This window comes from Lycorma delicatula, chromosome 1 (genome assembly GCF_047948215.1).
Source record: "Lycorma delicatula isolate Av1 chromosome 1, ASM4794821v1, whole genome shotgun sequence".
Classification (NCBI taxonomy): domain Eukaryota; kingdom Metazoa; phylum Arthropoda; class Insecta; order Hemiptera; family Fulgoridae; genus Lycorma; species Lycorma delicatula.
The window spans coordinates 176,171,327-176,293,222 of record NC_134455.1 but is presented as its reverse complement, the minus strand read 5'-3'; the positions used below and the strand labels follow the sequence as shown (position 1 = coordinate 176,293,222).

The 121,896-nt window shown below is 32.7% G+C and overlaps 1 protein-coding gene across 1 annotated transcript; it reads right to left on the bottom strand.

Moving 5' to 3' along the window:
• Nucleotides 1–1,581: 1,581 nt before the first annotated feature.
• Nucleotides 1,582–100,288, bottom strand: LOC142318221 (uncharacterized). The gene is made up of 15 exons (XM_075354785.1): nt 100,156–100,288; nt 97,132–97,204; nt 92,042–92,155; nt 83,236–83,334; nt 65,639–65,713; nt 56,390–56,554; nt 52,926–53,005; nt 50,525–50,640; nt 36,333–36,379; nt 30,118–30,307; nt 27,095–27,270; nt 17,871–18,021; nt 10,628–10,670; nt 4,189–4,456; nt 1,582–1,949 (listed from the first exon to the last, which is right to left on the bottom strand). The coding sequence occupies exons 2-15, from the start codon at nt 97,189–97,191 to the stop codon at nt 1,725–1,727; spliced, it is 1,809 nt and encodes a 602-aa protein (XP_075210900.1). The 5' UTR covers nt 97,192–97,204; nt 100,156–100,288; the 3' UTR covers nt 1,582–1,724.
• Between the last annotated feature and the right edge of the window lie 21,608 nt (nt 100,289–121,896).

Below are 121,896 nucleotides of genomic sequence, written 5' to 3'. Positions count from 1 at the left end.
ATTTTCATTTTTAAAGAGTGACAATAACAAAAAAATGAAGCCTCAAAATGAATTTTGAGGTGGTATTTGGTTTCAGGATTCAAAAAACATATAACAGCCACAATTATCTGGGTAACAAAACTCTTACAGGCCACTGTTATTGGAGAAATTGCTTTCAACTGACCTTTCAAACAATTATTTTCACAACAGGAAACAGTACATCTTACCTTTTTGGATTCTGCTGTTCTAATCACTGTAGTATTCCATTGATCTACAAAATTAAAATTGCCCTCTTTGAAAAAACTCATTCACATTGGTGTAATAATCTTACATTATTTGTCTTAAGGGTAGGATTACATAGTTAACACACTTCACACATCTTTATTAATCAATATGTGACTCTCTGTATACTGGTTTCTTTCCACCTACCTTAACTTGGCTGCCTGCAATGTTTGTTGGGAAGATGCACACACAATTTATAATCATTTACTTGTGCCATATTATAATTTGAAACTGGATTTGAGTTAGCCCTTAAGGACATGTTAATCTCCTTGTTGATGATTAAGGCATTTTATGGTTTACTAGCAAATTTCCATTATTATTAAGCCTTTTTTGGTTTTTTATTTTATTAATAAATGTATATAATTATGTCAATTTTTTATTGTTACTCTTTTTCTAATGTGAATTTAGTCTACTTTATACAAATTCATTTTGTTATACTACTGTGTTTATTTTTGTTAATTAATGTGAAAATTGTGTTTGTATAAATTGGTAATTTTATTTTGTATTTAATAATGCTTAAATTGAAGTAAAATTATCATAATTGTTAGATATTTAATCAATTTCTTAATTTTATTTATATTTCTGTTTACTTGTATGTTGCCTGAATGTGGATAAGTAAATTCCATGTACTTTTGTTATTATTTATGTGTATTTTATTAAATATATAAAAACACATTTTGTATATTCTAAGTAGGATTAATTCTGTGCATGCATATTTTGTTGAGTACATCTCTGAACATATTTTATTAAGTAGTTATTATTAAGTTTATTTTATTAAGTATATTATTATTAAGTATTTTATTATTAGTTTATTAAGTAGTTATTAAGTAGTATTAAGTAGCAAAATGAGTTTTAGCACATAATAAATGTACCACCTATAAATGCACAAAAAAAAAAATATATATAGTAAATGATATCTGAGACTTTAATACTTAAAACTGAACCAAATAAACTTTATTTACTGTTTTGATTACTGGTAAGTTAATGTCTCAAGATTTACTGTTTATGAGATTATCATAACAAAAATTGTCATGATCAAAATTTTGCGAGGGCTTTTTATTTTGGGAATGAAGTCACTCTGAAAGTGAAAGACTGACTTTTTATCAACGTTTTAATATGTTCTCAAGTATGTGTGTCGAACTAAATTTTTTTCTTGAAAAAATGTATTTTGACTGAATTACTTATCCATAAGTATCAGTAAATTTCAGAGTTCTTTGTTGTGACAAATAACATAAGTAAAAGTTGATAACTAAATACTGGAATATAATAATTTATTATTCAAAATATTTACATACTGCAGGAATTTAATGATAGCTCACAAATCAATAACCATGTTAACATTTTTTTTTACTTACAAATGTTATATTGTCAGTTATTATTTTTATAGAATTGCATTACTCTAATATTCATCTAGTAACAATCTCAAACAACAAAAATTTATGGAAAAAAGGAAATACACTGAACTAAAATGTCTTTAATATACTTTTACTAGCCACCACTTTTGGCGGACTCTTCTTTTCATTTTTTTTTTTTGTTGGGTCTTCCTTTGGTAACCAGTCCCATTGAATTGGAGTCTTTCCATGTCTCTTTAAAAATTCATTACATTTAAAAAAATGTCTATTACCAAAAAATCCTCTGGTTGCTGTCACTGGTGAAGGATGTGCACTTTTCAGTATGTAATGTCTTTTCTACAAAAAGAAACAAAAATAATTTTAAAGATCAATGCACATCATTCAGGTATGAAATATGACAAGACGCAAATTTCATAATATAATTTATTAAATGTGATAACAGTCATCTCAAATTTATCATATAATTTCTAAAATAAATATTTCCCATTCAAAATTCGTTACAAAGTCTCTTTGTATACTTTTGTGTATTAATTTTTTTTTTTTGTTGGGTCTTCCTCTGGTAACCAGTCCCATTTAATTGGAGTCTTTCCATGTCTCTTTAAAAATTCATTACATTTAAAAAAATGTCTATTACCAAAAAATCCTCTGGTTGCTGTTACTGGTGAAGGATGTGCACTTTTCAGTATGTAATGTCTTCTCTACAAAAAGAAACAAAAATAATTTTAAAGATCAATGCACATCAATCAGGTATGAAATATGACAAGACGCAAATTTCATAATATAATTTAGTAAATGTGATAACAGTCATCTCAAATTTATCATATAATTTCTAAAATAAATATTTCCCATTCAAAATTCGTCACAAAGTCTCTTTGTATACTTTTGTGTATTAATTTCTAGATACAGATATATGAATTTGTACCATATACTTTTTTCTAGTTAGCTTAACAAGTTCAATGCGGTAGATAAAAACTTAACAATCTTGGTGTATGGGCAAATATGGCCATGTAGTAATTACCCACTTATGTGTTATGGCGCATATTGGTCCGTCTTGAGGTTTTGTACTTTGCATGTAGTTTTTATACGGATTTACTCTATAAGTTGAACTGTTTGACCTTGAATTTTTGTTCGGTATACATTTCTGCCATATCACACACTATATTGATTTTTGTTCGGTATACATTTCTGCCATATCACACACTATATTGATTTTTGTTCGGTATACATTTCTGCCATATCACACACTACATTGATTTTAGTCTCTTTTTGACAATTTTATTTCCTTTTCATATATTTTTATCAAGTTATTCAATAAAACATTGATAATATTATTTAAATCTTATAAATGCCAATTTTTATTTATAAATTAAATTACCTAATCTCTTGGCTCACTGTTTTGATTTGTCATTTTATTATTCCTAAATGAAATATATGTTGAAATATTTTTCTTTAAAACAAAAAATATTCATTCAAATGTGTATTTTAATAACATAAACATTAGACAAAACATAAAATTTATTTGCACATAATTGGATCTAAATCACTTTACGTAAAATGTTTATACGCTTGCTTGTAAACATCATCCAAATTATTAAATAATTAATAAATTGATTTATTTTTGACTTTATTACAAATGGACACTAAATAAGAATATGTATAAAAGAACTGTTTCAACTAGAGTTAGTTCACATGTATTCCGAGATATCGTCGTCGACTATAAAATTGTTTCAAAAAATATTTTTAGTTAAAAAGAGAAATAAACATTGCACATGGCACATTATGTGCTGTAACGTACATTCTTCAAGTACAATGAGGCCCATACAGCACGAGAGTTAAATAACTTACTGTTCCACACTATACTGGAATTATGCAAACAAAGACAAGCACACAGCAACTCCTTTTGCAGCAAACATATGCATCATACTGCAGCAAACATGTTAAACTATATTTTTTTTATGTGTTATGGTTGTGGGTAGCACAGATTAAAGTCAAACAGCTTTCTGACTACCCATTACATGAGTAATGAACCCATGTCAACTGTAACAAAGTTACAGTTGACTAACATCATTTGCGGGGCTAAGTTTTGTTTCTAGTTTTGGCTGAGGATGTGTTCTTTATCCATTCTTGAACTTTGATTAGGTTCATGTCAGATTTTCAGTCTTCTAAACTATTTCTGTTTATTCTTTTAAGATAATGTTTAACATAATATAAACATTTAATAAACATACATAATATAATTTTTAGTTAATCTTGCAGTCATTGTTGACATTTATAGTAACACACTTAACTGGGAGTAGAAGGTTTTTAATCAGGAATACACAAATTTTAGGACAGAAACAAAAAGTATATTATTAGATTTGAATTGTGTTTATTCATTAAATATATCACTGTGTGTTTGTATCAAGTGTGTTAAGATATAGTAGTTATCAGTCATTAACAAATATGAGATGACATTTCTGTTTTAACTCCTTAATGTCAGGTACATTTTGACACTTAATATTACAAATTTCAACAATTTTCCAATTTTCAATAATTTAATTTTTTATCTTAAAACTACTAATGAATTAATCCTTACCGAATTAATCGCATTTGCTTTTCTTTGTGCGTAAGAACCCCACAGCATAAAGACAATTCCTTCATTATAGTCATTAAGGTATTTAAGTAAAGCTGTAGTCAGTAACTCCCAGCCCTGATGTTTGTGAGAATTGGGCTTTTTACATTCAACTGTCAATACAGAATTTAGTAATAGCACACCTTGCAGCGCCCATCCAATAAGATTACCATGGTTTGTTGGTACATAATCCTTGAAATTATTTTTAATCTCTACAAATATGTTCTGCAAACTATAAAATAAACAATATAATTAATCATTTCCTGAATTAAATATTATTACATACATAATGTTCAAAGAAAAACAAGTAAATGTTATTAAATTTCATTTACATTTTAAGCGCTTCAGAAAAAACTGAAAGTAATTTTACTTTTTTTTTTTTTTTATAAAATTCTATAGTATATAAATTACACAGGTCAAAAAAAAAAAAAATATATATATATATAAAATTTGGAACTGAGATAAAAGTAGGTTAATTAGACTACATTTAATGCTGTTTAAAATTAAATCAATTTTTCTTTTACCTTGAGATTTTTAGTTATGACCTTTTAAAATAATTAGAAACTTCTTAAATAGTAGAACACAAAAATAATAAATAATAGTTAAATTAAAATTCCTACCTTTATTTAGCAAACATTTATGTTTGCTAAAAAAGAAATTAAGATAATTTCTTTTTTCTTATTTTCCTTTTGTGTTCAATGAAGTATTATTTTTTTATCATCCAGCAGTAGTCATTCATCATAGATTCATCCCATTTGCCTGAACAGATAATGTTCCATCTGCAGTATATCTTGGTGGAAATTTTCTCCTTGTTCGTCACTGATGTCACCAAAGTTTAACAGAAAAAAGTCCAAATGAGAATGTAAAAACTGAATTTTCAATGACATTCTGCAACCTAAATTTTTGTAGTTCACTAAGAGTTCATTTATAAGCTGATCATGGTTTTCAGCTATTTTGCTTCCAGGAAAACCAGTTACGACATCTTTGAATGATTTCCATGCTGCTAGTTCTTTAGGCTTCAATTTGCTGGTGGCCCAATGAATAATCCCTCTTTTAATTTGGCTAATTATTTAAAGCAGTCTCCATCTTTATCTAATGCTTTTTCAAAATTCTTATTTTTTTCAAAATTCTTATTTTTAGTTTTATGTGCAGAGAAGGTAAAATAATGCAATCTGCTTCGACAAGTGGAATATGGACAACATTTTCCTTTCTTGGAGTAAACTGATTTCTTTATGGCCACTGTGTATGTTTATCTATAGCCAGACTATTCCACAAACACAAAAAAACACATATACTTCGTAAAGCCACTCATGGAGACTGAGAAGAAGCCCTATCGCTTTCAGGTCAACAATGATTCAACAATGATTCAACTATGAGTGTCCATCATACTTAATAGTTTTTAAGATTTTTGACATACTTTCATATGTTTTTTCATTCCTATAGCATGTGATACCAGTGTAAAAGAAAACTGATTCGAATTATGTAACAATGTTACTTTTAAGCTTCTTTTTTATAAGTCTATAAATAAACGTCAGTCATGAATAACATATTCAATGTCAATTTCAGACATTAGCCCCCCTAACATCATGGCAGGAACAAATTAAACCATCTCTTCTAAATATTTCAGTAGATTTTCATTTTGATTTCTATATACTGAAATTTTATTATTTTTGTTCAATAAATTCATTCTTTAAGCCGTGAACCTAGGAGTTCTGCATGTTGTTTCGACAAATACAAGTCACTAATTAGGTTGCTTAGTTCTGTTTGTGTGATGAGGTGAAGTTCAGTATTTGATTCTTTTGGAATCAGTATCTGATTCATTGGTTGAGCCTTCTGGGGGAATCAAATTTCCTTCCAAGAAGTTGGAGCGATTGGAATCTGTAAATCAACACCATGAAGTACTGATCTCATAACTGAATGAAAATTTGGGTATGCAATACTGCTTTCATTGTTTAAAATGAAGCCAGTAACATTGTTAAGTAGAAATAGCAGTCATCATACTGGTTAGTAGGCTCTTGCCAAATCATAGGTATGCCAAAAGGGAAATGCTCTTTTTTTCCTTTTAACCACTGGGTTAGTTTAATGTACCATTTGATGCATGCTACATGTGGAGACCAAGATTTATCTTGGTCTCCCAATGGACAGTCAAAATAATGTTTATAAGCAGTTTCAGCAGATTCAATATTGGTTTTTGTTGATATTGTTTTATTCATTGTAAAATTCAAAATGTTTTAATGAATGAGAGTAAACTGAAATATTACATAAATACTTAATTATAAAAATAATTAAGTTTTAATTTTTAAATACTTACACACACACACACACACACACACATGCGCACACGCACACACACATGCGCACACACACGCGCACACACACGCACGCACACACACACACACACGCACACACGCACACACACACACGCACACGCACACACACACACACACACACACACACACACACACACACACACACACACACACACACACACACACACACACACACACACACACACCTTAACAAATATTGATTTTCAGTAAAATAATACCAAAAGCTGTTCTGCTATAAAAATCGTTCACTAAATTTATGGCATCATCTATAAAACAATTTTTATAATATGTGTATGATGAAACCACTACCGCAACTAAAGAACACAGCAAGTCATAACCAAGAGCTGCATTCATACTGAAGAAAATTTCATCACGCTGAATTACTCATTACTTGACTCACTGACATGTCTGGCTTGACATGAAATGATATTATTCAACTTATGTATCAAATGTACAGCATTTATCACAATATAAATCAGATGAGAAAAAGCAAATATACAGATATACTAACTTAAGGGGTTGCAACTTAATGTTACATGATGGGTTGTTTAGAATACACATTCAGATTCAGCATATAATATTCTATATATAGAACACCTACTCCCTTTTCAGTTCCAAATTTTATGTTGACCATGTTATTGAGAAAGAATACAAATTGTGGATATATATTTTAGGAATGCATTAAAATTTTAATTTTTTTATGAGAATAAGAGAATAAGATGTAAAGTACCTATAATCTGCAGTAGTGCTTTAATCTGTGGTCAGAAAGCTGATGTTAATAGAAAAAAAGAATATATTTAAAAATATTGTAAAAATTTAAAAAGAAACTTTTTTGCATGTAAATAAACACATTTGTTTAGTGGATTTTAATCATATGTATCTTGACACACCATTTTGTTAAATAGTATCTTTGTGTTTGAAAAACAAAGAATGGAAGTAATAAGAATAAATAAAATATTTTGAACCAATGTTTTTCCTACAGCCAGCATGCATTCAAATTAAGATAAAGATTGCTTGTTATATGAAAATAATAATGGGTGAGCTAATGAAACAAGTGCTCTTTAAAATATAATTTTTTTTATAAAAAAATTTTTACTAGACTGGCACAGTCTAATGACACTTAACTGTAGCTAAATAAATTCTAAGTTCTTAATACTTCATTCTAAAGGTGACCACATTTGACTTTTTCCTTCACAGAAATTGTTATTAACTTTTTACCACTCTTACAACTCACTCTTACACTATTTATGTGAGATTCATGATACAGAACCTTTCAGTTGAATTTTGAAGCACTTTAGCTTATCCATTTGCTCTGAAATTTTGCATACAGGTTTACTCCTGATGACAACACATTTTAGCAACATTTTCAAGTCTTATTAATTAGTGAAAAAATGGCCCCTTAATAAAGCGAAAAAATTCCCCTTGAATTTATGCAACCTCATTTGCAAGAATATTTTCTTAGTGAAAGAATTATCCATGTTTGTGATACTGTTGTTTCAATTGATTAAATTGAATGAAAGTATTTTTCCTATGGCTGAGGCAAAAATTCAAATTTCATATAACTGTTACATTCAATATTTATGTCTGTTGATTCATAATACTTATGAGCTTGTAAATAAAAGTCATTACTCCTCTTTGATCATTAACTGAGAAGTGTGCATTTTCCCTGCATAGATTGCAAACTAAGATCAAAATCACCTTAAAACTGCAAAAAAAAATCAAAAAGTACAAAAAAGATCAAAAAAGTAATTTTGCTGCCAACAGAACTTGAACACACGGCGGTCGTGTGTTCAAGTTTCACTGTGTGTGCGGTACACACGGTGAAAAAAACTTGCTTGCAACTTTTGTTAAATTATGGCTGGAGTTTGGAAACCTGGAATTTCCTTTGGTGTATTGAGTGACATTACTAAATATTTTTAGTCTATTGTTGCCACATGAGACGTAAACAAACTTTTCATGAAATGAGTTTTTGTTGTGCGTCACAAAAGTGAGTGATAGTAATTATCAGCAACGTTTTGCAATCAAGTTTTGTGTTAAACTCAGTGAGAATGCTTCTGATACTTTTTCAAAATTGAAAAAGGCACATGGAGATGACGCTCTATCACAAACCCAAGTTTTTAGGTGGTTTAAACCAATTTCAGATGGCTGGGAATCAGTTGCGGATGATCCATGCTATGGCAGACTGTTAACGTCTGCTAATCAGTTTCTTTGATAGTAATGACATTGTCCATAAGGAGTTTTTGACTACAAGACATACTGTAAATCAGTATGTTTACTGAGAAATTCTTGAAAGACTGCGGAAAAGAGTTGCCCATGTGACACCAGCCATCAAAGACAGCTGGATGCTGCATCATGACAATGCACCTTGTCACACTGCATTCTTAATTAATGACTTTTTGGCAAAGAAAAACAATCCTTTAGTTCCTCAACCATCTTATTCACCTGACTTGAGCTGTTGTGACTTTTTTCCTGTTCCTGACACCACTTTGGAACAGTAGAAAACATTAAAAAAATGTAACCAACCAACCAACCATCTGAAGGATATTGCAATTTCTGAGTTCCAACACTGGTATGAAGAGTGGGACAACAGTTTGAAGCATTGCATGACTTCCCAAGGATTGTAAATAAAATTTTTCTGAACCAGTCTCATTACTTTATTTACAGATCTTGTACATGAGTATATAAAGTAATATTTTAATTTATATGAACTTTTAAAGCTGCCTATACTCTTGTTTGCAGTATTGGAAATTGGAGGCATGAAAACTTCAAAAGATCGCTCAAACCTGTGTGCTAGTGGAGCTGTAAAGTATAAACTTATGAAGACTAAAAAGTAGAAAATAAAAATACATTTTTAAAAACCACTCATATAGTGTAAAAACACCATTCTTAAATTAAATGCAGTAAAAGGTAAAAAATAATTTTAGGATGGTATCTCATAATAGATTTGACATCAAGCTTTGATGGTGATATGAAAGTCATAGCTTCAAATTAAAAATGTGATGTTTTTTCCGATTTTTCATATGCGTGATGAATGGCCTAAAGAATGGGGAGCTCATGTCAAAGTACAAATCTTTGCTCCCCACTCTTTAGACCATTCATCATCCATATGAAAAAACTGGCTAAAACATCAAATTTTTAATTTGAAGCTACAACTTTCACATAATCTTACATATCAGCATCAAAGCTTATTGTCAAATCCATTTTGGAATACCATCCTAAAATTATTTTTTACCTTTTAGTGCATTTAATTGAAGAGTGGTGTTTTAAATTTGTTTTTACATATTCTTTATTTTCTACTTTTTAGTGCATTTAATATAAGAGTGGACGTTTAACCAGATATCATATTTAATAAAAATATATTAAAAAACTTCACATTATTTAAAAATAATTTTTTTCTTTTCTTTTTATTTACATATTTCAAAAATGTTAGGAAATAAAATACGCCTACTCATCTTTTTCTTCTTATAACATTTCCATTGGGAGAAAATTATTTATTGATCATCTTTATAACAACAGAAATGAAACAAAGCAATTTCTTTTAATATGTAGTTACTTTTTTTTGGATTAATTTTATCTTAAGACAGAGAGAGAAAGAAAATTATTCTTTTGAAATTTTTTTAATTGATAGTATACAAAAAAAAATCTTAGGAAGCAAGAACCCAGTTGTCAGTCAGCAGTTCATCCCCATTCTGTGTATCAAACAAGCTTACTAAATTTTAATAAATAATACATATTTTATTTTTTCACATAATGTATTACTCCAGCCAGTACATTGTTAAATAACTTTGACACTCAGGATACATAACACAGAATACATATATTACATCAGATATAGTACAACAATATACTGATTGTATTCTTGAACACAGAATATATTGTGTCAAATATGCTACAACAATGGTACTGATAGTAGAAAAATTAATTATTTTCTTTTAGTTAATAATGAGAGATACCAGCATAAAAAAATTAATGATAGATCTGATTTAGATTAGAAGGCAAAATGGTAGTCCACATTCTAAGTAAATTACTAATAATTCAAAATTTTAGTAAACCAAATAAACACAGTAACTTACCAAGCAGGTATTGGTTCATCTACTGGCACACTGTAAGCCAGACCTATAAAATATAAAATAATTATTTTTACTATTATAAATATTAGGAAATAGGAAAATTTTTTTTAATATATTTCCAGTATTGGCAAAAAAACAAAGATGTTTGTAACATCTTTTAATTAATGTTAAAAACAATTATTTATGCATAAAAATAAAACTTAAAATTCTAGAAATTTTTAAATGTAAAGTTTATTATGTATTTAAAAAAGTTAGCAACAAAATTCACAGTTTAAAATATGGTCAGCTGTTTTCTATGTACATTCCAAGTAACATGGAATACAAACTTACATTAAATCAATCTGAATAATTCAAAAATAAATTTCAAAAGTTTATGAAACTTACAAACCGTTTTTCTATCTTGTACAGTTTATGTACTGAAAATATATATAATTACACACACTGTGTGAAAATGAAAAGAACTGCAATTTTACAGAGATATGTGAATAAGATTGTTTGATCTACTATTATGGAATGTAGCATGCTTGTGCAAAATATCTGAAATTATGCAGTTGTACAAACCCAAAAGCTTTCTAGCAGTTTTCGTGCCTCAATTCTAATAGGGAAAACTTAGTTTTACAAAGAGAATTTGTGGTTGTTGGCAATTATAATTTGGTAGTGAAAAGTTTTTATTTACGTTTTAATGAGTTTAATTTATTAATTTAGTCCACATTTACTTTAAATAGTAATTAATATTAAAATACTCGTAATATGCTACTAATTTGAAGATAAAAAGTAAGAACCTAATTCGTCAGTCAAACAAAATTATTTGCATGGTAATAACAATAAAAAAAATAATCTAAGACTGGAGCTATAATCAGAAAAATACTGCTTACTGTTCAACTTCCAGTTTAAATAGTGAATATGTGAAAAGGGTTACAGGAATAGATGGGTTGTAAAATACATAATTTCAGTACAACAGAGAAATGTATGCCTAGTGTAAAAAAATTAGGTTTAAATTATTGTGGTTGATCAATTTTAATGAAAATGACAAATTTAAGATGCTTAAAGAAGGGAACACATTTCAATGTTCATATGAACAAAAATATTTTGGCCACTTCAATTACTTAAAATATTTTATAGATATGATACTATTGTCAACACGGGCATATGGCTGATACCATATCATCTAGAGTTAAACGCTATTAAAATGATTTGGGAGTAAAAAACAAAATAGTAGCTACTTAAAATGTTTATTTCAGAATAAACAATGTTATGAAATTCGGTGAAGACAATGTAAATGATAGTCTGACAATATGTTGAAAGAAGTAAGAAAAAATGATTTTGAGGGAAGTTATAATAAATGAAATGTGCAAATGTTTCACTAATACTGGAGAGAGTGATGGGAGTAGTTCAAAAGAAGTAACACAGAGAAAACAGCATTTTTAATGGCAGTACCTCAGACCATCGAACAATTTATCTAGTAGTGTCGATAAATTAGAATAACCTTGGTTATGTATAATAATAAAATATGTAAGAGAGTTTGTTTCTAAGTAGCGATTTGAATTTAAAACTTTTCTATCAATTTATGGACTGTAAATAACAAGGCACAGTAAACCTCAATGAAGTAAATCCCATTACTAGAAGAGTAAATATACATTTTTATCTTTTTTAACTATGATTTATTTTTATTATAGTAAAGTTTTCTTTCTTATTGTAATGTCTTAATGATTTCGGTGCTAATTTGGGTCAGTGACAGTGGGAACACTCAGAGTTATTCATCTGTTCTTATATATACTGTATACAGAGTGAATCAAAAGTATGGAAACCCCTCAACCACTTTAAAACCATTCCAGATAGAATATTGTGATTTTCAGGATAAGGTATCAATCTACTACTTTACCTTTTGATGAGAAATATAATTTTAATTCCTTCTTGGGGAGTGGCCCAGCGGTTGTAACTCATAATTTAAATGGTAATATCCTTTGTGTGAATTATTTTAAACGTTTCTTTGAGACCAGGCAAATGGTATAAATAAAAAGTTGTTACGATGTGTGTACCCAAAATTGGGGCAGGATAAATTTTGGATTTTGAAAAAAAATTACATTGATAATTTAAGGAACTGTTACTTGGAAATAAATTTATAAAAAACATAATGTTTGCTTATTTACTTATATTTCATTTAAATAAATGTTTGGAATGTCCTCCCCTTCTGTTGTTTGACAGTGTGCCAGTCAGTTGTAAAAGATGATACTGCATTATTCAATGATTCCCTAGTGATATTTTGTCATTGAAATATTTGGGTTTATTATGATAAATAAAATTTTTTAAGTGGCCCGATAGAAAGTAATCCAGTGGTGAAGAGCTGGGTGATCTTGCTGGCCATTCTATTTGACCCCTTTGGCCAGTGCATCTTCCAGGAAAAAATTCATTTAAAATTTCACTTAACTGAAGACTGAAATGAGGTGGGGCACAATCTTTTGAAAACAAATGTTTTGGAAGTTGGGGCCAACAATGTTTTGAATGTTTGGAATGACATGGTCAAGAAGCAATGCCTCATATTTCACTGTGTTTAAATTTCCACCAAATAAATATAGGCCCTATCAAATGTCCACCAACAATTCCTGCCCATACATTTACTTTGACTGGATACTGTGTATGTGCCTCATGATACCAGTGTGGATTAATATCAGTCCTGTATCTATAATTATTTATATTGCCAATTTAAAAACAAAACGTGACTATCACTAAAAAAAACTAGGTTGTTTAATAAATTAGTATCTGCACAAATATTGTTCCAACATAATTTCACAGAAATGAAGTCTTCGATTGGAGTTGTCTACATTAAGTTCTTGCACCAGACTACTCTTGAAGGAATTAAAAATTGTCACTTCTTAATGTCAAATCACTGAACTTAGGCTAACGTTATGTTATTATTTTTTTTTTTTTGTTATTTGTGGGCGAAAAACACCTGGGCGTTATCATCGCCCAGAATTTTATTAATAAAAGGGTAAAATAACTCTAAAATAATAAAGTTTATAAGGTGTAAATGTAATATTAATCATATAATAAAAATTTATTAAAACAAGCAAAGAAGGCAAAATAAAACTCATAACCAATACCACAGACGAAGTTGATAAAATATAAAAGTTAAAATAATCTAATAAAGAAACTATATAAAACTTACCTAATTCCGATGGGTTGTGCAAAAGTCCCCTCCCTGGATAGTAAAATTAAATACATAGAACCAAAAAAATCAAAATTGAAAGTAAAGGTTAAAATTATTAAAAAAACTCTTCTAACAGAAAAACATATATGACAATATTAAACTCTTTGCACTCTTTGGTACTATGCAAAAAGAGAAACATCTGGTCCAAAATTCTGTTATTATTGCACAAGATATCATGGATATTTTTAAGTATATTAAACTGATGATGCAACGCTACATAACATATGCAGTCCACGAGAATGTGGTGCACAGTCATGCGGCAGTTGCATCGTGTGCATAGGGGTGGGGCTTCTGCTGACATTAGGTATTGGTGTGTGATCCTCATATTTCCTAACCGTAACTGGCAGAGGACCACTTCCTCATGACGAGATTTTCTGTAAGAGGAGCCTTATGGCAACACTGAATCTTTAATCCATCGGAGTTTATTATCGACGGTAGTCGCCCAGTCACTTTGCCACCTTATTCTCAGTGATTGTTTTATAAGATTGATAAAATCAAAGGTAGTAACTCGGGTGGTGAAAGGAGGTTGAATACACACTTTCTTTGGCAGCAGAATCTGCTCTTTCGTTACCTAGAATCCCTACGTGGCTAGGGATCCAGCAAAAACTTACCTCTCTGTTGCGTTTATCTAACTCAGCAATTTTATCATTAATGTCAATGACGACAGGATGTTTGGAATAAAAGTTTTCTAACCCCTGGAGAGCGTTGTACGAGTCACTGCAAATAAGAATGCTCCCATATTTAGGGCTAACGATACTTAGAGCCCTATTCGTAGCGAGTAGTTCTGCGGTGAACACACTCGTAATACCGGGTAGGCCAAACATATAAGTCTTTTCATTGATAACAAAAGCACAACCAACGTTACAGTCATGTTTCGACCCATCAGTGTATATCACCGCGTCTGGGTTCGACTGGGTGAGAATAAACTGAAACATCTGCCGGAAAACAGTAGGTGGTGTTGATCGTTTATCGTATGTTGTAAGGTCAAATGTAAAATTTACAAGGTTTATTCTCCACGGAGGATTCGAGCACGAACATAATGGAAAAAACGAGGGAGTGCCAACATTTATACGCTGCAGCAGATGTCGTGTACGGACACCCACAGGCGCAGTACAACGTGGATGGTCCTCATACTTCCTTAAATTAGGATTCTTAAGAACTGTGTCAAAAGCTGGGTGTGGCTGTCCTTTGAGACGGGCAAAATAAGATAACAAAAGCTGGTCTCGTCTATCCCAAAGTGATGGCTTGTCACTGTCTACAACTAAGCTTGCGATAGGGCTCGATCTATACGCACCTGTTGCAAGCCGAAAGAAAGCATGGTGTACACCGTCCAGCATTTTAAGCACAGTTTGACGAGCTGAAGAGTAGGCGACACAACCATAATCCAAACGGGAATAAACAAGGGAATAGTAAAAACGTAACATACATGACCGATCGGCTCCGCAATTGGTGTTACTAAGGACCCGCATCATATCATCAAAACATTTTGTCCTTAATTCCTTTATATGTTTGATCCAGGTAAGACGGCTATCAAAAAGCAAACCTAGAAACTTGAAGTAAGGAGAGACAGCAATAAGCTCTCTGTTCAGAAAAACCTGCGGATTATAAGGGTTCCATAGCCGAGAAAAGACTACGCATTTCGTTTTGCCGGGTGAAAATGTGAAACCAGTAGTTCTTGACCAAGCCTCAAGGCGAAATATAGTGTTCTGTATCAGTCGCTCCGCAGTGGGTGTAGAGCGACTCATTATGTTGTTATGCTGCTGTTTTGAGTTGAATGAGGATTCTCTATAGATTTTTGCATAAATTTTGTTTTTGCAAACAAATTTGCACAATTTGTTGCAGATTTAGACCTACTTAAATTTCCCCTATTAAGAATGCTACCAGTTTCTTCAAATCGTTTGATGGTTTTTGACACTATACCTTTTGAAATAGGGTTATGGTTATTAAATATTGCACTGAACAATTCACAAACTTTGTTATACAACCTAACACTAATCACCAAAGCCCCTCATCATTACAAGTGTAGCTCTCTCAATTGTTCATTAAGTGACACGTTGATGGCATGTTACAGGTAATACAGGAAAAGTTAATTCAGTAAAAAAACAATTATAAAAAAGATGTAAATAACAAAAGTGGTTCATAAATTTGATAGAAGTAGACAAAATCAATTAATTGGATATTACACAACAATGAAGTAAGCTTCATTTTTGCAACAGTGGTAGAGACCCTTAATGATCAGCTGATCAGCATGATTAGGTGAAAATATTTTCATTTATTTACTCATTAAATTGGAACAAAAACAATTTTTTTTTTTAAGTTTTTTAAAAACTTTAAATAAATTTTAATATAATGAGATATCATTTCTTTTTTATTTAATTTTATTATTTGAATTTACTAAATTTAGCAATTGGCATCATGCTAACTTTTTATTTATCCCATTTTTCTTGTCTTAAAGAGACCTTTAGAATGATTATCACACAAAGGGTATTGTATTACCATTTGAAATATTTCAGTTACAACCTCTGGGTCACTCCCAAGAAGGGATTGAAATTTTATTTTGCATCAAAAGATAAATAGCTGACTGATACCTTATCCTAAAAGTTACAGTAATTTATCTGGAATGATTTTAAAGTTGTTGAGGGGTTTCCATACTTTTCATTCACTCTGTACATATATCTTTAGAAAATTCATATAATTCAATATACTGACCACTGTGCTAATTAAATTCAACATTAACAAGTTAACCACTAAAACAATGTAGGGGCTGGCTTACTTACTGTTCATTAGCTGAACAGATGCTATGTACACATTAGGAAAAAACAAATTTTTTTAAGCATTTTATTGTTTTTAAGTATATTTATCAATTAGCATAGTGCTTTTCTTTGTACTTTACAAAGTGTTTTTTTATAAATAGCTTGATTAAAATCTATCTTAAAGTTCTTAATTTCTATCTTAATGATATGTTATGGGGAACAAGTTTGTATTATTAAATGTGAATATATTAGCCTGTTATTGTGGGTTGAGGTGATGAAGGTAAAATATTAAAATACCCAAATTTACACATGCTACACAAATATATTGAATTAGTATATTCAAGCCTGATTAGAGGGAACTTAATTTGAAACATGTCACTGTCACTGTTAAAGGAAAAACATGTCACAAAAGATAAGTGTACAGGATTAAATTAATTTAATTATAATTTTAAAAAAATCTATTTAAGCAACATTGAGACTAAAAGATTAAAAATTAAAATTAGATTTGGTTCAGTTTCTCAATTCAAAAGTTATAATAACACCTGAATAACATTACAAAGATTATTTTTGCCTATGATATAAAATAAAAAAAAAATGACTGATTAAAAACTATGCAGTATCATTTTAAACATTCCCTGTAGAAAGTAGAAATTTAGCTTAAAATCAGTCTAAGCCATTCAATTTTACTACTATAAAATATTCCATTTATATACATAGTTGGTTATAATAAAAATTTATCACAAGGTATGTTTGTATGCCATTTAGCAAAATGGCTATTAAAAGAATTATGGCAAATTACAGTAAATACAATTTTTTTCCATCAAGTACAAAGTCATTTTTTCCAAAAATAACTACGATTTAATTACTAATTTACAAAATGAGGTTATATACTATTCCTGTCCTTAAAATTTGATTTACTAGGAGAAGGACATCTCTATGTCTAAACTACTAGGAGGACATTTCTATAATTAGTTGAAGGTTCATGCAATCTCTCCAGTTAGAGAACTGTGTAGGTTTTCCTCAACAGTTCATTTAAGAAATGCTGACTGAATTCTATAAAAGGATATCAGTGTTGACAGTAGCTGTGAGCATTTTCACAGTCTTTACTGGTTTCCTCATAAGGTCATCCTCAGCCTACTTCGTTCTTTACAGCAAGTCAAAATAGGTGACTTAGAGAAAATTTTGGCCTCTATCAGAATATGAAAACTCTTTTTATAATAATAAGAATGGCAAGTTCTCTTAATTTTTTAAATCTAGAGTAATTAAAACCTGAAAAACAACATACCATTAGCTTGTCTTAGGTTATAATAAGGCTCTTCTGCAAGAATTACAACTTTTACATCTTCTACTTTACAATGTTTAGTCCAGGTCCACAGCAGATTTTCAGGAGGAAATATAATTTTTGTTATCTTTTGAGCAACCAAAAAATCATTTAGCTGGAAAATTCAGTAAAAATTCTGCCATTTTAAGTTTTATAACATGTAAATAATTACTTTTACATAGATAGATAACAAACAGCAAATCATAAAATCTAACTTAATCTTAGATAAAAATAAAATTTTGAATGAGAACAATTACAATCAAACACAATTAATAGTGTACAAAGTAGTCTGGACTTTTATTAACTTTTATAACTTTCATAATGTTATTTGAATTTGATTTTTCTTATATACACTGTATTAAAAAATTAAAGTTAGCACTCCACAAACTGGAGCAATCATCTATTAGCAGTTAAGAACTCACCACTTTAGGTATTCTTATTCTTTTTCACATATTACACAATCTGTGCATCTCGCCATAAAATTACATTTATCTTCAATATTTCCTAAATTTATTTTTAATATATTTTTTATACGTTAAAAGGGAATAAAGAATAGTGTTTTGTAAGGAAAAATTGTGTTTCAAACAATTTGAAAAAACTTAAATACTACGAAAAAATACTCTATATACTGTAACTTAAAACCACTAAAATAATTAACTTGCAGGGTTACATTTTAAACTTCAGATTATAAACACTTTATCTTTGCAATCTTTTACAAGTTATTACACTTATTTTTGGATACAGTAGACAAAAACACTAAAGAAATAATACTGAAACCTGAAAAAATAAATAACTGGAAGCAACTCATTTTGAATTTTAGGTAGTAGAAGCATAATTTTTTTTTCCAGGAGCACTGTTAGTTACTGCTTCAGAGGATGAGATGAATGATTTTTAGTATGTGTGATAATGCCATGCCTGACCGAAATTCAAACCCAGGACCTCCAGATGAATAGCCGAGATGTTACCACTCCTGCCACAGAGGCCAGCAGGCAGTAGAAGCAAACCAATCAGTTTGTTGAATTGTAATATATTCTTACAGTAAATTTAAAATCAAGCAATCGAAAAATACACTGAGTTGCAACCACAGGACTTACAATTCAACCATAATAAGAGTTCCAAGTTCCTATAAATGTCATTGAATGGCTAGAAACCTAGCAGAGATTGAAATAAGTATTGCAGAGATGAGAAACCCAGCAGAGATTGATGTGTGTATTGCAGTGGCTGACAACAAAAATAAACACAAGCATGTTTAATATTATTTGATGAATAATAAATATAAATGTGTTTTGAAGCCCACTTAGTGAATCACTGGATATCAGAAATAGTGAAATCCATTTGAAGTCCCACAGTATGATGTATAGTTCAGCAGTAAATACATTGCTTAAGAGTGGGGCAGATAAACTCTGTGACTGACCACAAAGGTATATCTCCAGTTGAATTACTGAGCTGAGATTTAATACAATTTAATCACATGCTTCACATGTGAAGAAGTGTACAAGACAAGTTGAAATATCAGGTAATTATTGTTAGTTTTCTTTAACGAAGTTAATTAAAGGTAACAGGGTGGAACTGTTTGAGGCCAAGCATATAGACTGTTACCGTATTATATATTCAAGCTCAAACACCCACAGGGACTGTGAAATTTGAAACAGTCATAAAAATTATGCGTCCACCCCTATAAACAAGTTAATGCAGAGGATACTGAGGTTATATACACTACAACATGTAGCGCTAGACTAAAATGCATTTGTAATAAGTTGAAGTCTAGTGGAGCAGACCAATTAACTTATCCATTCAGGATCTTACTAAAGCTCCTGAAAGTACAGTTAAAAACATATCTAAAAATAAACATACTTAAAAATTTGACCTGATTCAGTGATAAATTGTATAATTTTATTTCTAATTAAATTTTTTTCTCCAAAAAGAGTTTAACTTTCAAAACTATAAAGATTAGTGTTCTGTGCTTCAATCAAACTTAGGTTAAAGTTATAACTCCTGAACTTGTGAACTAATTTCTGAAATTCAAATTTGCTTTTAATTATAAGGTTGCATAATTGTCCATTCTGTAGTTAGATTTAAAAAATGTATCATATTTTAGGGTTTTCTTTTTTTTTTACTGGAGAAAGAAAAGAAGCATTTATTTATTTCTATATCCCATGCAACAAATAATACATTACTGCATATGATTTTATACCTTATCACAATCAGAATGGTGTTAATTCAAATTAGACTTTACTTAATTTTTATTTTCCAAGTTTTCTGACCTAGATATTTCAATAATTACTGAATCAATTTCCATAATTGAAATTTTATTGTCTTTGGACTTTCTAAAGATTAATTTGAACTTATTCATTATTCTCTATGTTGAGTTTTAACATTATCAAATTTTGGTAGTGTGATAAAGCGCTTTAATAAGATAAACGGACTTTAATATAATATATTTTTATTTTAAATAAATCTTTAGGTTATTCTAGTGGCCTAAGTAACCTTAAAAAATAGTTTGGATTTCTGAATCACTTTAAAACTTTACATTTTGCTGTTATTATACTTCATCTTTATCATCATTAATGTATTAACATCATCCAAAATTGTAATTTTTCTCTAAATTCAGTAATTTTATTCCTTCCTTTCCCAATTAAACAACATAATTATTTTTATTTCTTATTTCAAGTATGACATTCTTATATTTTTTTCTTTTTCACAAATCCAGGTTCTTGAGCCTTTGTCTAATTAGTGTTTATCCCCAGCCATCGCGTCATGGAGTGAAGTCCAACCCCAGCCACAATGCAATGAAGTTCTCTTCATTGCATTGTGAATACCAGGACGACTTCATCCTGATCTGTGTAATTTAAAATATTGAGGTATTGAGGTATCAAAATAAGTTTTTTTATTATTAAAGATGCTATCTATTTTTATATTAGTAAATATATATATATTCTACAAAAAGAAAAATATTTAAAGATTAAAAAACAAAATTATTTTTTTATAATCTCAACCTTCTCATTGTATTAGAAGACTTACAAAAAAATAAAGGTAAATATATATATATATAATATATATATATATATATATATATATATATGAAAAGACTTAACTTTGAAGTAAATCGTCAGCAAGCAAGAAGCTGCAGACTTGAGTAACTTTAGAGTGAAATATTCTGTCTTAATCCCAAACAAACCTGATCATGGTTTGAGTTGTGACAAGACATGTGCCTCTCCATTTACAAAGTACTGTTGAGGACAAACTGTCAATATCCTTGAAGGAAGGGGAGAATATTCCAACAATGATAAGAGTGCAAGATCTGAGAGAAACCAGAAAAAAATTTCTTCCAGTAGTCATTAAGAGTAACAGTTTAGCGATGGTTGATGTGATCTCAACAACAAAAGGTTAAAGCTTATTAAAGCAAGTACTGCACGGCTGAAAAACTATCTTATGTTCTCTAAGGAAATGTGTTTTTAATCAGTTTTTTATCCAATGTGACAAAACAATTCATACCTGTACTTCTAGGTAAGAACTGCTCAATAGGAGGTCATAAAAACACAATTATGAGATTTCGTGTAAAATTACTTTTTTATAAAATAGTAAGTTACAGGTTGAAGTTTGTTGTAATAGAAATTAATCTAATAAGGAAAGATGAACAAAATTTTTGGCCAGGTAGTGAAGGGATAATACAGAATAAAATTTAAAAAAAGGAAATATAAGACTAGGAATAATAATAATAATAAATAATGTAGAAAAAAAAGAATTCAAGCAATGCATTAAAAGATTATTTTTGTTATAATAATGCAAAGCCCAAGTTTGGAGGATAAATTACATACAAAGAAATAGATGATTTAATGAAATATGAAAAAATAGATGACAGTTTGATAGTATGGGAAACTGGGATGATATATTACAATTGAAATTGAAAAGTACAAGAGAAAACATTTGCAGATATTGACTTGAAAAGAGGAACTAGAATTTCTGAATTTTCTAAGTGCATAATGATAAGTAGATATTTTGAAACCAGATTATGAACATATTTAGAAGAATACATTACTTCCATCCTAGTTTGGTAATAATGAAATGTATAGAATGATATGAAATTAAAATCTGAACACATCAGTTCAGTCTTAGAAGTTACACTATAAACAAATTTTAGATTCTGTAGAAATGTTAAGTTATATTAAATAATTAATTAAATTATTATTAATGTTAGAATGTTATTAAATTTTAAAATCAAATAACTAAGGCAGAAGAGGAAATCTGATAATTAGGAGGGTAAAAAAATTTGTAGAGATCCTTGAATAATGAGAAATATGTTAGCAATGATGGCTGCAGAAAGTATTAAAACATTAACAGAAAAAAATACAAAACTACAAAGGAAGCCTGGATGAAGAAAAATGATGTAATCTAGAAGAGAAAATTATTACAGAAAAAATAAATGTGGTGTATAAAAAAATAAAAGAAAATTTATGGAAAATAACAGCATAATGTTACAGTATTGCAGGTCCTGATGGAAGATTGTCAGGGAAAAAAGAAAGCTTATAGATGGCATGAATACAGAAGAGGACAATGTAGAGAAATAATAAAATTGCTAGAGAAGAAAAAATTATGATTCCTACAAGACTATTTTTGATTTGAATTTGATAAAGCACTGAAAGAATTACTCAAAAGTAAAGCTGAAGGGACTAATGATACACCACCTGAAATAATATATATAAAAATAGGCAGAATAGGTTGTAAGCATTAGCAAAAAATTTATGAAACTAGAAAAGTACTTCAGATTTTCACCATATCAAAGAAAGCAGGAGTGGAAAGATCAACATTTCATGTTTCTAAATGAATATAACTAGGGAAATTTATGATAGTTTACAACAAAAGGTAGAAGGTGTGCTACGAAAAGACTAATTCAGTTCCTACAAAAAGAGCTGAGAAGCAATGGTAATAATGCTAATAATAATTAGCCTTCAGATTAATTTTGGAGGAGAGCCAGGAGAAAAAAGCTAAAGGTTCAACTAAAAAGCTAATTAATATTGTAGATCTAAAAAAAACATTTCATAATGCAGAATAGAACTGATTTGAATAGAATCTATTTCTTACAGATATAAATACGAGGGTAAGTCAATTATTATCTGCAATTTAGTTATATTTTTGCTTATGATGGTAGTACTATCGTGTTGTGTGGCTGCTCCGCTTTCTGTTTGCACCAAAGAAGAGCAACGTTCAGTGATCAGTTTTTTGTGGTTGGAAGGTGTATCAGGGGCCGAAATTCAGTGAAGACTTTCGGTACAGTACAGGAACAGTGTGTTGCCGCAATGGAGTGTCTACGAGTGGATTGAAAAATTCAAAAATGGTCGCAAGTGTTATGCACGACCATAAGGAGCCGTACTACCACAAATGAGGAAAAATATTTACTACCACAAATGAGGAAAACATTGAGCATGCAAGTGACATGGTTTTCTTAGACAGATGAGTAACTATTGATGAAGTGGCACATCATCTACAAATTAGTCACGGTTCTGCCTATGAAATCATCCACAACAGACTTGGGTTTCAGAAGGTCTGTGAAAGATTGGTCCCAAAACAACTCACACAGTTGCACAAACAAACATGCTTGGACATCTGTCAAAAACATTTGGATCGCTATGGTAACGAACGGGACATCTTCTTAGACAGAATCATCACTGGTGATGAAACATGGATCCATCATTGTAGCTGGAGAGTAAACGGCAGAGTATGGAATGGAAATATCCAAATTCGCCCTGCAAAAACAGTTCAAAACCCAATTATCCGCAGGAAAACTGATGCTTACGGTTTTTTGGGACTCACAAGGCCCAGTACTGGAACATTATGAGGAAAGGGGGACGACAATAAACAGTGCGTGTTACATTGAGATGCTTACTGACAAGCTGAAGCCTGAAATTCGAAGCAAATTCCGAGGACTGCTGTCGAAAGTTGTTGTGTTGTTGCATGACAATGCCCGTCCACATACTGCTGCCCACACTGCTGAAATGCTCCAGAAACTCAACTTTGAAGTACTGGCTCATCCTCCGTATAGTCCTGATCTTGCCCCTTCTGACTACCACTTGTTTGGTCTGCTCAAAGAGCCATTAAGGGACTGTCGATTTACCTCAGACGAAACAGTGAAAGAAGCAGTGCATTCCTAGCTCACAGCTCATCTGAAAATCTTCTTTTATGAGGACATCAAGAAGTTTGTGCAACGATGGACCAAGTGCATTTAAATGCAAGGGGACTATGTTGAAAAATAATGTACATGTAAGTTTCCTATTTGTATTGCAATAAAATTTATAACTACATTGTGGATAATAATTGACTTACCCTCGGAAAATGAATGAAATTAAGAGAAAGAAGTTAATAGTGTAGACATGAAATATTTCTCACATTTAATTTTTTTCATCATTTTAAAATGTGAAAAGGTTAATTGTAGAGTATGTAGAGGAGTAAGCTGCCCCCTATTAATTATAATAAATTAATAACATACATAGGGGTATGATTTTTTTTAATAAGGGCATGAATTCACATTTATTACTTACAGATGATTATCGTCGTACAGTTGTATGCACCAACTGTGTTGAAAAAAAGTAACCTTATTTGTGCTTATTTATTTTTGATCTTGCTTACATTATTATCAATCACCAGAACCTTTGTTAAAAAGCCTCAAACAAGTAAAATTAGCCTAGGTGACACTATTGAACGTAAGGTAACATATGAATGAATCACTTCTATTTAGAATAGCTTCTCTATTACTGAAAATTAACTAAAATCCTAGTGAATCGTGCTCTATTTTGAACCACATCCTCAGTTCTTCAATCAGTACTATTTTCTGCATCCTGGTCCCTGCCTTCCCTCTATATAGATTTCTTTTACAGTGATCCAAGGGAATTCATTTATCTTCTCCACCTACATTACAAAGGTGGCAGTTTCAGTTGTTTTCCTTTTGTAAATGCTATCTGCTCTTAATCTTTATCTTTGCTTATAACACCTTCATGATGTGATCATCATAAAATGCTCTTTATCCATTAAATTTTGCTGTATTAAAATTTATTGATAAATTTTGTACATATATGCATAGCATGGGAATAAAAAGACCTTAGTTACAAAATGCAGTATTCATTTTTCAATATAATAAAATATCTACTTTTGAAGGCTTCCCAGCAGTTCATAGGCAACACCTCATATCATACAAGAAAGCAACATCAAAACATCCATTTATGTTTATTGTTGTAGTCAGTTCATTTACTTGGTGATAACATCCCTTGAATTTAAACCCTCATTCTAGAAAATTTCTGTTTATCACTATATTTCACATGATCAAAGGCTAATATTTTCTTTGATCTCTTATGTTTTTTTTTGGGGGGAGTTACACAAGCAAAAAATAGGCCTCTCTGGGACATATACCCCCAAAAAATCAAAACTGTTCTTACACATATGTTTTGGCATATTTTGCAAGTAAATTATTTTCTTTATAATCATAAGGTACAAATCATTTAATTTATACTGATCTCATTTTTTAAGGATACTGACATGTTTTTAAGGATGAGTATTAATCTTGACTGCAGTTTTCAGAAAATATATATTTCTGTTTAGTATATGTTAATGCTAAATACAAAGAGCGAAGTTACAGTGTTTGATAAACCAAATTTTTACTCAAAAAATATTAATTAATATTAATAATTAGTAGGTTTTTTAAGATTTAATTTTAAGTAAAAAAATCTTTGTAAATGGTTTTTTAATAAAATTCTGTTTCCCAATTTATATTTTAATATTACGAGGCTCGGCTGATAAATTTTGCACATATATGCATAGCATGGGAATAAAAAGAGCTTAGTTACAAAATGCAGTATTCATTTTTCAATATAATCCCCGTTTACACTGATAACACTTCCCAACATGTGACCTGTCACTGAAAGTTTCTGGCATTCTTTATTGGATCCAAGTGGCCACAGCTTTCTTCATCTTTCTTTGAGATCCCTCTTGAGATGAGGGAAGAAGTGGAAGTCGCATTGAGCCAACTCCGGCAAATATGGCAGATGCGGAATAGGCTCAAACTTCAGCTTGCAGAGAGCATCTGTAGTGGTGTGTGATGTGTGAGGCTGCACATTCTCATGTCGCAAGATTATGAGCATGGTGGTCTTTTGAATGCAACATACTCATCGTCTGAGGTGTCTTAATGCCTCAATGTACTATTCGAAGTTAGTCCCATGTTCCAGATAGTCATATAAACATGTTTGGCATCCCAAAACACAATCAAAAAGAGTTTCTTTGCCGAGACTTGAGTTTTGAATTATTTGGGTTTTAGTGATACATGCTTTGCCTTTTTTCTTCTGAGTCGTAATGATTTACCCAACTCTCATTCCCAGTCACAATATTGAAAAGGAAGTAGTTTCCTTCAGCACGATAGCACTGAAAAAGTTCCTCGCAACATTCGACATGATGCTGTTTGTGTTCGTCTGTCAGTTTGCGCAGTACCCATCGTGCAGAGATTTTACAGTAACCCAATTGCTCAATAATATGGCCTATCGTTCTTTAGATATGCCTAACTGAATAGCGATGTGTTACTGAGTGATTCGCTGATCACTTTGAAGCAAATCTACCACCTCCTTTTGATCTTTCTTGTCAGTCACAGAAACTGGTTGTCCACTGCAAGGTGCGTCCTCAAATGTTGCTTTACCAGCTTCACATTCGTGAAATTTCAACGCCCACCTATTCACAGTACTATCAACAGTTTCACTATTGTAAACTGCTTTTAAGTGATGAAAAATATTCATAGGATTCACATTTTCTGCTGTTCGATCACTGCACACTGTTTTAACCGTGTTGACGTATTGATAGTAATTGACTCCATTTTAACTGCTACTGAAAACAAACAGTAAAATTTTTTAGTGCATTATTGCAGGTTTGTAGAGGACGATTTTAGCTATATGTGCTGCCACACCCAACTCGATAGTACCTTTTGTCTCCATGTAGCATGCTAGTGTGCAAAATTTATCACCTAAACCTTATTGTATATAAGCACATTTAACACCCAGGAAACTTAAGACTAATTTATATCTTGTATGAACTTATCTTTAGTAGATACTTACTTTATCTTTTATAAGATACAACTTATCTTTAGTAGAACTTATCTTTTATCTTTAGTAGATAAAAGTAATTATATAATAATTTTTAACAAAACATTTACTTACCTTTTTAAAATAAAGTTTAGAAAATTCATTCTCCAAAGCAGCAAACCATGATAAACCCATAGAAGGATCCAATATAGTAAATATTTTCGAGAGGGAAACTAATTTTTCACGGTATTTTCTTTTTTCAGATTCTTGTAACTGTTCATATGAAAACATATGTGCTTTCTTCCACTCCTCTGAAAGATTTTCAAATGTTTGTTAAATATTACAGCTTCAACTTGAGAAATGTTATTTTACTGACATCTATTTAATATTAGTTTCTACCTTAACATACTAAAAAAAAAGAAAGAAAAACACTATATATATATATATGAAAAGATGAAAAAAATGGGAGCTTCTGAAATGCATAATCACAACCATGTACAGTTGGCAGCACTGCTTTACGCAGAGGTAACCTTGCCACTCAGTCATAACGGAGCAGTGGAATGATCAACAGAGTGCTTTTGCCATAAAACTGTTTATAAAACCAATGATAAGTTTGGAAGGTGCACAAAGTTCTGATGGTATTACAATTTAGGGCATGTTCCATCAAAACTCGCGCAATGAAAAGGTGGATTAAAACCTTTGAAGAACTGGATTGGCTCTGAAAATAAACTGACAGGATGACCAAGAAATGTTCAAACGCCACACAATATTGAGCCCCACAGTATTCTATTTGTAAAAATGCAACTGTGGTCGGGTTGTCCCCAGAGAGTGTTCACCGAATTTTTCATTCTGATTTAACATTTCAACCATACAAGTTACAGATTTTGCAAGAACTGAAGGAGAAAATTATGACAAACATTAAGGAGGGCAATGAATTTATGGTTTCAGATTAGGCACATTTCCATCTCACAGATTACATGAACAAGCAGAACTGTCATTACTAGGCAGACAGCAACCCCAATGAAGTTCATGAACACCTTTTACACAGCAGCTAGGTAATGGTATGATGGGCAGTTTTGTCACATGAGGTCAGTCATGACCACTGACTCTTTGTATCTGTATGTTTACATGCTAAAATCTTTTGTTACAACTGCATTGAACAATTTCCCACACCAACCTGGTTTCTACAGAATGATTGCCTTGCACACTGCGAGGCAATCAATGGCAGCTGTGCAAGAATTATTTGGTAAATGTCAAAATTCTGTGACATTCCCTGGCTCCCCAAGATCACTGGATTTGTCAGTTCGTGATTTTTTTCTTCTTGGAATACCTTAAGAGTGTGGTCTATAAGAATCAGCCAAGAGTTTGGGTGAATTGAAACCAGTAATTCCAGATAAAATTCATAGCATCCCACTTGAGAAGTTGCAGCGAGCAATGGCAACTTCAATGGCAAATTGGCAGAGAGCATACCTAGAGGAGCTGCCATGTACATGATGTAATTTTCAGAAACTGATATTAATTAGGTATTTTGATAATTTTATATTTTTATACATATTATATTTTTTAATTGTAATGGTTAGGTTTTGTCAATTTTTTTTGTTACATTTTTCAAAAGTTCCCATTTTTTTGTATCTGTATTTCAAACTGGAGTCATGAGAGCCAAGCTACCATGGTGATAAGATTCACTGCTAGAGGTAGAGCCAGGAAGTGCTATGAATCAATCAATGTGCTGGCATAGAAGAGGTATGAAAAAGGAACAAGAGTTAAATAATATTTTTTTGCTAATTCTAAGAAAGTATAAGACTGTTAAACATTAAAATGTGAACTGTATCTTTGGCAGTCATAAGTGTTTTCTGGTGTAATATACAGTTGTAATTCAAGGCTGGTCAAAGACTGGTTGATGAAGACCACAGGGAGTAGTAAATCTAGACCTTATAAATTCTCAGAATTTCAAAAAATCCTATATTCTATTCATGAAGATGTCAAAATCTTTGTAACGAAATAGAGTTGATAAGAGACATGTCACTAGTAAGGGGTGTATCATATCATAAGAGAAATATGAATCCAATGTTTTTGAATATATTTCTGCATTAAATTTTATCAACTTAAATTACAAAGATGACATTTCTTATACCAGATCATACCTTATATGATCTGGGTCTATGATTATAATGGGACAATCATTCAAGCTGAGAAATTTGTCGTCACCCAGAATCAAAATGACTTCACAGTAATGAAATTTCAAGACCGTATAGATAATTTTCTTTAAACAAACAGGTGTACAATTGTAATGTATCTCAGTTGACCATACTGTCATTTCTAGTTTCTGCTATGTTTAATGTTAAAAGCATGATGACATGAGAATTGTCACCTCTGGCTTTTGGTAATACAACAATCACTTGTAATACAATAGATCAAGTCACAGTGCAATAAATAACTTTAGCCCAAAACATTTGCTATAATTCTCCAGTCTACTTTCTCATAGGATTTGCTTCCATAAAATTTCTTTGATCCTACAAATGAAGATTTAACAAAAAAAAAAGTTTTAAATCACAGAGAATATCTTGAAAGATTTATTGGGAGAACTTGACATTTGTGAAAGCTTTAAAATTATTCCAGGTTCTACAACCAATTTGAAACTGTACAAGAAAACTGAAAGATTTTAATTGTTTTTAACATCTATATGGAATATTTTGAATACTATCAGGTGTTTTTGCATTAAGAGATATTAACTATTACATATTTTTTACCTAGTTTATAAGTTAACTGTAACTGCTACAAAAATATGAACAAATAAAATACATAATTTTAACTTTTTGCTGATGTGTTAGAAATACAGAATAGACAAATTTCACATTTTTCAAAAGTTTTAAAAGACACCAACAAATCAATTTTCAGATATTTTTGATACTAATGTTAGGCCAATACTCATTTAAGTAGCATTATTTTTAAACTATAATAAATTATTAGTGAGATGTCACAATTAAAAAGAAAAAAAGGTTGATGCATAAAAATTCACAAAAAGAATATGGTCTGAATAGTATAATAAAATCTAAATTTTGTTCAAACAAAAGTAAAGTAAAAAACTAAGAAGTAAGAAGAACTATTACTGTAAAAACTAAAGTATTTTTAAAAAATATATATACATATTTATTTACTATTTCGCCATGCTCTGACTCCAACAAAATCATTCTCAAGCAATCTGTCCACAGAATTCATTTCAGAATGAGTAGAATTTGCAGAACTGCAAATACCAGAATGTGGACTCATAAGTCCAGAACGTGAAGGGACAATCGTACCAGAATGTGATGAAGAAGCTCGATATGTAGCAATTTCCAATTTTGAAATCTGTAAAAAAGATAAAGCATAGAATTTAATTTTTTTTTAACTTCTTTCTAGTTTTAAAACATATATTTATAACATACATATTAGAACATTTTTTTTTGTCTTCAATCTTCAGTCATTTTTGTCTTTTCATTTGATTGGTTTGATGCAGCTCTCCAAGATTCCCTATCTAGTGCCAGTTGTTTCGTTCAGTATACCCCTACATACTACATCTCTAACAATTTCTTTTAAAATATTTCAAACAGTGCATGCTTGCACAATTTTTCCCATCTACCTGTCCCTCCCAATATCAAAGTGACCATTCCAGGATGCCTTAAGATGTGGCCTATAAAGTCTGTCTCTTGTTATAGCTATATTTTTCCAAATGCTTCTTTCTTCATCAATTTGCTGCAACACCTCTTCATTTATTACTTACTTTATCTAGCCATCTGATTTTTAACATTCTGCTACAGCCCCACATTTCAAAAGCTTCTAATCTTTTCTTCTCAGATACTCTGATTATCCAAGTTTCATTTCCATAATAAGCTTATACCTGTCTATCCCAGGGCCTTTCTGCCATTCAAATCCTTTAATGCTCTATTAAATTCAGATTTCAGTAATGAATCTCCCTTTTCATCGATTCCTCTTCTTCCTCTATACCACCAGTTTCTAACTCATTTCCTCCATATAACTCAATATATTTCATCCGCCTATCAACCTTTTCTTTTGTATTACAAATCGGTGTATCACTTTTATTTAACACATTATTAGATTTTAACTTATGTAGCACAAAATTCTCCTTAACTTTCCTGTATGCTTCGTCTATTTTACCAATGATCATTTCTCTTTCCACTTCTGAACACTTTTCTTTCGCTAATTTGCACTTCCTGTTTATAGTATTTCTTAATTGTCAATATTTCCTATTACCTTCTTCATCACTAGCATTCTTATACTTTCTATGGTCATCCATCAACTGCAATATATCCTCTGATATCTGAAATTTTCTATCAGTTCTCTTTGTTCCACTTAAGTTCAAATCTGCTAATTTAAGAATTTCCTTTTTAATATTCTCCCATTCTTGTTCTATATTTTCTACCTTATTTTTTACTCAGACCTTTTGTGATGTCCTCCACAAAAATCTTCTTTACCTCCTCTTTCTGAAGCTTCTCTAAACTCCATCGATTTATTTGAAACCTTTTGTTTAGGTCTTTAAACCCCAATCTACATTTCATTATAACTAAATTATGGTCACTTTGTTCTCTGCTAAATTACTAATTGGTCACTAAATTATTCTGTTCTCTTCCCTATCTTCTTGTTCATTACGAAACCTACTCCTTTTTTTTTTACCTTATCCCTACTCCCTGGGCTGGACATACAAGTACATTTACTCTAATGAGCCTTGCCGCCTACCAGCTGTAAATCCGACATGGCAGGTCGGCTCACCGTTTGGCTCTTTTCTTTTTTTGTTTGTGCCCACTCTAATGAGGCACACCCAAAGGTGTCCCCACCAATTTGGGTCTTTTATGTTTTTGTTCTTTCACTCCATGGAGTCCCCAGCCATTCTTTGGTAACAGCACATCTTGGTATACTGGACCTCGCAACTGGGGCTGTCCATCCCTACTGGTCTTAAAACCCATGTCTTCAAGCCTCTCATCCTTTCTTAAAACTTCAGTCACGTATTTGTGAATCGTCCGCCAATTCTGAACTATCTCTAGCATATATTTGACAAGGTCTTCTGGACTTAAACCAGTTAAATCCGCCTGGTTCCGGAGATTGTTCCACTCCTCACAGTGAAATAGTGTATGATCAGCAGAATCCTCACCCCAACAGTACATACAGCAAGGAGAGCTGCATCTACCAAACCTATAAAGGTAATAATCAAATGCGCTGTGCCCTAAGAAGAACTGCGCAAGCTGGTAATTCACTTCGCCGTGGGTTCTGTTAATCCACAGAATAAGGTCCGGCAATAACCTTTATGTCCAGACAGACTTCGTGCCCGATCTCCATTTTTTGTTTCAATCAAATAAGATTTTCACTCTAGTGTCCTTTCTGTCCATGCCTTCATAAACCAGGGGGCGCTCTCCAATTAGAAGATCAATACGGGGTACATCTGCCAGCATGCAAGCAACCTAGTACGCAACCATCCTGTACCTGGAAAATATTCCCAACAACGTCATTCTATGCATTTTCTGTAAATTGCTCAAATCTCATTTAACACGTGCCGCCTTACCCCAGACCGGCATGGCATACAACAAAGCTGAGACAACCACAGATGAAATCAGCCTCCTCTTAGATGCTCGAAGAGCAGCATGAGATGACATCAGTATATCAGTGACTGAACGGTTCTATCTGCCACATGCATGCTAAACCTGCACCCTTTATCAATTGTGACCTCTAGCTACTTGATAGAAGACCTGACCTGAAGGGGATGATCACCCACCCTCAAGTTAATTCTGCCAATTATCATCTTCACCCAGTTGATGATAATAGCACATGTCATATTTCCACGCTTCTCTAAGTCAGCCTCAGTCCTGCCCTACCAGAACAGCAAGATCGTCAGCATATGCAATCGTTTCCGAGCCTGCAGGAAGATTCAAAGCAAGGACACTATCATAAACTATTAGCCGTAACAGGGGGCCCAATACGGATCCCTGTGGCACTCCTCCAAATATCTGAATTCTGACAGGGCTGCTCCACGTATCAGCTACTTACCATCGGTCCTTAAGGTACTCTGTGATCTGTCGGCGAAGATAATCGCTTATACCTTACCGTCTCAAAGCCTCCATAATCACTTGCTACGTCAAAGAATCGAAAGCGTTTCGAACGTTGACAGCAATGAGTAACGTTATGTCCCAGGTCCTTCATGTACCCCAGCCACCCACTCTATGACCTTGGAGCGCCAAAAACCAAACTAGTTGGTGTGGATACCAGCCCCCGCATTCAACTCTTCTATCACACGCAAAGCCAGCATCATCTCGACGCTTTGCCCATACAATTGATCAGGCGTATTGGTCTATACTTCAGGATCTTCTCATCCCTACTCTACTTAGGGAGGAAGGCGAGATGTGAATCTTTCCAGCACCTTGGAAATGTTTTATTCACTATGCCATAATTAGCTGCTGCTGTCATCTCCCAAGGTGCACCCCTGGCCAGTCCCTTTAATATGGCAGCCAGGATACCATCTGGGCCAGGGCTCTTCCTATCACCTAATCTGAGTATCGCCGCAGAGACCTCTTCTATTGAGAAATGCTTTTGCTCACAATCTATGGCTTCACCTTCTTCACTGTCCTCAAGGAAAAAGCCTGGCAACTTCTCTACGCGTTTGTTCTTCTGTGAGAATAGGCAACTGTTGGCGGAACCGCTTCATCGCAATTCAGTATGCCCGTTCACATCCAGCTCTTCACAGAGCTTGCGCCTTTTAATCTTTGATCTTTTGACCTCATAAATAAAGGCCCGTCTGCTATTGATATATAATAGCACCACCAGCTCTTCTCAGTCTCTGCATACGGCGCTGTAGGTCTCGTCTTATTTGAGCGATCTTAGGTGACCACCAGTATGCCAATCTGTACCTCCGGTCTTTATTGGGAATCTGATCGATCTCCTGCCTCACTAAATCCTGAAGGATATCCGGCGTTAGTCGTCTTCAGTCCCGAATCTTCGTTGCCAGCCAATCAATCACTATAGCTTCCTGTCTCTAAGTCAGTCTACAAGGCTTTGGCTGATCGATGTCCTTAAACATAGGGTCCAGAATCTCCAGGGAAGTAGCAAAGTGGTCGCTAGCCGTTTCTTTGTCTAGCACACACCAGCGGCACTGAGAATGTTCCCAACCGCCATCCAGTAGAGTTAGGTCGAGGATTGATGTATGTCCTCTCGCCACAAAAGTTGGGGTGCCATCATTTATACAATAAATGCCCGTGGATTGCATAAACTCTGCCACTATCTCTCCCCGCCTATTTGTGTATAAACTGCCTGCAGAAACTGCTTTACAGTTTACAGTTTACAGTTAAAATTTTGTATGATTATCACATGCTTAACGACTTCATATATGACATCCTGAAATCTGACAAAATAATCGTCATACTGTTGTAGGTCTATGTTGGGGCTAATACTCCAATTAACACTGCGCTGGCTGTGACTGGAGCCCCATCATCTAAAACAGTACTCATAATCCTTGCATATATATGCTCTGCATTGGACCCAACAGATCCGAATCCTAGACTCTACTAGTTTCCGGGCAGCTTGGAAAGTGGTGATTACAGTAATTTTCTTGGTTTCCCCAAAAGCAGGTCTAATGGATGAACCTTTGTTCTCTTCGGATCACTAAGCCTCTGGTCCAAAGCTTCCTTAATGTCCTGATCAGTCGTGTTGATGTCCACATCTTTAATATGAACAGTTTCATATTAAAACTGCTGTTTTAATATGAACAGCAGTGTGGGACTTTAAATCTACCTGTAGCTTGAAAACTACTCGAAACGTACTCCTGCCTGCCCTTTATTTGATGCTGAGTTAATTATTTTAAAATCACCTGACCAAAAGTCGTTTTCTCTTCCCTCTGAAGCTTGCTAATTTTTTCTACATTACCTTTAACCTACCCATTCCCCTGTTTAAATTTTCTAACCTACCAATCTCTTTTAGACTAACATTCCACATTCCAACTCATAGAATGTTCCTATGAGTTGAAACTCATCGACCCCTTCCCCACCCAGAGATCTGAGCAGGGGACTAGTTTACCTCCAGAATATTTTACCAAGGAAAGCGCTTCCATCTTTCTTACATGAAAATGCAGAGAGTTACATTTTCTTGGAAAAAAAGAAAACAGCTGCAGTTTTCCAATGCTTTCAGCTGCACAGTACTCAGAAGATTGAGTGATGATGATATGGCCATTTAAGTCTTCCTGACCTATGCCCTTAACAACTACTGAAAGAGCTGCTGTCCTCTTTCAGGAATCATATCTTAGCTTGGCTCTCAACAGATACCACTCCGATATGGTTGCACCTTCGGTCTAGCTACTCTGAATCACTGAGCAATCAAGCCCACTCACAATCAGCAAGGTCACATGATTCATAGAGGGAGCATTAGAACATACAGATACATCATTTTAAACCCAGAAAGATAACTCTGTTGGATTTCAACAAAGAGTAAAAGAGAGAAAGTTTGCTATAATAATGCATATTGTGTGCAAGTAAAGCATACAATATTCCATATGCTTCTTTTACATTAACTTCCCCAATTTTAATAACATTTTATCAAGAGAGTGAATTATACTATTGTTTCTAGGTTATTTAGATGTTTGGATGCATTTCTCTTCCTCCTTTCTATTCAGTGCTAAACTTTTAAACCAATATAGATCCTATATCCTCAGTTACCTGTTTTATGTATTCTATCTTTAAGATTGTTTTAAGCGTGTAATTAAAAATTATATATATTGTTGACATTATTTCCTGATATCATTGCTCAATATTTTTACTGGCAACAGTTTTACATGTTGACTCATCCATTATTTCTAAGGAATGTTTATACTTCCTTAGAAGTATAACATTGAACGGATTGCCATTCAGTAATCCGTTTAAACACAATAGATTCTGGTCAATATGTGATGAAATGACAAAGTAAAAATCAACAAGGATCCGATCGATGATATTATATACACTCCCAGCATGTAAAATATCATATCATTAAAAAAGATTAATAATTGAAAAATGTGAAAGCTACCTAACATAAATAAATATCACCATAATATTTTAGGAATGAAATAAATTTTGACAGTAATCTGTTTAAGTACTTATATTCATATTTATCTATTTGTAACTTATTTCTTTTTTTTCTGAAGTCTGAAAAACACATCAACCAGATAGTTGTCATTGTCTTGATATTATTGCAACTAAGGCTGTAAGTTGCATTTTGAAGTTTATTTATAATTTCATTTTAAAGTTAGGATAATTTCGATTTGATTGTTAGAAATCTCATAACATTTAACAGATTGAAAAAATTATTTTATTTCTACACGCATGCACACAATCAAATTATTTTTAATATTTAAAAATCTTACCTTTCCTTTTATTTCATCAATGTCTGCGTTAATAACTTCATGATTATCTGGAAAAAATGCAAGTATTAGAAGAAAACAATTTCAGATTTCTAATAACAGAAAAATTACATCAAGGTATTGAATTAGTAATTACCACATTTTTTTTTTAAAATAGTAATAGTCAATAACTCATTCCGGGTCAAGATGGTTAAACTGTGACCTCCTGTAACCTGATTTCATAATGTCTGAAGCATCTCGGGGGCATTATCAGCCTGAGAATATTGGGGCATGAAACAGGTAAACAATTGTCTTGAAGTCGCGTTGATGCCAATAAGATACTGACATTAGATATCAAGAAAAGCACATGAAGTCAAAAACAGCAAATTCTGTCCTTTATAGGTAGAGGTGAGGGTGAGTAACCAGTGCCTAAAAAAACTGGTTTTATTGGTTACAGGAAGGAAAATCCTAATCCTCCAGTCTGGGGATTAGGTATGGTGTTTGTGATTCTACACTCTAAGCTCACACTCTGCAGCTCAGCAAATAAACAAGGAGCCTCAGATCTGGATTGGTTTTTATGGTAAACAAAATTGACATGGAAAAAGGTTTTTGGAGACAGAAATATTATAAATGTGACAACAAAAAATATGCATATAATGTAGACAGATATTGCATGGTATATTGTACAACACAAGAAGGGGAAGACCAAGACAGCATTGGTTGGATGAGATGCTGGAGGGCTTGAGGTCAGTGAGAGTGAAGGAATGGTGAGCGGTGGTTCAGAGAAGGGAGGAATGGAAGTGAATTGTTGAAGAGGCAAAGCTCCACATTGGACTGTAGTACCAGAAAGTAAGTGGTAATTGTCGATATCTTGATCAAGGCAATCTTACAAAAACGTTTAAACTTAAATATGAGGATCTTTTTGGTCATTTAAGTTTACATTCTAGAAATCAATCAACTAAAAAATATTCTTTGTAAATTAGCCACAGATATTCTGACAACATATGATTTAGCACCATCTTGCAGGAACCATGGTTATAATTATATTTCTTTAAATATGAATGGTAAAAAATTCTTGCTGAGCTGTAATTGTTTCACTGTTCATTTCAACAAAATAAGGATCTTCATACTAAACATTGCCACTCCAAACTAAATTAAAATTTCAATTAAATTTTTACAATCTATAACTGCTCATTCAGAAGATAAAAAATTAGTTCAGTAGACTAGCATCTACATTTTGTGTATTAATATATTCTTACAAATACATTTCTAACTCATGTTCTAAGACAGAACTAGATGTTCTGCCCTAGTTGTTTGGGAACAACTCATGTTCCCAAACATTTTTGATTCTCAGTACCCTTACTGAATTCAGATTCTTCTATGGCATCCTACACAAAATTCTAACAAGTAGACTTTATGAAATAGCCAATCATTTTTTTTGCAAAGGTTAAAAATACATTTTTAATCACAACACTAATTATAAAAATTGGTGAGATGGATGACCTGTTGATTGTCATAAATTTTCTAAGTCACTGAATTAAACTGGATATAGCTACTCTCATTTCCTTCTCCATATTGATTTTTGTGCAATACTTTCATTTTATAGCAACAGCTGAAAACCAAGCTTTGCACGAATAAGAAGTTGCAAATGACATTAAAATACTCTGAGATTTACTAGTTGAAAGTGGTTGTTCATCTTTTACTGACATCCAAAATTCAATTAATTTCATGGTGATAAATTTTGTTTTCAATGTATTGTCACAATACAACTCAATCAGATTCTCTTCTTTTAGATGAAGCAGTGACATTAAACTGATCTTGAATCCATACAAATTTATTGAAATAATTTTGAAAATATTTCTCAAAGCAGATGTTCTTCAGCATTTTTAAAAAATTAATTTCACACCTTGAGAGAAATTAACACTGTTGGTGCTCAAAAATTGTTTCAACATGGGGAAACATTTCTTGCCTTAGTCTTCATTCATTTATATATATATATATATATATATATATATATATAATATTTTCAAAATATCACAAATATGCTAGTTTTATAAAAAAAAATCTGAATTCACAAAAACATACGTATTCTTTCCTCATCTTTAAGAAAAATATAACTTCCTTGTTGCAGTTCAAATGTACAAGACAATACATCACCTCTGTCATTGTGAGGTGCTGTGTACAAGGAACATTTGTCTGGATCCTATATCCTCACATAATTCTTTGAAAAATCTTGCCTTCAACAGCTGAGGCAAGAATTTTATAATGTCACCTACATTCACTACATATTCTAAGATCTGGTTCAATATTAGGACTCAGCTTTTTTGATACGAGTGTTTCCATAAGGTTAATGCAATGAATCCACGCTGATTCAAGGGTTTTGCTCTGAATAAAAGCCTGCAATCATCCATGATTGTTGAACATAGTGAACATAGAACAAGCACATTGGTGTACAGACACCAACACACTTAGCAAATTCCAAACTGTTTTTGAAAGATCTTGAACAATTTTTCAGCCTTTTTCGGTGATATTTTTACAGAAGAGAAGGTCTTCTAGAATACTATTGCCATCTATAGATTATACATGGCAAATCAAGTGAGCATCATTACTACAATGTAGAGTAAAAAATTACCTACACTTTCACTACAACACATCTTCCTTCAAGGTTGCCATACTGCCTTCTGTGCATACGTGCTTAAGAGTTGTAAGACTGCAGTCTGTGTGCAAAATTTTATCCCAATTAGTCCCTTGTCTTCCAACTATTATAGTGTAAACTTGTCTGCTCTGTTAGCAGTTTTCACCAAGAAGAAGCAATGAGCAGTGATCCAGTTTCTCTGGTCAGAGGGTGTTAAAGGAGCTGAACTTTATTGTAGACTTTTATCACAATATGGGGACTGTGATTTATCACGTAAAAGTTGATTTTCATGGATCGAGAAGTTTAAAAGTGGCTGGACAAGTGTGGCACACAAAGAGGAAGCAGGAAAATGTTGCATGACAATACCAGTCTGCTCACCAGCTCACCACATTGTTCTGTCATCAACAATCTGAATTCTGAGGTACTGGAACACCCTCCCTACAGCCCAGATTTTGCTTCCTCTGACTTTCATCTGTTTGGGCTGCTCAGTGATGCTTTGTGAGGTCATCCACAGACTTATGATGCAAAAGTGGCTTTGCAACTAACCAAAACCAAGTTATACACAAGCTTTGCATTGAAAAGGGAGGAGGCTACATAGAAAAATGTTGAACGCCTACCTTTGTGTACACAAATTGTAGAACCAAAAGTGTAGATAATTTTTGACTAACTCTTGTATTATCTGTGGCCTCATCCAGCTGCAGGCCAAATTCATTCCTTTTAATTGAACATTGAGTCCTCTGCTGTGAGTTATAGCTGTTGTTGATGATGTTATTGGACAAAGACACTTTTGAAAGATTCCCAGCAGATTTACTGATCACAATGCTCACCATATCTACAGCAGCTGTTAGAATGAGTTCTGCTGTTGTATTTTTCAATTCAATGTGCTAACTTGTAAATTGGAAGCAAAGCATTGCATATTGATCCCTGCTTATAAAAACTTGTTTTTAAGAAGGTCCTATATTTGTGTATTAATGTTAGATTGGCCACTGATCACTTGCTAATGGATAACCAGTATGGTTTCCGACCGGGCAAGATCACTGAGGATGCCATACTAAAGGTGATGGATATAGCTTCCTCCAGTCCATGTAAATATGTATTAGGGATTTTTGTGGACATATCCAGGGCATTTAACAACTTATAGTGGCCCTCTGCCCTGTTTCAAATGCAGAAGTGTAAACGAAATGAACTAGAAGTGCTCAAGTTATTTCAGCCATCGGACCGTTTCCCTGCGTGACGACGGCTCGGATGTTCGTAAGCATTTACTAAAAAGGATGCCCTTAGGGCAGTGTTCTGAGTCCCCTTCTTTGGATCATATAATTTGATTCGAAGTTGCATTTAAGGTTGCCATTTGGTTGTCGTGTTATCGCTTATGCTGATGACGTGCTGTTACAAATTGAAGGGGATTTGTGTAACGAGGTAGAGTTCCGAGCTGCTCGTGCTTGTGAGACACTCCGACTGTGGAGTCTCCAACATAAGAGATCTTTAACCCAGAAAAAACGAAAATGATGTTGCCTAAGGATCGATTGGCTACTACCCGACGAATCCGGGTCCAGATGGCTGGTCTCCCCATTCAGTAGATTACGACTAAAAAATACTTGAGTGTTATCCTTGATGAGAATTTTTGGTTCAAGGAACATCTACAGTATGTAGCAAAAAAGGCCACTGATGCTTTTTATGGAATCTGCTGAGTCATTCATCCCGATTAGGGGTTGAATTACCGTACCATGCGTATCCTTTACAAAGGTGTCAGCGAAGCTACTATATGCTGTAGCAAAAGTAGCCGCATGGCTTTTAGGTATTTCGAGGACATTTTGCTGCGGGGACTCCTCTTCCTGGCTGTTATAGGTGGTTATAGAACAGTCTATAGCCGGTGTCAAACCAATAGATATCTTGGCTAATAAGCGTAAGGAATGCTACATTTTCAAGGTAAATAACCTACTGATGTCAGAACGAAAACAGAAGATTGAAGACCGGAACCTTGCGTCTTGGTAGGTCAGGTGGGAAAATCCCCCACAGGTCAGGTCACTACATGCATGGTATATTTCCTATAGTGTCTGATTTAGGTGCGACTGGATGGGTCTCTCCCAATCGGTATATCACGTAGTTTCTCTCCAGGAATGGTGCCTTTCGGGCGAGTTTGGCTAGGTTTCGTTTGGTGGATTCGAGTCAATGGCCGGATTGTGAGACTAATGATACAGTAGACCACTTCCTCTATGTCTGTCCCCAATACGAGGTCGAACATTCACGAGCTGTTAGGAAACTAGAGGGAATACATCCCTTTCTGGACCTCCGCGAGGAGTGGTCTATAGTGGCTGGTTTTCTTCGCGCCCTTGCGGTGTGTAGGTCTGTAGAGGAAGTTTAATAGAGATTCTCGACCGTGGTAGGATCCCGGGTGGCTAGGGTTCCGGCTTAGGCATTGGATTGGTTGGAGGTAGTCGTATTGGGATCGTGCCATGGTTATGTTGGTATCGTTTGTGATTCGCTTTGGGACTTCCGCTGGTGTAAGTGGCCGCTGGGGTACGTTAACCCGAGTGACCGGGGACTTGGTTTCCCTCCGCCAGTGGCGGTCCTCATTGTGACTTGGTAATGCCATGCAAGACATCATGATGGGACCGGGTGGGGGTGTGGGGTTTGTCCCTGGCTCCTGCGCCGACCGGAATGAGGTTGTGTTCCCTTTGTTTGGTAACCTAAAGTGGTCATCAACTTATTTGGGTGTAGGTCTGAATTTCTATGTTGCGTAAAACACAATTTTGATTGGTATGAGGGTAGCACTAATTTAACTTTAAACTCGTTCGTTTTCTGAGGCATTCACAGTCACGAACATTGTTGTCAAATCTGTACACTAAGTGCGAGATCTGTGCCTCCGCGGTTTCGGTTAGTTAGTCTGAGGAAATCATGTTAGGTTGGATGTGAAGATGTCCGTTTGAGACCTACGTGAAGGCAATATTTGATATGTATTTATTGATGCAAATGTCTGCCGGGGCATTTACATCAGCAGCATCCCGCCCGAGGGTCTAAAGACGACCTCCGGTAAAGCACCTCAGTTTTTCTCCCTACGGGGTTGGGATGCTTATAAAAACTACCCTTTTGTTGATTTAGCTTCCTGCTAAAGTAGACACAAGATTTACTAACAATGCCGGGATGAGTGGTTTCTAAATAGCATTTCAACTTACTTGGCATCACTCTGATACCAAAAATTTCAGACAAACAAATTGTGGCTTCTCTTTGCCATCGACTTCTGTCGCCAATCAAAACAAGTTTTTTCGATTTTTGCAGTTCTTCATACTCTTGCCATTGGTTGATTATACGACCTCTTCATTTTCATTCTCAAAACACTTAATGCTGTTTAGCAAAAGCCAGTGCAATTTTAAAAACACATATGAGGAAAAATACTTTAAAAAGTTCACTTGACTTGATCAAAACAATATTTAGTTGATGCAATCTCCCAGAAATAATTCAATACAAAACTGTGTGAAATTGACATTTATTTATATAGTAATACAAAGTGACAGAAAATTCAAAAAACTACTAAAGCAACTGAGAGACCAATGTTGTTTCATCTAGTAACCATTTACAGAGGTTTCCACAAACACTAAGTGGTTTAACAGCTTCATTAGATTGTATCCCATGTGATTGAATTGAAAGTGGAAATTTAATTATGAAAATTGTATAATATTTTGTGGCACCCCTGTTAGGAAATCACGGCTCCCCAGGGCATTGATGTGCACACTTTAGGGACCAATGTTCTAAGATATTAATATAATCTAAAAATGAGTTTTCTACAACTGTCATGACAACTTGTTAAAGCATTTGACAGAATTTTCTTGTACAGATAAAAGAAAAATCATAGAGAATATATGTTGCACAGTTCTAGCCAATATATTCAATGAAAGTCAATACTGTCTTACTGATCACTAAGGGATTTGTAGAACAGCTTGGCTTTCCCATTCACCATTGTCAGAATTCAAGACAGTTGTGACAGACCAGTGTAACAGAAAACTTTAAACAAAAAATGTAATGGAAATTAAAATCTTTCATTTAAAAATATAAGTTGATATAACAAACCAAATTATATACCAAATTTTAAAACATTTTCAAAAACTTACTTCAAAACTTTTATTAATTTTTGCTACAATCACCTGTGGGCTGGTACTAGTATATCAGCTGAATTACTGGTGATACTTTTAATTAGCCAAAGATATATTTTTAATGTGGTCATATAGAATTTGTTTATTCATTTTATGGATAATTTTTTGTGTTTTTGTATTTTTATATATTTTGCAATATGTCATTGTAAGATATGTTCTTTTTTTGTATATTTCTAATCAACTAGGCATTATTTAACATATAAAAATACAAAAAGACACAGTAATGTACTAAATGAATGAATAATGTAGAACAGCAGCACCAATTAAGAAGATGGTCAAAGACAACTGAAAACCTTTAAAGTTACTTTTCAAAACTTCCTTGGCCTAGAAGAAAGATTTCTTCTTAAGATTAAATACCAATTAAGAAATAAAATACCACTTGTTAAAGGTGTAAATATCAGCGGTCATGATAATGACTTTTGTCAAAGGGACTGAATTTTGGTTTTTATACTTAACTATCTGTAAATGAATCCTGACCTTACTTTAAATTCTGGTTTTTATATAATCATTGTTTATTATTATTGACATTTATTACTGTAATTATTGTAGTGCTTGTGATTACTACTATTATTTATTTATTATTGTCGTTTATTATTATTATTATTGTTATTGTCATAATTATTATTATTGATTTGTCTTATTTTACTGGTTATTAAACCAATAAATTGTATTACATAAACATTTTCAATTGTCAATCTCTCAATATCCTGATCGAGCCCCGAACACGCGACAATGTATATAACAATATATCTAGTAAAATGTATAGCTTAGTAAAATTTTATCAAGTAACATTTTTTGTTTTCAATATTTTTGTGAATTCTTACCAATCAATCAGTTTAAACTGAAGGCACATACATGAGTAGAGTCTTACAGCATCCTATACTGAATTAATCCTGTAATGTTTAAAGATTAAATTATTTTGCTCAACAGGTGAAAAATACTCATTTTATTTATATTCCTTTCCTCAATAGCCATGGTTCTATGCATTCTTTGGTGCAGTATTTTGTTAGTGGTTTATCAACTTGCTTATAGTGTGATATGGGTCATTTTCTATGATTACATCAGATAACAGGGTAATTTATGGTAAAAATTATGTATTTTTAACATATTTTGGTAAAAATATGATATTTTGGTTCCACCTTTAAGACCAAGAAAATGTCTTCAAAGAACTCCATTCGCAGAGCAAATGTGTCCAACTATAAGTTGATGTGAAGAGCTGTGCAACAGCTTTAAACATTTAAAGCTTAAACTGGTGTAAATGCTTCCTTAATCTTTTTTCTTAAGAGTTTTTTTTTTTGAGATAAATTACAGAAATTTTCAATCTATTTTGTAATATTCTCAATAACAATAAATTTCCAACATTGATTCATTTGTAAGTTCTCTTTGCTGATTTTCAGATGAAACCAAAAGCTCTTCTATCTCTACATATATTAACAACACTTAATTATTTCTTTCTTCTTACTGTAAATGATGTTCCCCTTTAGTCTACTTGTACTTTCAATTATTTTGTATGCACTTGTAATTACAATATTGTTATTCAAACTAAAACAATATGCCCCAATAAATAAATACACTCAAGAAATAGATATAAGTTTTACTAAAAAAAATAATTATCGCAACAGTGACATATTACATACAAACGAAAACTAAGTAATTACGTATTTAGCAATTACTTACTATATAATTGCTAATATTATTAACTAATTTACTAATTGTCAATTTCTGAGTCTCCATATCATTTAGGTATCTCCAAACATTTTTGGAGCCTCATTAATCAAGTAGATCTTTTAGCTCCAAACTCATGGAGATTTCCTGCATCATTGCAGATGCAATATAAAATTTATTCCATAATCTCATTTCCTGTTGCTGAAGTAGATGATATGGCTGTGGTCTCCATGGTCAAATACCGCAAACTGGTGTTCTTTGTATTTTTTTTTACTGATGTTTCACCAGTTGTCATTTTGGTTGTGGTGGATGATGAAAGTATAAGTCCATTTTTCATCATCTGGTTCTATTTCTTCTCCTTCTCCTCCATCATCATTATTAGTTAGTTCCTGGTCTGTCTTGTCTGTGTTTCCATCTATGATGTCTGTATCTCTTATCTTGGTAATGTATTTTTAGTTTTTTCCCTATTAGTACCTTTTCTCTTTCTCTGAGTTTTTGTTCTTTTTGGGGAGCAAGGTTGTTCTCTACTGGTGATGGGCTGTAATTGTTTATCATGAGATATACTGTAATTGTGTTGTAAATGAACCTCCATGGCAGAAGTGCATTGTCTATTTGTTATATTGTCATTGCTTCTGTTCATAATTTCATTATTGCAATTATCACTTCCTGTTTTGTTGTCATCCAGTAGCATTGGATTTCTGTTCATTTGTGTCCCAACTGGATCCATATTCTCCTTACTGTGTAATTGGCTTCCAATATGCTTGACCATATCATCTCTTGTATAATCTGAAAACTGCAAGTAGATAACCTGCCCACTCTGTTCCTCCAATTGTTTGAAAAAGGAATCGAGTTCCCATAGCAAATCCAGAGTAAATTGATGACTGTGAGTTTCCCTATTATTTATTACTTTGATGTCATCTAGTTGTTGTTGAATTATTGCCAGTTTCTTCTTTTACACTTTCAGCAGTCGCATATCTTCTTGAAGCAATGTAGATCAATGTTCTGTTCTTGTTCGTTATTATTAGGTATTGTCCTTTTTCACTCATTCGGTTCGGCCATGCCCATAGTTTTGTCAGGTTCATCATTTTGTCTAAAATATTTTGAAGTCATTGCCTATCTTCTTAATCTTGTCATTCTGTTTTTTCTTCTTCATTGAGATGTTGTTTTAAGTTGCTGAATATTTTGTCTTTAATTTGTCATATGATCTGCTATCTGGTTGTTGTAATTGATTTGATCTTAATGGCGTCTATCACCCATTAATAGATTATTAAGACAAAGAAGCAACTAAAGGTGAATGCATAAACAAAGTTCAATAACAATAATAATATTAGGCCAATCTATATACAAAAATTTCATACATGAATAAACTTGCTATTACACAAAACGTTTGGTGGAAGAGATATATATTATATGATCAGTAAATCAGTAAAATAAGGGCGACATGAAATCTGTGTCATTATAGTTAGGTGAGAAAGCGAAGAAATCCTATTCATTCTACATGTTACTTTGCAACAATCATTACATATAATGGATAAGATTCTATATATTAATAGTAATGTTACTAGTAACTAAAATGTAATTACAGTATTTTATTATGATTTTAGTATGATGTGAAATCTATCACAAAGTGCAAACTACTAATTTTAAGTTCTTAACAGTACTATGGAATTCAAATTTCCATTCAAACTTACATATTTATAAGTTTCATGATGTAGATTAAAGCTTAAAAAAGTTCTCATGGTCATTCTAACTCTTGTATGTGTTTTTTAGTTTTCTTATGACATTAAAAAATAGATTTCACTGTACACAAAATTAAAAAGTGGTTTGTGGAGGTAGGCAATTAAATAATTTAAAATCTTTAGTATAAACTTTTGTTTTTTAAGATGAATATAGTTAAGGGTATGAACTAAAATTCAGTTTTTTAGTATTATATTAAAAATAATTGTAATTTCCTTTTTCAATGGCAATTAATCTTTGCTAGAAAATAAAACAAGGTAAAAAGGTAGCTTGTAAAAAGTTGTAGCTTTTAAAATGTAAATCCTTTTTAGGTAATTATAAGGTAGATAAAAAGGATTAATTGTAATAGATAATTGTTATATTTGATCAGCTGGATATTATTTTTAATTAGTGAATAAATATGAATTCAAGAAAAGAAGAGGCACAAATGGTGAAATTGAGCTAGCTAGGAACTACTGATGAGAAGTATTTAAAAATGACATAAAATAATTAATTGTGTTTTACAGGTATGGAAATAACATTCAATCTGATACATAGAATAAAAAGCCAAAAAAAAATGCTGGCTTAGTCAAAAACATATGTACTGGTTGTAGTACATAAACCTTGAAATCAAGGATCAGGCACAATATTTTTTTGTCAGAATCCTGGCGAGATAAGATTGGTACTACCACTTAAGCTAGAGTATTTGGATAAAGGGATTTAATACCTTGTTGAAATAAATACTTCATTTCAGAGGGTAAATTTTTTCCCTCTGTAAATACCAAGCCATCTACAAATATTGGAGCAGGGACCTCAAGTACAACAGAAGAGGAGTTAGAAGGCTATTTAAAAGAATAAACACTGTGTAATGATTAAGGGAAGACAATCAGGTTCTTTCACATTATAACAAAGATACTCAGTAAAAAAAAAAGGATCTTGAAGTCCTTCTACAGGGAGTTAAGATTTTTATATGTAGCAATGTGGCTCCAGAAACTCTTTATCCACAATCTTTTCCCTGTCTGGAAAATATTAGTACCTTTATTAGAGAGAAGATGGCATCTATAAAACTGGATAGGATTTGGAGATCCTTCTGAGAACTCATTTCCCTCAATTACATATTTAACAATGATGTAATGGGTCATGTTGATTTCAACAAATAGGTGGTGATGAATTTCAGATGGTCTGTTACTAAACAATAATAATACCAGACTAAATTTAAATGAAATGGAACCATTGAAATTGATTCATTTAAATCTCCAGGAGGTACATAATATTTTTCGTATTATTGCAGAAGAAGTTTGCTACACTGTGGACTTACTTTAGAATTGGCTGCATTCATGAAGGTTGACAATACTCATTAACACAGATATATATATATATGTGTGTGTGTGTGTGTGTGTGTGTGTGTGTGTGTGTGTGTGTGTGTGTGTGTGTGTGTGCGTGTGTGTGTGTGTGTGTGTGTGTGTGTGTGTGTGTGTGTGTGTGTGTGTGTGTGTGTGCATGTGCCTGATTTTTACCTAATCAAGATTAAATTGACTGTTCTGCCCTTAACCTCTTTAGACCCATCACTCTTTTACTGCTTGTTTTGAAATTGCTTACGACATAAATGGAATATTACATGGAATGTAGGAGATATTGTCATTTTATCTTTACATCACAAACAGTTTGCTGACTTGTTAGGGAAATGTTTGAAAGACAGCATTTTGTCACTTTATTAGGAGGATTGATGACATCCTGAGTAACAGGGACTGGACATAAGTATTCTATTTCTTGGCATCCCTTTCATCTCTTGATAGAATCCAATTTCTGTTCTTAAAATCCCTTCCCTATAACCCATCAGCCTTAACCTTTGGGTTTCCTCTTTTCTTCACACCATCAAAAATCCCTTGAAATCATATTAGGAGTAGATTTTCTCTTCTGAGGAGTATTCCTTATCCAATTTGAACTGTTTGAAATAACCTTCTTATTTTTCTAATAATGAATGGGATTTACAGCTTCAGCTAGATACTAATAAACACTAAACAATATATAGTGAAACTGCACCTGGTGTTTAACTACAGTAACATATGGAAACCAGTTAAATGTGGTTTCAGATATTAGCATTTATCATTAATTCAACTTTCAGAATGCTACTAAATATTCCAAATGTTGTAAATATGAACGGTTGTAAAAGATGTGTTGTTTAAGTATGTTGCCCAGAACGACTTTTCCCATCTTTAACTCATTTTAATATTATTTCACTTCTAAATTTACAGTTAATCTGTACCATTTACCTCCTCCAAAAATGTTTTTCTTACTCCTGTATAACATTCTTTGTCTCTCTTTTAAACTGAAATCAATCTACTAGTCCAGCCAAACATTGATACTTTTAAAGCACACATGGTTTCACATATGCTGACTAGTAGAAGAGTTAGCAAGCTGGTTTCTAAATCATTTGGTCTTAGATTTGACTTTTAGCAGGGATAGTTTTTTCACTTATTATTTCATCAACCTAGACTTCCTTATTAAATTATGAGTAAAATATATCATACAATTTACATCATATACACCTACCTGTGCAAGCACATCCCTACTTTCAAAAGGAATCTACTTTCTTAACAAAAGATAAATTTGTTGCTTTCTATACTTGTTACAACTTTTCTTATGACCTTGAAACCTTGAATAATGCTATTTACTCTAGTACAAAAGATCCTAGCTAGAGTTGCTTTTGCCAAGAGAAATGATTTTCGCTGTACTATAACTAGTCCTTGAGGTGAAAAAGACAACAGGAAACCATTTCATTCCTCACTTTTTGTAGTAAGCATGGCATAGATTACTTGTTTTTGACAATAAGCAACTATATCATTTTTAGTGATTGGTGAACTGTATCTAGTTGCCTGCAACTGTAAGGTTAAGACATTTAAACATAGATAACTATACATTATTTTTCTGAAAATAAGCCTACAATTTTGAAAAATGGGATATTATTAACTAGTGAATAATATAAAACTATAAAGATATAGTAGTAAATTATCAACCATCATATTCAGGAATGAACAATGAAAACTAATGCTTTATCTTCCATGTCTTTGTATGTTAAGTGCTTTAAACAACTGTATAGTTGCAGGCAACCTGATGTGACACTAGTGACTTCTAAAATTAAAGTTGAAAATACTCCACAATTAACAAGAATCAGATAGTTCGAAAATTTGCTTTATTAACAATAATTCAGAATATTTGCCATCAAATAAAAGTAAATCTTACCTAATATTTAAAAATTTTTTTTAATAAGTTTTTGATTATTATTCCTAGAATACGAAAATTAAACATCCATTTTTCCTAAATTTTATCAAAGATAAAAGATATCTCTATGATGTCAAAATTTTCTTACTACAGGTCCAATTTGAGTTTCAACTTATATTAGAGAAATGGATTGAAGCAAGACAGCAAGCCCACAGTGGCAGATTTAGTAAATTATTTTTAAGAATGGTGTATTTCATTTGGACTGTTTACTTTTTTTTTAAATTAAAAACCTAGATCAACTTTATTTTTAAATGTTGGACTTAGTTTTCCTTTGCATTTTAAATGTTGATTTTTGTTTATTAATTAGTTTTTATATATTTTATTTTTTTTTGTATTTATATTTCTTTTTAATTAATGCCTTAATACTACTAATGATTATTGTCTGGTAATAGAAATGCACATCTATTTCTTAATTTTAATTTCTTGTAAAGAATCTTAAGTGTTATCTTGGCTATTTTATTTCAATAACAATTTTCCTAGCTCTTTTTCTGTAATGCATTATGATTAACAAACCAGAATGAAGATCACATATTATACAATGTTAGGTTCCAGACTAAATAGAAAATGAAGTAACTGTAAAAAATTTTCAAATTAATTTTTTTCTTCCATTACTTAATCACAATATTTTATTTTTACTTCTATTCAAATAATCAACATAAGTAAAGCTTTAATTTAAGATCTTTCAGAACACCAAATATGACACCATTATAGAAATACAAATGATCTTCAAGTAGAGTATAATTATAAAGTACATACCAATAAATGCATACCATTAGTGGTGAAATGTTGTTGCATAATGTGAGAAAGTGCATGGAAATCGTCTTCTAATTTTGATTGAGAATCTCCCAACTTTTTAATATAATTATCATCAACAGTAGGTATATTGCTGGAATTATAAATAAACAAATTACTAAGATGAACATAAATTAAGAGGTAAAGATAGATTAAACAAAATAATAGTAACGTTATATAAGTAAATCTCAAAAATACTAATTTATAAACAGATTTATTTTGTATGTATATATATATATATATATATATATATGTTATCTGCCTAAAAATTGGTTTGTAGCTCACACTAGCTAAAATCATAAAGGAACTTTTAAAATAGGTTTATGAACTAACAAGTATCTTGCTTCCAGTCTAAAAGATTGGTAAAACTACTTAATTAAGGAAAAAAGACGGGTGCAAAGAGGAGCCTCCAAAATTAGTTAAGTAAACTTATTTTGTTCAGTTTGACAGAATGCTTGTCCAATTTGGATTTTAAACTAAAGGGATCTTATGTTGTTATGACATGAAACTCATATATAGAAAACCTCTAGGTACTCCTAGATTATAATCTTTCACATACTTCCATCCCAGATAGATACTACCTACCAAAAGATTCATAAGTAGCAGTTCAGCCCCTACCCCTATCCACTTTCTGCTTTAATCCCAGAAGTGGTTACAAATTATGAAACATCACTAGACCTCAGTAGGGATTACGATGGTATTGGAAGTCAATAGGGCAATTCAAGTTTCCCTGTGGTACTGAAAAGATCAGATGGTAATGATGGTACATAAAGAAAAAAATTAAAATGTGTGGCTTGTATCTGGAACTCATACCCAAATATTCCTTCCTCCTATGTCAGAAAAAAAGTTAGTCTACACACTCTTTTTTTAGTAAAACATCTAAACATTTGTATTATGTTTAGAAATTCATCCATAGATTCCAATTCACATTAATCTTCTAAAGACATTTTACTGTCAAAATTATTTTAAACAACTCCAGTTACAAATGAATCACCATGGCCATGCATATCTTCAGACTTTCTGTAATTGCTAATTTTACACACATGCTTGCAATTTTTCTTCCAACTTTCTGCAGTAATTATAGAATATTTTTCAATACGCTTGTTTCACATTACTGACATTTTAATTGGTATTTTTATAATAATCCAGTTTTCTACTTCAGCCCATATCAGTTTTATGGGATTGAGCTCAAGGTGGTACAGAGGAAATCTCTAAACAGAATGATGCCATGTTCAATTAAAAGTTATCTTCATTATTTTTGTTGTAGTTCTCTACTAAACTTATTAAGCCTTTTTTTTATATTCTGTTAAATGGCTACCACATTGTCAGTATGTTTGGAACAGAACCATGTCACTAGGTGCAAGATCAATAATATAACTATGAACCTTTAGAGATCAAAACACAAGTCATATCTTCTTCAGATGAATACATTTATCTCTCAGTGGGAGCATGTAACCATGGTTGTAAAGAATCATCCATTGAAAGTACTGGCCTATCTCGAACTTGGCATTTTTTTATTCTTTTAAAAAAAATAAAACCTGATTTCTAGTATGTTTGTATGTTAATGTTTCTCACTTAAAACTGATGTCAATCCTTCATCATTTACCTACCAAAATCCCATCTCAAGTAAAATTTTTCAGAGGGTAAATTTCCCTCCTATAAGACTCCACCATGATTTAATTTGAATCTAATTTCATTAAAAACTGAATGTACTTTACTTTCATATAAAAAGTATTAACAGACCAATAAATGATGGCAAAGGAATCTTCATCAGTCACAGTATCAGAACTCCTTTTTTCTTAGAAATGCTCAATGATGTTCATCCACAAATCTCTACTTCTTTCAATTTTCTTAATTCATCATACAGAAGTTGATGAATTCCAGCTGCAAGTGCAGTTCTCTCAATATTTTTTTAAAAATTTACTTGCTACTGTTATTTTTGCCATGTAGTCTTATATTGGAAAACACTTCACTAGTAACTACGTAGAATACAGCTACCCAGTTTTGGCACACTGAGTAAAGAAGTAAATACATAAAAATCTAAAACAAAATTTAAGTTGTCTATTACTAAGTTACATACTACACTCTGGAAATTTTTAATTTTTAAATTGTGTATTCTGGAATACACAATTTAAAAAAAAAGTAAATACCTGTACAATAAATGGTATTTTATAATTAAAGTATATATTTATAAAGTATATATTTTCATATGTTTATCAAGTAAATCAAAGGATATATATCTGAATAGAAATAAAATAATTATTCTTTTTAGTTTTTCTTTACAAATTCCATGAAAACCCTGTTTTACATTCCAATTTACCTGACACAATGTAATGTATAAAATACATGAAAAAAATATAGTATTAAAAATTAACTTACATTGTTTTCTCTTTTATTTCTTTTATTGCAGATTGAAACCTGTTTTGATTTCTGCAAATATTATCAATTATAGATTTCATCTATTTTCAACAAAACACATAAAATTGTATTAAAATTCATAAAATTATAATGCTGCAAAGTTTATAACATAATTATATTTATAATAATTATGGTTAACATATTTAGGATATTAAGGGTATAATATTTTAACTGGATCCTAAAAAGGAAAATTTTACTCTAATATAAAATAACAGTTAGCATTGTCAATGAATGATAATGCCACAATTCATAACCATTGTGACAAGTTAAACAAGTGTGATCAAACGTGTTGAGGTTGACTCTATCACATCAAGATAGAAACCAAATTGATGGTAGAACAATACCCAGAACTCCAAAATTTACTACTAACCACTAAGAGTTCACTCTAGCTCATTGGCTGTTTTTCTAAATACGGCTGAAATTATGTACAGAGTCAGTCAAAAGTTTAAGGACATCCCCTAAATTACACATCACTGCTTCCTGTCCTTATACTTTTGCTAAACGCTTGGCTAGACATTAGCCAAATAACCCTTAAAAAAATTACTCTAGAATGGATACAGCCAGACTAATGAATTTTGGTATATGTATAGATTTTTAGGAAAGGCACCTTAGGCCAATCTCTTTTTTTAAAACACATGTGAGATATTGGTCACAGCCCTGAATGCATCTTTTTTTCAGCTCTTGTTGCACAAAAAGATGCTGTTCTTCTACCTTTGTTCAAGTTCATTATTGGCCCCACATTAATGTCATCTGGGAAGTTGATAACACTGGCTAAACATCTGATTCCCACCACTTTTCATTACTTGCTGCCAATCTTACTATAAGTGTGCTTTTGTTTTCTTTGCTTAGAAATTTAAAAATCAGCTGAAAGTCAGTGAATACTAATGTGAATGACAGATTGTGGGGGGATGTGGAAAAGTGACTGAAGCTATAGACAGATTGAAAAAACACTTAGAGTTCTGAAATCTGTGTGGAACAGATGATAAAAAAAATTTATAACAACTGGTACTGTCTAAACTAACCTCAATAAGAACTGACCATAAAATAGTAAGCATAAGTAAACAAGATCATAGAGGTAGTTAACCTGATCTTTTTGTGAAAGTTAGGAATAGTTAGAACATTAACATCAGTGCTGAAACTCTAGGCTGTTGTCTGAGAAATGCTGAATTGATGTCTCATGTAGCCTTGCATAGACCTCTGCTTAGTGAACAAACTACAAAAAAGACCAATGAGATGGTGAAACTGGAGAAAGAGATGTGTAACTGGATGAAAAAAGCCTGGGAAAGATGTGTTTTTTTCAGATTCAAACTGTATCCAAGATTGCAAGTGAAGGTTAGGCACAATTGAACAAAATATTTTCTGCCATCCTGCACTGCACCTGCTGCCAAGCTGGAGATGAAGCAATAATTTGAAGTTCCATAACCTATGAAGGACCTGCAGAACTATACATTATTGATGTATCAGTCAATAGCCAGAGATATGCGCAAATGCTGATGAAAGTAATGGTTCCTTCAGCGCCTACGCTAATAGGAGAGATTATCTTTTCCAGCAAGATAACACTCTCAAGTCGCTTTATGGCAGACTGTTTCAAAGACAAGGGTATTGAACTGCTACCCTCATGCCAGCACACTTGTCGTACACCTTAATCCCATAGAGATTATGACAGTCATGTTGGCCAAGAGAAAGCCCAAATCAAAGGAAGATATGAAGCAGAATATTGCTAAGCTGTGGTGTCAACAAATGAAGGATGCTGACCAACTCAATGCCAGATCGTGTGAAGGTGGTCTAAAGAGCCAATGGAGGGTACATTGATTACCAACTGTAAAATGTTTTTTTTTTTTGAAAAAGTTTTAAATAAATGTACTTTGAGAAAACTCAAATTTTCTTGTTTTTTTCATGGTGTCCTTAAACTTTTGACAGACACTGTACTCTAAAAGTTGTTCAGTTAATAAGCATGACTCAAGGTTAAGTCCAATTAAAATATGCTCACTTTTAACTGAACATGAGTGCCCATGCTATCTATACACGTCTGAGATTTAATTAGCCTTTCAGAACTGGACTAGAAGCTGTAGTTTTTTTAACAGTCTATTGTAAGGTTTTTTAAAATCATTTTTGACATTATATTCATCAAAAGTACACATTTTAAGCTAAGGAACTCCAAAAAGGACTTGCAGTTCTATTAAACAAATAATTTTTTTTATTTGGTACATAATACAATTTATAAAAATCATGTCAGAAACAAAAATACATAATAAAACTGAAATGTACAATACAATTTTTACTTAATGTAATCTATATTAATTTTGTTTCTTGTACTGGTTAACCAATGGGATTCATTCACTTCTTTTCACCAAATTTTAATGAAAATATTTATTTTTGAAATATATGTATTTGAAAAAGAATGTTATAATTTTTGGATGAAATTTATGGAAGATGTATAAATAGCTTTACAGACATAACTGTTTGACAAATTCATTGAATGTAAAAAATAAATTTTTCTGTTGTTTTAACTATATTTCCTTATAACTGGTATAATTTAATTTTTTTTTTCATCTTGCATATTTCAAAAGCTTACAAACTACTTTTTATTTAACTTTTTCTTAATGCATATGGTAGGAAAGTGAAGCTTTTTACAGTTTGTTTGAGCTTACTCCCAGGAGATAAGTAAAACAAAGAGATGAAAAAGAAACAACTTGACTTACTCCAGATTTACCTTAAAGATAAAACACAAATTGGAATGTGCTATTCAATTTTTTTATCACATTTTCCAAAACTCCATAGGTAAGTGAATACAGATGAACATATACATTTTTTTTTAGTTTATAATTTTTGTTTTTGTACTTTTAGAAACAATTTTTTTTTAATTTTTTTAAAACTTTATAATCCATTAATCATTTTAACATCTGAAAAGATTATTAAATGTGTAAATGGAATAAAGAAAGATTCCATTTCTAATCAGAGAAAAGGTAGCTGTTTCAGTTTGTATTGTTTTGGAAATGCATCATACACATCTGATCTAGTAACCGTTTACATAACATTATACTTCCACTGAAATTGCCTTTCTATTACTGCACCAGCTGAAAAATATCTCTTCACTTAAGTCTACAGAAGAAGTTTAACAATTTGAATCATTAAAACAAGGTTGCAATCTACACATGGCCTATCTAGTCTATTATGCTACCCAAGTTTTACCCAATATTTATCTCTACCCATAGAGATTTTAATTTTTTAAATTAAGTTTTTTAAATTGAAGTACCCATATGAATAAGGTCTTCATCAAAGGTCTTTTTAACATACAAAGGGATCATACTAAAACATTTTAGTATTTTGGTTTCCTGGTTACTCTAGAAAAAAGTTTAAATTAATAAAAATTAAAGGATTTTACATTTTATGCTTGCATTTATAGAAAATATTCAAATATATACCTTATCACTTCCTTCTTCAAGTGCCGTGACTCTTTTTAATAATGCTGTATTATTTACCATATCCAATATTGGTTTACTATCTGGCCGAGCTTTTAAACTGTCAATGATTTCTTTTGTTTGTGGCAATAGAGAGATAGCATCAACATGCGATGATAACCTCTTTACCTGATTAAAAATTGATTTCAATAATTGTTGAAACAGTTAAAAAGATTTTAAAAATATTTTTATATATACTGTAACTAGGTTAGTAAAATCAAATTTAAATGTAGTAATAGTAGCAGGAAAAATATATATATAGACAATCAAAATTAAACTATAGAACTTTTTATCTGTAAACTTACAATCTATAAAATTCATGGTTAACATTCTACATTTTGTAACTAAAATTATCAGGCAACATGGTGCAATACTTATTTTTTGTGGATGAATTAACCCAGTAATCTAGGAATTGACTTCTGTTAATGCTAATGTAATTAAGACTTATTGGACACTACATTTTCAAAAAATAAAGTGATGAAAATGCCCAAAGATCTATTAAACCATTTCCTGTAGAATACTTTTTTTTTAGATTGTACAATTAATAAAATTGTTACAATAATCGTAGTATGAACATTAACATATATTCATTCCATTAACATGTATTCTCTCATGTAAAATGAGAGAAAGGTTAGGTTTTTGTAGAATCTTATTTCTTTTGCTATTTTAAAAAATATTCACTTTCAATTCATGCCATAATTTTGCATGCCAGTAGCCTTTTAGTCTTCAGAGTTATAAAATTATAACTTACATTAAAGAATAAAAAGCTAGCTTGATTTATTTTAATCACTATTATTAAAAAAATAATTTTTAATTAAAAAGCCAAATGATTTTTACACTGAAGTGGATTAAAATTTTCTTAATAGACCAACAACATCAGAAAAACCAGTATGCTTTTTATGCACCTTCAAGCCATACTCATCATCAATTCAACCAAATTTTACAGCTTATGATTTATATTGTAGAGGATGTTCCTCTGGGAGTCTATAAATAATGTAATAATCATTAAAAATATTATACATGAAGGTGTTATTTTGTACAAAACTGGATTTTATTTAGTAATCATGTTATTGTCCAGACTTCCAATTTTATTATTTCTTCTAATGTGTTTTATTTAAGTGTCAGAGGCCTTTTATACCCTGTTACGTGTTATGAGTGTTTAAATGTTTCACAATTTATTTTTGTGATTTTAAATAAAATGTAAGAGCCCTTTACACACTTACATCTGATGAAGCTGGTGGTGATTTAAACTCTGTTTTAAAGAATGTGAAAAGGATTAATGATTGTAGATGTCAATGCCCACGTAGTATAAAAAAATTAAAATAAAATAATATATAATACCCAAGTGCCCTATTTGCAAACTGCAGGTGACACAGTGTTCTTAACTGGATGAAGTTTATTGTTGATGACAGCATTCCATCTACTTTGTCACTCATCACAACCCACCCTCTTAAAAAAACAGACAAGATCATCAGAAACAATGCAATTAGTGAAAGGAGACTGGTAATAAGTCTCTTTTGCTGCACTATCCCAGCATCTAGAGCAGTTAAATGTATGGTCTAGAATAATAGGTGATGCAGTTCTTGGACTAATTGTTATTAAAGGAACTTAAAGGAAAAATTTTTTTAGAAAATGAATTTTATTTCATGTAATTGTATAAATGTTGCCATTTTAGGATACATACATTATAGTTTATTTTTTAAAGATGACATCTTCCAGGTGACCAGTTCTTCTGTTATAGCAGGTCTACTGTGGAACACTTTGCTTATAAAGTGACCCCACAAAAAGTAATCGCAAGCTGAGAGATCAGGCGATCTGGGAGGCCATCTAATGTCACCATATCGTGAAATGACACGTTGTCCAAACAATCGGCGTACAGCTATGCTATTCGTGCAGCATGTGACATTGCTCCGTCTTGTTGAAATTAGGCTGTGTTAAGAATTGGTGGAAATCTCTTTTGTTGTTCCACAACAAAGGTTTCAAGCATGGCTACGTAACGAGCCGACGTCAATGTAATCGTAAGCCCGTTGTCATAACACCGTAAGATGACATAGCACACCACACGGTCACTTTCTGGCTGTGCAACGGACGCTGGTGTAGCTGCATAGGATTTTCTTGTGCCCAGTATCTGAAATTTTGCTTGTTAACAAATCCACTGAGGTGGAAATGCGCTTCGTCTGACATCGACAGTTCGTGAACAAACTCTTCGTTATCATTTATATTCTGAAGCATTACATTACAGAATTGTGCTCGCACAACTGCATCGTTCGGTTTCAGTTCCTGGACGATCTACAACTTGTATGGATGGTATTGCAAGTCCTTCACTAACATTTTCTTCAAACACTTGAACTATGCAATTGTAAAGATGCTGAGAGACGACGGATTGACTGATGTGTACTTCGTGTGACAGCATCTTGTAAAGCTTGAACATTCTGTAGTGTACGGACGGTTCACTCACGGCCTGGAGGTTTATTTTTCATTGCCGAACCAGTTTCCTCAAAATTAGATATCCATGTTTTAATTGCATGTGCTGATGGAACACGGTCGTGCCGTCCCAGATTAAAATGATGGCGAAATTCTCTACGCGCTCCCTCCACACTGTCATTGTTTTTGTAAAACGCTTTGATAGCAAATGCACATTGCGCACCACTCCAAGGATCCATGACAACTAAATGGCAGGTTAGGTTAGAGAGGCTGGCTCCACTTATCAAGTGGTACCAATCGCCCACGGCTACCAACACAACTTTCAAAATTTCCCGTTTCTTTGAATCACCCTGTATTATTACTTTGCTGAACGAGCAGATGATTCCATCTCTCAACAATTTGATAGAGATAGCTTGTTGACCAGACAACCTTTGTATATGAGAGACGTGTTTTTCCACATAGATGATGCTCCTCTGCTCTATGTTCGCAAAATGAGAAATTCATTGAACCAGCAGTTTGTTAATTGTTGGATAGGTCGACGCGGTAGTATTGAATGGCTAGCTAGGTCACTTGACCTGAATCCCTCAATTTCTTCCTGTGTAGGTATTTAAGATCTACCACTTATAGCTCACAGCTCACCTACAGCCAACCTATAGCTCACAGCCAAAGAATTAAGGGAACACATTGAGACAGGATGTAGAAAGCTATTACCAGAAACCTTTCACAATGTGAGAGATGCTTTTGAGCAGCGTCTGTATTACTGAATGGAGGAATAGGGAGAGGACAGATTGAATATTTAATATAGGTGAGAAGCAATAAAATATTTTTACTGAAATAGTTTTACTAGGTGGTATTTTTAATTCTTGAGATTATAGGACTTTTTTTAAAATAAAAGATAGAATTAGTTAAATGGGAAAATGTTATTAAATTGCAAACTTTTGTTTACTTAAATTAAATAAAATTCTTCAGACTGAATGTTAGTTTAATTACAGAAGTATTTGAAAAATTTTAATAATTTACGATTTCAATTTTTAACTAATATAATGGTATCTGTGGTTGCCATTCTGGTTTAAATAGTCAGAATTTAATTTTTTTGATGTTTTGTTAAAACCTTTAAAACAAAGCACTGCATGACTGTATGTCCCATTTAAAATTTTTAGGCAAACTATCCCCTGCCCCATATGACCCCTCTGAAGACCTAATACTCCAAATTGGGCTAACTGAGTTAGCATCTCATGTTGGAGAAGATTTCCAAACAGAGAATTGGGATACCTCAAAGAAATATATTAAAGGAGTACATACAACCGTAGTTCACTACCTGCAACACATTCTTGGCTGCTGTTTTGGATTGGGCAATCAGAATTTAATTTCAATTCTATCATTTTTCTCATCTCATTGAGCTCTTTCAATTGACATAGCAAATGACCATTGGTTCCATTTGAAATTTCTGAGTTGCCCCACCCCCTTCCAAAAATTAAAAAGTGAAATATATGTTCTTCATTGAAGTCCCTTCATGCAAGGAAGAATGTCGTAAACTTCATCCAGTTATCTCAATTATTTATATATATTGTAGTTTGAATTTTAAGGCCCACCCTAACTTTAATAGATAACTTCTGGAAAAAATAAAAATATCAAATAGAAATATTAAAATACTATATAATTTATTTCTTATAAATTACGGTTAGTCACAAATGTATTTTATGTATATGTCAGTATTTTTCATTAAGTTTTGAAAAATGAATGTTAAAAACTAATAATTGCTACTTACAATAATTTACTGAATAATCCAAATATGTAATAAAACACCTTTTCTTTCTTTTTCCTGTTTAGCTTCCGGGAATTACCTTTCAGGTATTACATTGGGGATGTTTATGAAGTGCAGTCTTGTACACTCCTAATTCGACCATTCTTGAGATGTATGGTTAATTGAAACCCAACCACCAAAGAACACCGGTATCCACGATCTAGTATTCAAATCCATATAAAAGCCTTCACTAGAACTTGAATGCTAGAACTTTCCCAAATCAGCTGATTTGGGAACACGCATTCACCACTAGACCAACCCAGTGGGTTGTACAAACACCTAAATCGAAAGCACTTAACACTATATTTTGTATTATAATACCTCAAATGTAATGTAGTTAGCTATGTACGTATTTAGCTTTATAAGTGCAGTATTTTATCACAAATCACAATAATTTTTCATTAGTAAACATTTGTCTAGTCAACTTTTATGTTGTTGTTGAGTCATCATCATCAGTTTCACCTTGAATCGGATTCATTTGTGTCACTGTGGTTCCTAAATACATCATCTTCACAACCATCCAGGGCATTCAATAAGCAGCACTTCAACAATGACTTTTAAGTATTTCTAATGGGAAATCATTCCAAGGTTTTGAAACAAATTCTACAATTGTGTCTACAATAGTAGCTGCTGACACTCAATTTTTCCACTTGGTGTAAGGAGATGATCATTTTCAGTCAACCACTGATTTCTTCAGTCAGCCACCTTTTAAAGATTGTGTTTGTACTGTGCACAAACACAATCTTTAAAAGGTTTATTAACCCTGACAACCAGCAGTTGTAACTGACTTGTCATACCTCCAGGAAATATTAAATTACATTTTACATGTCAGCTTTGTTTAATATTGTCTGACAAAATGATCACAAAAAACATCTAACACTAACATAATGTTTTGTTTCAAATTACATACAATGATAATTTATTTCAGTTGGCAGTAGCACTCAACAGTTACTCTTACTTTCTCAAATCCAGTTGTTTTTACCATTACTGTTTTTGTCCTTTCTCACTTACTGTGTAATGTGATAGCATATCAAAGAACACAGCAACTACATCACCATTACTAATTTGACTGAGACAGTATTCTTTTTTAATCCTAGATCGATTACGATCTATAACGTTGATATTGAACTATCAATAAATATGAATAATGTTGATGTTGCACTAATTAATGCTCATAATGTAATTGTAACTTCTGGCAAATGGAGGTTCTGTGATGTAATGACAAGCATTGCCTTTTCATGAATTTTTCACACCATCCACGGCTACCTTTAAATTGAAGACCAGTATTCCTGGCAATTTCCCTATCTTATCTTTTAACAACAGTCCATCTCTTGTCATTGGAAGACCTTTTGTGCAGAGCTCCTTGAAATAGGCCAAAACAGCAGCATCGATTTCTAGATATTTTCCCATTTTTGATCCCGAAAAAGATTTCTATGTTCTTTTACATGTAAATGATTTCTGTTTTATACTGCACCACTGACACGTATTTGCTTCGTTTACTGAAAATTGTTTACTGCCAGAATGATTTCCAATCTGTTAAGCGTGTAAAATAACCTTGTGTTTAAAGTCTTCTTGTATATGAATCATTTTTCAATAAAATGAAGCTGAAGAAAACCAACAAATACAGTAGTGAACAAATTAATATGAACAAAGGGAATTTTTGTTCTGGTGTAGGGAATTTTCATTCTGTGGCAGACTGCTTGCTGTTTGGTCTTTTTGGTGTTTCACGTTATGTTGTAAGTTCATATACAAACAGAATTAGAAGTTTTTGTGCTTTTATAATTCATTGTCAGTTAGTTTTTGGTGACCTTGTGAGTTTCTGTTATAAGTTTTTTATTCTTTTCTAGTTAATACAATGGATATAACCCCACAAAAGCAGTCAAAAATTAATGTTCTGTCCCAACACACACAAATGACTCAAAGACAGATTGCCAGTAGTGTAGTGTGGGATTAGGTATTGTAAATAAAATTGTGTAAAGGTTTAGAAAAACAGGTTCCATCTCTCTAAAGAGAAAAGGAAAATACAGACAGAAAAATAAAACCACGCCTCCAAAGGATCGATTATTAATAAGAAAAAAACAAAATTAATCACAGATTGTCAACTGTTGAGCTTTGGGACTTGAGAGCCAGTGGGACTAATGTTTCTGATATGACAGTTCACAGAAGATTGTTGGCAGCAGGAAGGATTGCTCGGAAACCTAAAAAGAAACAGTTACAGACACAGGTTATGAAGACAAAAGACTTCAATGGGCAAAGGAACAAAGAATGGACTACTGAGATGGGGAAAAAAGTTATTTATTCAGAGAACTCATTTCTTTGTCCCAAGGAGAGAGAATAGTCTACATAGGTATGCTGGCAGATGAGAAGACTACGGCGCCAGCACATCTGCAACAAGCTCCCAAACACCCAGCTAAAAACATGTTTTACACATAAAGGACCAGGAGCACTTATGTCTGCAGATGGGATGATGAAATCTGACAAATACCAATCGGACCAAATGCCAAATAAAATCAGTCCTACTTATGCAGTAGAACCCATATCTCATTTTCCAACAGGACCTTGCACCATGTCACATGTCAAAGAAAGTAAAAGAGTTCTTCAAAAATCAAAACATTCAAGTGATCTCGTGGCCAGGAACTCCCCTGATCTGAATCCAATTGAAAATTTATGGGCCATACGGAAAGGAAGACTTGGGAAAATGAATTACAGCACAAAAACTGACCTTATCAGTTCAGTGATACAGGTTTGATTTTGAGATCAAGAAATCAAAAATCACTGTTCCACCTTAGTGGAATCAATGCCAAAGAAGATTAATGAGATAATCAAAAACAAAGGACACAAACTATTAAATTTGAGTAAGTATGACTATTAAACATTTTTTATTTTAAAAATAAAATTTTTTGTTAAAAATACAGTGTTCAGATTAATTTGTTTGCCACTGTAGATAGAACGAAATTGTTATGAAAAAACAGACTGATTTACAACTATAGTAAGTACAGTGTGAACGAAAGTACCTTTACATGTCAATAGCATAGTACAGTTAGATATGTACATAAACATTGTTATAAATACAAAAAATAGTATATCTCAACATTTATGTCTGGTTAACAAAGAACTTTCTATTGTTACAAAGATTCAAGGTTCATTTATTGGTTTGGAAAGTTCATTTAGCTGTTTGTAGACACACAGCAAAGTGTGGTGAAGCACCGTCTTATTGAAGTGTAACATGTCAGCTATTCCTCTTTCTGTTAATTATGGAAGCAATCACATATTAATAATGTGAAATATGGTCCAAGCAGATGGTCTGCCATTATTCCTGCCCACATCACAATAACATGTGGCAGATTGCACTCAATTTCCTCATAAAAGTGCAGATTGTCTTTTGCTCAAAAAAAGACATTATGATTTCATGAGCTATGATAAATCGCACACTTGTCAGAGAACAATGTTTTTTTGATCATTTGCATGTGGGAAGCATGCGAGCATGCATGCACATGTTGTTCCAAGTCACAATCACTCAACTCATTCAATGAGGATGGCTGAAAACATGAAACATTCAAGTAATTCTGCATGTGATCTCGCATAGTTGATCACGAGATGCCTAATTCTGCAGACTCCTTACAGGTTAACTTCATCGGTGATTGTTCAATAGATTCTGCCACAGCAACACAACTTTTGGTACAATTCATAGGCCTTCCATTACGTAGTGCATCGAAAACACTTCCCGTCATAAGAGTTTTCTTCTCCCATGCGAATAACACTGATCGTGATAGCGGCAGTTTTCAAATCGCACAGCAAAGTCCCTCAAAATGTCTGTCTGTCTTTCTAGTGTTCTAATGTTTGTGAACCCACACATAAGTTACCCAATGCTCCTTAACAGTGTAAGTACGTCCTTTCCACACTAGCTGAAATGACATGTGCAGGACTCAGCTTATGACAGGAAATAGTAAAAAATATGACTCAACAATAGTAAAAAATATGACTCAACAATAGTAAAAAATAAAGAGTTTTTTATATTTTTTTGTATTCATAACAAAGTTTATCTACATCTCTAACTATACTATGCTATTAACATGTAAATGGATCTGTATACCATATGCCTGTTCAACATCTGTCATCATGTATAGAGCACATGCACAAATTCCAGAACAATGACTCACCATTAAATTATGATGTCAACAGTGGTGTTGAGATGTAAAGCTTTTTGAGATGAGTCATATATGTAGAAATTTTTATACATTCTATACACGATGACAAATGTTGAAGAGATATACAAATTCAAAAACTTTAGCTTTACAGCTATTAACTATGTGTGTATGTCAAATGGCATTAGACCACAATTGAAAACACCTCTGATTTAACTCACCTAACATTCGACCCTTTAATCTATAAAAAAAGGTGTGGAAGCAATATAGTAATTCAAAGCAATATGGTGTGTGTGTGTGTGTGTGTGTGTGTGTGTGTGTGTGTGTGTGTGTGTGTGTGTGCGCGCGTGCGCGCGCACATGCGTGCATGCATGTGCAAGAGAGAGAGAGAGAGAGAGAGAGAGATTGAGTGAGTGCGTGTGCGCATGCACACAATATACATAATGAACCACCAAAACATAACAGAAAGTTAGTAAATGGCTTATTTATCAAATATTTATTTAAAACATTATATATTCATGTGTGTATAAATTAATACTAATTAATTACTAATTAAATTACTAATTAACTATATTAACTGAATGACAGATTTGCAGATGCATAGCTTCAATAATAAGAAAGTATACAACTAATTTACTTTAAAAGTTCAATGTGTTTTTTGTGTAATAAGTACATAATTACATACTTCATGTATTTAAGGAGTTAATGGAATGAATAATCTCTGAAAATGTGATCTGATCAAATAAGAAATAAAATAAAAGAACCTACTTTTTTTTTATTATTTTGGTAGATTTATCATATTCTGAAAACTATATTAACATATGAATTTAGATAACAAACCTTGTTTTCTAGTCTATGTATTTCATCTGTTTTATTCACACTATCTTTGAGCTCAGTGGTTGATTTTTTTTCCTCCTAAACATAGGAATAAAACTGCATTTAAGAATATAATATTGATAGAATTAATTAAATTAATAGAATTTTACATTAATTGCACAAGTTTAAAATTACATAAATTTTCTACTTCACAGTTTCATTGGAGTTCATAAACAGTTGAACGAGTCTATTATTTACAATTACAGCATAGTCTGATTCGCAAGCCTACCTTGATTAATTATTAATGAATTAATAAACAAATTCATTTTGTATTTATTATTACCACTTGAATATTTTATTATTCTCTTATTTATTTTTTTTAAGTAATATTTATCATTTGCGAGTTCTTGAAATAAATTGAAAAAGAAATCATTAGGACTGTCAAAAAAAATCTTCAGTATGATCATACACCTTACTTTATTATCTGCCAGTCAAGTTGAAAAAAATTTAAATACTTAAGGAAAAAGGCTCTTATTATTTTTTCGTGGATGTTTTAAAATATCTTATTTAGAATGCAAACATAGCTCAAAACATAGTTTAACATTACAAAAGTATTGAAAAAGTAGAATAAATGATGTGGTGATAAATTTCATCAATTTTGGTAAAATCTTTGATAAATGTAACGATAAATTTTGATATGGATGTGGATGTGGGTATGCATACATGTGCAATTGTGTATGGGCCCCCTATGGACTGACAATTCTTTTTTATTACTTAAGTAATTTAGAAAACATTTTAGTTTAAACAGACCAAAAGTTTATAAAATAAATAAGAGATTTAATGTATATTAACATTTTATTGCATACCTTTACATAAGTGCACACAGATAGAAGTGTAAGTTTTTGTATTTTTTTCATTCTTACCTTTTTCTATTTTCTTTTACTGATTCTGTAGAACTTAACATAAAATTGGAAGTATACAATTGACAAAATTAACCTGTCCCAAATTTTACTGACAATTTTAATTAATTTTTGCCTTCTACTGGGGTATCAAGTCTAGTGTGTATATGAGTGATTTTAATCCTAGATCTGAATTCAATCAGGATGATTTTTATCTGCATCTCAAGTTATTCTGGCTTTGATCTTGAGTGTTCAGTAAGCAATCTGTAGAGAGTGAATAGTAAGTTATCTGTTATAGTAAGAAAACTAATTTAACTAGTAACTAAAGAGTTACTAATTTTAAAAGTTATAAATAATTTATGAATTTACTATATACTGACAGGTCTTATTTCAAATTCTTAAACCATCATTAAAAATCACAAATGCAGAGCATATTCTTAACGGAAATCATCTTGTGAACTGGAGAAGAGACCTGTCTAACTTTTCCTACTTAGCAAGAATAATTGAAAAAACAAGCAATTACTAATGGCTTTTTAAATAAAAATTATTTTCTTAATCTAAACCAGTAACATTTCCAAAGCAATCTTATTACTTAATAGCACTTAGTAATTTATTTCAAAAGAATTTATCATGACTAACAATATTAGGGAAAGTACTTGTCTTACAATATTTTTCATATTTTCTGTTTTTATTTATTATTTTTTTTTTTTTTTGTAATTTAAAAGAAAAATAAACCTTGTTTTCATTGCATAAACGTTATGAACAGATTAACTTTTGTCATCTAAGAGTTACTTTGTTAAAAATGTTGACTGTAATATTACAAAATGAAAATGGTGGTTTAAGAATTTGAAATATAACCTGTCAGTATATAGTAAATTCATAAATATTATTTCTTATAACTTTTAAAATTGTAACTCTTCAGCTACTAGTTGAATAAGTTTTCTTACTATAATAACAGATAGTGGTTTTCTTTGTTGTCTTCAGATGAAAATGAATGTATAAGCAGGTAAATTATGTTTTGGTAGTTTGGTTTTGTCCACAGTAAAAATTAAAAAACTTAATTTTTATGCTGTTTTGAACCTAACACTCAAGATCAAAGCCAGAATAACTTGAGATGCAGATAAAAATCGTCCCGATTGAATTCGGATCTAGGATTACAATCACTCATACACACTAGATTTGATACCCCAGTAGTTGACAAAAAATAATTAATAATTATCAGTGGAATCTGGAACAGGTTAATTTTAACAATTGTACACTTCTAATTTCATGTTAAGTGTTATAGAATCAGTGAAAGAAAACTGAAAAATGTAGGAATGAAAAAAAAACTGTAGATAGACACTAGTCTATCTACATGCAGTAGGGTACGCAGTAAAATGTTAACACACATTAAATCTCTTTATTTTAAAAATTTTTGGTAAAACTATTTGTTAAAAATCCCAGAAAAAAGTAATAAAAAGATTTATGTCAATTCATAGGCCCATATACATTTGCACATGTACACATGCCCACATCCATATCAAAATTTATCATCATTACACATTTATCATTAGGGTAATTATGCTTCAGGACGTTTTTGGCTGTTAAAAACATTTCATACCATAACCATGATTTTTTTTTAAGAAAAGTTTAAGTAGCTGGTATCAGAGCTGAACCAAACGGCTGGTTTAAATCATACCTTAGAAAGGAACTTATGTTTAAAAATAAAGTTTGTAATCAATATTATCCAGTGTTTTTTCTGTCTTTTTCAGATATCATTTCCAGATGCAATTTTATTTTTAGTTTTCATCAATTCTCTCTAGTAAGTTTCAGTAAAATGTGTTCAGTAAAATGTTTTGCCAATTCAGTGTTCAGTAAAATGTTTTGCTAATGCATTAATATTCAACTCTACAGCCATGTAACTTGAAACAATCATACTAAGTGGTTTTAATGGACTCAAATTAGTCAAATACCAACAAAACTTTTCACTTTCAATTTTGCATACTTCTGGTCAAATATCCCCCAATATATCATAATCTAAGATGTACTGATAAAAACAATAAATTGTAGTTATTTACCTCAAGGGAACAGCAAATTGTAAGGACTTTTAGTGGGTGATAATCTGTAAGTATTTAAAAAAATTGAGTTTTAACCCCAATCCTTCAAAGACAGAGGTAAATTGCTACCATTTGAGAAAGAGATGCACTAATATAAAATCAGAAGTCCATCCTCAAGAAAAGAGCTGCATCATAATTCTAAGATACATTATTATGGTGTAATTACATAGAGGGGAGAAATAAAAACAGATTTTAATAAACATTATTGCTAAACAGGAACAAGCAACAATATTATTTATAATCTAGCAGGAACGACCCAGGAAGCAGACACAGATGTATTTCATACTTTGTGCCTAATGTTAAATTCTGCACTCAAGTTTTATACAAACAATGAAATGTCAATAAAGTGAGCAGCAAATTAACAGAATGAGAAAGATTGTTCATGATATTGTCTTTTATTCTTACTCTTATAAAATTACTTTCACAAATAATTAATTTCATTATGAAATTACTTTCAGTTTGGCTAACATAGCACCTACCACAACTTAGGTGTCAAACTGCTTGGTAAATTTTATTTAACAAGTCTGAAATCCCACTTTGACCATTAATCAATGGAATTAGACAGATAAGCCTGCGATTGAAATCTTAAACCTGTTGCTTAAAAAAAATTTGCAGATCTCGTAAATAAAATCTGAGACACTTAAGAACTATGACAAAGAAGCATACAATAAGAAGAGCAATAATTCTGGTGAGTTAGGGCTGCCAATCATAATGTTCCTGATTTTAATTTACCTACCTTCTTTGATCCTAATTAAACCACAGAAAACTGGACTGGAAGGTTGAAATCTGTAATTATCCTAATTATTAATTCATTAAACTGTATCTGAAACCTAGAAATAAGTTAACTATATACTCTTAAAACTATAAAATTTATATTAGGATTCATTATATAAATTTAATATTTTAAAATTTTAAATCAAATGAATTGAAAAATTTCTTTCAGTAAAAGTAAATTTCACGTTTGATGCAAAGCAACAGAAATGTAGAGGATTTTTTACAGACCTTTTGAAGACAGGTAAGTTATTACTTTTGCATGGTGTGAGTAGGGGGTAAAAATGGATTTTCTTTACTTTTTGAGGTCAAAGAAGTATGAAAATACCATTCACTTAAATTGTGGTTTCCTTATATATTTATTTCTTTATTTTAGACCTATTTATAATATTTTGGAGCTCAAAAATCTCCAAAACTGCTGTATCAGTTTCATTGAAATTTAGATATGCTGTAGTAGTGTATCTGAAGTTTTTTATGTGAAAATTTAAAGAAAATTGTTTGAATTGTTCTTAAGTTACAATCAACTTAGGGTTGAAAAATTTCTTTACTTATTTATAGGCCAATGTATAAAATTTTGTGGCTTGAAAATCTTCAAAACTACTGCATCAGTTTCATTGACATTTAGTATTCTGTAGTATTAGAATAATGAGGTTTTTGCCAATAATTTTCCAGGTAAATAACTTGCTTCTAAGTTACATTGAAAGATCTAGACAGGTTTCTTTTTTATCACTTTTCTGCTGACTTATCCCATTTCCTTTCATTGCTAAAATCTAATGCCAAAAGAAAAATCATGTTTTGTTGACTACTTTTACATATATTCTACATCGATAAATTTATTCTTATGTAAATATTCTCCAAAATGTCTAAAAATATTTCCCAGTTACCACGCACTAATCAGTTCTTTCTTGCAATAGTCCAAGAGATAGGGTCTTTTTTTCTAAATATGGATAAAAATGATCGAAAATAGTAGTAATACTTGCATTGATTGTTAAGTAACTCATGGCGGAAAGCAGTGTGGAAGACGGAAACTTTTGCAGCGGGTGAAAAGTGGAAAAGTTTCAATGTTGGTAAATCACTCGGGGTAAGTAAAAATTTAAATATATACAGAGGATTTTGTTATTACATCCCATGCATGCTGCTGATTCAGATATTTCAATTATACTAATAAAAAACTATCATAACATAAAAATAAATTACATATTTCAGTTGAATGGAGTTTCAGGTAAATGAAATGAAATAAGTATCAATGAAATTTATGAGTTACTGGGTCTCTCTATAAACCGCTACCAGGATTTCATGCCTTTACAGGATGTAATTTTAATCCATCCTTTTATAAAAAGAGAATGTTACATCCATTTAGATTTCTTCAAGAATTCAAATAAATGCAAAAAACTTGATTAATTAATTAATTAATAAAGCTCAATTTAAATTATTTTTGAAAAATTATGAAATAAAAAATTTATGAACTGTTTAAATAGAAACATTTAAAAAATTTTGATGCAACAAGTTCCAAATTCCTTGCTACTCCAAATTTGAACAACACACAATTACAATTGATACTGGAAGAGCACAGATAGCTTTTAAATAATGATAATAAATATGAATTTTTATGGTTGACTGGTGATCAACTGCCTTGTAGTATTAGTGAAATTATACTTTGTAATGATGATGATACTGATTTGAAGGAAGAAATGTCAGCGATATGTCATCAACAATGATGATGATGATGAAAGTTTGCATGGAAGTGATAGCAATGATGTATAACATTGTATTGCATAAAATATGTGAGATGATTTCATCTAATAGTAATTATATTTTGTAAATAAAAAAATTTTGTTTGAAAACCACTTTTGTCTTAATGAGATTATAAAAATTAGTCGGTTGTTTAAATTATATTAAAAACATTTTACAGCAGTATGTAAAAATGTATTTCAAAAAAATATTTTACAAGTAAAATATTTTTTTTTGAATTTACTACTATTTGAAGAAATGTTGTTGCTTACATTGTAATCTGTGTTATACATTATTCACATTTATTTTTTACACACCTTTTTTTAACTATTATCTTCCATTTTGGTATCCGCCCTTTGGAAAATGGGCTTAATAAACAAAAAAGGTGTATCTACACTGCCTGGCATACCCTAATCATTTTCATTAAAAAATTTCCAAGACATCATTGCGGTCATTAGAAAACTACACTGCATTCTGGTCACTTTCAATTGAGAATTTTAAAGGGAAAAATACAGATTTCTTTTTGCATATGAGCTCATACACATACATATTGCACATATGAGTCGGCAGACACAGACTTTATGGTTTAAATTTCCTCAAAATTTTCCGAACATTTAGGATTTGCATCAGCTACTTATCTTCCACTTAGATTTCTGCCATTATACATTGAGTGTAATAACAATATCCTCTACTTTTATTTAAATTTTCAAATTTACCCAGTGATTTACCAACGTAGAAACTTTTGTAGCATGTGAAAGGTGGAAAGGTTTCGGTCTTCCACACTACTTTCCGCCATGAGTTATTTACAATCAATGCAAGTATTACTACTACTTTCAATCATTTTTATCTGTAGGCTTGGTAAAAAAAAGTCCTTATCTCTTCATCTATAATATAAATTTAAACAATTTATGATGAATTATTTAGTTATAGTTAGTTAATATTTTTCAAATAATTTTTATTATATTTAGAATTTTTACTTTCAAAAATTATAAAATGAAATTAGTGGAATAAGAAAAACTGTGTAGTAATATAATTATTTTTATGTAATTAAGTTGAAGTTTTATTGCGAAAAATGGTCAAATAATATTTGAAAAGAATTCTTTTCAAAAGTAATTCTGAGGGAGAAGTACTATATGAACATATAATATACAATAAATATTTTTATTGAAACAACTGTTCTGTGATTTCTCTTGTTGAGGCTAGAATACCTGTAGGAACCAAAGTTAATCAATTTCTTCAGTTACTGCACAAGCCTACAGAGAAGTTGCAAAATGCTGTCCAGAATTGGTACAATATGAACAGCTGACAAAGGACATTCTATAGCTGCATGATAAAAATTTGTTGTAGGATAACTGGCATTAAAATTCCACTCACTGTACAGTCCAGATTTAACTCCATGGGAATTCCACTTTTTTCCAAATTTGAATAAGTTTTTGAGTGACAAGTGATTTGTTCACATGATGAGAAGTGATGATAAAATAAAAACTGTCAAGTAGCAATTAAATAGAGTGACACCTTAGTCGAGATTAAGGTACAGAAATTATGGCATAGAACAGGACTGCAAGGACTATTCTGGATCCTCTTGCAATCATTAAAAATGTTATCCTGATGAATAGAATGTTTGTTTATTATCAAGCAGTTGTGAAAAATTGTTTCTTCTATATACTTTTAAAATCCTGATCATTATTTCCAGCTGAGCGTGGTCTTAGATTGCCTTTCCAATTTTTTTTCTCTTTCACACCATTCAGAAGACAGGTATAACTTAAGAATGCAAAGACATGAGCAGAGGGTATCCCACATGATAAAAGCCTTTTAATCCAATCACAATTCACTTCAAAGAAATTAAAACCAAGAAATAATATCATTGCAAAGTTGGTGAATTCTAACTTTGAATTACTATTACTGTTACCCTCAGAACTTTCATACTGATATGTGTTTAGGCTCATGCACTGTGCTTTAATTTTATTTGAAATGGAAGTTTCCATATTTTTAAGGTAGACATTCAGTTGAGAGATGGAAGAAATTTCAGGTCTGAAATGGAAGTTCCCATACTTTTTCAAGGTAGACAATCAGTTGAATGACTGAATGTCACTTTAGAAGACTGTTTGTCCTGAGAAATATAACACCTGCTACAATTAAAAAATGGCTGCTCCAAGTAGATGGTGGGCAAGCATTAAAATATGAATTGACAATATCAATCCATAAATGTAGAATATTTCTCTGGAGGACTATACTTAAGAAGACCTTCATGGATCCTGATTGGAGATTCCTATCTAATTTTTATACAGGCTGTCTGAAAAAAGTGTGATAATTTGTATTTTTACCAATATAACTTTTTAAGCCATTTCATCCAACCATGTAACAGACATTGCTATAATTTATTATAATGAATACCACAATAAAAATATTAATCTTTTATAGCTTGTATCTATTATTTTTTTTTCTAGAGATAGTATCTGATGTGAAAAGTCATCACATATTTCCACTTCCCACATGATTCCCACACAGCACAATCTATTCACAATCTCCATTAAATACCTCTATAAAAAAGTTTTTATGACCAATAAATAAAAATAAAATTCCCATTAACATTAATTATAGAAAAATAATCTATTCACTTTTTTTTCAAGATTTATATCCTGTAAGTTTACTTAATTTGAAAATTTGCCACGATGAATTATGGATGTGATAAATCATAAAAAATTGTTTTAATTATCAGGGGAGCAGAACCCAATTTGAGGTTTCAAATAATATTACTACCACTGTAAATCTAAATTAATTTTACATTAAAAGACACTGTAAGTTTCACTTAGTAAATATATTAAATAACCGTGTAAATTTCATTAAAATCATATCTAATGATGTATGACAAACGAAGAATTAACTGCCACAAATGGAGATGAGCTACCAGTTTTTTAAGCTAACCCCATACGAAGACTCTGTATAATCAATATATAGGCAAAATTTAGGCATTCATTTCAAGAAAAATTAATTTTGTCAGATACTGATTTTATTGGCACATTTAGTTTTACATTGATCACAATCAGATTCCCATTCAATGAAGGGGCTTAAAGAACAAATGGTATGAAGATAACTTAGGCATCATTTTCCAAAAACTGATCTAGATACAAAAATATTTTTGAAAGTTTTAAAACTAATATTTTTTTTAGCTGAAACTGAAAGGTGATTATTCTTTTTTACATCATCAGGCTTTTTTTCTAGTCAGTAAAGCTAGAAAGATTTTGAAAAAGAATGCTTCAAATATTACAGTATTTCAATTATAATAATAATTGAAATATTTTATGATGGTAAGAAATAAACAGTGCATAAGATTACAAGAGGAATCAGACTTTGAAACAAGTGAATTTTTTACTTGCTGCAGAATAACACCTTAAAAAAACAATTTGAATTTCCCAATATATCAATCTGTTTAATTCATGGGGCTAACAAGTTTATAAGGTTTGTAAAATCAATGGGTTAAAAAACCAGATCTACTTTGACATAACCTTTTTAGTTGTCTTGGCTACTGAATGTTTTTTAGAAAAATAAAATGGTTTAAAATTTTTAATATTTTTTTAAAAATTAAAGTTTCAACTTCATGAAACTACTTTCTTGTACTTAAGATAGCGATTTAAATGTATGGTAGTGAAAAAGATTAAAAATTTTCACTTTCAATTTTAATTTTTTAAATAGTTTTGCATTATTGAAAGTTTCTTGGATAGTTAATTAGAATAAAGTATATCATCATTATTTATTCATTAAAAACAGAATTATCATAAATTTAAAAGATGAAGGTTGACATAATTTTTTATTCTCATTTTCAGTGATATGTGATACGTGTTTGCAGTTTGACGGAGTAGATAGTTTGGAAAATGAATTGCAATGAGTCAAACTGATACCAGTAAATTAATGTTAACTGCTTTCCCATTCACTAAATTAATTTAATTGCACTTCGAAAATTCATTAATAGGTTGATGAAAATAGTTTAAAAATTATACAATAATCAAATTCATGGCTAATTGAAATCAAACAGCCAATATTTTCATAAAAGACGTAATTACACTGTAAATTTATTGCTGTAACTAAGGACACTCATGAAATGATGTTCTAGTCAGATTTTTGCTTGTTTTTTTTTAATTTTTTTATTATAATAAGTAAATTACTGTTGTTAATTTGACTCATATTAGTTACCGACAAAAAAAAATGAAAAAATAAACTTCAGAATAATTTCAAATTGTTTGTTAACTTTTTTGGGAAAAAAAGATTAGGATAGAAATAAATAATACATTAAATTTAAAAAGTTTAAAAATAAGTACACTTCAAACAAAACCTTTTAAAAAATATGATTAAAATTTACTATTACAAACAAAATTTAGTAAAGTGCTGTTAAAAACAAATTAAAAGCAGCTGAAAAAAAAGATAATGACTAATATAGCACTTTTAAATTAAATATGTGTTACAATTAAATTATTGGTTACCTTTTTATTAATGCTTAAAAGTAAAAATCTACTATTGTACATTTTACTAAGTGTGGAAAATAAAGAATGTAAATTTTATTTAGCATAAAGCATAGTCAAATACTTTGTACACCTTTAACATTTTTTCAAACTGTAAAAGGTAGTAATTTTTCAGAATCTTTTCATTAATCTGCTTAAGAGACAGTTATCATGCTTTTTTAGTTTTCATAAACTAATAATATATATATTTTACTACATTAACCTACATTAAACATTAACCTTTTTTTGAACTTGATAAAAACAAGTATTATTCATTACAGTTTGCTCAGTTTTGAGAATGTTTGTTGGAAAAACTGTAATTAAATATACTGTGATTACATGGTGTGAAAAATAAAATATCTATTTGTTAAATGTGTTTTGTTTACATAAGAATCCTCTACATTACAATCTTTAAATTTTGTATAAAATGAAGAGTGATGTGAACACACTAATACTTCCTGGACAGAGAATTAGCAAGGTTGCTACTTCTACAAGGAAGTCAACTGAAATTTTGTACAGTAGTTTCTGTTGTCACTAGAAGTTTTTACAATGTGCTTTTAATTCTAACAGGCCTCTTCTTAAGTATTGTAACAAGACCGATAAAACGGACCTGAGTAACAGACTTCTGCCAATTAAGAAGAAAGTTGTAGAAAATATAATGGTCGGAATCCAGGAGGGGACTAAAAGTAATCCTTTTTCTATGGCTAACAGGTTTGTTTAACAATTGCTCTTATTATCATTGTAATACTCCCCACTGAAACACCCACCACAGATGTTCCATGAGAAGAAATACCAGACCAAGGTAGAAATGTATGGAAAAAGGCTCTGAAGATCATTCTCACACTTCAACTTTGATCTGGTTCTGCAGATAAAGAGGATAGGAATATAAATACTCCAGGGAAGATGAGTTGAGTTCAGTTTTGACGAGGAGTCTGAAGCAACATTGTACGTGTTTGTACATTGTGTAAGGTGACGTCACAAGTACTTCCAGTAAGGACAATGGGAGACTACAGGAGGTTGTTTGGTAAGTTACTATACACAATTAGAGAAAGGAATAAAGTGTTAAATTCATTCATAAAGTATAGGGTAGTTTTATTTGTTAAAAAGGAAAGAGGAAAGAACTTTAGACTAATCTTATCTTCATAGCAATACAATGTTACAAAGGTGTAAATATAAGTAATCATGGTAATGTCTTTTGTTAATGGGATTGAATTCTGGTTTCTAATATTTAACTACCTGTAAATAAATCCTGACCTTACCTTACTTTAAATTCCATTTCATAAATAATCATTGTTTATTAGTATTACTGATATTTATTATTACTGTTGTGGTTGTGATTTACACAACCACAACAGTAATTTATTGTTATTATTTGTTTATTATTATTACTGCTGTCATTATTATTATTGTTATTATTATTGATTTGTCTTATTTTACTTATGTTCTGAAACTAATAAATTGTAATTATATAAACATTCTTAAATTGTTAATCTCTCAATATCCTGATCAAGCCATGAAACACACGATAGTATGTTATAAGCTAGTGGGTAACCAGAAACAACAAAGCAGTATATTTGAGCAAACATGTAAAATTAATTTCTAATTGCATTATTAGATAGCAAAACAGAGCAATTCAACTTGCTTAATACTCATAGATATGTCTCTTCAACAACATTAAATTTTTTATTTGTCCTTGATAGTAGAACGTATTTTAAACAAAAAAATTTAACATTGCAATATATCAATTTTTCTCTTGTTAATCAGATGGGTCTACGGTGAAAATTTATAAAACTTTAGCCTTGCCAAACCTGGTGACAATATCTGTCCTTAAAAGGAAAGGGCATTGTAGAAATGAAATACTAAAATTTGTTGGGGATATTACTTCAACAGTACTCTGTAATATTAACTTTAAGTTTAGGAGCTTTCTATAAGATCACTAAGTGGATTATTTTTTAACCTCCGGAACCACCGTTATGTATAGCTTCAGAGGATGAGATGAATGATTTGTAGCGCGTGTGAAAATGTCCTGCTAAGAGGATTAGAAGGGATGAAAGTTACACTCTTTACATACCTTCTAAATCTTATAATTGAGCACTGATGATTTCATTCTATGAAAAAACAACTTTGTTTATTTTTTAATCATTCCTAAAAAGGTGACGCTAGATTAAGGAGGAATTTCATAGTTTCCATTCATTTTGCAACATAAACTAGGATTTATATTGTAATATAAATCTGGTAACCTAGTTTCATAAGTATTTGTATTCTATTTATTTTGTAATTTGATTCTTTGGATAAGGACCCAAAGAATTAGATTCCAAAGTTTAGTGAACCCAATAAAAATGATTTTCTTGCCAAGGAGTTTATATTTATTTATATACTACTAATGGAATTTTCATGAAGGAATATCAAAGGTGATGAAACTTCAGGGGTTAGAAGTGATGTAGTTCTTATACAGACTCTGCTGATCAGTAAGAAGTAAACTTTTATACAATGGAAAAAAAACACCAATATCTTTATATATTACCATAAAATATTGAAGTATAATCAAACAAGCTGAAATATTGTTTTTCATCCAAAATAAATAGTTAATTTCTCAACTATCCTTGTTTGTAGACAGTCTTTCAAGTTCAAGAAACATTACATACATACATGCAAATCAACATACAATTTATGTAGTCGAAGTCAAAAGAGAAGAATGAATGTTTAACTATCAGATGCTAGTTATTCTCTTCATAAGATGCTTTTGATAAATCTTTCCAACAATTTAAAAAAAAAAAACATAAGCTTTTTTTTTCACCCTTGCTCCCTTGGATCAGTCCAAACTGGAGGACATAAGTCAGCAATCCAGGAGGGAGTATCCAAGTATCCAGAGGAGTATAGGGGAGTTTACTCTAATGAGCCTCCCCACCTACCGGCTGTACATCCGGCATGGCAGGTTGGCTTGCTGGTCAGCTCTTTTGAGGGTGTTATTTACCCCAGCTCTTTTGAGGGTGATTTGCCCACTCAAATTTGGGATGCTGAAACATCCTCAGCATTTTGGTCAACCTACACTAACCCCTGGAGTCTCCAGCCGTTCATTGAGACTGGCACATCGGACCATGCCGGCTTTTGCAGTAGGGGCTATCCCCCCCCTGACTAATAACCCCTGAACTTCCCCTTGTTGTCTTTTTGTTTAATCACATCTGTCGCAAAAAGTTCAACTGCCTTCTATTGTTCGAAAAGAATTCAACATATAATCTATGAGGGTTTCTGGTGTTAGCCCTGATATACCAGCCCGGAATCTTTTAACCTCCCACCTCAGGAATATGAAAACTGTATGTTTGACTGTACCTGGTTGTACACAGAACATACATCTGGAAGAAAATCCCTTCTCCCAAATCTCCTCAAAGAATTATTTTTGAAGAATTATTCTTCAAAATCACCGTGACCTGTAATGATTTGGTCATTACAAGATTCTGGTCTCACTGTGGATTCTTCCAAGCCAAGCATGTAAATCAAATAATTAGTCTCTTGGTCGATGCGGCAACACCTTCTTCTGCTCTCCACTTCTTCTTCCAGTCATCCACTGTTCTATTTCTTCGCTCGCCTTTGGGAACACCATTATAGATATCTATTCTTTCCTGAACTAGAAGCTCAATCGGTGGTATAGAGGCAACCATGCATAGCACCTTGTACGATACAATACAGTAAGAAAATACCACCCAACAACAATCTTCTGTGAACCTTCTGCATTCTATTTAAATTCCGCTTTATGGCTGCTGATGCACCCCATACTGGTGCATGATATAGCTTTGAGGAGGTAATCACTGACATAACCAACCTTCGCTTGACATTTTAGGCACTCTGTGTTGACGATGTATTAAATTTCTTAATTGATATATTCCATGAATATATAATTTTTATCCAATGTGACACCCAGATACTTTACGTGTGGCCTGTATTGAATCGAGTGGCCATCAATCTTCAGCTCAATAGGAGTAATCATTCTCTGGCTGGTCATCAAAGTATATGTGGCTCATCTGACACTTTAAATCACATTTTCTTAACCAGTCATTGACCATCGCTAATGCAGCATTTCCACTCACTGCAACCTCTTCTTCAGCCTTGCCATGGATTAAGAGAGCAAGGTCATCAGCATAGGCTATTGCAGCTGAACCTTCTGGAAGCCTGAAACTGAGAACACTATCATAAGCTAGGACCCAAAGCAGGTCCCCAGCACAGATCCTGAAGGACTCCACCAAATGACTAAATTTTGATCCTACCCTCTTGACCCCTTAAATCTAACACCAATAAGTGTCCCCTAGTCTGGCATGTTATTTTGTTGTTAACAATAACAACCCATGACTGAGCAATTCAGTCAACACTTGACGGATCGTGGTACTACTACCTGTTATGATTTGAGAGATATTATTATCCCGTATATCATGTCCATGAATGCCTCGAATGCACCAAACTCTATGTTTGGTGAAACATATGCTCTGATGACAACTGCATTTGCCAGTTCCAATGCTATGAGTCCTTTGCCGTGACTTAGAAGGGTCTATGCTAACCTGCCACTAACACTGAAAATAGTGACATCTCCTTCGCTATCAGAGCACCAACCAGCCCTTGGTGCAACATATTTGTTTGGTTTGGTAGCTACCATTAGGTCAACACCTTGATCCTTTGCTACCATCATTTTAATCATTCTTGGTTGAATTGCATGGCACTTCTCCAGTGTGATGGTCCCCCTTCCCGCAGTCTAGGCACTTCTTGGACTCTAAGCACAATGCAATCTTGTGCCCTTTGCCCTCACAATTAAAGTATAATTCCAATCTGTCAGGACCCTTACACTCACTTTTCTATGATCGGTGCCCCAGCATCTATAGCACCAATCAACATCTTCCCAAATGTAGGTCCTAATGGACCTAGCCAATCTGTATTCTTTGCTCTGTCAACTTGTTGGCGTAGTATTGTAACTACAGAAACATTTTCTATCTCACCATAAGCAGGTCGCACCGAGGATATACGGAAATCCTCTTGCTCCAACACCTGTGCTATATGGCATCCTCGAGGTCTTGTTCAGTTGTCTCTACATCTACATCTTTAATAACCACTGTAGTTTGCCATCCACCTCTCATTAACATATCCACTTGCAAACCAGATGTCTTGTCTCTAAAGGATGTTGAAAATTGCTCTGCACTTTGTGATCCTTTTATTCTTATCTGTAACTGATCATTTTGTCCTTCAAGAAGTGAAAGAACTTAACCTGCCTCCTCCTTGTGAGTGCCGCTTTCGTAGTTCTTAACTGAACATCCTCTCCCAGCAGTGATGTAACTTCTCACATAATAGCGATATTTGACTTAGAAATTTTGTTCACCAGTGAATAGCAGAAAAAATTTCAAAGTCCTTGTTTATGTGTATAACTAACTTATTCTGCCTTGCAAAGCAAACAAACACTCAATAATAGACCTTATTGCCTATGGCAATAAGGTTGATGTAACAAAAACACTTATAAAAAATGAGTCCGATGTCCAATATTCAAATCTATCACTTTATATCATGCACCAATATTTTATCCATCATAGCCAATCATCCAATCAAAAAAAATAACCGAAAATACCAACCAAAACTATCAATAACACAGAGTAGATCAACAACACATCTTCCCTGAACCAGAGTTCTTACTCAAGTTTCAAAATGCAAGCTGGAACTATAAAACATATATATCCACTTTTCATCCTTAAGATGGTTTAATTAGAGATCCTGAAATACATTTTTATATCATTATGTAGATAATTTGTGAAAAATTAGAAATATCTACAGCGATTAAGAAATTTGTACTTAAAAACCTTTTGTATTTTAGGGGTGCTTAAAATACAAGGAAAACCTTAAACTGTTTTTAGATATTACTAGTTTTCTAAAATATGAATTCTGGTTTATATTGCAAAATGTATGGGAACAATGAAATCCCTCCTTAAATTAGCTTTACCCTTTTAGGGGCGATTTTTAGAAAAAAAACTCAATTTGTGTTTTCATAAAATGTTGTCATCCATGCTGAATTATAAGATTTTATTATGAAGATTCAGAAGCTACACGAAGAATGTAACTATCATCCCATCTAATCCTTTGAGGAATAATTTTATAGAAAATTCTTAAACATAAATATTACAGAGTACTGTTGAGGTAAATATTTTCAACAAATTTTAGTGTTTCATCTCGCATAGTTGATTCAGAAATATGAATTTGAAATAAGGAAAAATATCCTCTTAAGACTATACTAATATTTAAGGAATGCCTTAAATATTAATACATTTAAGAAAAATTATATATTTAAATAGAAACTTAAGTATTAAATATAAATTGAATATTTAAGACATGTAAAATTAAAAATTTTCTACTTTTCAAATCGCAGCACTTCTTTTTCAATTCTGACCAAGTGAGCTGAACTTGCAGACTTTTCTACCTCACTTAATACCCTGCAATTTCTTTTCATACTACTACCTCACTACCTAATCATATGCTGTTTAAAAATCAAATCTTTTCTGCACTTTCAATTTTTTTATTTTCATTTTCCTTATTTTTGTCATTAAGAAGCAGGATGCAGACTGGCAACACTGGCAATGCTAAATCTCCTGCTAATCAGGGACATCAGGATGGGGTGAGACTGTTATTAATTCAGTCTGTTTAGAGTCCTTTAGATTCAACAGTGCTCTATTTAAGAGCTGTTTTAGCAATATGTTGAAAAGCATTTAATCTTTCTCTAAGAGCAATCTTAATGTGGAATTAGCTTCTAGCTGTGGAAAACATTGAGATCTTTGACTCTGTGCTAAATATTGAGTAAATAAAAATTACAAGGCAGAAATCATATTCTTCAATTATAATACTTCATAAATAAAAAAGATCTAAGCTGTACTTGAATGATGTAGAATTTTTAACATTAGAACTTCACCATGTTAAGGCATTGGCAAAGTTTGCTTGAAGACTAACAATAAAAGCTACATTGTTAGTATTGTTTCAAAAATATCAATGCTATAAAATATGTAAAAAAAATAAGCGTTACAATATTCAATATTGTTTCTGTAAAGCTTAAAGTGACAAATGAAAAGGATTAAAATTTTTTAACAAATTCAACGTGGAATATTAGTGTGGTATATTTATAATAGTTTTGTTTTGATAATCACAAACATACTCCTGGAACTGTGTCAATATTTTTACATTTTACTTAACGAGTTCAATTGCAGTTATAGAAACACTTCTTTACACTCACATTTCCATCAAGATATTATATCTCCCAAATCACTCATCATGAAACATGATTCTAGTTTTGTTACCGCAGAACAAAAAAAAAGTTATATCTTATACTCTTTAGTTTCATCATTCATACAAAAACACAAAACAAATGTTTGGTGTAAATCAGTATTTTAAACAAACCAAATATCAGGATTGGGTTACATCTGTATAGATTAACTGGAAATATCCTTAAAATAGTTTAGGAGTAATTTTACAGTTTAAAATCTCCACTGTATGTGTTAATTTGTTAGACGATGCCATGTTTCTCATTAATAGAAGTATAATGAATGAAACATTAAAATAAAAAATCTATAAAACTATTTATCTCATTATTTAAAAAGAAAAAACACCCTTACAGATTGAGAGTCCTTTTCTAATTTCATTTCTGGTGGTTCTATAACATGGTATTTCAAAAAAGGTTTGTGTTTGCCATGTTTTGATTCTTCTTTTATTTCCTATAAGAGAAATTGAACACAATTTGTAAGAAAAACATGTATTCAGAATAAAATATTTACTGCTACATCTCAGTGTAACCAACTTAAAATATAAATAAAATTTGACATTATTTTATTCACTCTAATACACTTTTATATTATTTTTTCTTACTAACATGAAACTCACACTAAGCATTACACCCTTAGATGACTTTTAACATATCATCAGTTAAAATAGATAAAGAAATAAATTTGCTAACCATAAAAAGTTGTGTAAAATTAAAATTATCAGTCATTGTCGTGATTTATAAATTTTATTAGCTTTTTTATATAAAAGTATGAATAAGATAGATACCAATCTTATTTACTTCCTAGAAGAAATTCTCAGTTAAAATTCAATTTTTTTTTAATTTGCACAAGATGGAGCCCCTTTAGAAAAAAAAAGGTTTTGAGAAAATTGTTTGCAATTCTATTTCCTTTACTGTTTTTACTAAATGCTTTTTAAAATAATTAAAAGAAAATAATAGAAAAAGTTATGCTAGTAAAAGGGTATAAAACAATGTTCTCTGAAATAAAAAAGATAACTTTATTCAAATTTCAATTGTCTGTTTAATGATTTGTGAATTAAAGATAATCACAAAAAGGAAAGTATGTTACTCTGTGTATTGTACTATGTAGTCTAAAAAGTATTAAACCTTTTGCACACTAGACGGTGTTGGTGTATTCTGGCAAAAGTCAAGGAACTCCACCATGTAAACAATAATGACATTGTCAGTGACCTAAACATCAATATCACCAGTGTTAAACCATTTGGAGAAAGTTGGCTATAAAAAGAAGTTCAACCTCCGAGTGCCACATGATCTGACTCACAAAAATTTACTCTATCAAATTTCTATCGGCAAATTTCTACTGAAATGTAACGAAATCAACCTTTCTGAAGTGGTTGATCACAAGTAATGAAAAGTGGAAAAGATCTATTTAAAAAATGACAGCTGTTTCAATACACAGCATCTTCCTCAGATGTTATGTGTAGAATTATTGTACTCTGTTCAAAATAAAAAAAACATATTTCATTTGCATTTTCCAATTTGTTATGTAGAACAAGACATGCTCTCTGTAAACATTAATTCTAACCTATGATTATCTTCAATTATAAAAAGAAAAAAATAGTAGTAAAAGAATCATTCGATCAGTCCAAAATTTCCTGATTTTTTACCAATCATTATTACACACAAACATATATGCACATCCTAATCTTATATATATATATATATAAATGAATGTTTGTTTGTTTGTCCTGTTTGCGTTCCTATACCACTCATCCAAATGTGAAACTTTGGCGAGTTGTTGTGTGCACACACCCGCAAAGGTTTCTGAATTAGTTTTGATCTGCTAGGTGGCGCTGGGGGTTGAGATATTTGGAAAAATTGTATTTATTTTTTTGATTTGGCTCATATTCAGAAAATAAATTAGTTACGTGAAAAGAAACATTTTTGCAAAAACAGTTACCTGCTAGGTGGTGAGATATTTATGAAAAACAAACAAATATACAGACTTTCTTCTTCTATACACATTATATATATATATATATATATATATATATATATATATATATAAAGGAAATGCTCATATGTATATAGAATTAAAAACTACTGAACTGATTTACATGCAGGGGAAAATGGGAAAAAAGGAAACAAGAAAAAATGAGAAAAAAAAGGAAAATGAGAAAAAATAATAAAGGGAAATAGGAGAAAAAGGAGAAAGAGAAAAAGAGAAATAATAAAAACGGAAATAGGGATAAGTGAAAGGTTAAATTTTGTGAAGTTCCATAATGTTCAGTTTTTAATGTTTTATCGAACTAACAACTGTATTCATTTAATCTATTATTATAATTTATTTCATTCATTTAATTTATTCATTACTATTTTATCATTTAATTACTATTCATTTAATTTATTATTATACACTCAAATCTAACAATAGCAAAGCATTACTGGGTCCGCTAGTTTATACATAATTCACAAATGTTTACAAAAGTCATGCCAGATGTGGGAAAATGATTTATGAATTTAACTGAAGAAAAAATGAACCGGTGAACATAAATTTTAAAATGCAAAATTTTTCACCTCTCTGTATAGATAGATAAAGTAAAATGTGGCACATAGTTAAGCAGCAGTTATCCAAGGGTTACAGACGATAGAGTATAACTTCTAAGTTATACTTCATGGTTAGAAACATCCCAGTAACAAGTGACCCATGTACTCTTATTTACTGAGAAGCAAAATAAAATAGATGTGTGAATGCCTGCAGTTCTTAGATAGTAGTGAATAATTTCAATAATACTTGAAGAGCAATTAGTGAATCATAACAGAATACGGCAGAATTTATCTGTAGCATGATGAAAGACCATGAGCATAGCAATTTGGTATTAAATATGCTGCATTAATGAGGCATATCCTAACTTAATAGACCAAACTTATAGATTCTGTGACAAACTAAAAGCTGAAAACAAATAATAGAATCACCCCATCTTTAGACCCATCATTGCAAAGCACTACTGTGGATTCACTTGAGAAAAATTCCTTTCAAAATTCCTGATGCATCATCATCTAAGTATCTCTTCAAAGTTAAAGATGACAATGAAATTCCCAAAGTGGGTAAGCACTTTCTCTAACACGAAATAGCTGACAGTTGTAAATATACACTGAGCTTAACACATAGGGACTTTAAATAATGAGAATACTTTATGAAATGACCACTCAGAAATTCCTGTAAACAATATCATAAAGTAGTGAGGTTGTGTCTTTACATGGTCCAAGTAAGTCATTGTTACCTAATAAGAAAGTCATTATTTTCGTTGTCAGAGGGAAGGATTACCAGTCTCTGCTAAAATGCTTACAACTGAGGTAAACAAAATGCAGTAGTAGAAGTTAAACAATGAACTCCTTTAAAGAAGTTAAAGGATGTTGGCTAGGATTCAATGTCCTAAGTGCCATTAATCTGGCATATAAATAAACAACTGAGCTACTATCTAATCAACGACTTAGTAACGTTCTGAAAAATTTAAGCAAGTTCAGTCTGTACCTCAGTAGCTCTTATTATTAACAACATGTAATAATATATCCAAAAATTTTAAAGAATAAATTTTAATTTATTATACCCATAGGAATTTTTCACCAGGAATATATCTAGAAAAAATTAACTTTTCTATTATTATTTTATTTACCGCAATAAATGAGTGATGAATCATCTTAAGCATTAAAAATCTACAAATTTCTTAAATTTTTTTTTTGTTAAATAATTAAGAAATTTGGCTTTAAATACTAAAAAATAAATTTTGAAGATTTTACAAAAAACTATTTATATTTTCTAATACCATTTAAAGGTGATATATAAAATGTATAACCCAAATTTGGATTTAATATCTTATCTAAATGATAAATTTTTTGGGTAAAAATGATATGAAAACATATAGACTGAAAATTAAGCCAGTTTTAGGTCTATGTTTAGTGGAAACCTTTTTTAACTTTGATAAACAATCATTTCCTGAAGTTTATCATGATATTCTACAAATAATTTGTGTGATAAAAGAAAATAAATATATTCTTTTATACAATAAAATGAGTAATTCATTACAATAAAAAAGCATAATCTAGCATAATTAATTTAAGCATAATTATTATCACTTTACAATGCTTTACACATCTGTTAATCTTTCTACACATTCTTTTAATCATAATAGAAAACACTTAGAGAAATGTTAAACTTAATAGGTCCCCTAGGAAATGATGTGACTGGATATGGAATTATTCTGCTATTAGTAGATTACAATTTATCAATATAAAAATATAACAAGTGCTTATCTTTAAAAAAAGAGTCTAACCCAAACAAAAACACAAGGGGGTATTGGTTTTATGTTAATTTTTTAACACAGTTGAAGTGACTAACAAGTGTCCATAAAAAAATGGATTCTGCACCAACATGGTTAGGGAGAGAGGGACTTTTATCTAAATACATCATATTGTTATTCCATAATAGTTTATTTTCAATCTTAAATATCACTCTACACTGATAACAATGTTTGTTTTTAATTAGTACATAAACACTTATCCAGCGTATTAAAAAATTATCTTTTTTCTAGTTTTTAAAATAAAAAATACATCAGTTGAAAAACGGCCAATAATCACAAAGATATGGGTCCAAAAATTTTGTAATTTTGTGACGACAGAGATGGCCATTAACATGACAATTTTAAAGTAAACTGGTTCCTATAAATCACTAAAAAAACCATTTTGTAGTTTTATTACACACTGAAGCCATTTATTAACAGCTAATGACCATAAGCACTTATGCTGCTAAAGATTTAAAGAAAAAACACATGATTTCATATACCTCACTCAAATAACTGCATACAAAATCTTCTGCAATAACAATATACCGTATAACTAATGATCTAAAGTGAAGGTACAAAAGAAAACTTCCCTTGCCAGAATCCTCTAGTAATTTATACCTAAAAAAATACCTGGGTGCTACTACTCCAGTTCATAATGATTCACAATATTAAATTTTTATTGTACAAATATTTTATGTATATCTTACGAATAAACATTATTATTTACCATTTGTAAGAATAATACATTTCTTATGAATAAATATACAATATAATACCTGTAATAGGTATTTACTGCAGACAACTAAATAAACAGTTTTACTAACACCAGTTCTTGAAATAAATAAAATATCTTACTCTTAACAGTAATAATGCATTATTAATGAGGAAATACCCCAGGCATTTATATTATTTGGATAGATCAAGGGAAACTAAGGTAAACCTTGATCAGAGCATCACTAAAAGAACATAATAATTATAAAATAAAAAAATTGAAATTTATGAAGCCCATTTTAATAAACAAGTACATAAATAAATAATACTGAACTAAATATCTAATAATATTAAATTTAAATAAAATACAAAATAAATAACCATTCGGAAAACGTTAATTAAAATTATTAAAATTAATCATTAACGAAAGCATAATAACAGGTTCTTTTATGTTGAAATATTGTATTAAAAAAATTAAAACATTTTAATTGTCTTCTGGTCTGATAAATGTGGATATTGTTTATTTTTTTAAGAGTAAAAGAGCATTTTATTTTTTAACAAACGTTTTGCATATATCAATATAAATGCTTGGAACTTTCTGAATCAGTAATCATGATTATGCAATTACAGGTATAAACAATGATCTGAAAACTCATTCTGACTTGTGAGGTCAATTGTACTATATTTCAGATGAAAATATGATATTAGTAAATATGGAGAATGATTTTACCCTAGTTATCTTATACATCACAGTTGATACTTGCTTAATCAGTCAAACAGGCACTCATTATTATTTTATCATCCATATCCATATTATTTTATGATCAATACACATGAAAATATTTTACACTAATTTAGATTTAAGATGTTTTCATAAGCTAGGGTTTCTTAATTCTGGTGTAATGATATTGATGTCTGTAAGTGTAGTATCTAAACTGATAGTCTAAGTTACAAAGCAGAAGCAAACAATTTTTTTAATACAGACAGAAATCAATATACAAAATAAAGTCAAAGTGTTTTTGATGCCTAGCATTTCATATCAAAATGATGAAAGTAGTGACTAGATCAAATGAGGTTACAGAAACATGCCAAAATAATTTTATATTCTTAGGCTTTTAATTTATATTTTATTATAACTGGACCAATTGAATGTTCAATAATAAATGTGGTAAACTGATATTTTTATACATAGGAATCTGCTATCATTTTAAAGTAATGTGACTGGTAAAAGCATAAATGAATAAGTTTGCTGTAATATTATTCAACTTACATATAGGTTGTAGAATCAGTCATGCCTGTTAGTTAAATCATCTTATTTTTTTTGCAAATTGTTATCATTTTAAGCCAACTTAACATGGCTTAACTGATCAATGCATGAATCTATCTTAGTTCTTTAAAGCTAATCTCACAGAAAAAGAGTAAAAAATAGTTTATATTAATCTGAAAATATAATTTTTGCAAATGAATTCAAAAATGAAATCAATCATTTTATTATCCAAAATGATTAGCTGTGAAATTTGTAGATAAAGATCAATTAATTCTTAATGAAAACAACAAACAAATTCAATGAACATTTTTTTACCAATGTTTAAAGTGATAGATTAGCAACACTAGTGGGTGTTATTTTACTTTACATTTGGCTGGATTACCCAGTCCCATTTGATAATAATTTTACTCTTTGTACCTGATCATGCAGATCCATAAAATAAACTCCTTTTGTTTTTAATAGTGGGCTCAGGTATTTTATTAAATTTTTGTTATTGCTAAATATTAATAAGCAGAAAAATACACAAGTACAGTACAAATACAAAGCAGTTGTTTTTGCCGAAGCTGTATAATTCATCAACTGATAAAAAGACTATTGGTGACATGTAGTTGATTTTATCTCTATCATAACTACATGTTTTTATTTTTAAGATTTCACTACACTTCTGAGTATTGAAAGTAATTTTTTTTAATATTTTTAATATTTTACATTTATAAAATGTGATTTTCTTTCAAATTCTCTGTACTAATTTGATTTTTTGATGGGATAAGATTAAGAACAACATTTGTTAGAATAAGAATTGAAGAGGCATTACAAAATTAAGTTATGATGAGATAAGGCTAAAACATATATTAGATTTGAACAAAGCTGTTTAATTAGTTTAACTGCTGTATGTTTTTGTATGTTAAGCATGTTGTGTATGCTTTGTTTATATAACACAAGCACAGAGCCAGCCAGCTACTACCAAATACAGTAAAATTTAACAACTTAGATATTCTACAGATAAACAAAATGAGTGCACAGGTTTAATACACTTGATGAAGATGAATGTTGTATGTAATACAGAGAGATCCAAAAGTCATGCACATCAAAGTAATAAAAAAAATTAGACATTAAGTAATAATACTTAGATTTATTTATTTTCACAACATATGCTCAAAAAGACTGTCCCAGTCAGTAATGCAGGTATGAGATCTTTTTAAAATGTTTGAGGCACCTTGTGGAGCATGTGTATACTGACTGATGTTAACTTTCTGTACGTACATCTCTAGTTCCTCCAGTATGTGTGGCCTGTTTTTATATACCTATCCAAGATAAACCCACAGGAAGAAATCTGGGAATGTCAAATCAGGTGAATGTGAGAGCATAATTTAGAAATGATATGTTCGCCAAAATACTTGCGCAAGAAGCATAGTTTTATTAGATGTGTGACATGTGGTAGTGCCCTGCTGAAACATAAAATCACATTCATTATCTTCAAGAACGGCAATAAACTGCGTAATGATGTCTTGGCACACAACTCTGTTCACTGTAGTTTCAAAGAAAATGGGGCCCACTATTCGATGACATGATATGGCACACCATACTCCCATTTTCTGAGAGTATAAAGAAGTTTTCATTTTAACACATGTTGATTTTCAGTTGACCAAATTCTAGTGTTTTTTCTGTTCACAAAACCACTAAGGTGAAACCATTCCTCATCAGTGAAGAAAAGATGTTGATGGTTATCAACAAATGACAGAAACCATGTACAGTACACTACATGCCTTTTTTTATCCACCTCCTTCAATTCCTGAACACTGCGAATATGATAATGTAACCGCTTCATCGCTCTCCATATGAAACCTGATAGTGCGCTGATATCTTCTCAAGCTTTTTGAAGGCGAACGCTGCATTACATTCTTAAACTCAGACAGTTTAGTATCACTCAAAATGGCTGGCCTCCTGTTCTCTTCTTGTCTGCAATTGGTTTGCATTCTGTAAAATGGGCAATTAATCTCATTATGGTCGAATTGTTAGGCACTGCCACATCCAGATATTTCTCACAAAATTCATCTACAACACATGCATAACAACGACTGCAAAAATAATGTTCAACAATAAAAACTCATTGCTCTTAGGAAAACGACATGTATACGAAGCAATATACAAAGCACTACTGCAAGCGTAATGTGATCAGTACACATCACAATGGCATCCACGTTTGTTGTTGTTAATATCCATGGTGCTATCTTGCAGTAGCCAATAGTAGTTCAGCTATACTACTATTTATAGACACTTTAGTTTTGATGCACGCAACTTTTGGATCTCTCTGTACAACTATACTGATGGATGAATTGAATAGTCATGATTCAACACAATTTGTTTCACTCTGACAACTATGTGCCAAATGCATTATATCACTTCACTTCAAATATACTATAATAAAGTTTTTAACCGTACATTAAACACATCTTTCTGATTTAGTAACAGAAAAAGAAAGCAAGGGAAAAATGTTTGTCTCAAAGAAAATGGTGAAAGACAAAATCCCATCTTAGACTTGAAAAACAAACTGAAATCAATTCAAAAAATCTTACATTTTATGAGTTATATTAAAATTATATGCACATGCATTAAATGAATAAGTTTGTTAGTAAAATGGTATGATCATGATTTTCAAAATACAGAAATTAGTGTCACTACTATTAGCTTCATTACAATCAAGAAATTTAAAATCCATTAAAAACTGGTATATTTTAAAAACCTGAAACTTTAAAAGAACGAAACCATGATTTATTATTTTTTCATATCAAAGATAAATTTTATTGCTGGAAAAGCACCACTAATCTAAAATTTATATAGTAAATTAAAGTAAATACCTGTATTTGTTTTGCACCATCTCCCAAAAATTCTAGTTTATGTTGGCTCAAACCAAATTTTAAAATAATAGCTTCTAGAAGTGAATGTAATATATTTAAATGTATTGAATTAACCTAAAGGAAACAAAAAAGTACATTTTTAGATTCAACAAGTATTTAGTGAATTTAATAAATTAAATAACAAATATAGTTTCATATTAGCAATCCAAGAACTCAAAAATGCAGATTATGTTCTACTTTACAAGTGAGACCTTCACTTAATATACCATAGAAAGTGACATTGTAGTGAACGCTATTACTCTCAAAAAGTAATTTACTAGTACAAATAGTACTAAGCTGCAGATTAATGTGCTATACCTCTGTTATACTGAGTAGGAAAAAAATATTTTATGAACCTGATGAATTTATGCCCCAGGTATTTTTTTTTCTTTAGTTAAGAAAACATGATACTGTTTGAATAATAACTAATTTCAGCTTAATAGTGAGAGATAGGGTCATATTTAAAACTCTGTAAATGCTATTACAACTTTAACAAAAAGTAGGCATAGCATATATAATAAAATTTATTGATTAACATAATCAAAATTCCTTTCTCAATATAACAGTTTAATGCATCTGATGTTTGCAATAAATATACCACTCACATCCACTACTTTCCTTAATATCAATATTATGAAAATGCACATTATTCATGCTTTATTAACCTAACAATGATAATAAATATAAATCACTATAATAAACTCACCCTCCAAATTCAAATTTAACTCTTAAACCTTCTACAGAAGATAGAAATGAGTTTTTATAGAATTCCTTTCCTGTGAGTTTATAAGAAAAAGACAAAAATGATAAAATCAATCATTTTAACAAATTGTCTTTGATTACAATAACCAGTAAACATTACACAATATATTGTTAACTATATGCTGTTTATAATACATATTAAATTACGCACTCTACAATACTTTGTACTGTTTTTTTTCAAAACAATTTTTGTTCTTTTAATGAAGATAAAAATAAAACATACAAATTTTTTTTTTTTTGAGATGTTAAGAGTTGATGGTGTCATAGTTTTTAACGTATTGCTCCTGCACTTTCTTTGCTATGTTAATAACTTATTTTAAACTTGCAAATACTTTTTCAGTCTCATAATTTTGTATACTTGTGAAAAGCTTATTCAGTATTGTTTCTTCCAAATAGCACAGTAATTCAGATGCTATATCATTAATTTATACATCTTTATTCTTATTTAAATCTTTCAGAGCAATCAAACTCAGATCATACTTCAGAGTCTACTCTGAAATCATCAATTTCTTTTTCCTTTAGCACTCTATCAGATAATATTTCTCCTTTATGAAGCCTTTATATATAATCCTGTCACCAATTAACTCTTTCCTCAGCAACATAACTTTTTCTCCCGAATCTCAAAAACTGTTTTCATTTTCACATTTTCTCTTACTTTCCATAAATTACACCTGTCTTTTCAAATAGCAACTTTTTCTCTGTCTTTTTCAACCTTCAGTAGAAGATTCCTTCCTTTACTACTTATTATTTTCTATTACTTCTTATATGTCAATACCGTTATCTCTATCAACTTTTGTAATCCTCAGCAAAAATTCTGATGTTATTACATCAAAGCACAAAGAAAACCACTATCTACATTAATTAAAGTAATGAAACTTCCACTGCAATTACATTGCAACTATGTCTACAAAGGTAATAGATTACTAAATATGCCTTACTCTTGATGCTAAACATCTTCCTTTATTTGTATCAAGTTTCTGAACAGAATGACATTAGCCACCAAGGTGAAGATATAATTGTGATTTCAAGCATCTTGACATGATCAGAGTAATTTTATTAATGGTTCTAGTGTATCCATAGTGTAAAATGAAAAAAAAAACCAGCAGCTGATGATATTTTATAAGGATAGCTTTGATTTTAACTCAGATTTTCATAAAATTTAACAATTTAACTCAACAATAAAAAATTGTAAGAGAAAAAACCTTCAGCTAATGAACTATACTGAACGATAGTCCATTATCACCCTAAACAGCTCTGCCACTTTGTTGAAACTAAACTGCATACTAGTGTCCCCAGGTTGCAGACTGAGGAATGGTCATCAGAATGAGGATTAGCTCTATGAAATCAAATAAGCAGTAATGGACAAGCAGTGGTGGTGGTTCTGAGGTGACACCTGCACCCAATTCTTATATAAAATTTGAGCTGTTTCTGTGAAAAAGTGCTCATTGTTTCCATATGTTCCTATGCTAGGGATGAACATTTAACAAGGGTAAGCTAGTTAAAAATAGTCTTCTTAGCAGAACATGATGGTCATTCCCCTATTAATGAACACAAGTTGTATCCAGAACCATTGTTGAAAGTTTCCTTCAGCATGAGGAAGTGCTGTAGACTTCTATTTGTAGAAGTACACTTTATCTACTCTAATTTGTAGCCCTCTCAAACTGATCAACCATTTGCAGAAGTGCAATCCTGCACCTCACTAACACCAAAGGACACAAAATAGTTATTTATGAATTAAATTTCAAATTAAAACTACACTATTAAATACATAAATTTATTTGAATCTACTAAACATCTAAGACTCTATCCTCATACCTCTTAAATAGTTTATATTATTAGTGTATTAGTTTATTGTCATAGTTTGTAGATCACAAACCATGACAATCTTCTCCTAGCAGTCCCCAGATACAAATACAAACTAAACACCAGATACACTTCTTAATTCATGAAAGACAATTAAGAAATTTTTACAAGGATGCAAACATTAACTTAGGCCGATCTGGTCTGCTTCCAGAAGCGAGGTTAATGCCTTTACATTTCCAGATAGCAGCTACATCACAGAGTTTCTAACACATTTTATCTCTGATCTGGTCTGCTCTTGGAAACAAGGTTAAACTTGCTAAATAAACTGACCAGGTTCAGAAAAGGCTTCAGGACCACATCATGAATTTCCTAAATGCTGCTCTTAAGATATTCAGGCTTTACATGGGTATTTCCTAAAAAAACAGTGATGCCATATGCAAGAATGTTTTGTGAAAAGGTAAGAAATTATGCAGTATCTGTGATATGCAAGTTGAGAAACAACATAAGAAAATATCCGGAGAAACAGCAGAGAATGTAGAGCTCATACCAGAAAATTAAATACCACCACTGAATGAAAAGTATGATTTACAAAATACAAAAATCGGAAGAATTCCAATTTTTCAACCTTTCAGCTTGAAGAAACTGAACTCTAGATTTGGTTTTCTTTTAGACATAAAGGAGCTGATGTACAACCAATAAAAATAGTTTGAAATGGAGATGTATTTTTATTGGAAGCTTTTATTACTATTATCTTTTATGATGCCTAGGATGACTTTAGTCAATCCATTATCCAAGTCTCTTTGATGAGACTGATTGGGCTATGCAGTCCTTCCAATAGTTTTACATAAGTTCCGATCTTTGTGCCCTTTCTAGTTTTGAAAATGTTTGTGATGTGAGTTTTTCTTGCAAGTGTTTTTGTTCTTGATTTTCTTCTTCAATTTTATCTTATCTCTGGTGTCTTCTGGTGTAAGGCCAGTTTCCTTAGGATCCTCTCTTATTTATCTGATCAATCTGCATCCTGTCTTGGTATTTTTAGAGTCAAGATTGTACTGTACTAGCAGTTTCAGAAGTCTTGAATCTTACATCCTCATGATATGTCAAAATAATTCTGGCCTTCTCTTGCACATAGTATCAGTGGTGGGTTGTAACTCCTTGTACACAACTTTGTTGGACACAATCCACCACTGCCCATCTTTCTGGTACTTTTTATTGATGATGTTTCTTCCAGTTCTTCTTTTGATTTTTTGGAGTCTGTCTGTCTTTGATTGTTCGTTCGGGTGGAATGTTTTTACTGCATAAGTGGTTTTATAACTGTATTGTAGTGTCTTATTTTTTCATTTATTGATAGGCATTTTTTATAGTAAGTAAACCAGGTTAACTTTTGAGCTTTAACTAATTTGTTTCTTTTTATTTGGATCGAGGTCTTTTCATTTAGCTTGCTATTATTATTTTTCCAAAGGTTACTACTATTCTGATTTTATTATTGTTTATGTTTACTTATTTTAACAGTGTTGGTTTTTGGGGCATAATGAAGCTTTTATGATACAGACCTGAATGGCTTGGAGGAGATCTTCTGTGAAATAATGGACTGCCGAATGTTACTCAAGGCAAAGGCTGATGTTAAGTTTTTGACACCAGAGAGCATGTTTCACTTCATTGTGCATTATGGAGATGACGTATTTCCAAATCTGAGAGTTGGTATACATATCTTACTGATGTTACAACATCCATTGCCAGTGGTGAAAAGTCTTTTAGTAAATTAAAACCTATCATATCCTTCCTGAGATCATCCACGGGAAAGAAAAGATTGTCAGTCTTGGCTTTACTGAGTGTAGAGCAGTAGGTTACAGACAGAAAAAATTCTGAGGAAAGGATTCAAATCAAAGGATTATCTCTATAAGTTGCAGAACACTTGCTACACAGAAATTGCTGCAGTTTGATAAACTGACCCAGACTCAGAGAATAGAAATCAGAGCAAGTAATGCAGGAATAAAGGAAATATTATTAAGTTGCTTTAACAAAAGTGTATGACTTGGCAAAAGGCAAGAAAACAACAAACGTATAAACAATGTAAACATATAAACAATAAATGTTTGAGCTTTGGATGGTCCAAAGCTCATCCAAACAGTTTATTCTACTTACAATAACTATAGAGATCAGAGCAATTTTACCCAAGAAGAGAGTATCACATTACTGATCAATATTTAAAGATAGAGTAGTTAAAATAGCTGCTCCAACAAATCCCTCTTTTTTCAGATATTAAAGAGCTTCCAGAAACCAAAACCAGATTCACTAAGAAGAATTTTCACCAACCTCAGGAATTCTGATACGTATAAATATTCTGATGAACCAAGTGTTCAGTTTGCACTGCTCATGATACATAATACTTAGGACAAATCATATCACGTAAGTTATAAATCTTCAACTACTACACAACTAAATTGTGCATATTATATCATTTTATAATATACTTTAAAAAAACCTACTGTAGGTACACCAACAGCCAAATCCACAAGTTCACAAAAACTTAAAGTAGTTCCAGTCATTTTTAAAATTTATCTGTAAAAAAGAAAATTTTTCAATATCATTAAAATTTATATTGCAATAAAAAACTAATTTGTATAATCTTATTAAAAAATTGTCTATTTTAAAAAAATTCACACTAAAAAATGAAACTTACATCCTTCAACCACCTTCTCGTGCCAACGTGGCACAAAAACGATCTACGTGAAAATTCACACTCAAGTCAGTATATAATCCCAAGCACTAACATAGCGTCACCATATAATCTTCTCACTATAATCTGATATGAAAACCAGGCATATGCTTTCAAAAGTTGAATAAAAAATGAAATCATTTCAGTCATTAATCATACTTGTCAAAAAAAAAAAAATATATATATATATATATATATATATATATACCATTTATATTACCAATAAAGCATATTACATAATGTATGTTTATATCTATAGTTATTAAAAGTTAAAAATATATGAAACTTAACACAGAGTACTGTACAAATGGTAAGACTGCATTTCCATTTTTCTTTTCTTCAACTTCAAAAAAAATTCTTTTAAGTCAGTAATATATTAATAATAATGTTGGTCTATTGACATAAAGGGTAATATGTATTTTTAATACAAACCAAAATCTAACAATTGCTTACAAACCTGCGCACTATTGTGTGTATACAAATAGTTAACATAGATTAGAACAGCTCCAGTACCTCTTATGTCAAATGCTGATTATTTGCAAAAATGAGAAATAGGCAATGATGGTATTGTTATTATGAAACATCAATAATATAAAATAAATTTATAACAACAGATTAACAGACAACAGTCTGGTAAGTTTCACTAATTTTTTATTTATGCTACTTTTTTCATTGTAGTGTATAGCATCTTATAAGTCTTATATGCCATAATCTTAATATAATCATCTTTATAAGACACCATAACACTCTGATGAAGGCTACCCATATTTAACTAAAACCTTTTGGATTTCAATGACATAACAAATGTCCTATTTTATTTTTACTTATTTAGTAATAAAAATAACTATTTCTTTCAATAATAATTTTCCCTCTTTCATAACAGACAGATTTTATGCTTAAATAGACACATACCAAAGGAAAATGAAATTATACAAGAAATACATTTTAAATTTACTGCTTTTTTTTATTTGACTACATAATCTTATTTTATTCCAGGTATTTCGCATTGAATTCAAGAATGATTGATTGTTCATTACAATGATTTTGTTGTAATGAAAGCATTTGTACTAATATTCTGCTGTACCAAATTTAAACCTTTAGAATTTAAAATACATTATTAATTTTCAATAAAAAGTATATTTTGTATAATAAACTGAGTATATCCGACTAGAGTACACAAAATATTTTATTGAAAATTAACTGTGTATCACAAAAGTGTACAACTAAAATGAGGTCAAGGCAATATTGGTTGTACAATAAATTAACATTTTTCTTTTGATAAGGAATAAAACAGAAATGATAAACTAATACTCCTGGATAAGATATTATCAGTACCCCTTTACTGATGTTATTGCTATAAATAAATTACTACCTGCAATTTTGTACCACACATATGTTGGGGAGTAGCATCTTGAAAACTGAAGGGCATGAAGAAAGCATAAAATAATATACATCAACATCATAACCTATCTGCTGTATAATCATTAAACAATGAATTTCTCCAAATTCATACTATCATTTACGCCCAGCTAATAAAACAGCTAATCAAAAATAACACCCAATATTGTTTAAAATTTAATCAAAAACAGAAACCATAAACTTTAGCATTTGATATGCTGAATTAATTTTCTAATGTCTCTTTTTTCCAAACAAAATATTTGTGTTTAGTATAAATAAACATTACATTAAGTCAGTAAATATAAAGTCAATAATAATAATTAATAAAAAAATGCATCAAAATACTGTAAAACTGTTCACACAAGCCTTAAGAGTTTCTGAAAACTAGGCAGGGGTATCTCATTCATAAAATAAAATGAATATATAAAACAGATTTGAAATTTCAATATACACTAATCTGGAAAACTTAAAACTCGTAACTGAATGGTGCGAGGCTATTAAAACATGTTAACACTAAATAATGAAATTAAAGTGTCTCTTTAACAGTTCAAGTAAATAAAATAGCATATAAACAAAATACAGAGATTAATATATTAACAAAATTCTCACTGAAAGTAAGCTCAAATTTAAGTTTTTATTTTCTAAAAATATAAGAGCCAGATCTGATTTTTGCTATATTTTGACTGATACAGCAGTTTATTTACGCAAAAAGACAAACAACAAATCAAACATAACTTGTCGTAAATGTAGTGGACAAATTCAACTTCAATAACTTACCTTCAAAAACCACTCTCTAATGTAGATTACGCAAGTTCACAGTGCTTGCCAGTATAGATATTAGCGATAGAACGCCGCCGTACGGCAGTATACTATTGTACTTCTCTGTATAACAATAATATACAGGCCAAAAAATATGAATTTTGTTAGGCAGCCAAATAAATATTGTTTCTACATTGCGTTTTTATACTTTCCCTATACCCCGTTATCTTATTTTTGCTTCTAATCACATAACTACAACTTCACCACACCAGTACCAGAAAATACAAAGTACTATAATCGGTATACTATAAAGTACACAATCAAATTTCAAGAAGGCAATAATCTTCTGCAAGTGTTCCCCGGCGATATGCCTAAGAGAAACAGATTGTTATCAGCTTCTAGTACCTACATATGTTCAGTAGCTTGGTATCTTTATAATGTAAACGTGCCTTAATGTGCAATTGACAGTGAAAATATCTGGATGTTATAGCACGGTTAAAATTAGGACTGGCTCAGATTTCCTACTGGAAAATTATGATTCACTCACTTAACAAACTCACAAGAATTCGATTTTTCATTTATATAAATGTAAATGAAAAACTAAAAAAAAATAAATGCAAAAATTTCAACAGCTTACCGATGTAAGAAACAAAAATTTTAAAATAATAATGTCTTAGTGATGAATGATTTAAAGATGGAATAAGTGTGTATCGAATGAGTGTATTCGTTTTTCCGACATAGTGAATACACTCAAATCTCAGAGCACTGGATCAAAGAGCACACGGTCACACAATACTTTTCTCAAGATAACCCGAAATAGTTACAACATTTCCTACAACAATAAAGTGACGTACAGAAAAATAAATGAATCATACGTCTAGTTTATCGTATGATTCTTCAGCTGATCATCATAACAAAGTCCTGTTACAATGAATGGTCTTTCAGGATTAAAGAAAGATACAAAAGAATAGCATGCGGACAAAAGTTACATTTCATTGATAATCTCACTTAACGTGCTCTAAGATTACTATCGTCCCTACACGGGGTTATAACATGTAACAACAGCTTCGGCTTGTTTGGATTATGTACATTATAATTGTACTCCATATCATCATTAAAACATCTTAGTTTACAAGTTATTTAATTATGAGAATTAATTATATATTTTAATTACTTATATTGGTCATTAATAAAGTTTCACAATTTTTTTTTGTTTATTTTAAAAACAATCAGCCAAGTATTACCGTTTGAAAAACTCAAGTAATTCTAGGTCATCACACTAGATCAAAATATGAAACCATTAATACAATTTTGAAAATAGATTCCCAAAATTAAATATATAAAAGCATGAACCTATTATATTCACATACTTTTATATAACGAGTTGCAAAGGGATGCCTATTAATGAAGAAATTAAAAAACTAAATTGACGTTAAAATCCACGTCAAAAAGTAAAATTATATAGGATAAAATTGTAAAAAAATAGTAAAAGTTTAATACACAAATTATTAGCTGATATGTGGAGAAAGCGTAAAGAACCCCAATAAAATGAAGATGCTAACTGATATTCAAGAATTTAAGAAGTACGATAAGGGCCTCATCACAACCGAAAACAACGCTGATTCTCTATATACGTTTAAATCTACGTCAAAATGCCGTAATATGTTTACAATCAAGAAGAATGTGACTCGGCAGTTATCCAAGCAAGAGACAAATAATAATCACCTGACAACATAAAGAATCCGTATATCAACTCTTTGTACCCTAAACGAATACGTCTCAGGATGAACTCTTCCAACACGATTATCTCAACCTATCTCTTTTTAAAATATCAAACTGATTACTGCTCCCCAAAAATATTTAGCTACATTAAAATTTAAATATTCAGTGGCTAATAAATAGAACCAAAGATGAAATATTTCTTTCCAACAAATCACCAGATTTTGCATGTTTTTCAGAACATTGATAGATAATGGTTGATAGAAGCCGTTTCTGAGCTAGATGATTTCTCGCTTACCGAAGCTTTTTATAGAACGCATATAAATTGTCTCAATTTTTGTTAAACACTATCTTTTTAAAAAGGCTGAAAATGACCGTATATTCACGGTAGAAATTAATTTTGAATTATTTTAAAAATAGTTCTATAATCTAAAATTTATATTAGTAGTAATTTATATTTCTCCTGATTTCTTTTGAAACATTTCTATGTAAACTATTGGAGCTAGTTCTTCAATTCCTAATAAATTCAGTGTTAGTATATGATTTTTAACTTTCTAGACAATTCACCACCTCTTGTGACAAAAGAACTATTAAATCAGTTTGAAGTTGTGATTTAATTATTGTAATTTTTTTATAAGAGCATTCAATTGCTTTTATTAGAAATTTACTGTATTAATTCATTACATTCATAATTCCTTAAATAAATTTTAACAAGATTCTACTTTAGATTAGTATTCTACTAATATATATTTTGTATGCAGTAATACCTACTGTGTATATTTACAATTTTATAAATTTATTATTCAAATTACTTAAACGTATACAAGGTATTTGTAGTTAGCATTTTTAATAATTATAATAAAACTATTTATTTAGTGTATTTTCATTGACTAGATTGGTTGCAACCATGGAAAATTGAGCAAAATTTAAGCAATTCTTGTAATAATTTCCTTTATTGATTTTTTCTGTTTTATTAAACTTGTTAAATTTAATGATAAAAATTAATTGTATATCAAAGTTTATAATAATAAAATAAATACTTCGTACGGATAGGATTTTATTTTATCTTTAAAAAGTATAAGTATTAAAATATTACACAAAATGACAGGGTATTTAGCTACATATCTTGCTTCATTAAATTGAACAACTTATGAAATAAAGAAACGCTTGATTTGCTGATATTTGTGGCTGAAGAGAAATGAAATTAAATGAATATGTTATGCATCTACTAGTTTAGTTTAAACAATATTTTGTTTAATTACTATACTATGGATCTAACAATGTTTTTTTACTTCCTTGTACGAAGTAAAGGAAGTATTGTAATCGCGAAAAATGTCAGTTCTCAGATTTCAACGGAAATATCCATTTTGATCATCCCTGAACCCATTTTGACTAGTTTCGACGTGAAGTCTGTACGTACGATTAGCCGTAGGATGTTGAAATTTTAGATTTAGAACTGTTGTAACATCTAGTTGTGCACCTCTCCTTTTGATTGCAATCGACTGGGCCAAAAATGTGTATGTCAGACCCCTAAATAAAACGGGGTTTCAGTTTTGAAACATGTGAATTTTGGACTTTTTTTTAATTGCATTAATAAGCCCTCATTTTGAGATTTCAACGATATATCATAAGTGGTACTTATTTTTATTGGTTCTAGAATTATAGCCAAATGAAATTTTAATTAATGAAATATTGGATCTTACAAGGGGAAGGGGTCGGATCGAATCCGACTTCATATACACATTTTTTTTAACTTTTTTTTAAAATTTAATTATAAATAACCTTTAAATTATTTAAATAATTATTAACCTTTGATTGTAAAAAAATTACAATAATTAATAATTCAAAAAAAAAATGAAAAAGATATGTAAAAAAAAGAAATAAAAAAAGTATGAAAAAGTCAGAAGTTATTAGTGAAATAAAATTTTATGTACTTTTCATTTTAATTCAAAATTTTTTACATAGGTTAATAATTAATTATTAATAAATCAATTTATTAAAATTAAAAAAAAATATGTGTACATAAAGTCGGACTCAAACCGATGTGTCCATGGTTACAGATCCAACACGTTTTCACATAACTAATTAAGCAATGTGAAACAAAATTAATATATAAACTAATATAAAATGCTGATATGGACACCACAAAAAAAATGTGATGCAATGTGGTATTCACGATAATGCAATTGTGTAACTGTCCACTTTATTAAAGAATTGGAGGATCGTATCTCACTTTCAAGTGAAATAAGTTTAAATGAAGTACAGTCAAAAATGTGTATCATTGTATTGGCTATAAAATAGTTCACCAGCTGATAGAAGCCAATTACAAGGTAATAAATAAGTAATCAACTCAATTTTCATAAATACATTACTCTGGCTCTAAGCCATTGAGTGTTTTTTTTAGAATTACCATAACACCATTTACACAATAATACAGGTTAAAATTAATCTATTATATGAAATATTTTAATAATATTTAGGTGGTGATGTTCTAACAAAACAACTTCTACAGATCTTTAATTTGTTTATTTACCAATAAAAATAGTATTCCAAATTTCAACTCCATAAAATTATTTCTCAAAAAAGCATCTGTTTGAGAGATTATATTTATCATGTATCTAGTGTAATAATAACACTGGTCAACATAAAATTTGGAACTGAAAAGGGAATAGGTGTTCTATATAGTATTTTATATGCTGAATCTGAATATGTATTCTGAAACTCCATGTAATGTTCTTAACTTAGAAGCCATTAAATTTATTTGTTCCATCATTCGCGGAACAAATAATACAAATAAGTTAGTATGTCTGTATGTTTGCTTATTCACATCTGATTTATATTGTGATGCATGCTGCACACCTAAATTTGATTCATAATAGTCGAATGATGTCATCTCATGTCAAGCCAGACATGTATAAACATGTCTCTGAGTCAAGCAATGAGTAATTCAATATGATGAAATTTTCTTCATTATGAGTTCAGATCTTGGTATGACTTACTGTGTTCTTTAATTGTGGTAGTGGTTTTATCATACCCATCGAGTTGGTCTAGTGGTGAATGCATCTTCACAAATCGGCTGATTTGGAAGTCAGAGTTCCAGCTTTCAAGTCCTAGTAAAGATTACTTTTATACAGATTTGAATACTAGATCATGGATACCGGTGTTCTTTAGTGTTTGGGTTTCAATTAACCACACATCTCAGAAATGGTCGACCTGATACTTTACAAGACTAAACTTCACTTACATTCATACATATCCTCATTCATTCTCTGAAGTAATACCTTACGGTAATTCCCAGAGGCTAAACAGGAAAAAGGAAAGGAAGTGATTTTATCATACACATATTATAAATATTGTTTCATAAGTGATGCCATAAATTTAGTGAAAGATTTTTATAGCAGAAAAATTTTTGGTATTATTTTATTGAACATCATGATTTGTTAAGGTGTGTGTTGTGTGTGTGTGTTTCATGCTGTGTTTTATTGCACTCCATGGTGAAACAATTTTATGAAGTATTTTAAGTAATAAACAATTTATAAATTAAAACTGAATTATTTTTATAATTAAGTAAGTATTTCTGTAACATTTCAGTTTACTTTCATTTATTAAAACATTTTTAATTTTACAATGAATAAAAATCGTGTTTGTAAAAATTCTCCAATTATTTTTTTGTTTTGTTTGCTGAGAATTCACCACAAAAAGTCAACAAAAACCAATATCAAATCTGCTGTAAACTACTTACATATATTATTTTGACTGCTACTTGAAAGACCAATATAAATCCTGGGCTCTACATGTAGAGCCCAGCATCAAGTGCTAAGTTAAACTACAAGTAGTAGTCGTAAGTAGAGCATCAAATGCTAAGTTAAACTAACCCATTGTTTAAAAGGAAAAAAGAGCATTTGCCTTTTGGTGTACCTTTGATTTGGTGAGAACCTACTAACCATTATGATGACTGCTATTTTTATTTAACAAATGTTACTGGTTTCAATTCAAACAATAAAAGCATTATTGCATACCCAAATGTTTGTTCAGCTATGAAACCAGTATTTCATAGTTTTGATTTACTGATTCCGATTGCTCCAACTTCTTGAAAAGAAATTTCTGATTCCCCAGAAGACTCAACCGATGAATTCTCAACTTCAATAGATATTAATTACACTCCAGAAGAATAAATACTAACCTCACCTCATCACACAAGCAGAACTAAGTGACCTAATATGTGTCTTGTATTTGTTAAAACAACATGCAGAACTCCTAGATTCATATCTTGAAGAATGAAATTTATTAAACAAGGATACTAAAATTTCAGTATATAGAAATTGAAATAAAAATTTATTAAATACTTTAGAAGAGATAGTTTAATTTGTTCCTGCCATAATGTTAAGGGGCTAATGTCTGAATTGGATATTGAATATGTTATTCATGATTGGTGTTTAATTAGACGCATCAAAAAGAAGCTTAAAGGTAGTGCTGTTGCATAACTCGAATAAGTTTTCTTCTATATCAGTAGCACATGCTGTAGGAATGGAAGAACATATGAATGAAATGTTAAAAGCTATTAAGTATGCTTTTAACATTCATGGTGAATCATTGCTGACCTGAAAGCAATAGAGCTTCTTCTTGGTTTCCAGAGTGGCTTTACAAAATATATGTCTTTCTTGTGTTTGTGGGGTAGTCGGGCTACAGATAAACTCTACATAATTAAAGACTGGCCAAAAAGAAATCAATTTACCCCAGGAAAATAAAATATAGTTCATTTTCCTCTTGTCGAAACAGATTGTATTATTTTACCATCTCTGCACATAAAACTAGGCCTGATGAAGAATCTTGTAAAAGCATTACATAAAGATGCAGATGGCTTTAAATATTTTTTTTTTTTTTTTTTTTTTTGTCTTCAGTCATTTGACTGGTTTGATGCAGCTCTCCAAGATTCCCTATCTAGTGCTAGTCGTTTCATTTCAGTATACCTTCTACATCCTACATCCCCAACAATTTGTTTTACATACTCCAAACGTGGCCTGCCTACACAATTTTCCCCTTCTACCTGTCCTTCCAATATTAAAGCGACTATTCCAGGATGCCTTAGTATGTGGCCTATAAGTCTGTCTCTTCTTTTAACTATATTTTTCCAAATGCTTCTTTCTTCATCTATTTGCCGCAATACCTCTTCATTTGTCACTTTATCCACCCATCTGATTTTTAACATCCTCCTATAGCACCACATTTCAAAAGCTTCTAATCTTTTCTTCTCAGATACTCCGATTGTCCAAGTTTCACTTCCATATAAAGCGACACTCCAAACATACACTTTCAAAAATCTTTTCCTGACATTTAAATTAATTTTTGATGTAAACAAATTATATTTCTTACTGAAGGCTCGTTTAGCTTGTGCTATTCGGCATTTTATATCGCTCCTGCTTCGTCCATCTTTAGTTATTTTACTTCCCAAATAACAAAATTCTTCTACCTCCATAATCTTTTCTCCTCCTATTTTCACCTTCAGCGGTCCATCTTTGTTATTTCTACTACATTTCACTACTTTTATTTTGTTCTTGTTTATTTTCATGCGATAGTTCTTGCGTAGGACTTCATCTATGCCATTCATTGTTTCTTCAAAATCCTTTTTACTCTTGGCTAGAATTACTATATCATCAGCAAATCGTAGCATCTTTATCTTTTCACCTTGTACTGTTACTCCGAATCGAAATTGTTCTTTAACATCATTAACTGCTAGTTCCATGTAAAGATTAAAAAGTAACGGAGATAGGGAACATCCTTGTCGGACTCCCTTTCTTATTAGGGCTTCTTTCTTATGTTCTTCAATTGTTATTGTTGCTGTTTGGTTCCTGTACATGTTAGCAATTGTTCTTCTATCTCTGTATTTGAACCCTAATTTTTTTAAAATGCTGAACATTTTATTCCAGTCTACGTTATCGAAAGCCTTTTCTAGGTCTATAAATGCCAAGTATGTTGGTTTGTTTTTCTTTAATCTTCCTTCTACTATTAATCTGAGGCCTAAAATTGCTTCCCTTGTCCCTATACTTTTCCTGAAACCAAATTGGTCTTCTCCTAACACTTCTTCCACTGTCCTCTCAATTCTTCTGTATAAAATTCTAGTTAAGATTTTTGATGCATGACTAGTTAAACTAATTGTTCTGTATTCTTCACATTTATCTGCCCCTGCTTTCTTTGGTATCATAACTATAACACTTTTTTTGAAGTCTGATGGAAATTCCCCATTTTCATAAATATTACACACCAGTTTGTATAATCTATCAATCGCTTCCTCACCTGCACTGCGCAGTAATTCTACAGGTATTCCGTCTATTCCAGGAGCCTTTCTGCAATTTAAATCTTTTAATGCTCTCTTAAATTCAGATCTCAGTATTGTTTCTCCCATTTCATCCTCCTCAACTTTCTCTTCTTCCTCTATAAAACCATTTTCTAATTCATTTCCTCCGTATAACTCTTCAATATATTCCACCCATCTATCGACTTTACCTTTCGTATTATATATTGGTGTACCATCTTTGTTTAACACATTATTAGATTTTAATTTATGTACCCCAAAATTTTCCTTAACTTTCCTGTATGCTCCGTCTATTTTACCAATGTTCATTTCTCTTTCCACTTCTGAACACTTTTCTTTAATCCACTCTTCTTTCACCAGTTTGCACTTCCTGTTTATAGCATTTCTTAATTTCCGATAGTTCCTTTTACTTTCTTCATCACTAGCATTCTTATATTTTCTACGTTCATCCATCAGCTGCAATATATCGTCTGAAACCCAAGGTTTTCTACCGGTTCTCTTTATTCCGCCTAAGTTTGCTTCTGCTGATTTAAGAATTTCCTTTTTAACATTCTCCCATTCTTCTTCTACATTTTCTACCTTATCTTTTTTACTCAGACCTCTTGCAATGTCCTCCTCAAAAATCTTTTTTACCTCCTCTTCCTCAAGCTTCTCTAAATTCCACCGATTCATCTGACACCTTTTCTTCAGGTTTTTAAACCCCAATCTACATTTCATTATCACCAAATTATGGTCGCTATTAATGTCTGCTCCAGGGTAAGTTTTGCAGTCAACAAGTTGATTTCTAAATCTTTGCTTAACCATGATATAATCTATCTGATACCTTCCAGTATCGCCTGGCTTTTTCCAAGTGTATATTCTTCTATTATGATTTTTAAATTGGGTGTTGGCAATTACTAAATTATACTTCGTGCAAAATTCTATAAGTCGGTCCCCTCTTTCATTCCTTTTGCCCAGCCCATATTCACCCACTATATTTCCTTCCTTGCCTTCATCAATCTCTTCGTATACACACTCTACCTCATCATCATCATGGGCGCTTGTAGGCATATAGACGTTAACAATCGTTGTCGGTTTAGGTTTTGATTTTATCCTTATTACAATGATTCTATCGCTATGCGTTTTGAAATACTCCACTCTCCTCCCTATCTTCTTGTTCATCACGAAACGTACTCCTGCCTGCCCATTATTTGACGCTGAGTTAATTACTCTAAAATCACCTGACCAAAAGTCGCCTTCCTCTTCCCACCGAATCTCACTAATTCCTACTATATCCACATTTGTCCTACCCATTTCCCTTTTTAAATTTTCTAGCCTACCAACCTTTTTCAAGCTTCTAACATTCCACGCTCCGACTCGTAGAATGTTATTTTTTAATTTTCTGGTGACCCCTTCCTTAGTAGTCCCCACCCGGAGATCCGAACGGGGGACTATTTTACCTCCAGAATATTTTACCAAGGAAGGCGCCTCCATTATTTCTATGTGAAAATGCAGAGAGCCACATTTTCTTGGCAAAAAAGCAGCTGTAGTTTTCCATTGCTTTCAGCTGCGCAGTACTCAGAGGACTGAGTGATGTTGATACGGCCGTTTAAGTCGTCCTGACTCACGCCCCTAACAACTACTGAAAGAGCTGCTGCCCTCTTTCAGGAATCATTCCTTAGTCTGGCTCTCAACAGATACCTCTCCGATATGGTTGCACCTTCGGTCCAGCTACTCTGTATCCCTGAGCACTCAAGCCCCCTCACCAACGGCAAGGTCTCATGATTCATAGAGGAGGTTTAAATATTTAGCTGAGGTATTTTCATACTTAAGTGAAGCCAAATTAAAAAAGAGAATATTCATTGGGCCACAAATAAGAAAATTAATTTGTGAAATATATTTGACAGGAAAATGAAACCTAAGGAACTAGTAGCATGTAAATCATTCAAAGATGTCATTATTGGTTTTTTTGGAACTAAAAAATCTGAAAACCATGATCAGCTTATAAATGAACTCTTAGTGAACTACAAAAATTTAGGCTGCAGAATGCCACTGAAAATTCAGTTTTTACATTCTCATTTGGACTTTTTCCCTTCAAACTCAGCGATGAACAAGGAGAAAGGTTCCACCAAGATACTCTGCAGATGGAACAACATCATGGCAGATGGTTTGAATCTATGATGAGTGACTACCACTGAATGATAAAAAGAGAAGACTTCACTGAATACAAAACAAAAATAAAAAAAGAAATAAAAGATAAACGTAAATGTATGAAAAATAAAAGTACACATTTTAATTGTAATTATTATTTATTATTTTTAAGTTCTATTAAAAAGTTTCTTAACTTTTTAAAGGGTCATAACTAAAATCTGAGGGTGATGAAGAAAAATTGATTTCATTTTCAGATTCTGCATAAAAATTACATTCTAATTCACCAAATTTTATCTCAGTTCTAAATCATTTTTTTTTTTTTTTTGTTGACCTGTGTAATAATAATAACCCGTGCGGGGTTGTCTGACCACCCATCGGGCGCGTCCCCAGTTGGCGGACAGGGTAATGCTCGGCAGATATGCCGGGTAGATAAAAAATAAAATACCACTCACGGACCAAAACACGCACCCAAAACCGAGACGCGTCTGTACCCGTATCGGGTGGCGTTATAGTCAGCGTCTGTTCTCCATTTTAGGGGCGGCTGCCCTCACAAGTGTGATATCGGAGACCCACATGCCACCTGGAGCTTATCCAGCAAAAGCCATTTTTTATTTTTTTTATTAATGAAAATCAAAATTATGATAATTGCCGGAGCGGTAAGGTAACTCGGGCGATGACCTTTGGAACCGTCGTCATGTTTCGCTCGACGCAGGGAGTGACGGACCGAGCGGCGTCCCTCTGCGGATCACCACCTGGTGACTCTGCGCAGGTCACCAGGCACGGCCGGTCAGAATCGGAGTTTAAAGAAGTCATGTGGTATTTTTACTAGTGTCGGATGCAATAAACAGACACCGAAAGAGAAATTTACGACCTGTGGATGGTGCGAAACTAAGATTCAAGACCCAACATCGACATTAAGAAACTGGGTAATCAGAGACGACAGTTTGAGAAGAGCGAAGAAATTAGTGACAGAGGAGATTGATTCAACAAGATGTGAGTAGGGCGATAAAAGCCCAAAATGAACGCCAACCTGGAGGAGAACATAGGATTCAGTCAGGCAAATCAGAGTCAAGGCGCAAATGTAATGGCTGCTAATGTCAGAGGAAGTGATGAGAGGGAAAATATCGAGTGGAATGATGAACTGCTGGCCATAGAAAACCTCCTATCACAGCAGTATGATGAAGTAACAAGCACGGAGATGCAACGAAGATTCCGATCAATATAAAATAGAATCCCCACATACAACAGAAACTAAGAAGAATAAAACTCATAACACAAGATATCGTGAAAAACACAGAACAATTGGAAATAACGGAGATCAATGATCTCATATATGCAACTGCGCGAATGATTAGTAATATCCTACAGAAATTGAAAGAAGGGGAAAAGCGAAGGTAGTGGAAGGAAAAAAAGAAGAGAAGCACTCATGAGAGCCAGAAGAATTACACAACCGGGGCAGTAACCTCCTTGGCTAGGTGCATCAATATTAGAACTATGCGATTGAGAAGTGAATTGTCACAGCTGGTTGACGACGAAATCAAGGGAGGAACGCACACCAAAAAAGAGTGAGGGAGCGAATCCAGTAACTGAAAGATGAAATCGCTACTGAGGCAGACCGTGCCGGGATTTTAGAGACCCTCAAGCAGCAAATTGCTGCAAAAGCAGAAAGAATACGACAATACAAAGAGACAGTAGCGTTCCGGAACGAAAATTTGATTTTCTAAGAGAATCCAAAGAGGTTATATAGGAAAATTAATGGGGAAAACAATATAAGCGGCGGTAATGTAACTGAAAAAGAAATGATGAAATTTTGGGCTTACATATGGAAGAAAGAAATTTATCACAACGCCAATGTAGCATGGATTGAAGATGAAAAAACCCGTACCCGCAACTTTTAAAATATGGAAAACGCAAATGATATAAGCGGTGACGAGGTATGAGAGGCGTTGAAGAAAATGAGAAACTGGTCAGCTCCAAGACATGAAGAGGTACAAAAATTCTGATTGAAAAGATAGCTCAAGCCTTCACAAACATACTGCGGAAAACTAGTCGGACCCCACAATGGATGAGTGAAAGCTATAAGTACATGATACCACATGGAGGGAGAGGAACAGAAGATTTCTCGAAGAAATATCGGTCCAAAATATTTCTACCAGTGATGTAGAAGTTATTCACCTTCATTGTCTCAAATCGAATTTATACGCACCTAGACAGGAACATATGCTTCCAGAGGAACATAAAAGGTCCAAGAGAGATTCATATGAATGCAAGGAACTGCTTCTTCTAGATAAAACCATAAGCAATGACGCTAGAGGGGAGGGAAAAACCTTGACGGTGGTCGGTCTGGATCGACTACAAGAAAGCCTTCGACTGTGTGACTCACTACTGGATTCTGAGAATTTTGAAGATGAAGATCGATTCAAAGATCATCAGATTATGCCAAGAAAATCTGAGACAATGGAGAACTCGGCTATTAATAAACAATCCACCACAAGAACGAGAACGATCTTCATACGGAGGGGTATATTTCAAGACGACTCATTATCACCTCTGCCTTTTTGCTTAGCGCTAGTATCCTCACATATCGTCTGCGGAGTACTCTATTGGTTATAAAATCCACAAAGACGAGAAACCCATTTCGCACTTGTACCTGGACAACTTGAAGCTACTCGCAAAACGTCCGGAAGAACGCGATAGGATGATCCAAATCGTCTAAGAATGTAGCACTGACATTGGAATGGAATTCAGACTCGATAAGTGCTCGAAGGTCGCTCTCAGAAGAGGAATCAGATTGAAATGTCCAAAAAGGATGAAGAGATGAGAATGCCCATAAGACTGTTGGAACACGGAGAGGTATATAAATATCTGGGTATGGAAGAGGAATCAAAGATATGGATGTCAAGTACAAGCTGACCAAAGAAGAGTTAGGAGCGTTCGGAAAAACAACCTAACCTCCTAAAACAAAATAACGGCGGCCGTCAGCTTAGCTGTACCCGTACTCGAGTATAGTTTCGGCATCGTGGGGTGGACGGAAGCGAAGATGAACGAATTTGATCGTAGGACAAGAAAAGTTACTCTGGAATGGTCCATCCACGAGCGGACGTTCATAGATTATACGTCTCACAGAAAGAAGGGGGCAGAGGATGCGGTAAATTAGAGCGGCATTTACCAATGCAATTGTTGGACTAGCGCAATTCCTTTTGAAGAATCAACACGATAGGCTATTTCTACAAGTGATCAGGATGGAAAGGAAACCATGGTAGGCAAGATTCCTGTCAAAAACTATGAGAATTGCCCAAACATGCACTAGACAGCTGGGAGAGGTGCATGAATACAAGAAGACGCTCTGATGGAGATGGATATGAAGAGAATGTCACATAAAATATTGAGAAAAGAATGGCGCCAAAAACATTTGCATAGACGGTATGCCATAAGAATGCAAGCAACAGGCACCCATAAGGACCGCACAGTGTCATGGCTTCGAAGAGGACAGCTGAAAGCTGAAACTTAGGCCCTGATAGTGGCGGCGCAGGATCATTGAGAACAAAAAATTACGAGAAATGCATCATGAAAACAAGAGAGGATAGTTGATGCAGATAGGGCGGTCCTTTCTCGAAACAATCAACCATGTCATATCGGGATGCCCGCTACTAGCAAAATTAGAATACCTGCAAAGACGCAATAGAATTTGTAACTTCGTCCACTGAACCATTTGTAACGAACTGAGGATCCCGTTAAACGCGAAAGAATGGTACCAGCATAAACCACACCGGGTGATCTCAAACAGTAGATACACGATTACGTACGATATACCAGTCCACACCGACCGACAAATAATTGCGAACAGGCCTGACATTTTACTTAAAAATCATGTTGGAAGAACAGCGCTGCTAATAGATGTCTCGGTGCCAAATGCATAGAAGAAACTGAAGATCCAATATCTAAAGATCGAGGTTAGCAGGATGTGAAACATGAAGACCCACATAGTGCCGATAATCGTTGGGGCTCTTGGAGCGGCCCCTAAGGACCACCAATTAGACCTACAGACAATACTTGGCAAATTGAGAATAGAAGATACACAAGACGTAGCGCTCAATAACACGGCACACATCCTGATAAGAGCGCTGGATTAAGAAAGTTCGTGGCAATATCTGGGGTCCTGTAGTCCATTCACAGTGCGCAGACCACGAAAGCATGGAGAAAGCATTGGAGTATTAATTATACAACCCTTGATATTCTTACTTATAATTTATTATTTGTTTTATATATATATATATATATATAACAACAATATATATACCGTATATATATGTATATTTTTTTTTTACTACTGATATCACCACATAAGTTTGAAGCTTATGTGGTGATCGCAGTTGGTCAAGATTCCGGGATCTCGGAATAAAATGCCAAGATGCTATCATATATATATTTTATTACTTATTTTCCTTTGTGACTGTCAATTTGTGTTGAGGTGTTAATGTGTTTATTGGCGCGTGTGTGTGGAATGAGAGGTTAATTTGTGGATATTCGGACCCCAGAAAGCAAGGTGTAAGCGACTGTCCCCCCTCCCCCAAACGCTCTGGTTGCTTGCTGAAGGACGAACAATGGTGGCCTCCGCCAACTGGCGCCCATGCCCGCTGGACTCACCCGAGTCGGTGAAAATAATAATATTAAACAAAGTGTCGATTTTTTTTTTTTTTTTTGAGGGCGAAAAACGCTTTCGTGTTATTATTGCCCGGAATAAAAGTTTTCATAAAGAATTAAAATAAGCGTAATATAATAAAACAAAAATAAAAGAAATAAAAATATATAAAATTCAACAAAAAATAAAACTTTACAAACTCTGAGAGGGGGTGTAATGAGCCCCTTCTCGGATAACAGAAAGACTAAGAACTAACACAAAAACTACAAACTAAAAAAACTGTAACTAACTTAAAAAATATACCTAATATAAAATTAAAATATTAAAAATGAAATAAAACTTAAAACTTAGTTTTAAGTTTTAAAACTTAAAACTTAGTTTTAAGTTTTAAAACTTAAAACTTATATCTAATATCACTAAGGACTTATAACTAATATCACAGTCGGAATTTAAAATTTTATTTAAAAGAAAAATAAAAACAATATAAAATTTACATAAATATAGAATTTTACAATACCTGAGAGGAGTGTAAAGGGCCCTTTCTCGGATAACGGAATAAAAAAATAAAACAGACATACTAAAAACTATACACCATAATATCAAATTTTAGATATAAGACCAGCACGATGCAAAAATAGAAACGGCTGTCGAAAAGGTTATCCGACAGTTTGTTAAGCTGGTCGAGAAATTCAGTGTCGACATACATATGAAGTTTGTTTTGACTTCATATGAAATGTAGGGTTAATGGCAAGAGAAAAAGGGTTTGGTCACAGATAGATGACTGTAGTGTACCATTCATGGATCCCCCTGCAGTCCACAGTTATGCAGCGTAGAGAAACCTACCGATATCTTGGCTTCTTTCAAGATGTGGGTATTAGACACAGCCAAGCAAAAGAGGTCCTTACATCTGGCCTCAAGGCTCGTGTGTGTGCTATAATGAAGTCACAGTTAAGTGGAACAAAAAGTGAAAGGCGTCAACACCTACGCCGTACCGCTGGTTGCCTACAGTTTTGGGGTTCTGAGGGGGACGACGACGGAGCTTGAGGAGCTTAATCGACTTCTTAGGAGTGAGTTCACTAAGCGCCGAGCGGATTACCCGCGCAGTTCTATATAATTTCCTTGAGGTTCATGTGGATAAAATGCAGAATCTCAGGGACTACTTTCAAGACTAAATTGAATCCAGCGTGCATCATCGGGAGGTGGTGAGGAGAGATGAAGGTCTTAACCCACTCCACCTTAGTGACACTGACTATGCCCCCCTAACGAGGTGCCCGGTGAGAGACAGAAGATGAGTGCATGGCGGGCGAATGAGCTTCACTGGAGAATTACCGCCTCCGTGCTGGATGAAGGGATTGATTTTGCTGCCGCCTATGCATGGCTGAAGAACGCCAAATTGTTCGCTGAAACTGAGAGATTAGAGCAATTAAGGATTCGGTAATCAGCACGCCCAATTACCGGAAGCATATAGTAAAGGACCTTACCGTGCTTGTATACAGCTGCCAATTGTGTGGGAGTACGAGTGAGTCCGTGGAACACGTAATAAGCGGATGTCACATCCTAACTCCGAAAGAATACACGCCCGTCACAATAACGTGGCTCGTATCCTCCACCAAAGACTGCCCATGGACCTGGCACTTCTTGATGTGTCCGTCCCTTATTACAGGTATGCTCCTCTGTTCGTGTTGGAGAATGACAGCTATAAAATCTATTACGATCGTACGGTCCTCACGGATAAGCCAGAGTTCTACAATTGTCCAGATATCGTTGTGACATACATTTCGGAGAGGACTCTTGGGCTCTATAATCGACGTGACTTTTGCCTCCCCTGAGCTTGCTACCCGCATTGCAGACTGGAGAGTGTGGGAAGGCTACACGGCCAGCGAGGATCATCAAGCGATGTTAATGATGATCGCTGGCACCGGAGCTGGTAGTGATGAACCACCTACATTCACGGGCTGGAGCACCAGGGACTTCGACCCTGGTGTTTTTACCGAACGGCTTGACCTACGTGCAGTACGTCGGGTCTCCACGGCGGAGGGGAAGGCCACAAGTCTTGCTGATTGTCTTGAAGAAGCCTGCGAAGTTCTCCCACCTAAGTACGTCTGCAGGGGTTGTTCGCCTGCATATTGGTGGACTGCCGATATAGCAAGGAAGAGAGAAGAATGCCACCGGGCTATAAGGCGTATGACAAGAGCGTACTTGCATTCGGTTAAAGTCGTGTACGTTTAGCTGTATAAGAAAAAGAGGAGAGAGCTTGCTAAGCTTATCATACAGTCAGACCTAGTTATGACTAGGAGATCCGGCCCGGATCTCCTGCCTAATATGGTTATCAAGATGGCGGCTCGGGCTGAGCCAGAGGCGTTTTTAGAGACATACAACGCCTGTCCTTAACGAGACAGTTTTTCCTGGCAGATGAAAGCGTCAGCGGCTGGTACTGGTTCCTAAACCAGGGAGGGATTTGGCACTTCTCTCCTCGTACCGGCCGCTGGCGATGATTGATGGCTAGCGAAGGTACTGGAACGTATGCTTCAGCAAAGGATAGTTGGTGTACTGGAAGAGCCCGTCCGGCTCTTGCGATTCAGTATGGATTTCGCCGGGGTAAGTCCACCCTCGACGCTGTGGCTGCTGTCCGCGACTTGGCGGGAGAAGAACCTTGAGGAGAGGTGATGGTAGGATCTGCGTTCTAGTTACACTGGACGTACGAAACGCGTTTAATTGCATTCGCCACTCAGCAATAATAGGAGCAATGGAGGACCTTTGTGTCCCTTCTTACCTGCGACGAAGGGTGCGAAATTACCTCATTGGGCGTCAAATGATCTTTAAACTGTATGATGGGTATGTTGAGAAGTACCTCCATAGAGCGGTGCCACAGGAGTCGGTCCTTGGACCGACCCTCTGGAACAAGGCTTGTAATGGAGTGTTTCGGGTTGTTCTTCCACAATCGGTTACATTATTTGGCTACGCAGATGATATAGCGTTGCTAGTGGAAGCGGAAACAAGGTATGAGGCTGTAGGCAAAATAACTGAGTCGTATACAAGGATTAGTGAGTGGATGGTTGGGGTAGGACTGGAGTTCGCTCCTGAAAAGACGGAGGTGGTGGTGATCTCTGCCTCCAGGAGGAGGCCAACTTTACGTCTAACTTTGACAGCAGAGAAATTGTGTCTCAGGTGGCTATAAAATACTTGGAAATCTGGATTGACTCCAGACTAACATTTAGTACTCACATACTCCGAGCTTGTGAGAAGGCGGAGAAAACGAGGAGGCTTATTGCTAGCTTGCTCCCGAATACAAGAGGGTCCTTCTAACATAAGAGGCAATTGCTTACTGGTATGGTCTATTCAGCCCTACTATATGGCGCCGAGTTGTGAACGGGCGTTGTTAGATTTGCCAAGTTCTGGAGTAAATTGGAATCCATCCATTGGAGGTGTTGCATCAGAGTAGCGGCCGCCTATAGGACGGTGTCCAGGGAGGCGGTTGAGGTGATTGCTGGTTTCCCGCCTGTAGACTTCATAATGCGGCGTAACTAGGAAACTGAGAACACTCCCATTAGAAGAAAGGAAGCGTTCTGCTAAAGAACCAGAAGAAGAGATCGCACGAACATGGCAGGAGCGGTGGGATCGGGCCACGGAGGGTAGGTGGACCCACGGCTTTATTGGGGACATCAGGGCGTAGTGCCGGAGGACCCATGGCACGCTGAGTTTTGAGTTAACGCAATTCCTGGCGGGTCATGGGGTATTCAGGTCTTATTTGTATAGATTCGGACTCGATCAATCTGAAAATTGTCCGGAGTGCGAGGTGGAAGAGACCCCCCAACATGTTTTCTTCTTGTGTCCGCAATTCGCCATAGAGCGTAGAGAGATACTCGGCAACCTGAGACATGAGCACATGTTTCGCCCTGAAGATACCCTACGAGTCCTATTACAAGGTGAGGCACAGTGGAAGACTGTGGAAAGATTTGTGAGGAAGCTCCAATTATATGAAGAGTCCTGCAGAGGAGAATGGTGCTGGAGGGCGCGGGGGTGGACAGTTTCTTGACTGAGTGCCTACGGGGCCCCCCATACGTGTGGGGATTGCCTTGGTGCGATGAGGCCGGAGACACTCTGCTCGTGCTTCTGATGGTGGCTACAGGTAAGTGGTGTGACTATTTAAGATTTCTGCCTTGACGGCTGTGGGTGTGTAATGCGTGGGTGTTGTGGATGTTAGTAGCGTGTCCTGTTTTCTGCAGGTTCTTGTGTGTTGTTGTTGTCGGCGTATCTATTTGACGAGCAATATGTGTTGCTTCCAGTAGTGTTGTTTGTGTGGTGTGTGATAATGTTGGATTGTTATGATTGTGTGTGTGGGCGGTTCCGCCTTCTTCTGATGAAATGTTTTTATAAGCAGTTCCAGGAAGGGGGAAGCTAGGGGTGGAGATTTAGTCGGTAGTACGCAGGTATACGCCCTTGGTTATAACTGGCGGAACCTGTTAGCGAGCCCGACACTGCTTAGGTGCCCGTAAATGGGGTTCCTCCACCTTTTTAAAAAGATATCGTTGTGACCAAAAAGCAGGAAAACATCACCTGAATCATCGACGTGAAGACAGCACTGGCCTCTAACATCCAGAAGAAACATGCCGCGTAACTGTCAAAGAACAGGGATTTGGAGAATCAGGTCAGAGAAGTCTGCACCCAGAAGGAAGATATAATATAATATTATCCGTGGTCATCAGCGCATTGGGAGAGATTCCAAATTCGCTTCACAGGTCGCTCAAAATTATTAACGATCAACCTCACCTCTTCCTGCCAATGCAGAAAGCCGTGATTTATGACAAATACGCTTTGATGGGTATACAACCTCCGAACTTTGTTGATAATGACTCTGAGCTCTGATGCGGCTACCACATATGTCTGGGAATTATGAATCTATATGATATGTAGATTTTCTCACCTACGCAATAGTTTTAACCCCACGTTTTGCCTCTTTGTGGACAGCTGTGAGTAAGGGTTTATTATAATAATATTAATAATGCTCTGACGTAGAAAATCCCCACGTCTGAAAAATACCATCTATGTTTCACGTCTGTGGTTGGTACAGATTTACATAACTACTACACATATATTACACTGGGTGTTCGAATAACTAACCAGTTCGGTGTAATTCCTCAGTTAGGTGTAATTACTCTATGTATTAACTTTGCTGGTTCATATTTTGTAATAAATAAAGACATTGTCCAGTTGATGATTAAATGTTAATTTTAAGGTGACCAGTTTAGGTCACCTAACAAGGGGAACACAAACTTATTCCAGTCCGCGCAGGAGCCCCGAACAAACCCCGCACCGCCACCCGGTACCATCATGGAATATCGCGTGGCATTACAGAGTCATGATCACGACCGCCACCGGCGGAGGGAAACCTCGCCACCGGTCACACGGGTTAACATACCCCGGCGGCGCGGCCACCACCACCAGTGGAAGCCCCAAAGCGAATCACAAACAATACTAATATAACCGTGGCACTATGCCAATGCGCCTACCTCCAACCAATCCAATGCCTAAGCCGGAACCCTAGCCACCCGGGATCCTACTACGATTGAGTACCTCGATTAAACTCTCTCTACAGAACTACACACCACAAGGGCGCGAAGAAAACCAGCCACTGTAGACCACTCCTCGCGGATCATTCAGTTAATACAGAGATCCAGAAAGGAATGTATTCTCTCAAGTTCCCTAACAGCTCGTGAACGTTCGATATCGTATCGAGGACAGACATAGAGGACGTGGTCCACTGTATCATCAGTCCCACAATACGGGCATTGACTCGAATCCACCAAACGAAACTTAGCCAAACTCGCCCGAAAGGCACCATTCAAAGGTGCGGTAATTCAACCCCCAATCGGGATGAATGACTACGGATTTCATAAAAAGCATCAGTGGTTTTTTTTTGCTACATACTGTAGATGATCCTTGAACCGAAAATTCTCATTTCTCAGGCCGTCAAGGTTTCGAGAAAAAATCTCCAGTCTGGACTCCAACAAAGGGGAGAATTTCGGCCAGTCCGCCTTCCTATGCAGGAAGCGCTTCCGGTAAACAGGAAAGTGTTCCTCATGGCCACTGCGCAGCTCATTCGTAATTTTAAAAAGTATCAACCGATGATCGCTAGAATAGCTGACCACAGACCAGTCAAGAACCCTGTCAGGGATGTCCCTACCAATGGTGATGTCAATATTTGTACCTGAAAAGGCCCTTCGTCCGTTAACCGCACCGACGTAAGTGACCAACTGGTCTGCTACATTAAAGGCCACAAAATTGTGCTGCGCGACGAAACTGTCAATTAAGCCACCGCCATAATCAGTGATTTCACTGTGCCATAAAAGCGACTTTGCATTAAGATCGGCACCAATAAGGATTGGACTATTACCCACAATACGAAGGATCCTATCCCATCCCGCTAGGTGTTCCTCAGTGGGATCCCTGTATTGGATCCTAATTGCACCTGCCCACAGCTCCAAACCATAGAGCAGGGTGGAGTACGCCAGTCCGGCCAGTAGTTTCCTACGCTGCTGTTTCGGCCTGCAGTATTTGGAAGTAGGCTGGCGATCAATCTCATTATCTTCTCAGCCCTGCCGCAAGCTATTATAGCGTGTACACCGAATCTAAGCCTGGAGTCTATCCAGACTCCAGGATATTTGATTCCCGGCCTGCAGGCAATTCTTCTACCTTCACAAGCGTGATCGTCCGCCTCCGTTTGGCGGAGGAAATCATTACCATCTCTGTCTTTACTGGGGCCAGCGGCACCCTACTGCAGCCATTCATTTCCTTATCGCCGTATAGGAGTTGGTAATCTTTTCCGTGATCTCACATCGTCTTCCCGCTTCGACGACCAGGGCCAAGTCGTCAGCATAGCTCGTTAATTTAACCTCTCGTGGTAGATCAACCCAAAATACGCCGTCATAGGTAAGGTTCCAAATGGTCGGTCCAAGGACTGACCACTGGGTAACCCCCCTGTCAAGTATCCTTTCCACCAATCTATCCTGTACACGGCAGTCCAATCTGCGTCCAAGATATGAGTTCACCATCTCCCGTAAATACCGCGAAACTCCGTATCTCTTTCCAGTGAGCCAATTATAGCAGCATGGATTATGCAATTAAATGCGTTCTTGACGTCTAGCGTTACTAGGACGTACATACTTTTACCAGGGCCTCTCACCACTCTCTTCGCAAACATCAGCCACGGCATCCAAAACAGACCTACCCCACCCGCCTCCGCCACTGCTCCTGTTATTCTCTGTTGTAACATGCTTCATGACGGGAAAACAGCCTCATGGCTGTTATCCCTTACACCTCCGATCCGGTGCGTGTGCGAGGAGCATACCGCTCAGAGATGAGCACGATATCCATGTTCATCTCTGTAGCATACCTGCCCATCAAATCATGGGCCAACGCCGAATGATTGAGATTAACTTGTAGTATCCTCATCTTCAGGCCGCAGTACGGCCACTCCTCCCCCGGCCCGCAACATCCGTCTTCTTGCTGTCCTCTCTAGGGCACATAGTAGCACTGGTTCAGTGTCCCTCTATGCCACACGTTAGACACCTGGC

Coding starts and splice junctions, on each gene's coding strand:
- LOC142318221 (XM_075354785.1), bottom strand. CDS start 97,191: ATGACTGGAACTACTTTAAGTTTTTGTGAACTTGTGGATTTGGCTGTT. Junction 53,006..56,389: donor TTGAAGAAGGAAGTGATAAG/GTATATATTTGA, acceptor TGTTGAAAATAG/ATGAAATCTATAATTGATAA. Junction 36,380..50,524: donor ACAACATTTCACCACTAATG/GTATGCATTTAT, acceptor CATTTTTTCCAG/ATAATCATGAAGTTATTAAC.